General features: G+C 35.5%; 1 protein-coding gene across 1 annotated transcript; it reads right to left on the reverse strand.

The window, feature by feature from the left end:
• Positions 1 to 15,186: 15,186 nt before the first annotated feature.
• Positions 15,187 to 111,838, reverse strand: LOC135080123 (transcription factor Sox-12-like). Its single transcript, XM_063974811.1, has 2 exons — positions 111,309 to 111,838; positions 15,187 to 17,497 (listed from the first exon to the last, which is right to left on the reverse strand). The coding sequence occupies exons 1-2, from the start codon at positions 111,432 to 111,434 to the stop codon at positions 16,784 to 16,786; spliced, it is 840 nt and encodes a 279-aa protein (XP_063830881.1). The 5' UTR covers positions 111,435 to 111,838; the 3' UTR covers positions 15,187 to 16,783.
• Between the last annotated feature and the right edge of the window lie 32,341 nt (positions 111,839 to 144,179).

Genomic DNA, 144,179 nt, shown 5'->3' on the forward strand with positions numbered 1-144,179 from the left:
CTTTATAAATGACCACGTGTGTTCTATTAAAATGCTAGCTCTATAACATCGTACAAGTAGGCCGTTAAACAGCGGTTGCCGTATCTCTACCCTCCTATAATGCTCTTAGTCAGATGGCTGACTAAAGGATAGTTGTTAGAGTATTATAACACCAACAATCGTATAAAAGTATAACTCTACACTAGTCTACACTCCTATAAGTCCCTTATACAGGTATAGGTGTAATTAATTGCAATAATACAGCTTATACATCACGAGTGAACTGTACTAATGCTTTAAGTACACATTGGAACTAAATGTGAACTCTTAAATGGAGTAAAATGTTACTTGGGTGCGGTCAATCATCATCATCATCATCATATTGCAAAATAAAGATAAAACAAAAGTAAACACGCATTAGGCTTAAACATCAAAAATATCCTTATCAACATTTCACTTTATCACCTCGAGTTCAATGACATCCTTTTGACATTATCGACATTGCTGTTAATCTGATATTTATCATCATTGAGACATGAAAAATATGTTTTGCTAAAACATTAGTGCTAAAGAAAATGATGCGGATAATGTTTTGTTTACGAAAAACATTATTGGCTTTGGATACCTGCGGTAAAACGTATATCTAAAATTAGCTACGTACTATTTTTAGTTAGTTGTGTTTAATCAGTTAACTATATTTTTTATACTCCTACTACTACATCTTACTACTGCAAGTTCCCTGAAAAGGGCCTATCCTACTAATATTATAAATGCGAGAGTTTGGATATCTAGATGTTTGTTACTCTTTCACGCAAAAACTACTGAACGGATTTTGATGAAACTTTATAGTCTTATTGTTTATAACCCAAAATAACATATAGGCTATAATTTATGACGATCTGTGACAAACTAAATTTCACGCGGGTGAAGCCGCGGGCAAAAGCTAGTATTAAATAAGAAAAAAATGTGTTCAGGTGTCGGACTATTAAATCCTAATAACGAAGGGCTATACCTAAGATAATGTTTCTTAAAATGGTCTACACTAATTTACAAAATCCTTTCACCATTAAAATCCTTAATCTGTGGTTGATAAAAAAAAATTAGACGTTCCAAATTCAAATTTTAAATATTCACAAAATTTGCGCAGTGACTGAAGATCAGGCTGTATGTTTTGCAACTTTGCCTTATTTAGAAGCAAATAAAAATACGATTAAGTATGACGTTTCAAATAATTTCATTGTAAGTACTCTGAAATGACCCTATATAAAATAACGTTCAGGCGTCCTATTGTATCCGCATAGCATAACGAAAGGCTTCACCTAAGATTTAAATTGTTTCATAAAATAAATAAATATTAATTAATTAGTTTAATTTTTTCAATAACTTTACAATGTCAACTTTTTTATCTGTGGGTGCCTAAAGAAAAAATAATATTAGACGTTTGAAATCCAAAATTATTAAAATGTTCACAAGAATGTGCGCAGTGACTGAAGATCAGGCTTTATATGTCTTAACGCCTTTGCCTTATTTAGAGCAAAATAAAAACATGAATTTTGACGTTCCAATTTCAAATCACACAGCCAGCAGTCATAATACAAGTGATGCGTCATCAGTTTGGCAGGTTTGTTTTATTTTCTAAAACTCGTGTTTTACCGAATTATTAACGTGAAATAATTATGTATTTAAACTATTTAGTGTTCATGAAAGTTGGGCATCTAGGACAAGTACAGCGACTAATCCTGCCATGGACTTCTTACGTAGTGACATTTATTTTTTCTCAGTGGATTTTTACTATTTCGCTGACAGCTCACACTGCTTGTGTGTTTCATGTCGCTTAATGATAGATTGCCCGGAGTCCTGCAAGCAGGACTTAAAGTACTTCCGGTAGGACGCAAAATTAAAAGATCACAGTTTCGTAAGTATACATTGTACAAAGTTCAAATTTACACGAAAAAATAGAGTGTTTCTTTCTCTTTCACCCAATAGTGCCCAAGATCGAAAAACGCGACTAACCGTTAGCCAGAGCCCGATGGCGCACGAGTATACACGGGGGTATAGTGTATTTGTAAGTGATAGGTGTAATTTCTAATACAAAGTGACGTACCAAAGTAATTAATTTAAAGTTCCTTATTATAGTTGCTATTAGTTAAGTTAAAAGAAGATAAACAAGTTTATAATATATTAAGAAAAGTAAAAGACTGATTAAACGAAATGATTCTACGACATGACTTTTTATTTAATAAACACTAACCAAGTGTTTACTACTTCTGGTGAGTATGAGTTCAAATTTGAAGGTCACCGTACTGCTGGAAGGACCAGCAAGCAAAAACGTACAAATTGCGTACTGCGGGCAGGACTTGCGACAATCTTCTGGCAGGACGTTTAGAACAAAAAACCAGTCCTTCCAGAAGAGCTTCCAGCAGGACAAAGCACCGGGCAATCTATCATTAAAATGTGTAAAAGTGCAACTTTATGTGGACGTTTTATTTATTTACTGCTATATGACTTCTAGACTTAAAGTCCTTGTGAAAGTGACAGTAAGGCGAGTTCGTGGATGGTGTCTTCAAATGAACGTGAATATTAACTGAAAGACTGGTGCTGACAACTACAAACTGCCAAGTAAGTGTATTTCATTTATGTCTTTGTCACCCGTATTCACAAACGATACTTGCTTAAGTGAAGCAGTAAATCGAACGCATAGCGTTGAGAGCTCTGTGATTGGTTATTTTGTGACCCTGTGCGTCCACGCGCACTGTGAGGTCTCATAGTAATGTTTGTGAATACGGACGTGTGTGTTCTTTTTAGAGTGTATTTTAAATTATAATTTTAACCTACCTCTCACTAACGGCTTTTATGCTTACGTCTTGATTTGATGTTTTTGTTTTCATAGTAAATACGGTACTAAAACAGTACAGCCATGTACTACGCACTACATTTCACGATCCCAACACTCGTTCTGTTTATATGAAAAGTATGTACCTATTGCATGCCGTGCTTTTTACTTAACTGCGATTTTCATATTCTACATTTGACAAGTAAAGTCAACTAGCGCTGCATGTTTTAAGTTTGATTAGAAGATAGAACTAATGTAGCAACTGCAGCTAACTTTAGTCTTCATTTTTTCCAAAATTAAACAATAATGCTTCTCTATCCTTTAAAACTGTGAGTACAGCCTATTTACCAAAAACCAATATTCCCTGATTCCAACTTCAATCGGCATCCTAACTAACCAAACAAGTAGATTAACATACAAACACTTACCTATTCATATTACAGACGTACCGTTACACTATCAGTCCTATCGGTCGACTTTCTGACCCAACTACGTATCTCGCGTGGTAGACAATCTGACGCACAGATAAGATACGCGCTCGGAATACATACAGTCATTGTTATTTTTAGTGCCGTGTTTGGAGAGTGTAATAAACAGATATCTGGTTAAGGGGAAATGGCTAGTGAGGGGGACTAAACAATCTTCTAGGGCAGGGTACTCACCTGCCATGTAGCACGTAACGTAGCATGTAACGTAACGTAACGTAACATGTAACGTAACTAACCGCCTCTGTGGTCTAGTGGTAAGACCACCTGCTTAGACGCAGAGGTCCCGGGTTCGATTCCCAGTGGGGGCAGATTTTTCTGTTCGGTTTGGTTGGTGGTACGGCTTGTTCTAAGGCCGCCTGGCTAGCTACCACCATCTTACCTAAGTCTGTCGCCATAACAATGTTAACAGCATTGTTGTATTCCAGCAGTTAGAGGTAAGATAGCCAGTTCCTCCGTGGTTGAGGATTCCGGGTGAAGCTCGCTTCCACCTTCGGCCTGATCATCACTTACCATCAGGTGAGATACAGGCCAAGAGCTTCCTCGTTGTGGATTAAAAAAAAAACCTTCGAGTGAGTACGGCTCGTCCACGGTCATCACGTATCTAGCTGCGAGCTCCTGGATCCTACTGCGAGCCGCCTTTGTGCTCGCAGTGATACCGCCACGATCTCCCTGCGAACCACGCGCGAGCAGCTCGCAGCGGGCTCGTGCCTATGTACAGTCGCAGAATGAAAAGGTTCGTCACCTTAGTGTCGGTTTTCGCTTGCACTAGGTACTGTAAGAGTCAAACCTGCCAACATAACAGTGCAAGAAACAGTGCTGCTAACATTTAAATAAATATGACGTTTGCTAACGAATAAGGTTTTGCTTGTTTATTTTTCTATCCCATCAGTGCAATGCAATGATGACATTGACCAATTGACAATAGTTTTTTTTATTTAATAGAAATAATAATGGCAGGTTGAACCAACAAGAAGGTTTTAGTTTATCAATCATAATAATCTTCTTGACAAGATAAATCGTCAAACAACTTTGATCAATAATTTTGAACTTTACTGACGAACAGTTAAAGGTTATTTGGGTATTTCGCCGAAACAGTAAATTTTCTGTGTCCAGGCAGGCGAACACATGTTTTTTTATATCTATCTGTATGAAACTATTTTTATGGGAAAGTTCATCAAAAGTTTTATTTGTTTTTGCTATTACAATAGCAGAAACTACAAATAATACCGTAGAAAAACTTAATCAAAAGTCGTTTTTCTAATTTCCTTGTTATGTCCATTACTGTTGTTTGCCAAAATGAAGGCTCATTATAAAAAATTGAAGCGTAATTTAATTCTAATAGCACTCTCTTTACATTTGAGAAACGTTTGGCTATCGGAAAATAAAAACTTTAAATGTCAAATACTTATAGGAAGAAAATAAAGTGAAGTTAAGTTCTTGTCCAGGTCAAAAGTATAATTTCCCTGGGTCTTCGTTTCGACCATTGTTGTAACGAAACGAAAAAACTTAGAATGTAACGCACTGTACCACTACACTCGGCCATTTCATCCCAAGAGGCCATTGCGGCAGGACAGTACGTCGTTGATCAGTTTCGCGACAAATCGCATAAACAGGTCCCTCCTTGGGTTTTTGTTTACTAAAAAGTCAATTTCTTTGGTCGGTTTTTTGCAGCTAAACAATGGATTAATTTTATTGTTTATTTACACAAATGTAGTGTCTGTAGGGGTAAACCCATGATTTAAATAGTAAATGCATAGGGTAAATAGGTTTTTGTCTGTGGTGTCTTTTAGGCATAAATCTAATTTCTTTGGTCCTAATTTCCTTGTTTTCCCTGGCATAAAATGACCTAGGAAATTATAAAAGACCTTTAATAATTCGGCGTAAAGTCAAATTTTGAGTATTTCTTTATTGGAATAAGTTTAAAATTTTCATTTTAAGAAATAGGTATCAGAATAGATAAAGAAAAACTTATTTTTAACTCTTAAGTCAATCTACTGCATTTATCTTCCTTAGTTGTGTAAAAAGGTCGTAATGATATAATATTCATTGGCATGTTTGCTTGCGAAAGTACACAAAAATGAGGCGAACAAAAAAAAAGCAAACCACAGAAGAAAACTTAGAGAAAAAAATATTTATAATAATTTCCTTGGCTACCAAAAATTTATGACCTCATAACTTTGTTTCTAAAACGAATTATGACACCCCTTCTAGATATATTAGCTTAGTTTTTACTACTTAATGCATTGGGAAACAAAAAATAGTTAAAAACAAAAATAAAATTCGTGCCAAGGAAATTAGGCAAAATTGACCATTTTTGGCGAAATACCCATTTTCTCTAACTCGAGATTATTCTGTAACATAGTTTCAAAAGGTAATATGTGTTCGCGATTCGTTGAAGGAATCAATTTGAAAACTGACGAACCTTTTCATTCCGTGACTGTACTCACTTGATACAGTATCTGATACATTACATGCTACACGGCTGGATGAGTACCCTGCTTAGTTTGTTCGTTTCAGCCAAATAAAGTCCACTGCTGGACAAAGACCTCCACCGATTTCCATAACGACCGCTCCTGCGCTGACCGCATCTAGGTTCTTCCAGAGACCTTCACCAGATCGTCAGTCCACCTAGTGGGTCTGCCCACGCTACGTCTTCCGGCCCAGTCCTCTTGAGTCTAGACAAGTTAGAAAATGCTTCACGGTCGAAAGTACTACATATAAAAAACGCCGGAGAGTTACGTATGTCTACGTAGGTATGTTAAGCGATTTTGGAATTACAACTGTCATAATTTGTTACATGTCTAGGAGGCCGGATACCTACTATTCTTGTTTCCACTATTGTAGCTCCCATGTGGCCAGGATCAGTTTGTCTGACAATAAAATAATGTAGGTAGGTCAAAGTAAAGTACAAGTACACCAGCAACTATATATTATGAAAATAGCGCTAGGATATACTTTTAAGTACATCATAACATATTATTTCAATGGAAAATAGAAGGAATCCTAAATTATGCTCAATATAAAAATAAAACAGTTTAATATTATTTTTGTGACAGATAATAGTTAGGTAGGTCTTATGAGACTGGCCGAATAAAAATACTGAAGTTTTCAATTAATTTTTATTCTAACTTCATAGAAATTTCATTGAATGAAGTTCCCTAGTACAATCACTTGGACTTGTCTCCACCGCTCAACTCTTGATACTTATCATAAAATAACCACGAACCTGGCTGCCTCGTTAATGTATACATTTCCACGTGGTCCCCACTTTTGCATAATTACCCCCCAAATAGCTCCGAGGTCACCCCAATCAAGCTATCGCGTCTCTTCATCAGTTAACACACGATTAAGCAAGCGAATTCGTTCGCGTAACGAATACTAAACGAATAAGTACCTACTCATTATTTGGGGAAGGCCTATAAATAGATAGCCAAAATGGCGGCTAGTTCTTTTGTGATATTTTATTTACATACTTGTCTATGAAGCTGTGTGGTTCAAGCAGTACTCTGCCTGTACCACATTCATTTTATAGGATCACCCACACTCTTCTTGTAGATATATCGACCAAGGTACGGGACTATTCCCACCTCTCGTTCCCACCGCTGCAACTCCTGTGTAGCCAGTATCTACAGTTTGACCGCCATTAAAAACCCAACCACTGAAGGTCAAGTTTGTCCCGAGGAAAGTTAAACTGGTAAAGCCTGGTCCGTGAGCACGTAGAATTTTGGCCAATGACCCCAAGCTACCCATCCTTAACGCTCGCGCGTAATTATGTTGCTGTCGCGCTCGCACACCCACTGCAAGCGCCCGTCGCACAGTCGCGACAGCAATATAATTACACGCGAGCGATAAGGATGGGTAGCTTGGGGTCATTGGCCAAAATTCTACGTGCTCACAGACCAGGCTTTAGAAGAAATATGCTAACATCAGGCATCCCAACAACTCATGAAGTGTAGGCTGAAGTTGTCATTATAGATTGGCCTATGCTAAATTAAAGATTTGGTAAAAAGAGAGTGCCGTTCTTGCAGTAGAAACTAGTAACCTGATGGTGATGATTTGTGAATCTTTAAGATGCAAATTATGTTGTTGAATTCACATTAAAAAATCATCTTAAAGTACCTAGTACCTAATTGAAACTACGCAAATAGTAAGTAGTTATAGCACAACATTTAGGTTCGTTCGTTTCAGCCGAAAGACGTCCACTGCTGGAAAAAGGCCTCCCCCAAGGATTTCAACAAAGACCGGTCCTGCGCCGCTCGCATCCAGGCACCTCCCACGACCTTCACCAGATCGTCGGTCCACCTAGTGGGAGGTCCTTTCCTTGAACTTTGGGGAATGGGAAGAACTTTCCTACCCCATTTAGGTATAAGGTTGAAATAAGAAGATAAATAAGAAAATAACACCTGAATTTGTGTGACGTCGTAGCTACTGCTTTCTTGTTTACCCATTATTCAGAACATTAATAAGCAGAACAAACTTTATAATTAACAGTTAATTTATTATGAAAATAGGAAACTAACAAATGACCATTTATGGAAAATTTAATTTATCGCCATTGATATAAATCCATAAATTGCATTTATCGGAATTTTTAATAGAAATAACTGGGCAAATGCATTTACACTTCCGCGATAGTTAATGATGATTGTTAGGGTAAATACAATTATTTAAATTACTATCAGGTTATTTACGTAAGTAAATAAGTAGAATATGTTTTATACGTTATTTATTTGTTAGTCAAACAATACATTAATATCCGTATTGTTTAATTTTATAGTGAATCCTAACGGTTAAATAAATAGAATTAGTACTACATTATATTATACATTATGTAGTTATATCCTTACCCCAAGGTTGATTAGTAGAAAATCTGTAAGGCTAAAATTCTGAAAATTATTTTCAGTGTGCAATAAAGTTTTAATAAATAAATTAATTCAATAAACTTACCTGGGATACAAAACTCAAGATTCTGAGTTCAGTGTGCTTCGTTCGTTCGTTCGTTCGTTTCAGCCAAATGACGTCCACTGCTGGACAAAGGCCTCCCCCAAGGTTTTCCACAATGAACGGTCCTGCGCTGCCCGCATCCAGGCTCTTCCCGCGACCTTTACCAGATCGGTCAGTGTGCTTACCATGAGTTTATGTTAGGTGTGCTCGCTAGCGACTGCGTAAAAAAATTACATTTCAATGTATGACATATTGTGCAGCGCCCCTAGCGGCTACTTTCAAGAAATAAAATCTTCATAAATTTTTTGACGTACTCGCTAGCGAGCACACCTAACGTAAACTCATGGTAAGCACACTGTGCTCAGGGGCGCTGCACAATATGTCATAGGTACATTGAATGTCATTTGTTAACGCAGTCGCTAGCGAGTACACCTAACGTAAACTCATGGTAAGCACACATCTTACCAGTGTAAACATAAGTTTGATCCGACTCACTCAGATCTGAGGTGATTGTGTAAAGCAATCGTTATCATTTGACAGTTAACGTACGATTATTCTGTCAAACGCTTTGTTTAACTGACTTTATCGTACGTTATGAACTGTCAAATGATTACGATTGCTTTACACAATTCCACCTCAGAACCATCATACCCATCTGGTCTCAAGCAATAGTTACTTGTCAGCTATATTTAGTCCGAGTCAAGTCTCAATTGACCATATTTTGACCTGTTTCAATTGTTCAATAAAACAGTTACTACTCATAAAGCAATATTAATAGACATCACACTGACCCGGGATTATTTCATTAGAGCAATTTGCAAATAAAACCATACGAGAATATGGTTGAGTAGACTTTATTCTTACAATTATGCAATTAGGTATTTATCGTTCATCATCATCAATTCAGCCACAAGACGTCAACTGCTGAACATAAGCCTCCCCCATGATGATCGATTGGTGTTCCTTTTTTTATATTCGTTTATATTCGTCAGATATTAATCGTTAGTTTGAGTTAAATGACGTCCACAGCTGGACAAAGGCGTCTCCCAAGAATTTCTACTCGAGAAACTTTCTGCCCCAACGGCTCTACGAGCTATGTGCACCGCCCACTGCCACTTAAGTTTGGCAATTTTACGGGCTATCACTATAAAACACTATGTAGAGACTTTATTATTCGACCAAAGGACGTCCACTGCTGGGCTAAAGCCACCCCAAAATTATGCACAGCGACCGGTCATGCGCTGCCTGTATTCAAGTGTTTCCCGCGACGTTTACATGATCGTCGGTACACCGAGTGGGAGGCATGCTTTAATACAAATCATATAAACACAAATTTTAACCCTACTAATGATTTAAGGCATAATTTAGGTCAATGCTCAGAATCAATGCAGGCAGACTAACGCCCATATTCACAAACGATGCTTGCTTAAGTAAAGCGGCAAATTGAACGCAGAACGTTGAATTGAGCTCTTTGATTGGTTCGTGTGTGATCCTGTGCGTCCACGAGCACTGTGAGACCTCATAGTAATGTTTGTGAATACGGGCGTTAGTTACCAAAGATCTATGCTGACTACTAGCTAACACTGAGGTCACCTGTAGATATCAATTTGGTCTTATAAAATTAAAAAAAAAGCATAATGGCCTTTATTTGGTATAAATTATTCTACTGATTCCACTTGCATTATAATAAAACGGTCCTTATGACTATTATTCAGATTTATTACTTTAATTTTATATGCGTTTCCTTACAGAGGCTTCATCACTCATCCTTGATGATGCCATCAGGTTGGCAGAAATTTCATGTCCTCTTATTATGGTGTCAAAATTACTTTCAAGATTAGGATTTTTTATGCTCGATGAAATTTAAATGTAACCATCGTATTAGGATAAATCAGTAGGCTCATCTTGAAATAACTTACCCGCACTTGCCTCAGTTTCTGCTGCTAGTAAGATTAATATTTTGTTAAGCTTAGGCAGGATAGATTTTTAGGGAGTAGACTCCTCTCTTCTGAGGGGAGAGCCCCACATAACCCAGCGGCGTGTATGCAAATCAATGCATTTTTACTTCAGTTTTCTCTTGCACTCATAAAAAACTTAGCTTTGGCAAAAAAATAGTACCTATCTTACTCGGACATTATAATATGCCTATTGAAAAACGACTCTACTGATATTCATTTCACTACGCCACACTCTTTATTTTACGGCCTAATATTAAATTATAATTTGGTCCCAATTTTTGTCTACTGTCAGCGTATTTTAAAATTTCTACCGCAGATGTGGAAAATAAAAAATACATTTGTGATAGCGTTAAATATCTCTGTGATGTCTAAAGCTTAGCGCTTTTAACAAAATACCATTTGATCGTAACATGTGTTGTAATTGCGAGTAAAATTGTATTGTACTAAGGTGAGTATAGATTACAGCATTTCTATGTAATGTACGTTCTTGCGAATTATACAATACAGGCAGAATCTATGACGATTGGTTCGTGACACTAGACATTTCATAGAGCGCATATCTACTCACTTTCAGGTGTACATAAAAAGTAATAGGCTTTGACTAAGTGATAACTTCAGTATTGCATTATAAAAACTATAGTATTTCTGCTTTCCTCTCAATCCTAAAACAGTTTATATCAATCACTTTTATGCAAATGGACGATCTTTTTACTGCTGTAAGCGTTAGGATCATTTTATTTTCTTAATTTCTTTATCTAGTGTCAACGATATTGAGTCGTTTAGTTTTTGGTTGTTGTGTAATTAGGTTTCATTCTCTAAATTATACTTACGAAGTAGGTATACTTACTCTTACTTACGAAGTACGTCCTTTATAATACTTAGGTACTTATCAACACCAATCTTACTCCAAAAAATTAGCTGAAGTTTGTCCCATTGCACCACCATCTTATGGCCGAGGATTTCAGATGAGCGTTAGTAGATCATCATCATCATCATCTCAGCCATAGGACGTCCACTGCTGAACATAGGTCTCCTCCAATGCTTTCCATGTTGCTCAGTTGGTAGCGGCCTGCGTCCAGCGCCTTCCTGCTACCTTTACGATGTCATCGGACCACCGTGTGTGTAGACGCATTCGTAGATGCTGCTTCCTAATTGTCTATTCATCTTTTCAGACAGTGCATCAAGCTTAGCACCTTAATGCAGTGTTAATAAGTGCTATTTTGTATTAAAAATGTATAGTCCAATGTGCTTTTGAAAATAGAGTAGTGTTGGGTGTAATGTGTAATGTTTTACAATTAGATACCTCGTTTACTTATGTTCTTTGTAAGGTTTTTTACTTGAAAGATGATTTCTATAACCCTTCCTTGTGTTGTGTCTTGTGATTACTTTCATTTGCTTTACGATATGAAATGTGAACAAAACTTTTCCATATTTCTATTATATTTGCTGTTATTTATTTTTATTTTTATGAGGATAAGTAACATATCGATACGTACGAGACAGTTTTATTGAAAAGTTTTGTTCACAAATCTTATAATTATCACAGTGGTAGGTAGGTTTCGATGAAAGGTTTTTAAAAACCTAATGAAAATCTGGTTTATTTTTTAAAAACTGAATGATTTATTTTTACCAATGCGTTATAATATATATTCATTATTGAACAAATTACGTTACAAAATGTACACGTTCTCCTTTAACCGACAGGTAGCTACAATATTATTATTTCATACTTAACAATTTAAATGTCTACGTACATTATATGCAGTTAAGAGTAAGTATCTTAAAAATACATAATATCAATAATTTATACAACGTATGACGGAAAATCATTAGCTTTCGAACTACACGCTCCTCGTTATACGAAAACTTATCGATAAAAATTAAAAAATCTTAAACTATTACCAGAAAAAAGATTTTAATAAAATAAACCCGTTCGGGTGACAATTTTGATTCGTTTGGGAGGATTGTGTTTCTTGTTCACTTAAAACAAGCCCGATCTAATATTTACAACGCTTTTGATCCAATAAGTGTTAAAAACGAACGTCTTCAATATTTGGTTAGCCGAATTCTCGTTATAACTGTAAGTGCTACTAATAAGAGATCCATCGGTAACAGTTTATAAAAGCATCATAATTTTTTTGGTATAAATTGAATAAAAAAAACTAAAAAAATAGGTATCGATGATGCAAAGGCCACCAAATTGCTAACGCTGAGTGATGAAGCTGTTGAAGCTATGAGGAGTACAGTTGATAATCCCAAAGTGTAACCTTCCAAGACTAGAATAGGTTCGAAACGCCCAGAAGAACTGATCTCCAACGTGGCCTCGTGGGTTAAAAAGATATTTACAATGACAAATGAACCCGGGAAAGCGCGAATCGTCTCAGTCAAACTTGATAAACCAAGCTCCAGCTCTATAAGAAAAGTTTGGCATTTCAGATGAAGAAATACAATGCATTATCAAGGTAATATGCTGCACTAACATTATCTTACATTTACATCTATAAATGGACCATCCTTATATTTTTGTTCCTAAGAAATTGATCAACATACTATTTACAGTAAACAATGGGATAACGTCAAAGTTCAAACATTAACAACTTCATTGCGAATTCTGATGGTTTCAAATCAAGTGGTGATACTGGTTGTAGATATTTTGGAAAGCATAGAACAGCTAGAATGTGTTTAGTTAAAAAAGAGGTTTCTCTGCAATGATTTAAGTAAAAAAGTAGTAAAATTTTAAAATCAAAATGTAATTTTAACTCCTATCACACCTAACTCATCGCTTACGAATAATAATTGTATAATAACTATAATTGTTATGCCTACATTAGTTCCTTGACTCAGATTGTGCGATTTCTTTGTTTTATCGTTAACATTAACTTCCTTAATACCGATTATCATTAATGACACTACGTCAACAACATATAAGGTTACGTTAAATGAATCCACTACAATTCCATGTTGACATACAATAATGGGGTATTCAAAGGTATACTGTTTTACCATCTTAACTTCTTATAGACACCAATTACATATTAGTTACTTAATACATTTATGTGCTGGGATAGAGAGAAAGAAAGTTTCGTTGTGTCTCAAAGTACAGAAGAAACAAAACACATAGAAGAAGTCGCTTACCAATTAAATCAACAATAGAGATAGATATATACATATAGATAAAATTACGTTCAATTTTCACAACATAACGAGAATATTTTAACTTTTCAGTTCTGTGAATAAATCACTAATGTATCGTATTGAATCGCTTATATACTTACATTTACAATCGTATAAGTATACATTACACATCTATATGGTTATATTTTGTCTGATGTTTTCACAGAAAATGTAAATCTACTGGATGGCAAGCGAGTTGACAAGCTTCCACGCGATCAATGAACAAATACAACAATTGTTATTTTTACATATAATTAATTATATATCCTACAACAACTAACTACGTCCTCTATGATATTTATTCCGTTGAGACGTTTATTATATATAACTTCTAATTTTTTCTCACAGTATCGCTTTATTTTGACTCCATTATTATAAACAGTTTTATTACTTACATACATATCGTTAAATTTAATCTTAACTTCACGGATGAAGTTTACAGCTACGAGGAAGAAAATATTGTGATTGCAAAGGATCAGTTACAAGATGAAGGTTTGAAGGCAATCAGAGTAAATACCAGTGTTCATTACACTCTAATTACAAAAGAAAACATTTAACCCTGATAATTCCAAATATTGAAATACAACAAGAAGCGCTATATTACAACGTTATAAATTCGATGTTGCGTTCAATATAAATACTTCTGGGGTTATTGAAATCTCTAGTAATAAAATCTGTGACGGTGAACCATAAAATCTCAAACCAGATTGGGACGAAATTTTATGAGCTAGCACAAAAGATGTCGAAGAAGAACAACTGAAAACTGTCACGAGATTATTATCAGAGATGTTTTACACTAATTTGAGCTTCGCTGTTACCATATTGCTTTTAGTCGTTGGATCAAATCTATATTTAACAAGAGAACACTACTGAAGTAAACAGAAAAGAGTAATAGTTTGAACGCAAGCAGTTTCCGAAATACATTCAAATGAAATGCGGTACAAAACTTCGTAAGAACGCTTAGAACACACAAAACGCAAAAAGTGACATTTATTGTCAAAGTTTTAACTTATGGAGGGATATTTTACATAGGCATAGGATACGATCCAATGAAATGTATTTGTATGACGACATTAAATGGAACCTTTATCATACTGTAAGCTAGCAAAGTTAAATCAATGGCAAATGCAGTTACTGGCTTTAAGAAAATAAACTATGTTTTATTTTTACTTTCGTATTTTTTTTCTTCTAAGCAACAGCATCTAATAACGACTACATGCTTAAAAATACCTTGAGCATTACTAAAATATAAGTATAATGTATTATGAAGAATCCCAAATAGATTATTAGGCACAAATTTATTTCATTTCTTCACATCGTTACATATAAGTATATTATCATATATTCTACAACACACGAGACAGTGTAACTTACAGATTTGCAATAATATAGATATTAACATGTAATTTTTGTTTTTTTTCACAATAATTGGGTTTCCATAGACACTTACTAAGTAATACATGAACTTGTTTTTTACATATATATTTATAAGAATATAATAATATAGGTAAAGCATTTTCTTTCTTATCAAATAGAGCACAACGGATCCCTTAGATTAATTTTAATAATATTAGGGACACAGGATATCTACAAATATTGATTTCACAATCTGAAATAGTATATTTAGTAGAAGGTATCTATCTTATAAATGAAAGAAGCAACGTTCAGGTGAACTTTACTCCATAACTGACACCAATTTCGGTAAATTGACAGAATATTAGCATTTTTACAATTTATCTTATGTGCTACTGTGAAAAGCAAAATTTGAAATGGACAGATTTCTTATTACGACAAGAAGTTTATATTTAATTCCAATTCCAATAGAATAAGCCTGTAATATTAATTATTTACTTTTCCATGACATTCAGTTAATTTTAAAATATTTTTACAATTATTATTAAAGATCGAAAACCCGCTTTTCACAACAGCGCAAAGTATCAAAAATAGGTCCTTATTGATTTCACAATAATGTAATTATTATGCCCAGTTTTACAAATTAAAAAAGTTACAGAAGCTAGCGCTGCTAAAACTAATCTATGCGTTATCAGTCTCCACTAGAATCTTATAATTTAGAAAATCCGTAAAGTAAATCACAGTGTTTGAAATAGCAAAGAAATAGTGAAAACTAACGTTTGTTTGCCGATCCATATTTTTCCACCGTCCCACAGTACAACACATTCCCATATTGATATGTATGTTTCTATAGAACATTGTATTGAAAATTTAGCGTTAAGAAAAATAAAATAGTATTGAAGTGTCCCTTTGCATGATCCATAGGTGCCATCATATTTTACATATAAGTCCGTACCTTACCACAGTTATCCTTACTTTATCATCCTAACATACATTATAGCAAGACATCCAACACTGAATATGTATCCCTACCATGACATTTATATGCATAATAACATGAACAAGAGGCGCATACATCAAGACGGAAGATAGAAGGGCAAGATTATGCGTATCTCGTTCAATTCCAACTCAAACATGGTAAGGATTCTCTTCAACCCATCAAACATCGAATACCTTCTCGAAAAATCCGCTCCGAAATTTATCCATGGCAAACCGAGTTGCTTCAAATAGTAAAAGTAAATCGTCGACTATCAACTACGTGTGCATCAAAGTATATGTGAACTTACGTAGACAACGCAAGATGACTATAACCTAGTCTTATTTTTCTATTACGAATACATATTTCATCTAATAGTCCAAAAGTAAATGGTCACGCTTAAAAGTACGAATCAAAACATAAATGGTGTGTCAAAGAAATTGCAAACTTACTATTTGTAACGTACTAGAAGCCAAGTCAATAATACGAAACGGACGCGACGCGGTGCGGCGAGCGACAGAGACCCCAACACAACTTCACCTTCATTTGGCATTCAAGATCCTCGATTTTATTATATACATGTCTGATCGAGTGAAACCGAAGACGAACAATCCAACGCCGATCCCTAACTGACCCGTGACTTATTAAACAGGCGACGGAGTGTAGACGGATTTATTTACTGTCAGAGACGTGCCGTTTGGATAACACCCACAATTTACAAAAAAGTAATTTTCAATTAAAGCAACACCACAAAAGAACCGACTCACAGCCTTTACTTTGAAACTGATGCACTTCCAAACGTTGAAGCGTGTCGCCTATTAAAACTAAAATTAAGAACCTGAACTGAAGGAGAATCGGCCTCGCGGCCGGACAATAAACATAATTATCTCCCTCGACCCTTATTAAATAACTTTGTACATTGAATCCAAATGTCGACACATCATTTTGGATGTAGGCACTCTCTAGGCGGGGCGGCGGACGGGCGCCGCGTGGCGTGGCCTCCAGGTGGCGGCTCTCGGCCGACCGTATGAGATCAGTGGAACAGGCCGGCAGCGGCCGTGGCGACCCGAACACCGCTCTAAGACGACGTTAGGTACGAGGAGAAGGTGTTGTCCACCCAGTCTCCGTGGACGCCGATCTCGCTGAGCATGTCCGACACGTCGGGCGTGCAGGAGAACTCGAAGTGGGAGCCGGAGGAGGAGGACGCGGTCTCGAAGGACTCCATGTCCGTCGTCAGGGCTTCGAGGTCCACCTCGCAGTCCGCCGGCAGAGGGAGCAGGTCGGTGATGGAGTAGAGATCCGTCAAATCCGATTGGTCGCGACGCGTGCTGTCTTCGTAGAGACACGCGGATTCAGGGGAGTCGGGAGAGCCGGCAGGGGATGCTGGCAAGGGTGGAGGAGCTGGTGTCTCCACGGGGACGCTGGGGACGGTAGGCGCAGGCCGCGCTCGCCGTCTCGACATGCCCCTGTTGTTATTCGAGTCCGCCTTCTGCTTGCGTTTTTGTTTCGTGACCGCGCCCGTCCTGGTGGCAGGCTTCGCGGTCTTCTTGCGAGGCCTGTACTTGTAGTCGGGGTACTCGCGCATGTGTAGCTGCCTGAGCCTCTCTGCCTCGTCGATGAAGGGCTGACGCTCCTCATCGTTGAGGGTCTTCCACACGCGGCCCAAGTTCTTTGAGATTTCCGCGTTGTGCATGTCAGGCGTCTGCTCGCATATTTTCCTGCGCTCGATCTGCGACCACACCATAAACGCGTTCATTGGCCTCTTGATGTGGTTTGGATTGTTCTTCTTAGTCTGTAACAAATGAAAAAGGAACATTATAGCATTTATAATCGATTAAACTATTGGACGGGCTATAAAATAGATTTATGTTTCAGACAGAAATCAGTGTTATCTGTATAATTGTAGGAGCATTATTATTTCAGACATGTCCGCGGTGCCGCGGGCAGAAAGAGCTGGTTTTATTGAATTAGTATGCATGACATTGCACCATTAAGTCTGCGGCCTTACTATTAATGATATTGTTATCATAGAAATTATTATAACAAACAGGTCAAATTGTATGTATTGAAACAGTTTAGTAGTGGAAAATTTTGTGCGTAGGTTGGATTGCTCGATTGGTTATGTAAGATGTTAATTGGTTCTAGTTAAGTGTTACGCACGAGCGTTTTTTTCTGTAAGTGATTGAGTGGATATGCTTCTTAAGTTACTTTTTCAGTAAAGGGTTATACTCGTGGCTTCCGTGTCTCGGCCACATGTAAAACATTGACAAACGAGGATGTCAAAGGACACGGGAAGTCATTATCAAATCATGTAGGAAGCGTTGGAGGACTATTAGATCTATACTTGGACAAGGGTCATTTTCCTTAAGTCGAAACGTGGAGTGGTAGATAAATATTAGTTAAGTACACTATTAGATAATTGTACTTCAGTATAGGTCTATAATTATACAACAAAAACTATTACATTTAAATTACAATCACCATAGAAAAGCTACAGGAAAAGTCCACCATTTCTAGCTCCCCCTGAATATAAAAACAACATGTGGTAAGAACACACCCGAAAATTCTCTTTTATTATTCAAATCTTACTTTCACTAAAATCTGTACGGGCGGTCCCGGTGGAAACTGCAAAAAATCCACGCTAACTTTATACTTTTTTGGGGTCTATGGCGGAATGAATAAACTGGCCAGTGTACACAAACTTTTTACAGAAGAAAAGTTTGACGTTACATTCGAATTTTAAAATCCTGTACTAGCACCAGTGCGTTTACCTTTTCATATGAGGGTCATACTTTTTTTTAGAAAACCAAAGTGTTAATTGAAAATAATCAGAATAACTCTTTTTCCTAAGCATACGAGGCCAAAAAATACAGCCTGTATGATCAGTAATATAGTTCAGGAAGTACCATAAATTAAACTTTCCTATTAACTCTGACTAAATGTACATAGATCTAAAGATTTATTTTAAAGTCCAACGGATTTTTATCAGCTGCTGATAACGTGACCAACATAATAATTATGAGACGAAACTGGACGAAACCCAGCGTAAATATGCCTTGTCAGTGTTGTCCCTTTTTTGTTCGTCTTATTTATATTCAGGACAAAAAAAGGGTTTGTCAGATGGCAACTAAATCAAGTTCGGAACGCCCACACGGGCTCAAGGTGAACTTCGTAGAGGTAGGCAATAGGCCGGGAGATAGAGACAGAATATCAGTACGATTTTGATATAAAATTTCTATTTAAAAACTAAAATTCTAGGAAAAAAGTGATATGTTTATTTGGTATACAATATCAACATTATGCTACAATGTGATTTTAAACTTGTAAAAATCATTTTTAATAAACAATAGATGATGTCAACTGTTATTGGTTGAGCAACTTTTCTTTTCAAAATATAGTTTTTCAATTATTTAACATATTCACTGCTGTCAATATGATAAGGATTAATGAGTGATATGCCTTAAGGTTCAAAGGTTTCGTATTCATTAAGGGCCAAGGAATAGAATTTATTATCATTGAACATTTCCACAAGAAGACAGCAAGCATAATACAAAATACCTATGTAATTATCATAAATATTGTACTTACAAAAATAAATAACTAAATCTTCTAGTTAACCACTGACAGTAATAATTTTATTTTTCACTGTACGGTTTAGCTAAGAACTTGGAAAAATGATATTTGTATAACTAAAAAAGTACAAGCTCAAATAAAAACTCTTTCGCCCGGACTATGAGAGGTAGGCAGTTTTTTGCATCCACGTATCCAGACGATATTATTATACAGTTTTTGTTGGAGCAATTTAGTTTGGACTAGATTCAAGTCTGGTTTCAATATAATTTATCACAGTTGCAGTTTCGTGACTGAAATATTCTGTCGCAGTGTCGATGACAGCAAAGGCACCTTCTTTATTTGTACTCAGGCGTCACTAAAGTTGTGTTAATTTATCAAAACATGTTAAATGTCATATTGACACATGTTTGTGATGAAAACTTAGCGTAGTACGAGTTATGCATTGAATATTTTGGATTTCACAACACATTATTGTGGCTTGTCTTCGTATTCATTCAACAGATCAACGAAACTCCCAAGGTATTTTTATGAATGCTGACATTAAAGGTGAGTTGTCTGTAAATAAACAAAATTTACAACTGACAGGACACAAACAAAATAAAATTAATAACATTAATATTCCATCAGTATTTGATGTTAATACACAATGAATGTGTATTGCTCAAACGAAAAATATGAAGAATTTCAAGTGTCTCATAAACCAAAGAATCCAAAGGGCTGGGTAAATAGTATAAAAGAGATAAAGGAAGGGAAATAAGTCAAGCAAAGTCGCAATAAAACGCAGTCGCACGTGAACGCAGGTGTAATATTCTGCCGTCTCTATTACGTATACCGATTTTGTTAAAGCGTGAAAAGGACAAGCAAATACTGCTGTTGAAATCGCTTTCATCCCCAGAGGATTTAAAAAGCCACATCGAAAACAGGTTATTTTAAAATAATATGAAAGAGTTGAGACTACTACAATAAAATATCTGGTATGATGCTAAGTGTAAGGATCCTGATAGAAATTGGTTTCTATTTAGATGGCAATTCAACAGCATCTGGTCGCTATCAAAGTCCGTTACAAACCCAATCGGAGTATCACGCCACATATTTATAGGAATTGGCATACCCTTTGTCGCAGCCATAGAGCTCAATGGTTGCTATTATTGCTTGTGCAATACTTTTCAAAGAAATTGCTACTGTAAGTACGAATAACATTTAACGATAACTGCATGTAAAATCTATTGGTACAGCTTGTAGTTGTTTCGTAAATAATAATATGATAGAATGAACGTGTCCGTAATTTGAGGGCTTCCTGGTGTTTAGAAATTTATGGACTGCTCAAATGCCTGTCTGTTACGAAGTTTTGATGCATTCCACAAAAAATTGAATCACTTATAGAATACAGTACGAAACTGTTGCTTTATCCACCAGCTATAAAAAATCTTTTTTGAAAGCACAATTCATAAAATATTAAATGGTTTTGATATTGGCTAATACATTTTTAGATGCTCCAAAATATCGAAACTCCTTAATCTTTCTTAGAACACAATCTAGTTTACGATTTCCAAATTAATTTTTAATCTCGCTCATCGTAAAGATACTAAAAGAGTCATAAAAGCTGAGTAATTTCGCTGTTCTGATCGCTTAAAAAGCTATCAAACGCTGGTACAGTATCTGTATAAGCAGCTAGGAAACGAAGTGGATGCCCTTGTAGACCCGGCGGAGTAGCGGCGTTAGCTACGCATAGATCATAATAAGCATACCACAGAATAACTAACACAGCCAGAACATTAACGGCCGTTTTCACAAATATTACTATGAGGTCTCATAGTGCGCGTGGACGCACAGGGTGACACACGAACCAATCACAGAGCTCTATTCAACGCTGTGTGTTCAATTTGCTGCTTCTTTAAGCAAGCATCGTTTGTGAATACGGGCGTAAGTTTTTTGAGTAGATAATCAGCTGATTTTTTATTTATTTATTTATTTACTTATTTTTAATCTGCTTGAAGGTTCACAGAAAGTCCAATGCGCCAACAAGTTATACAATACAGATAATTTATAATATCAATTTAAATATGTAAAATTGACAAATAATTAAAACGATAAATTAAATAATAGTCAACAACTAAATAAAGAAGATTCTATGTTTGATGTTGTTGTAACAGTTGATGATTAGAAGGAAGTGCCGATAGATGGTGGTGACTGAGTTTGTGGCGCTTTTTTTTAGCACTTGCCAGATATTTAGGTCAAAGCGCTAGTAAAGAAAAATATATGAGACTATGTTAAGGTTCCTAAGAGCAAAATTCTAAATCCACAAAATTGATTTTGTAGTGCTATGATAATATTTTCAAATTCAAAAGCCTCGACACTTTGTTCTAATACCCATATCAAGAACTGTAAATGGATTTCAAACGACCACTTATCTAATTGCCGTGGCCGTTCTGAACCAGCTGTGCACAAACAGTACCTTAAATGGAAGGCTGGCAAAACACCATACACCGCGTTCTGGGCACGTATCGTGAACACGTGCAGGCCATTGCTGAGAAATCAGACATTTCAAATCCTTTTACGATATATTTATGCGTCTGTTTAGTTTAACTTTGACATTAATACAGTCTAGACTTCCTATATAACCATCTTGGTTTGTTTTAGTTAGGTTTCTGTTTATTTTATTGAGTATTAAATTGCGCCAAATGTCTTCCTTGTTTCATGTGTTACAACACTAGCAATTGGAGGTTTATGTATTTGCATGTATTAAACATTATCTGTTTAAGGCATTGCTTAGTAATTTATCGTCTGTATACATAATAACATAATTGTTTGAGTTGCATTGTATTTAAATTATTAGAAAAGTTTATTCTGTGTATAACTACATAGTACTAGCTTGGACAGAATTTTAAACAAAGATTTAAACATTGTTGCGTGCTTATAAATCACTGCACTTATCAATTTGAAGATGTCCTAAGTAATCACCAACATGTCGCCTATTTAAACTTTCCGTATCTTCCGCACTTTTTAGTAATTTATCCTTTACTAAGCAGTATCAAGCAATCTTCACATTCATTCCTTGGGAGTTGTATCAGAATCTGTGATTGCCCTCATTAATTATTTCTTAGCTTTTATGGCCGGCAGTTGCCCTCTCCATACAATCTGGGACACTCGCTGCTGTAGTAAATAAGTAAAGTAGGGTCGTATGTGAATCAAAGGTTATCAAAACATTTGTTAGTATTGCAAAATACTTGGCTTATTATAATAGTAAATAAAATAATAAATAATAGTGATATTGATTCAATCATAGAAAAAATATTACCGATCAAGCCTCTCTTTACAGATTCATCAGTTTACTACCTACTTCATATTTTAATAACAACGCAGCTTCAAAATTAGTTTTGGATTTAGGTCCAGAGGGCACAATATCAAGCTTTGGCATCAAGTAAGGAGTAGTATTTTTTCTGTGTCTTTTCCCATTTCATTCGGGGTCAGCTTTTGCTGTTCTAAATTGCTAAAACTCTTTCTTATGCAGTCGAAATAAGTAATATTTTTCAACAAAAATGTGTACCCTGAGGTGCAGTACATCAATGTTAGTTAAAGGATATCACCAAGTATGCCAGCGTGTGTCGATACGGTCCAAGGCCAGCAAAGCTTCCGTGTTTGCAGGCTGGTAACGCCAAGTCCGCAATTTCGCTAACAAATTGAGGTCACAAGATAAGGTTTTTAAAGATGATTAATAACGACTTCCTTTGAGGAAGCTTATAAATAACGTAATAAATATATTTAAAAAATCATTTAATGGCGCCGATCTCGGATTGAATTTTAACTGCCTAATTTAATATTTTGCGGTTTAAATGACTGTGAAATTTATTCAATGATTCATTCGTTTGTAAATTAAGATGTTGTGTGTGTTATCAAAAATATAATGGTGAGACAGCTCTGTATGTTTGTCTTAGAAGCGTTTGAATTGAAAGACTCTTTGTCAATTCAGTCTTTATTCAACATTTTGCTTCAAATATTTCGATGCCATATGGCACTTTACAACGCGTCTCCAGGGGACGTAGAGTCGAACAATAAAAAGGCGTTTACTCTTTCACACATAACTCAGAACGAGCGGGAAGGAAATATTAATGAAGATGTTGGACATCACCCTTTGAAACGAACAAAGGCCCGACGACTGTGCCCTTTGTAATATCCACAGTTCTAGAGCCCGTACCTTTTGTGTTTGCTGATAATGATTCGCAATTGTCGAAATGAAACTTTTTTCTATCATCCCGGTCCCTTATTACAGAAGCAATTTGATCGGACCCGTTTGAAAATAAAGATTGGAATTTTTGACGACATCTTGCGCTTTATTAAGTCCGTCTTCACGTCTTTTTGTTCTGTTGATATTAACTTATCAGATTCTAGGTGTTGGGCTTTTATTGTTTGCCTTCTCTTTGTTATTTGTTGGAAATAATTGTTCCCTTACTTTCCAATATTCACATTTTGGATGTTTTTAGTATACATTTTTGCTGCATTGCCAATCTTGCCACATCTCTGAACCGAGATATGAAAGACGGATCAGAGAGTATAGGTGTGTGAAATTTAAATAATGTAAAGTGTTGACTTGGCATAAGGCTGGCGAGAGAAGCCTAGAGAAGGCTGTAGCACATAGTGGCATAAGGAAGTGAATATAAATTACGTATAAGTCAAGGACTGTGAGACAGTAGGGATGTGCGGTGTAATGGCAGCGTTATCTGTTTACGGAATTGTTGGTTAATGATTAACTGGTTGAAGAATGTGGTAATAAATTGTAGAGTCAGTACACAATCATAGTACAAGAATATTTTAAAGATGTGTGAATCCAGAAATATCATGTTTTTTTGCTGTATGCAGTATTGCTTGAAAAGAAAAGAACTATTGTTGAGGTTTTTATTAAAATAGTGTTTTGCTTATTTACTATTTATTTTCACAGCTGTAAATCTCAACAGAAACTTACGACATTTGCTGGTTTTTTTTTTTTTTTTAATAATCGATATTTATCGTGCATATATCGATACTTTCCCCACGAGTCCCGCCCTAGCGCCAGTCACGACTCCGCACACAGACCTTTCCAAAGCTACGTCTATTTTGACCCCTTTTCGCCATAATCGCCCATTCATACACGTACACGACCTGAATTTTAACTAACCTATATTACTATTCAAACACACTACATCCAACTGTCAACGCACTTTAAGGCACTGTCACAGTTTAAAGTTTAACAGTAGAGCCACTTTCTGTCAAATTATAATTATTTTTATGAGGATAAGCAAGGTAATGCTATTCTGGAATTATTTTTTCCACAGATCTCCTACTCATATAAACGATTTGGAAGCTCCTTATTTTATAGTAAAGTATCAAAATGTACCAACTTTAACTGGAACATTTAAGTAATTTTGCTAATCTGCGCTCATCTTTGTAACGTCAAGTAACCATTTTACAAGTCTAAAAGTATTGCCAGCGAAAAAGATCAATTAATTTTGAAGTCAATTCATTTTGAACAGAGACAAGAGAACTTTATTTTTGGCTGTTTAAAAAAAATCTTCACGACTGAATCCTTTCAGTCGAGCTTAATGACTGCCAAATCCGAACCCTACTGTATGATTTTCTATTACACCACTAACTTGTCATATTTATGTGTGAATATTAATACATTTGGCTTCAGTGTGGGGTCATAAAATGTTATTATTATGGCTTTTTAGTTGACCTCTTTAGGAATAAATTTGGGTGGCACGATTTATTGTCAAAAAGAACTATTGAATTAATGTTATTTATTCTGAAAATGTTCCGCACATAATATTACATTTACATAACTGTAGCTTATGCGTGTATTTTTTACATTGTAACAGTTTTTTTATGCATTATTATAGTTACTGTTAGGTATCTCTAAGAGATCCACACAATAGCAAAATTATTTTCGACGTCAATTAAAGTTCTTAAAAATATTATGGTGTCTAGTCCACTGATTGAATAAATCCACAATAAAAATGCAGCCAATGTGGTACGTAATTTTTGGTCTCAAAAATTACGTACCACAGTTTTAATGCGACCTATTAATTATCCAATCAACAGTGGTTTCGTATTGATTACATACACCGAAATCATTACATTGAAGCTACTATGTTACTAACTAATTTGTAAGAGTTGATAACCACTGTTATTTGTATACGAATTTGGATTCACCAAACATGTACTGGATTACTATTGTTTGCTTGCCATGCCAAAGTGACCTCTATAGTTGGAGTAGGAGTGTGTAGTGATAAGTATTGTTTATAACAGTGTCACTGGCATAATGATCAATATTTATAAAGTGCGTGGCGTTTGCGGTTAAGCTTAAATGGTGGACGCCATTTTAGGTTACATTTGACGCAAAATTAATGTTCAAGAAGCTAAAAGTACCTACAGACAAAATAATGCAAATAACATTGATCATTCTGTGACATTTTAAGCAAAAATTACTTTCAGTCTAAATAAAAGTCATTGATTGACAAACTAATCTAATTTTATGCTCTATTTCGAAAACATATACATAGATAGTTCTTAACAAAGATAGTGTTGAAAGATTCAGTGACATCCACAAAATATTTAACAAATAAATAGTTCCCATCGACTAAATTCAAAAGCGTCAATAGATTATGTTTCATAACACAAACTTTGTATCAAAGCTCCGATCGTAGATCTACATAACGTACAACAGTCATGGTTACAGCTTTTGTGGTAACTTAATGGTCCAAGCTTCCGATTCAATTGGGAGGTCTCAGTGGGGTTACGTGACAGTGATAAAATAGTGCTGTATTGGCTTTTATAAACACTTTCCGTAATACAGGATTGATGGTTCACTTACTCATTTCCGACGATATGATGTCACCAGCGAGAAGCGAATATCTATTTGGTTGTGCTTAGAAATATGTCAGATTTATTATTAATATTCTTAGCTAGTTTTCGACATGGATACCGTTTCAATTGAGGATGGTTATGATAACACGGAGTTGATAATTCTCATTACGATATTAATAGAACATCAAAATTTCCTTATCAGTAGATTTGAATCAAATCACAAAGTAACCAAAATATAAAACAAACTAAAACACAATCTTAACCTTGCAGATACTAGAACGATTCTAAACAGGTAACTCATTCGATATCCTTTATTGAAATCGCGTTCATTCAGCATACAAATGTGGTTCAAGATTTATAAGTATTAAAAACGTAAAAAACTCCTTAGCAAGAATACGTGATAGTCATGTAGCTACGAGCCTTGGCCTCGATGTTTCGCTCTATGATTTCAAAGGCAAACTTAAAATTTTGATTATACAAGAACAATATAAAAAATAAATCAGTGCACACTGTATTGTTATATTCGTAACACGGCCTCACGTACGATGGTCAAATGGACTTACGAATTATCAAAAATGCTGACATAGTTTTGTATTTTTTGTATGGTTCTATTTTGGTTTAGCACAAAGATGTTGTTGTTTTGGGTTCACTAGAACGTGTCCTCTAAAACAGTATGCCATTGTGAATATCTTTTGCTGGTTTCTATTGATAATTATCTTATGTACCTCAAAAATTATAGTCACAATTTCATACAGCACTTTTGGGTGATAACCATTAGCATAAAAACTCTGAATTCTACTAAACATAAACGTGATCAAAATGCAAGCTAATGTTTTTCCGATAACAATAACTGGAGCCAGCATTTTGAGCTACTTTTCGATAATTTCGAACTGAAACTACGATATCCTAGTTTTAAGAGCACGATTTTCGCTATAATAAGGTTAGCAGCCAATCAATGCTAACGTTTGTGGGAGAGCTCGATGAAAATTGGGTTCCGAGAAAAGAAAATAACATTCGGGTCATTCTAACGAAGCAAATATCGATACCACAAAATCTAACGAACGCTAAGATACTAAAGATCGTATAAAGCATTTTCATGGTAATGGAGAAGGCAATGGGGGATCTTTCTATTAATTTCGTCGTAGATGTCGTCGTGTGTGCTATAATCCATATAATGATCACTATCTTTAGAATTCAGGCGAAATGAAGGGCTTTTAACGATTTGTTTGTCTTCAATATCAGATTTCAATTAAAGTTCAATTGTTTTTATTATAAAATGTTATTCAATTCAGTGAGTGTTTTCAACCTTCACAGAAATAACATTACAATCAAATAACCAACACGGTGTTTATTATCTGCCATTGTTATTTTTTCCACTTCAACTAATATTTTGGCATTTCCAAAAACCTTTTTCGACATTACTCTCGCTTGACCGACTCCGATCTGAGGCTGATAATAAATCAGAGAATATTACTCGTAAGCGGTAAAGGTGTATGTATCAACGTCAAAAGGTTACAAAAACAAATCGCTGAGGCAAGAGCAGGCATTTGCTAAATAATTTCGTTCGTACAATTTGGTGAGATTGATTTATTTTTTAACATGAATCAATGTGAAAAGTGGGATTTGGGTCACAATTTTCAAATCGAAAGCGAAATAAGTTTTGAAATTAAGATTATTGTGTAATGGTTAACCGTTATTATTTCCGTTTCTTCTGAATATTATGTGTAAATTTTGTTCAACCGTTAGCAGGCTTACCTATTTGTTTTTGTAAACATTCACTACTTTAAATTTTTAGATTTTCTTAAATGTGTAAGTTGATCAAATTCTCTCAACATTTTCTAAATTTATTTACTCCATCACCCAATTTTTCGACGCTTTTAACACCGTCACTGTTTGCTATGAAAACATAATGTCATCCGATCCAATTTGTGCAACTCCTAACCCACGATTCTAGCCTTACCTTACAAATAAACTGTGATGTTTTTTTAATCCAAAGTGATTACCGACGTGATTACATGTACCGTTAGCAAATACACGTGGGACTGCAGAATTATTGTTGTATGAGTTGTGATTTCTCACAATATCGAATGACGTTTGCATGGATTTGGGAAAGATGATGATGAGAATTATGATGTCATAGTCAAGACTCATTTGAATTTAGAATACATCTTTAATGATGGGATGTTTTCAGATTTCAATTTATTAGCTTGCATTGATGACTTGGAAAATTTTCCAGATCATCTTTTAAAAGAACAATTATTGCGTGTATGGTTAATCTGTCTTAATCTATTGTTTTTTTGATCGCTAAAGTGTAAATGATCTGTCTTTGTTCTACGATAGTACTTAATACATTTCAAGCTTTGCAATCTTAGTAAAAAGTTTACCCACAGGTGCTTTACACTTTAATTCTAGCTTTCATCCTCAGACAATTGTAACAAAAAAAGTGTAACATATTTGTGAACTCTACTAAAACAAACCAAGTGCGAAACATTCCAAATTACACGTAAGATAGTTATAAAATGAATACCACTATTATGTATGGCTTCGGGGCTTAATTTGACCTTGAGTTTTGTCTATCTCAGAAAGCCCCAGGCGCCATGTAATTGGTGTTTTGTTTCATGGTTATGTTAGGACTGGTACAAGAGATATGGTGTTTAAAGGTACCAGCAAATTGGTTTTGGCCTTTATGGTTTCGATTTTGAGATTGTTATTGTTGTGGTATTTTGATCATATTTTTACGGAGGCCAATTTAATGTTACCTATAAAAGGTTAACAATCGATCATAATATCGAAAAAACACGATGTTTCCAATCACAATAAATTGTACAAGCAACTTAGAATAGTTTACGTAGAGTGCTTAAAATAAGCAAGCAACTCATTTTAATGGGAGTAATTAGTTCTTAATTCCACCAACAGATAGGATTGCCTGTTCATTAAACCGCGGTGGCCAAGAAAGTTGTAAATAAAAACGCTACTCAATTAATAGTTATCTGCTAGAAACCGCGTTGTACTTTATATTGCACCACGCCTTATCAAATCAATATTAATATGAGGTACCTATAACATAATAGTTTTAACAGCCATTTTGCCTAAGCCTTTTGATTAGACATAGACATAATAATAATTGTCTTTGAGTTAATTAAGGCGTGGCCGCCTTTAGCGTGCATATAATTAGCTAATTTTATAATGCAATGTTATTATATTAATTGCAGCAATAATCCAGTAGAGTCTATTTTATAAAATTTAAATGGAGTAAAATTATTATCAAAGTAGAATTAAATGACTCAAGTAGATAAATAAATAACAACATGTCTTCTAACATATACAAATCGAGACGTGGAACACGCAGAACTTAAATTGAAACCATGATAGATAAACGTAGCAAGATAAATGCTAAAGGTTTTGATACAAAACGGTGGTTCCCATCACATAAACATCGCCTAAAAGGTTTTCGAGCGAGCGTGGTGCTAGTAATACTGCTTTTATCATGCAAAATCACTCTATTTATCAATACAACGAAGAAATACACAGCGTTTTCGTTCACGAGAAAAAACAAGGCGAAAAAATGTTCCCGGCGAAGTCGAGAGCTGTTGGTTTAGTATCGAATTCGTTTAATGTACCGCCTAAAGACACAACAGTGTAGCCAAGTTGGTTCTGTGATGAAAGGTATAATTGGAGGTCAAACTAGTGATGCTGCGAGGCTGATTGTCGATCTTTGTATCGATATACAAAAAGAAAAGGTAGCAAGGAAGCGCTGGACGCAGGCCGCTACCAATCGATCAACATGGAAAGCATTGAGGGAGGCCTATGTTCAGCAGTGGACGTCCTATGGCTGAAATGATGATGATGATGTATCGATATAGCGCCATAAATTACAAGCCAAAAGGATAATGGGTAAATACAGCAAAAGTAATTTTTAATCCTATTCGTAAATAGCAAATCATTGGTGGCCCATGTTTAGCAGTGAACGTTCTGTAGCAGATTAATAATGATGATGATGAATTTATCATTGAGGATTATTGATTATAACAGCAATAGGTAGTGTAATTTTTTTCATAAAACTATACGTTAATAATATTGTACTTACCTATTGAACTAACGAAATTATTATTATTAGCTTTGAAAATAAATAAATTACTATGGAAAGTTTATCGATAGAAACCTTAGCATCTCCATCACTACGAAACCGCTTTTGTACCTAGATCTGAAGCTATTACAATGGTAAACCTAAATTGTCTGGTTTATTCTGTGTAATAATAAAGTTTGACAGAGTTGGAATCTATTGCTGGAGAATTGCTATTTGCTTTGAGGTACGATATTATTGAAATAAAGATATTTATTGCAAAGTAGATGTATTACGTAATTTCAAGTAAGACGTATGCAATTCCAATAAATTAAAATATTATCTACGCCACAGATCGAAGTATAACTAACTTGAAAATAGGCTTACTTTTACTCAACTTAATATATATTTTTCTCTCAGTGATTTGCTATAATAACATACTACGTGTCGATAGAGAAAAGTGCACGTTGAAAAGCAAGTTCTATCTCAAAGTTTCACCTCGGGCTAAGTGGTTAATAATATCGATAATTGCGGGTTGCAGGTTCAGTTCCTGTTTCTATACTCTAACTTGACCCAGTAAGAACTGGATACGTTTTCTTAGTTTGTAATCTCATAATTACTATAACTTACTCATTCGATGATGATATCAAAAGTAGTTCTAAAATGTCCATAGAAACTAAAATTGTAAATTCAAATCCACAAATAAATGGCAAACACTAAACAAGGCCAAAAGACCGGTCAGACTTCAATGCGCCAATATTTTGCCTAGCAAAAATGGAGTACTAAATAAACGAGATGTCAATGCGGCGGATGCAAAATATCATTACAGCGAAATTTATGATTTTCGAAGATAAATTGGATACAAGACTCGATCGTGATTTCCTGCATATAATGTATTCTAGTGGGACGGCCGGCTCTTGCCTTCAGAGCTCGTCAAAGAATAGTAGTGCAGAGTAGACACATACTATTTATTGTTGCATTACATGAATATTTGAGTAGCTTGACTTAGGCAAAATTTTAGGTAGAGTTTATTAATTATTACGCAGTTTAGTTTGAACTTTTGTAGACAATAAATCAATTTACATTATAATTAATGAATGAAGAGATAATAGATGAATTAATGGGATCATTGAAACAAACATATCATATTCATATCAAAGTTTAACGCAATTTGTTCTCTTAATTTCAATAACAGGAAGAATAAAGAAGTTAATCAATTGCAACGTCCTTGCAAAGTTCAACGATTGTGTTATCTCGATTCACATGACCTTTGCCCAGTCAACAGTGTTGCCCGTTCCTCCGAGAGCCACGACATTCGTAGGCAGAACACGCGCGTGTCTTCCCTGCCGTTCTGCGTTCAACTAATTTGTGTCCGAATCACGTACAAGCAGAATGATGCGAGTGGCCTACCGATCCGTGTTTTTTATGCCCCACCACACAATGTTTATTGAATGTTGTATCGCTGGCGTAGATCAAACCTGGAGACTTGACTCGCACAAACAATTTACTGGAATAGGCATAATAAGTGTCGGCCCAGTATGCGTAATTTTTCAAATATATTTTTTATACAATAATAGACATTATATTCCAAATGCTTTATGTACTTCCTATCAAAGACATCTATAATTTATTTGATTGCTATTGTAAATACGAGTAAAATTGCAATGCCCTTGCAGGGCCCATATGTTTACCTTACATATTTTATAAGACCTTACTGTACATACATACATATGTGATGCAATAAATAAATGAATATGAATATGAATACTTTTTTAGATCAGCTCATACTTGTCATTCTGGTCTGACAACCGTATTTTAAACTGATATTTATTGTAGAAAATTTTCTGTTTAGTTGAATATGTAAAATATATTAGAAAAGTTCAATTGAAACCTATTATTCCATTTCGAGCGATTTTTCCGATACATTTTATATCAAAAATTCCATTTCCAATTTGTATTTCTAAATAACAGCACAGAGATCCCTGAAAATCCGATTTATATTTATTCGGTTCAAATATTATATTCTAACCGAAACGCATTGGAATTGTCATTGGAATTTTTCAAATCACCCTAAAATGAAGTGGGGTTTGAACGGACTCGCCTGTCTGCGCACTTTATTCTGTATCCAAATTGAATTTGTTCTGGACAACGTGTTATGTCTCTTTCAGTTACACTTGGTGTAGGTAGAAAATAAAGCAACTGGCATGCGGTTTTATGGGACCGATGCACTTTCGATGCGTCGTCTGTTTTACTATCGGGCCGTTCGAACTGTACGTTATTTATTATGACGACAGCTGACAGGATATCACGATTAAACTTTATTGTTACAACAATTAAATTTTATGTTCCAAATAGTAACAATTTGATAGTTATACTAATATTGTAATTTATAGGGAAGGTGAAAATTGCTCTTTTAATAAGTAGGTATGTAGATTGAGCTAAGCGAAAATAAAGTCATCATGTAACTAAATACAATATTGGTGCATTTTCTTTTTTGATATAGTTATTAGAGCTATGTTTATAAGATCATTCTATTAGTTTTATTAGCTCTATAACCTCCTAAGACATTATATCTCAGTCTTAGCGAAAATTCGAACCTATCTGTTAAAGCAGACCGTTAAATATATCAAGTTTTTGGAATTGCTACCTCTAAATTCCCAAGTTTTGAACGCGGTAGACTGTTGCAAATAGTGTTGCCATTTATCTGGATCTTCGTTGAACTTCATATTTTATTCAAATAATATGTAATTCCATATCATTTGGATATTTTAGTTTCATTTTCATTTCTAATATGGTTATTTCAGTGGAAGCTCTTTCAAATGTGTTCGTATTTTTTTTAAACTAATCACATGTTTGCTATTATTTTGTCTATTTAAATTCCTAACATTGTTAATGTTAATTTTAAGTTATTGTGATTAAATATCTGTCAGCAATTTATTGCTAGCAACTTTTTCAACTAATTAGGTTTCTTGGACAAAGTCTTAGATTTTGTTTGAAGAAAACTGCCATTGTAGATACGCGTAGCAATCACATTATTACAGCAAGTTAGTTATTAACCAGCCCTTAACGTAACCATTCATTCAGAACGATCAAAAAAATAAATTTTCATAGCAGCATTATCAAAATTGCAATTTTAAACGCTATCAAGTCCCATTCCTGGCAACACTAGCATGTTTGTTTGCAAGTGACGTTAATCTCGCACCGAGTCTGTGGTAATGATACTGCAGATTGCGTTACGACTGCTTCTCTTGTTCTTTATATTCATAACTTTGGATTTATTACGCCGTATAAATTTGTGGAGCTGGAATAAATTCCAGGTTTTGGTCCGGACTTGCTTGCAAAAGTACGGGTTTGGGTGTTAATGTGGATGAACTTATTTGTAATTTAAATAAGTAATTTTTACACACAATGATACAAATTATTTAATCAATGATTATTATGATAGAGAAGCAACATTTTAAGCAGTTGATGATGATGGGGTCAATTTCAAGACTCATTTAAAACTAAGTAGAGATTGATGGGTACAATGGTGCCGTATATTGTGCAAACTCAGTTAACTGAACCAATTAAATAGTAAACTTACTAAAACAGTTTTTTTTGTGTCATAGTGTCATTTGGAGTCAATTCTACGTGCAAAGAACTGCCCTAGAGTTACTGACTTACCACACGAATTTTGCATATTTACCTATCTCTAGAACATCTTTGTTTTCTTACCAAAAACTCTACCATCTGAAAGCTTGAACTCTTGACTAGACTTTGCAATCCAAGAATTTTACATGCGTAATAAATGGCTTTATTATCATAAAGCAAAGTATGGGATAGAGTTGAAATTTTCTGGTCCATAAAACAGAGAGACTTTGTTGATTCTAGAGTTCTCTGTAAATACTTCAGTGAATGTTCGTGGAGTACTGTCTGCAAATATGTCTTGGATATTTTCTTTTAAGTGTTCAAATCGTTACGGTTATTTTTTCTATTTAAATAAAAAATTCTCAATTTAGTGATAGGCTTTTGTTCAAATGCATCAATTAAGACCACTGTAGGAGCATAGAAGATTCGACACTATCAGAAGATATGTATGTATATAAAGACAACGAAATATCATTACCGAAAGAAGGTATTACAGTAATATTGGCGTAATTAACACTGATGGAGTCTAGACTACTTAAAGCAATCAAATTCATGACATTAAATCCCATTTAGTCACAAATGCAAGTGCAAGTATGGGATGTCTTCCCCTAACCCAGCTATGAAGATCGGGTCGCTTGACCGCAAATTAAAGTCAACCAATAAAATGAGGAGCCCCATGAATAACTAAAACTATCTTGGGACTCGGCCGTTCCATTCAAAAGTGACATAAAATAGCACTAACCACAGGCAGAGAAGGACGTTGGAGAAGTTATAAGGGAAAAAGTAGAACTAGTTTTTGCCTCTTTTCAGTCTGTCACAAAGACTTAAGCCTTTAAAAGATTGGGATGGATTAATGTTTTACCCTGTATCTTAAACTATCTCTATAACAAATTTAATTAAAATCCATTCAGTAGTTTTTGCGTGAATAAGCCACAAGCATCCATCTTCATCAACTTTTGCATTTGTAGCATTAGTTAGATGCTTGGATTAACATGACTGCACCCGCACAAATAGCACTGGACCAATATAATTTGGCCTAGTCCACATAGAGCACCTAAAGAAATAATAAGGTGTAGGTAGACTCTGTTAAAAAATGTGTTTAAATTCTTAAGCATCGTAAAATTCCAGTGAACTTTACAAATAGGTATTTCCTCGCTTAATTCTCGTATTGGACACGCAAACGACGGAGTGAGAATCGGAAATGTTCATGACACAACTAAAAAGGTAATCTCTCAATACCCATTTCAATAGCGATCACGTTTCACACTCAGACCGTTTAAGTCACAGTAAAAATGAATAAAGTAGACCCATTTTTAGTGATAGCATAACAAAACGGTTCAAATGTAACAAAAGTATACCCAACATTGCTACGATAATTGAAATAACTAATCATTGATTTTGAACCCTAATTCAATTAAACTATTCAACAATATTTTACTTTCTTTACAAGATAAACGTAATAATATGTTTTTGTAAATCACTGGCAGCATTAAAAGAAGAATTAGCGAATGAAATCAAAACTCATATCTACAATGCTTTCGATTTAATTACTCTTAGGTCATTTAAATAATCTTAGTCTTTTTCTTCTTCTGTTTTTTATGGCAATACCTGATTTTGGATAAAGCACTATTTCTACGAGCTTAGTCATTTGTGGGTTTACTCCATTCATTTATATTGTAAATGTAGCAAAGATCTTAAAGCTACGCTCTAAAATGCTTCTACGCCTATAAAATGGTTGAAAAGTCGAGTTATTCAGATTAAACGTGGTTAATGCCTTTATGAAAGATTTTACGGATCCAAAGACGTGTCGGTAACATAAAAGAACTAGAGGAACACTTGACTAACATAATACACTGTGGTTTGATAATGAATATAATACAACAAAAGTCATTAACGAAAAAGGTTTATGTATTTGGATCTATTTTTCTTTCAATAATGGTGCACTTAGTAATGATAATCTATTTCACCTTGATCTAGCTGAATATTTAATTAAACAATCCCATTTCAAAGCTTGTTACAGTTATGGTTCTTATTAACACTAACAGTTTCAATCTAGCGATATTATTTTAATGGACGAATCATTAAATGCAACTACGCAACATTGGCTTTATACTATAAAGTGCTTAGCCCTATTAAACCCAAGGAAATGTACGAGTATGTCAATAAAAACTTCGTAATAATATTCCCCATTAGCAAACTCTCCCGACTTTACGATGTAAACGATATAACAGAGACTGTAAACATTTACAAAATTCAGTATAGAATTTTGTAACTGAAATTTTTCAGCTCATCCCAGTATTGGCGGTGGAGAAACTCGTAAATTCAGAGCTGTCAATGTCCTAAGTTGCAAAGTAAAAACTTGGGAAGAATTTTGCAACCACGAGGCACCTTTAGTCGACGGTGGGTAATATAAAAGTTTTTAAAAGGTGAGTCCCAGAAGACTTGCTTTATGGTCTCGGGTATAAACACCGGAATAGGCCAAACAGTTTGAAATAACTTTCGGGTAAATTTTGTTAGCTTTCACCCGAAGTTATACATAATAGATGTTGACTAAAATACCTCGTTGTTATTTTGTAAACATTTTGTTATTTCTTGATAGTGGTGATAAAGTCACTGTTACAATTCGCTTCTAACACAAAATAGGCATTAACAAACTCAATCCAGCAAACAATAAAGCAGCCTAACAGCATTATAGCCACAATTTACACCCAAAACAAGTTTCGCTCTGCAATCCGAAACAGCAAAGCGATACGAATAACGCTACTATAGATAATAAACTTCTAACGAACATAATAATAACTACGAACAATAACGAAAGCCCCGCTGAGTTCCACGGAACTTTAAAAAACAATTCAATTACTAGAATCGCTGTACAAAACGAGGTTGCTCTTGGCACCCCCAATAACAATATTTCAGTTGAACTAAAGTTGGCCGGGTTAGGTAACAGAACTGGGGCCATTCAAAACCGTTTCGCTAAACGCAAGAGTGGAATTCTGAACTGCAATTTTAGGCCACGTGAGTAAACAGAATGTGAGCGGAAAAATAACATCAGAACATCTGATATAGGATACGCAAGGCTCAATGTTAGGTTCAAAAACCTTTGCAAAAAAGTGTTATGTAATCTGAGAATGTTAAACAATTTAAGTCAAGAAAATGTTGAATATCCTTTTACACCAAAAATAATTCTTAATTCTTCGCTCATAATGAAATCGCTACCTTAAATAAGTTACGTTCTGCGAAAAGAACCCATACAATTAACATAAGAGAGCACGCCACTCAAGATGGAATCTTCTAATAATTGGCTAACATTGGCCAAAACGATAACATCAAACATGCAAATAATACGTTTTGCCAGCAAACAATTTTAATTATACATACCTTTTTAAATCAAGCCTTGAACTTATTAAACATTTACTTACTCGTAAATAAAGATAATATTCGTTGCACAAGTTAAATTTTATCAGTGTATCAAAGCAAAAAATACTTTGAAGCGTAATTATTTTTTACAACATCTCTCAAAGTTGAAATTAAATAATTCTTTAGTTAATGTGCCGCCGAACAAGAATTTTATTCAGGTGTTTTTGATAAAAATATCTTTAATGAAGGCGCAAAACGAATAATGTATAATTTAAATTAGCACCGAATACGTCATTCAATATCATAACTCACGACGCAAAGAGCAACCGATGGAGACATCTTGAGAAGTTAAAATCATACTTAAGTCAAGACTAATTCAACTCTTAATTAAGTTAGCTGTAACTCTCTCAAACGTCCCAATTCCGAACTCAGCTGACGCGAAAAGTTGTCGGGGGTTTCAATGAAAATTTATTAGTCGAACAACTATTTGTCAAAATTGTCCCAAAGGGTCCGACCGGCGGAATTTTAGCAAATATCAAGTTAAACGGTCAATTTGTTTAGATGTGCGGCCCTCTGAAATATGTTGGGATTTCGGAACTCCCGATTCTGGAATATTTGCAACGAATTTGTGTTTGAGTTAATTAAAATGAGACGGTATCCGAAATAGAAGATAAGGATAAAGTAAGTACTTTGAAATGAAAATTTCCTACCTACCTACCCTGCTTTTCCTGCCTTTGACCTTTTCGGCGTCGAATAGCGTCTACAAAAATGAAACAACAAAGTTCAACTCCAGCCAAATGTACAAGAATTTCGCAGTGAATTTATTCCTGTCTGTTATTACCAATTCTGATATTACCCTCACACAACAGAAGCATTTAGCGAAAACTCTTGCCCGGAAAACATATTCTCAATTAATTCTTTTCAATAGAATGCTCGACCTCGCTGTACAGACAACAAACTGTTGCCTCCATTTTATTTTTCCAATAGGCGCCTCTTGCCAAGTGTGCGGAGGTAGTTTTGCGGTTGACCAGCTCAGTCGTATCGACGTCGACTTTTCAAACTCTCATACGTTTAATACAGTGCCTACAGAAACTTTAATTTAATGTCCGTAGAAAACTTGTTTTATTACGCCGCTCCCAGACTCGCTTGCTTTCAACCACTATTTTATTTTCTTGTTCTTCTTATAAATGCTTTGGTTACAACCGAGTTTTAGAGCGAGCCTTTCGGGACAGAAGCTTATTGATACTGAATACTGAACGTCGGATTTGCCTTTTACTGTCTCGGATCTTCTGCTATTGTTCAGAATATTACGACAGTCGTAAAGTGCTCTCCCAAAAAATAGTCTCCCTAAAAGCAATAAGCATAAACATAGCTCGGTAAAGTTCGTTTGAAAGAGGTTCACAATATTCAAAACGGGGGAGTCTTAATGATATTCATGAATGTTAAAGCGAAGCTTGTGAAATGTCGCTTAGACTTGTAACTTACAAAACAATGACACTAACTTAAACTCGGGATGTAAAGTCGGTGTTATCTTCATTTGATGGCGCGCATAAACAACAGATACGGTTTATTACCACACCGCAATTTCGTATTAAATTTCAAACTTTTGAAACTTGAAACTTTAATTAAGCAGCTAGGGATTATAACAAAATATGTCAACCGAAAGGTGAACGGCGAACTAGCGGAATTCACTTAAATTTAAAGCTAACGAGATAACTCCAGGCTTATCGCAGCCCCCGAACCTGTCTGAAGTTTACAAACAACTAACTGTTAAAGAAAGCCAAACAAAACGGATCGACTTACAGACTAGACTGAAGGCTTAAAAGCAAAAACTCCTGAAGAATAAAAGCATACTCGTGTTGCCTTAGCAGAAATGACGTCCACTGTGCAAGGGAAAAGGAATAAATTAAAAGTAAGGATTCGGTCCATTGTTGTTTTTCACCTAGCCTTTTTGTGTGTGCTTTGCATAAAGAATACTTAAATATGTTTCGACGAAGATAAAAAAACCGATAGCAGCTTCAAGCAGAAAGGTAGATTTTGCAAAACCTGTCTGAGATCGAAAGAGGTATTCCACTATCGGCCAACGGTGGCCGGCCTAAGGTCTATTTTCATTCGAACAAAAATTTTGGTAGTTTTAGGCATTGTTTGTCTTTCTCGAAGTTTGTGCAAAAAATATTCTAGATAAAAGTTGCTGGTTTTGTAATCTACGTACGGAAATTTGCCAACTCCGCGAAATGCAATTTTGGGGAATAGTTCACTATATTCGGTATAAAAACACTGTCTGGTAACTGCCACACCTATTAACATGCTTTGAAAACTGAAGAGCTAATTCTCCTGTTTTAGGATGTTACTGAATCCGTCTAACATCCATCAGCGACACGAATGTTCGAGAGACTAACTCCGAAGCGTCTTCCGATCATCAGATGCAAATAAATTGCGCCGAAGGCATTGCATGCGCCGCCCATTTCAGACCAAATCTCCATAGTCAAATTATTCACTCCAGCAATCCGACTAAAGCCCGACCCTACAGTCGACGCTCGCTCGTGTAATATTAAATAATAGTCCCAACTAAGGCATTTTCAAATGGAAAATTGTATCTGTACATTTTGCAAGACCATCCATAAAGAGATTTGCAGTTTTGTTCACAATTTTAAGTTCCTGTTATAAAATTCTGTGTGTTACGTTAATGGACTCGAGTTCTCGATTCTTCGATTTTAGCATACGACCTCAGCAGTCTAGACTGGTTATTAATGTTGCCCTGGCTATTATTCGAAAATTTTCGTATGTATACGGGAAACAAGGGAAGCGATGTCTGGGATGGTAAAATATGAGTTGGGATTACAGTGTCATTCTTCGCCGGAATTTATTGCACTCCTGTTTGTTAGCCGGACAAGCAAAATAAGCTAGCCAAAGCACAAAGTGAATTGGTTCTTCGGTATGCCTTTTCACTGGATTATGTCTTTCTAAAATATTCCCCATATTTGCGGCTCCCCTTTGACGTTATTCAACGACCAACCTCTATCTGGCTCGCTTTGGGCAACGTTACGTTGAATGGAATAAGATGGAGCGGATTCTCTATTATTCCGAGTTTCGTCTTCAGGTGTATTTGCTTTGAGGTTGCGATTGTATTATTTCCCAATAAAGAAGATTGGAAAGATATTCTGGATAGTAAAATGAACATGCACGTCATATTATTCCAAATTATTATGCATCTGCGATATAATATTACTTTCATTCATTCTAAAAAAATACTACCACTTGAAAATTTATATTTTAGAATTTTACCAATATAATTTTTGTTATGCAATGTAAATAAAGCTTCAATTTGATAAGAAGTTTTATAACACTTTCTCACAATCAAAAAGATATTAATAAATGGAACGTAATATCAAAAAAGTTGATAACCAAGCAGATGCGTCGTCACAATGGCTGTGCAATATTCGCAGTACATAAAATAGATAAATCATGCGAGTAACACGAGTCGATGTGTAATATGGATAAAGTTATCGGTACATGAACGCGAGGCAATGGCTACGTCATTGATACTGCAGTACTAATAAAGAAATGGATAAAAATATTAAAGAGTAGGTACATGGTGGCCTACTTTAAAAGAATAATGAAACGCTCTAAGTAAGAGACAACACAGACATCAGACATAATTGACAAGATTGTAATTTTCAAGGATCAGAATCTTTCATTTTCTACAAACATTTTGCTTGTGAATACATAGCATTCAACTATCTGAATTGTTTTCATCACTAGTGTAAATCAAATTTTTTTCAAACTAAACGAACAATCGTGAAGTTATTGGTAATTTATAATCGATTTTATAGTCAATTACAATTTATCACTGTATTAATATTCAATTACCGTGAAGAGGAAACAATAACTTGAAAGATATTAAGTATAATCACGATTTGATTTGAATGTACATATTTGAAAAATCTACGATCTCTTAAAATACTTAAAAAGATTCGAAAATTCAAACGTCAAGAGTAGTTAAAAAATAAACACTTAATACGAAGAACGTGTCTCGTTAAGACATGTAAAATGCAATTAAGTCAAAACAAGTTTTAGAGCAACGAAACTACTCTTACAAATCAGGAGAACAATCCAGTTGAAATTAAATAAAGTTCAACTGAGTGTCTACAGCTCGCGTTGGTTGTATACAAAGTGACAACGAATCGTATCTCCGTAAAGTTAGTCTCAAGAATACTGTCACATTTACAACGATATATCAAAACTTTTCTCCGTAAGGTTTCTCTTGCATTCAAACTTTTGAAAAAATGAGCGAATTTGTCTTTGGAAGATAAAGCTATGAATGCGAAAACTGCTTCAATATTATTATCAAAAATAATTTTAAAACATTCTACAGATAACGACGAAAAATTTCGCAATCACGATACAACGAACAAAATAATTAGATCTGTTAAATCTTAAAGCAAAGTAATACAGAACGCAATAGTACAAAGCGTGAATCCAACATGCACTGTGCAATCAAATTTTTAAACCGAACTCGGCACTCGCAAAAATTTAATTTACCGCAACGGAACACGGCGTGTTAATAAATAAAATAAGTAAAAACGGTGCGGGCCCGATCCGAATTGCAGTCATAACAGGGCAATAAAACCGGGGCTGGGCATGCGACGTGCAGCAGATGTGCAACCTCCAATTTCAGAGAAATAATACAAAACAAACATAAAAACTTCGTACACCATTGCGATACCTGTGAACGTAAACAGGGCTTTTTGACAACGCACTTCAGTTTTGTATTTCAGACCGAATGTTTGATCTATATCTATCTTTATCGATACCCAGACACATATTTTATAAATTTTGCTTAATTTAGAGATAGTTTTAAAAGAAAAAATTATTGAAAGTAAAGAATGAAACATATTGAAAACTATTTAAATAACAAGAAATAAGCCAATGATTTAATAGAAGAATCCGTTCAGATTGTTTTCAAAAGCGTTTATTAATAAACAAATCAAACACAAAAAGCAATCAAATACGGCAACACGTTCGCCATATCCATTATATCGATTCAAATAAAAGAAATAACTGGTCCGCGTAATCCACATCAATCAGTCGCTCTTGATGCGAGATCATAAGCCACGCGATGTTAATCCCGGGCAAAACAAATTTGCCAATGTCGAAATTGACTTTAAGCCTTATTTCAAAGTAATAACAGAAATAATGAAGTAGCGTGATGGCAAAGTTATCGCCGAATTATAATTTCGCGAAGTCGTAGGTATCTCTCAATTCCCGCGTATAATGTCAATAATGTTAAGTGCTCTTTTGAAATATTGCCAGGCGGGGAATCACTTCGGGGAGTTAGGTACGCCTCCAGAGATTTCGTTCGGCTGTGCATTTCATATCCCAAACAAAACCTTGGAGCTTCTTCCGATCAATTACGCTTCATTAGCAATAACTTGTTTTTTATTTAACAAAAGTGCTCCTAAATGGATTGTAAGTCGTGTCTGCGTTAAAACAATTTTGTGGCGTATCACTACGGAAGATTAATGATTCTCTCTCAACTCTTTAAGGCTTGGTATTTCTGCTAAAGTAGGTATTTCGCGCTGTCAAAATCTGCGCGCGCAATTCTTCGCCGAAGATAGCGCGCCAAAGAGCTCCCGCCACAATTTCTAGCTACACAGTATAGAAATACGCAGTTGGTTAGGTTAGGTTGACTTCCTTCCCTTCAAGCGTCACACTCACAACACTTTCTAATACAAATCATATCTAAGTGATACAAATTAAAACACCTTTCAGACTTTTTGGGAATATATTCTAGAATCGAATAAATATAAAATATAACTGCAGAAGTAAACACGGTTCAAAGTGGCCGTGGCGTCGCCCGACCTTCTGGAAGTTCTGCGCCGGCTTAAAGAATTTCAAGATTACGTCACCCGACCTATCGGTAGGCCCTTGGGAGCTTGAGCGATTGGAAAAACATTTTATGATAAGTTACTCTTAGTAGCGATTATTTAGAGCTTGGATAATAAATTATAGTCATTACGAAGCAGACTGATGGGAAACTGCACTGTCTTGAATTCGAAAGGGTAATTTGACGGTGATAGGGGAATTCTAGGAATAAATACAGAGTCTCCTTGAGATTGAGACATTTCAATTTGAGATTTCACTTGCCATTGAACACAATCTGACATGGAGTTTTCAAATACTTGTAAAAATAAAAAGTAATTAAATCAAAGGCACTAAGTAGTATTGATATTAACTTCGAAGAAAATGACTGCCAAAATTACTTTCTACCCGTTCCACATGTCTTTCATGAATTATATTAAGGAATTGTTAAGCTAAATTTCAAGTGGATTGAACCAAGGAATTACTTTGTCCCAAACAAACTTTGCCCCCTTTTTTCACCCCCTTCATTTTATGACCCCATTTCGGAAAATCTTTTCTTATGAGATGCCTACGTCATACAAAGAACACACCTTCCAACTTTCAGGTCTCTACGATATCCGTCAGTCATTTAGGACAAAGCATTTTTATTAGTTGTCCAATACTCTATCGTTCCAGGTATGTCATTGACAGGAGGGCGCTACTATCTTAATGGGTTATTTATTAGTCCCAACTTTATGCCACTTGACATTTCAGAATCGTTTGACTTTAGATACCTAAGCGATTTGATATTCGGAGTCTTTTAATGAAATCAAGTTCTGAAATAACTTGAGGTGTTGTACCCGATCAAGCTTTTCATTGCAGGACAGTTAAATAGTTTTATTATTAGTTTCTTCTCTAAGTCTTAATTTGTCAGAGTAGGTAAAGGCTCCATGAGAGCAAAATTTAGCTTTATAATAGTTTTTAATTTTTTTCTTGAAATATTTGACGCCTTGTAATCTCTCGTTAATATAGGTCCACACAAATAAAGAATTTTTGACTTTGACTTTAATAATTATGCTCTTACATAATTATAAATAAACTAGCTTTCCGCCCGCCGCTTCGCCCGTGTGGAATTTTTCGGTTTTTATATAACCTATTACAATCAGATATAATGTGGCTTTCTATTGGTGAAAGATTTTTTAAAATCGGTTCAGTAGATTACCCCTTACAATTTAACAAATATACAAACACACAAACTTTACCTCTTTATAATATTAGATATAGATAGGTAATTTGAAACCCTATTTTGTTTTATTCTTTTTTTTATTTTAAATTTTATTTTAACTATTTAGCATTTACTTACAGTAAATATTAGTTTGGATTGTGAAATATCCTACTAATATTATAAAGGCGAAAGTTTGGATGTCTGGATGTCATGATGTCTGGATGTTTGTTACTCTTTCACGCAAAAACTACTGAACGGATTTTGTTGAAACTTTACAGTATTATTGTTTATAACCCAGATTAACATTGTGACGATATTTGGCAAATAAATTTCAATAAATAAATAAGACGTGTCTAAAAAGCGTCATTTATCGTCATTGGTTAAAATCTACAGCACTGGACAAACTACGGTATGACGTTCGTAAATATTCATTCGGGAGAAGCCGTGAAACGCCATCTATCAACATGGGTAAAACATCATAATAATATCTAACGGGGGCAAAACGAGGTCCACGCGAACGAAGTCGCGGGCGGCCGCTAGTTTATAATAGGTAGCTTTCCCTCCGCAACCTTATTGGTATTCCATGTACCTATGTGTCTTTTAACTGATTTCTGTTAAACATTTCATGTAAAATTTGTCCAGTTATAACTCTATTTACATCTGCATCTGTAAGCAAGGATACATGTTCTCCAGCCCAGATGCCGAGTAAACAGAATCGTCTTTCAGTGACGTGCAGCTGCCCCTATATTTGACCCACTGACCTAATTTTTTATTATTTATTTGTGTCAGTGTGCTCTTCTAAAGAGTGTAAGACGATTGTATGTAGGTAGGTACTATTAAAATGTAATTTTAACTCATTGGTTTTGTCTCATATTTGAGGAATGTACTATGTATCATGAGTAGAGTCTTAGTTTAAAAGGATGCCAACGATTTAAATTTCAATAGGTAGACAAAATTCATAATTCTTAAATATCAAAAATTTTAGCTTTCTCCAGTAACACTGATATTATTATACTGTGACTCATCAAAGTCATCATTGTCAAAAATATTGACAAATCGCGAACTGTCCGTCCTCCGTAAGCGCCACCGCGCGACTGATTGAGATTAGGGAATGCAGAATCGGTTCTGGTTTGAGGAACCGGGTTTTTCGGGTCTGGCGGTCATAAGAACCGGGAGCCCCGGTTTTTTCGGTTCTTTCGGTTCCAAAAAAACAATATTTTGATTATGTTTTTTTATTGAAATAACACTTATTTGAATAGACTAGGAATAATCAACAAACATGATTTACAATATTTTTCTATTTTTACTAAATTCTACTCCCAAAAATAAAAAAAAAGTAAAATAATTAGTTTTCAATTGAGGTACCACAATCGAGTCTTTTTCATCCAACTTATCGATATATTTGACTATTTATATATTGACTGTCAGATGCAAAGCAAATAAAGGAGAAGGAGTGTTGCCAACTCTCACACAAAAATATCATCATCATCATCATCATTTCATTTTAAACCATAGGATAGGACGTCCACTGCTGAACATAAACCTCCCCCAATGCTTTCCATGTTGATCGATTGGTAGCGGCCTGCGTCCAGCGCTTCCCTGCTACCTTTATGATGTCGTCGGTCCACCTTGTGGGTGGACGTTCCACGCTGCGTTTTCCGGTACGCGGCCTCCATTCCAGGACCTTCCTGCCCCATCGGCCGTCAGTTCTGCGTCCGCGTCGGGTTATGTCCTCTGAATCCGCTGACATAGAAATGAGGAGATCCGTAAATGAACTAAAGTCGCTACTTTAGTTCATTTACGGATCTCCTCATTTCTGATTCGATCTCGTAAAGAAACACCGAGCATAGCCCTCTCCATAGCACGCTGTGCAACTTTGAGCTTCTGTATAAGGCCTATAGTGAGAGGCCACGTTTCCGAGCCATAAATCATCACTCCTTTCGTCCTCAGGCACTGAGGTATTTTGGATGAAAAGATGTTGCGTAGTTTCCCGAACGCTGCCTAGCCGAGTTGGATTCGACGATTGACTCCCTTTTCGAAATTGGACCTACCTAGCTGGATCGTCAACTATCTCGAGGATTGAGCTCCCAACCGAAACTGGGTAGGGCGCAACATGGACATTGGACATAAGCTTTGTTTTGTCCATATTCATCCTCAGGCCTACCTGTTAGGAAACTCGATTAAGGTCTTTGAGCATTGTGCCAAGATCTTACAACGATTCTGCCATGACCACAATCAGTATCGTGGGCAAACCGAAGGTGAGTGATGTACTCGCCATTAATGTTTATGCCGAATCCTTTCCATTCAAGGAGTTTGAAAGCGTCTTCCAATGCAGTGGTGAACAGTTTAGGAGATATAACATCTCCCTGCCTAACGCCTCACTGCAGTGGAATCGTCCTCGTGCTCTGCTCCTGTACTCGGACCGACATGGTGGCGTTTTTGTACAAGCACTTCAGCACCTCGATATACCGATAGTCAATACGGCACCGCTGAAGAGACTGTAAGCACTGCCCAAGACCCGAACGAATTGAAGACCTTCTCATAGTCTACGAACGCCAAGCATAGTGGCAAGTTATACTCGTCAATCTTCTTTATAACCTGTCGCAGCGTAAGCGCAAACAAAAATATGCCAGTGATTTAAAAAAAGTGTAAGAAAAATGCTTAAAATATTTACATTATCTCATAAAAAAAAAACAAAATACAAAACCAATAAGTAGGTAATCTTTATTAGTAGCTAATCTGATATCTTTGGGTTCTCTATACGTTCGCAATGTTCTTGTTACGACTCATGCCTAATACCTATAACAGATTTTTAGATAAATATGCAAAACCCGAAAGTACCGAAAGAACCGGGTTTTGAATTTTTAAAACCCGGTTTTTAAGCTGTCGAAAAAACCCGGGTTTTCCCGGTTCTTTCGGTTCCGGGATTACCCGGGTACAAACCCTAATTGAGATTGTCCAAGCCGTCATGGGCGATTTTTTCCACATTTTTTAACATAGTAACTAAATAAGACGCTATATAAAAATTTCATCCGTTAAAAGCCCTCAAGTTATTTCTGAACTTTAGTTTAGTAAAAGATTCAGAATCTCAAATCGCTTATTTTAAAAATAAAACCATATATAGAAAACGAATAGAGGTAACTTTGGGAATTTATTCTATCGAGTCAACTTAATCAAATCGTGTTTCCATCCGTTAATAGCCCTAGAAAATATCCTCAACTATGCCCAAAAAAAATCTTAGCCTTTAATTTTACTGTTTAGTACCTCAAAAATGAAAAATGAAAACCTCATTTTCGCCATTTTCTCTGCTACCCGGCCTTAAGTTGTAATAAATCTCTGTTGAAAATATCTGGCTGAATGTAATACAGGTAACTCGAAAGCTTTTATCGATTGTTGAAATAAATTTTCGCTTTGTGATTGTCCAGTCACGATTTTTACGAGACATTTTCGTTTGTGTCAAAACCATAAATATTTAAAGTAACGTTAAACTGATGCTTTCGAGATGGATCGTAATCTTAACAGAGTTCGAAATAACGTTGGAAATACAGAAACCTTTATAAACATCACGTTTGTCATCAAAAGGGGGATCAGAAATATCAGAATGCCAATCCAATGCGTCTCCAATAATGAGAAACCCCAATAAATTTGGCGCGCACATAACTCGTCGTTATGTGGTTTTATGTCGTGAGTGATAAAGGACAATTTCGGGTGGCGATCTGTAAAGTTATCGTTGTTGGTGTGTACGACATTTATCGAGCGACCGACTGTGTCTAACGATAACGCAGGATTAAACATCGACTGTGTAATCTAGGACGGAATTGGAGACTGAGTAGCCAATTTCAGTTCGCTACTTAATGCTCAGGTAATTTCTACGATTGATGATACAGAACGGCTCGGAAAACATAAATTTGGTAGGTACATAATTTACTGGGGGCCCAGAAGTGAATAAATGAAAGTATCTTAAAGGTTAATGACCTAGCTCTAAATTGTATTTTGTGAGGGAGGGTCGGAATCCTGTCTCAGCCACGGAGCAATGAGTTTCCGAAACCTATATTATACATAATTTATCTTTTACCACGGGAAAGGTAAACATGGTGTGGAAACTCACACACGTGAGAAGAAATTTGTAATGTTTTTGCTGGAGAAGCTTTGCGAAGTTTGGATAGAGGAAACTTTCGCAGATAAAACTACTTTTTTAAACTGTTATTCTTGTGCTGTGTTCCAAAACTACTTTCTGGGAGATTAAAGAGGTTTATGTGAGAGTGTTCTGAAAAAATGGGATTACGTTATTGGATGAAATCTCGTATTGAACGCGTGGATTAAACTGTCCATCGGTGTTACCATTGGCCGGAGCCTGGTGCTCGATGATAAACGTAGATTAAGCTCGGTTCGACGTGGCTGTAATCCGTCGCTGCACTTAATCCGTCGTTTTTAATACAACAGTATTTCAAATTTGCTCCCCAGATTTTCTACCATTGACTCTTGCCACTCATATTATTTTCGACATCAGTATTTAGATTAATTTTCATTCTATCGTTGAACTTTTAACCTAACCTGACCTTAACTATAATAAATTTATAAAATGCGTCTGTCATTGACAAGTTTAGTTACCGAATTTCGTAGACGGCCTTGTAATAAAATTCAATAAGTCCAACATACTTGCGTTTGTCGCTATGACCACCATACTTTTGGCAGCAAAGTTTATTGCCATGGAAAGGTCATCCATCTCAAGTTTATCATGAACAATGCCGTCGAAATTACTTCAATGTACGGAATATGCAGGTCACGTTTTTTACATAACATTTCCATTCACTTAATTGAAATTGCCCTGAGCATTATCCGTCATCAATTCTAGTTCTACATTACTGATTATTTCAAAATTGTAATCGATGTTGATACGTTCTTTATTGCCACTTACTTCTTAATAGACAAAACAATACCCTCTTTTTCAATTTGTGCCTCTAAATTATCGAAAAAAAGCATTAGGCTTATTGCTACTAATAACATAATTCGAATACACGTTTACCATCAAATAAAATATGTAATAGTAATAGAAAGTGATAGACATGCGTTATCAGATAAGGTATTATGGAGCGATGTCCGTAGGTTATCTATGTAATAATGATATCTTTGTAATAATAATGGCAATAGAGTCCAACTAGGTCAGAGAATTAAGGATTTATTAAGTACTGTAATAAAGTACTTAAGCTTAATAGTAAATAAAAATATTTTACTAACATAAATTATAATCACCATGTAAAAATCTAGAAATATCATTTTGGATATATCTTGTACTGGTTTGATAAAAACTGCTTTGGATGCTACACACTTTGATAAATCAATTAATTTTCTATTAAGTAACGATCCAATCAATTTACAATAGCATTTTCTTGATAATTAAGATAAAATTGATGTCTAATTACATAACTAGAGCAGAGATATCAAATATTATTATTTTTGTCTTACATTTTTATCGCTGATGCCTAGATATTCTTAATGAAACATTTTAAACCATTAGTCTCTCTAAAGCTATAAAAATCATTCATTCAAATCATTGCAATAAACTACGTTTCTTACGATCTAAATGAAAAAACATGTGTGCGCTAATTTTTGCTGCGCAGTTTTAGACAAATTACACCACATTATTAGGAGCAATGTATTCGCATAAAAAAGAACAGCTGTTAACACATTGGTGACTATTAACGACGGCGATAGGGGGTTCGTTGAACTTGCTCGAGTTGAGCAATAGTAAACAATAATACTCGCTGATAAAGCTCCAATTAAGATAACTATCGAAATTTAATTAGTTCACAATCACTACAACAATTCACCGTAATTTTAAAATTTACGCGAATTTATTATCTGCATTATAAGTTATTTTAGCAGAAACAGAAGCGATTACAACCTTTCGGTTAAAATATTGGCCTAAACTGGAACCGTCGGTTGCAAAAAAAGACTAATTTGATCGGCCACTGCCACACGATAGTTCATTGACATTTATTTTTATTCATTATTACAAAAAGTATTCATTTTGAAAGTGAAATAACGAACGCATCTCTTAAATATTAACTTTAAGTTACTATAATTCAAATCACCGAATCAAAATGGAGACTATGCACATAATAAATCTGTAGACGTCTCGTTAAATTTTTTAAAGTCACTGAACGACCGCTCAGCTCTAAACAAGTCTCAGGTTATTGACCTTCAACCTTACTGTGACAGACTACTTACGATGACGATTAACTTTTTCTCGGGGCTAAATCTTGAAATGCATCGATGAATCTCGATTCGTGAGATCCATATTTCGATTAAATTACTTTTTTTCGAGCCACTGACGGCTTTAAACCACAGATTTTCAATTATTTCTACTTATTATGTTTCCATATTGACTAAATTGCAAGTCAAATTTAATCGTTGTAACTAGCTTGGGATTGTTATAATGTTCAAGATAATATCAAATTTAATCTCGTGGGTGAAACTTTAGATCTGTCTTGCATTACTAATCGTATTGTAAATGTCGATGCTCTAGGTCATTTACCTTTAACCTTAACTAAAACCCTTGCCATTAAAGCAGTTTGTCTGACGCAACGCGAAATTTTATGAATTCACGCGCCAAAAATTGTCCCATATTTTATTCACGACACTCGGTTAATGAGGGCATTGTACTCTATGTAAAAGATACAATCGAATTCGTTGAAGTAATGAATTCACGAGTAACCGATGTGTCAAAACATGTATCGATTGTCGGGCAGCCAACATCGATTGTATCGTTGGTTATTTGTCGTCTAGTCTAGACTAGACAACGTGGGTACTTTAGTAGGTATTACTTACGAATAGCAGGGTGAGGTTGTGAAGATGTTTACCTGGAAAAGAAAACATTGCTAGTTCTTGGCAACTGGATAAACTCATTAAATTCTTTAATTAAGTCAATTTGAAATGCAGTCAATTGAATGAAAGTAACGTTTAGGAAATTCACGAAGTTTTGGAGGAGACCAAAAATTCAAATGATTTTTCTTAAGTACGAGTAAATTACTGAACACAGTTCTATTAATTCAAGATATAGTATGGAATAGAATATTGTTTTTAAAGTGGAATTTGAAGTTACGAAAATTTTTTTTTGTTTGCCAACCATACAACATGCGTTATCCGTCAAAGTTGAACGACCGGCCAAATTTTTAAATCTCCACCCAGATTTCAAAGTGAAAAAATGTTAATAGCGTACTCTACTGCATAATTCATAGTTTCGAGTCCATATGTATACCCGCGTCTATTATTCCTGTTACATTCATGTATTCCGATATTTCCGATCTAGTTGTTTAAATTATTGTGATAATCACCGGCTCTGCTGTATAAGCTGGTTTTATTCAGTTTTCCGCTTAGATTAATAAAGCCTGGTTAGTCTTTATACAAATGCTTCGTCAAAAGTGAGGCAAAAACCTTATGTCATTAGTGTCATCTTTGTTGGGGAGTGTGGACAGTGAACGCGATTTTCCCGAAAGTAGGGAGATTTTCAATACGTTTTTAATTATTTTATAATTAACAAAACAAAACGCATCATGTACTTATTTATTTATTAAATTCACAGTAACTACCTAATTACAACAAGATAAATAAACTTAAGTCTCCACCCTTTGACACCCTTTCACTGCACAAACCGTCATAATTTTAAAATTCGTCGGACGTGTTGACCAATTTTTCACTTTGACAGTTTCATGTGACGTTTACGAGTAAGCCGTTCCGGCTAACTAAAAGTTGCCTCACTTTTCGTGTGCTGTCTATTATCTATCTATCTAGGTTTTATTAATCTAAGGTTTTCCGTATAAGGCGTTCATATTTTCGGCCCCAGAATAGCGTATAGCGCAGCCACAGTTGATTCTCTTATATCCATTCCATGCTCCGGTTCACCCGCCCCGTCTCCACCCCTGCCCCCCTCTATGGCCACTTGCCTTACATCCCCCTATTCCACTGAATTACTCTGATGCTAGTCTAAAATAGAACGTATGGCGTTAATATAAAATTTTGCTTCGCTAACCTTTTTAATATTTGTTGTTTATTGAAATGTTACTGAGGAGATTTTGTAAGCTTCAAATCTATCGATAAAGTGCCGCTATAGGTATATTATTTAAGATTATATATATATTTATTTTCAAAATACATTGAAAATATCACTCAGCCTCACACCTCACCCTATAGAAACTATAGAAAACTCTAAAAAAAAAACTAATTAAATGTTTACATTTAGCTCAGGGAAATATCCCTTTGGACACCTCAGTTGGACACTCAATTAATTGCCCTGATGAGGGCATGATAAAGATTTGTCAATTTGATTTCATTCGTCCGACGAAAGGTCGTGAGTTTAATTTCCACCTGAGATAGTCCACATTCAAGTCTTATTTTTTTGAATGAAATTAACATATGAACTACTTAAACTAAATATTTACAAATGAAAAAGTCCTAAGTCGCTGTCTAAACAACGCGACATGGTGCCCAAAATGCTGCATTTCCGCGTTTGGCTCTATGTTTACGAAGCCCATTGCCATTCAAATATTTCATCTCAATATCATGCGACTAGAACACGAATTACCTTACAAGACCATAAAATTAAAAAGCGATGGTTGTTATCACAAAACGTGACCAAAGCTGCGCTATTTCCGCGCAAAAACATGTCGTTGTCCCACAACAGATGGCAGTACATCTGTTCCATGATTGGCTCACAGACCTGACAAGCAGGTGATCAGGCGAGCCCATCGGGATGCGAAAGTTTTGATTACTTTTTCAGACTAATCCGTCATTGTGGTGTTACATTTTTTTAAAGAACGCGAACGAAATGAAGCTGTTCAGTAAAAAGTTGAATCTCATAAAGATTTGAGTCTATAGACGCTCTTTTTATTACTTTTGGCCTTTTAATACACTCTTCTAGGTTTTAGATTTTAGGTTTTATCTAATTTTATCTTAGGGTTTTGTCATAAAACATTGTATTGACTTAGTTTTCATTTAAAGCACAAAATAAAATGCAACTTTTTGAAAAGAACAGCAATAAGTTGTGGAATATTATTTATATTTCAGCAAATAGTAACGTGCGATGTGGAAGTCATTGGGGGAGGCCTATGTTCAGCAGTGGACGTCCTGTGGCTGAAATGATGATGATGATGATGAAATAGTAACGTTTCAAAAATGGTTTGACATATTTTTTGTGCTTTTCACACTTATATATCTCTAATAATATTTTAATAACTGATCCGACCAAGTAAGGAATCATCATCACTCCCTTGCCAATATTCATATTTGCGAGTAGCTCCTATAAAAGCGTCAGTATGAATGGCTGAACACTGTACAGCAAAGTGACTGCCAGCGTGATACGCCCCCGATTTAAAAGGCCTACACATAAGCAATATGACGTGGGGAGCCTTTCGGTAACAAACACTGAGTAAAAAAGCAAAAGCTAACGTTCCGAAACCGCTGTGGCATTAAAGGAGGCTGCAGCGTTTTGTGAGAGGAGCGTTTTAGCGTTTCCCGATAAATATTAGGCAGAGACAATGTTACATTAAGGCTGGGCTGCACCATGTTACTTTAACTTTGACAAACGTCAAAATTCATACAAAATAAACCGGTTATCGTTATAGTTACGGTCAATTAGGTGGTGCACTCAGCCTAAGCATAACACTTAGGCAGTTCATTTACAGGAAATAAGTGCTCTTTTTCTACGAAATCAAAGTTTTATGTGCTCTCCTGATTCTATTGAAATCGTCTTTTAAAGTTAATTTGATCCGTATAACCATCCTAGACTGCGTCCCACTTAACACCAGGTGCAATTGCGGTCAAATATCTGCCTTGTTATGCATAAAAAAATGACTAATGGAAACAGTAAGTACATGATGTAGTAGGTAGCTTAAGAACATTTTCAATGTAAATCGAAATAGTGTTGTCAAAGCATTTTGTTTTACAACCAACCAACAAGTTAAGGTAGCCTTTCGAACTAAGCGTCACAGACGCTCTTTAGCTTTGGTCTTAAAGGTAGCCTTTCGAAGCGAGTTAGTGACGCGGCGTTGGTGGCACAAGACCAAAGCTAAAGACGCTGCGTCTGTGACGCTTTGTTCGAAAAGCTACCTTTAGGTATGAAATTAAAAACGCTCCGCTCAATTTACGTATCCCGCTCAGCTCACCGCCACCGCTCAGCTCAGTGCTACCCAAAACAGAGCCCAAGGAAGCATTTAAGGAATTTACGAGAATTCCCGTTAAAATATACACATAACGAAGGGAAAACATTCGCGAATTTCAAAAGATGTGGCCCGGGGACGGAAGCGATAAAAGTACTTTGCCGCAAAATATTTTTCCGCGAGATTTGCTTTTGTTTTACGGGTCTCTACATTGAGATATGAAATGTTTTAACGAAGCGACTAACAGTTTTTCCCTGTGTATTCTAATAGTCATAAATAGGTACTGTATGTATTTAAAAACTGCTTAGTGTAAATAATCCTGTTAGTCTTTGAATGAATGAATGTAGATTTTATAAAACTTTATGATAAATAGAATCAAGTACATAGTATGTAAAAACAGAAGGCACATAAAGAAACAGCTTATGTTAAGGCATTAAGCAGTTCGATTTTTTCAAGTTATTTATTTATAATTTTCAAAAAAAGCTTATGTTAAATTGTAATTGTTCCTTTTTGCATTAAAAAATATAAAGTCTGATATACTGTAAACTGTACACTAAATAACAATAACCGTTCATAAAACACGTTTCCGACTACCCAAAATACTTTATTATTAGCATTTTAAATAAGTAATAAGCCACAGTTTTACGATTTTTTTATACCCACTACATAATATTATGACCAATATTAAACTGAATAGAACTCCTCGACTAAAACTTTTCTGATGAATAGAAAAAATAACAAATTGTTTCGCTCAAACATTTCAGAGGATTTCGTCTCTTAAGAAAGTTTTCTAAATGTAACGATAAATAAAATGGCCGCTTTCAGGATTTCAATAAACACTTTACAAGACTGTTCTAAGAGAAACCATCACGTAAATGATGATTTCTACAGATTATTCGTCGGAGACGATAAATTGAAGGCTTTCTCTAAGAACAAGATTTAGTAAAGCGATGTTCATTTAAAAAGCGAGTACCTAGTCCTTTTCAAAAATACAGTTTTATTTTAACACGAGGATCTTAAATATGCACCTTTTTACCCGACTGCATCAGACGGAGGGTTATGTTTTTAGGTATACATATGTACTTATAGCTTACCTGTCCTAGAAAACGAGGTCAAAAAATAATTCGAAAAAAAAAATTCAATTTTATATTTATGGCTACCTCCGCTATCAAATACATTAGCTCACGTATGTTAGCAACTAAATAAAAGTATAATTAAAAAACGTTAATAGTAATCACGCTAGTAGGTAATCAAACGTTTTTATCTAAATGACGTATCTCTACCAAATTTGGAGCCATAAAAACTGTCGATATGAAATCTATAATAACCACAATATAGACGGAGTCAGTAAGGTTTACTTACTTTTAGTATCTACGGATATTTGAAATTCTAAAAAAATCCGAGAATATCATTGAAATTACAAAAAAAAATCATTTTAAGTAGCTTAAACAGAACAGCTATCAGCTATTGTTATTTTTACTTAAATGTCAGCCATATTTAAATTCAAATTAAAGCGTTAGACAGATGTTTATGTAGGTACTCCCTTTAATTTAACAACACTATGATATTAAAACAAGATTTTTTAGCAAAGTTAGCTAACTGCTCCTTTCCACTGTGGTTAATCGAGAGAAGATTTTTAACGATCACAATTTCGACCAAGTTCGATTTGGTGATGTCAAACATGCCCTTATATGGCGTTCCGTGGGTGTTCCTAATAACGTCCATTATTTCACACGTAACGACCGTCGTGGCGAATGTCAAATGTAAATGGAGACTGCAATCATAGGTTGACCTTAATAGGAAACAATCTTGATTATGATGTATGAGTTTCGATTTTTGTTGCTCTCCGTCAGGCATGCGGTGCATTTGACAGCAGTGCCTTCCTGGTAGGCGTTGATGAGAATTTGAAGCTATAGTTCGATGTACTGATTGAACTACCTCGATGTTAAGCTCATGCTCATCAAATCTCTGGCAAAAATAATTATAAGAAGTTTACTAAATTCTCAAATTTACTAATGACCTGACCCGGCGAACTTCGTACCTATGTTCATCAGAAATAATATTTGTAGAATTCTAATAGTGAAATAATTTTTCAAATCCGTCCAGCAGTTTCGGGGCCTATTCAATTCAATTCAACAAAGAAAAAACAAAAGAAAAAGTTTCCAAATGATTTTTTTAAGATATTCAGTTACTTTTATCAGATAGTTTTTATTTTGAAGCTGGTAGGGCAAAAAATGAATGAGACATGTATATTAAGCTCCTAAGAGCATTTGACGATTTTTAAGTACTAATTTAATTAACTAGTCTAAACAAATAAAGATAATTTTGATTTTTGAAGATCATACTACACATAATATAGCTATTATGAAGGACAGACGTCTAAAAACCAGTTCAATGACAAAACATTACTTCGTGCATTGAAAGCTCTTTCGCTCACTTTATGACTATATAATCCTCAAGGCGAAGCTTAGTTTCTTGTCATTCTGCTTTTACTAGTCCATAACTTTGTCCATTGAGCTTGTTTATAGAGGCAGGCTAAATCGGAAGTCGACTCAAACAGGCTTTGCAAATTTCCGCAATTGAACTAACCGGTTATGTTGAAGGTTAACGGGTTAAAACGAATATAAATAACTTTTATTTAGATGTTAAACTCACAAGGATATGATGACTCAAGGTGCTTGCATCATTAGAAAAAAGAGCATGACCACTTGCATTGGACTACGGTATCATTTTTCAAGTGTCATGATTGACAGACTGGATGATTTGAAACTAGCCTCTCCAATTCAGTATTGTGTAAAAGTTTACACCTAATATAAGTGTATAATTAATAATTTTATTAAGGTGATGAAATTTTAACATCTTGTACGAGTATACTACTCTAAAAGTCTCATTTTTAAACTCGGAAACTTATCTATGTTATTGTATTAACTGAAGTCTCAACATTTCACAACGTGACATACTTATATTATTGACGTATTCCACTTTGAGCTATGTAAAAAATATGCTTCAGTATTAAATCTCTATTAAATTAAGACATAAAAAGTTCAAACAAGTATCTTATGCTAATATTAATATTACTATAACTTTTTATCTAACCAACACAAAAAACAACATAATATTCTTAATGTTTTTAGGGCCAAATTAAATGTTTCCACTTCAGAATCTCAACTTAAATAATGGATGGCCCTCCGAAACTATCAACTATTGGTTAACTAGCGATACGTGAAACGCGGCCCGGTGGCGTGGAAGAAACGATTAGAGAATGGTCCAGGGATCATATTTCGAAGACCTTGGTGAAGGCAAAACAAGAACAGATAGTACAGACGATAAAACAGCAGAAATATTATTTTTGTTGCAAATTGTATCCTATTACAACGACTTAAGATGCCACAGTGTTTAGATTTGATGTACTGTTAGACGGGACTATTCCCACCTCTCGTTCCCACCACTGCAACTCCTGTGTAGCCAGGATCTACAGCTTGACCGCCATAAAAACCCAACCAATGAAGGTCAAGTTTGTCCCGGAGGAAAGTTAAACTATCATTGGACCCGCAACGAAATTAATCAGAAGAACATAGGAGGAGTTCGAAATTAAGGTTCGACTTCCCTCCATTGCAAAGCGGATGACAGGTGACAAACAAAGGTTTAAAACCTGATGTACTGTTAGTATGTATTCGTACATTATGTGCTAAAATGCAGTGATGTAATGATAAAACACTGAAAATGCATTTACGAGGTTTTAACGCGAAAGGCTACATCGTTAAACAATGTAGTAAGAATCATCTAATTGAAACGCAAGGACGGAATCAATATTATGTGCTTTAAAATGATGAAACTAGTCAGATACGGAGTTAGAATAAATTTTGGTAATAAAATATCTTTAGCTATCTCCAATATTCTTACTTGACCTTCATTGGTTGGGTTTTTATGGCGGTCAAGCTGTAGATCCTGGCTACACAAGAGTTGCAGCGGTGGGAACTAGAGGTGGGAATAGTCCTGATCTCTAATATTCTATTTCTCGTATTCTACATCGCCACAACCAGTTTATATCTTTACTCCGGACTCGTAAGACTAAGATATTGCATTTGAGAAAAATCAATGGCTCGACAAAAAAGTTTGCAGTCTCCAAAATTTAAAATTTGAATAACTGGTGGTTCTATTTGGGCTGTGACCTTCGATCTTTGGATCATTCGACCGATAGCACTTATTACATTGTAAGATTTGACTTTTACGGAAGAGCTTAGTTGCTATCTGTCGTAAATTGTTTCCTTCTTTAGCTATACACTTATCTTATTTTTTCACGATTGATGATTTATCAATTTAGAAATAAACAAGTAAATCTAACGAACATATTAGTCTTTTTATAAATGTAAACAGTTTAAATTGTTAGCCGAAATCATTTCCTTTAAGCTTAATGTGTTGAGTTTAATAGTTCTTTTCTAATAAATTGTTCAGTAGCTCAACCGGTTTGTCAGAAGCGCAATTAGTATCTCTAATCTCTAGAAATGTATTGGAATCATCAATTTTATTGAGCCAAGAGTAATTATTATCTACAGATCAAAGGCTGGGCTGTATTTTAAACTGATTGTGTTAAACCGAAGGCCGGTCGGGTCGTGATTCGGCACTTTAATGTAGTACATTTCCTTCTTCTTAAATCACCTTGTGATTTTGAAATATCAAACGCTGGGTTTTCAAGGAAGTGTTCTGAGGTCATTTTTTGTGGCGGTAACATTATAGAACTGCCCTGTGATTGATTAGTGTCATGCGATCTAATGGCACGTTGATCGATGTGTTGCAGTTGCTTATTAATATTATAGAATTACCTTTAAAGTGATCTCAGAACACCATTAAATAATTCTAAAATTTTAAATCATTTAGTACTTTTAACTCTTCTCATATCTTCACACCTAATTCCACAAGCCCATGACTCATTATATTCTTCAGCCACCATTATACATTAACAAAATGAGCTATTATAATACAAAAATTGACCCGTACATTTATAAGCTGTAATTTTACTAAATACAACGCTTTTTGAGCGATCTTCATTAACTGTATCACGCACTGCATGCTTCTAAAAGTGGTGCAAGTGGCTTGGTAGAAGCGGTTTGAAGTTCAGAAAAATATAGCTATGAATTTTGTCTTCATCAACATCAGGTCATTTAGCCTCCACTGCAGAAAGATTACCCTCTCTTATTTAAGATTACCCTCTCTCTAAAACCAATGGAGGATTTGATCTGCTGGATCAAAATTTTGAATAACTACTTATTAAAAAACAGGATTCCAAAACATCTAAAAATAATAATGACACTACAGATAGACACTTAGTGACTCTGTTTGTGACAAAATCAATGGACAATGTTGCAATAGATTGGCCTAGAGTTCATTTTATGAACGAAATATCACAGTACTTTTTAACGACTTTATTCTTTAAAAGTATCAACTGTAACTCGATAGTAACTTGTATATTCAACCGCTTAACCACGCCAGCGCCCCAACCTTCACAGATTCGTATTTTTTAAACACAACTCCGTAACGATATAACCATCCATTGAATAGATACAGATCTTGAATCGCCTCGCGTGTTGCCACAGTCATGTTCTAATTTCTGGAACCTTATTAACTAGCCGAATTGTGGAGGCACAAGTGGTGTGCGTATAAATAGTTTTCGGTGGGTTTTTGAGTTGATACCTTTTTGGGGGTCGGTAGTCAATTGTTTGGGCAAAAGTCTATGTCAAAGGCTTGGCCTTGCTTTTGATCAGATGTATAGAATGTATCTTCATTATGGTACCTGAACCTCCTATTTCAAAGTGAATAATTGTCTTCAAAAAACTGTACTAAGTTGACTATTCCATCAATGCATTTCAGTGTGTTTATGCTAAGTGTAACTAAGTTGGCTTTCTGGTATAAGTCATTTCTTCATCTGTATAATGTAATAATGTTTAAAAAAATATTAATTTATGACCTTCTGAGCAGCCTATCCAAAAAAGGCCTTTGTCCAGCAGGTAACAATGCCGATTTGAATATTCATAAACATTTCCGTGGAACCCCTCAACGTCAAATTAAGCTCGCGCTTAACTTTTTTCCAAAGAATGGGTGCGTGAACAGCAATTATGCCGTCAACGATTCCGTCGTCAAGACGTGTGATGTTGAAAAGTACGATATTAGGTTAAAGTATCCATGAATGTGTAAACTGTCGGTGAACGTGTTAAACTCTACACGGAATGGGCCGGGCTAGAAAAGGTTAAGGAACAGCAACAGGAAATGTGAAATATACGAAATGAGATGTTAATGTAAGGGATCGGAAAGGGAGATTTGTTAGACGATATCGGTAATAACTACTTTATGAAATGGTACACGTTTTTTTTTCATTTCATTTCTAAAATTATGGACGATTCTTTATAAGGTATGATTTGATTCCACTCTAAAAAATAACTACGGATGTTTACGATCAAGGTAATCAAACTATAAAACACACATTTTGAAATCTTTCATCTTGACATGTGTGAGGGTAATTGAATAGTAAAAATCCCATTATTTTTAGATGTTATACTCCTGTACAGTTGGGTTCACAATTAGTTAGTTAAACATTTTTTACTTGTTAAAAATACAAAAGTTTTTGTACAAATAAAAGTGTAAGTCGAACTGGCAGCATGCAACTATGAATAGGCAAAAAAGTGCAACGAAAACGGTTCCCAGTTGCATAAAGCCCTGCCTTTTGTATATGCAACTTAAATAGGTTGTGCTACATACAAAAAAAGGTTTTTCACCTAGCTATAAATCAGTCAGCTGTATAATCCGGCTTCGTAATGTAAAACTTTTTAATAGCTTTAACAATGAAAAACAAAAGCCTGCATGAAGCATGCCTTTTAAAGTACAGGTCACTTTTATTGGCTCTACTTACGAGTAAACTGAAATATTCTATTTTTTAACTAACACCGAAATTTTTGCACGTAAGTGTACGCTACAATTTTTGGTTAGCGCACTCGACATTTATTGGTCGTTACACTGATAATATTGGAGGAACCGGGAGAGGTTAGTTACCTCCCGTTGCCATGGCAACCCTGCACTCTAATGCATACTCTAGAAGGGATACTCCTGTATACGCCGTGTAGAGTGCTTGTTGTAAAAGATTGGATTTTACATGTTGGAATCTTAAAATACTTATTTGAGACATATCACTACATATTATAAAACAAAGTCGTTTTCCTGTCTGTCTGCTTAGGTCTTTAAAACTACGCAACGCATTTTGATGCGGTTTTTTTTAATAGAGTAATTGAAGAGGGAGGTTTTGGAGGGAGGAACCTGTGCGAAGGGGTGGTTGGGGTGGGTCGCTAGTTGATATACAAAATTATGTAACCTAAATTGTTTTAGTGACAATGTTAAAAGTGCTGTGGTCAATATGATATCGTTCACAATTTTTTATTAGGCAAATAAAAAAGGCTACAATTTAAAATTTTAATATTCCGTACGTTGAAGAAAAATCAAGGATATGAAATCTTGTTTAGTTTTAAAATTGTAATTATTATTTTTCATTGAATTATTTAGGAAGTTTTAAAATGTAATTAATAAAGTTAAAGTATCAATTAAAATTGTAATTCAAAACACATCGCGACCTTCATATTGCTAAAATCATGCTTACATATCATGCCATACACGTATTACAATATTCATGAACGCATCAGCATTCATAATGTATGTAACTATGCAATTTAAATGTAGTTATTAACTGATTAGATTGAACAAGGGAAAATTTTAAAATTTCCGGATTTTTATCTTCATATGTAAATATCTTGAAATCATGGAAAATCGAGTTAAGTGCTGGTTTGGAGTGTAGAGCTATATGGTTGTTACTTATTCAGACTTTTTCGAGTTCGATTTTAAACAAATATATTAAGTTATTATTATTTTTGGCGTTAAGACTTAAGAGTCTCCTCTCGATCTAAATTTTAATTCCCAGGCAATTTGATTTTTTTCAAGTTTTTTAAAGATAGTAAGTTAGGGACTCTACGCTCGGGTCTGTCATATTTTCAGACCACGAGAGATGATACAAAGAGACAAAAATATTTATATTCAATGTATATTACATTCATTCGGTTTATTATTTTATTCTGTTTTCCGGTTACTACAGTCGACCAACTATTGCAAAAATTAATACCTACTACTTCGTAATTTACATACTTATTCAAATTCAAATAGTTTATTCAGTACATAGGTTCTTTCTAGGGCACTTATACACGTCCCAAATATAGCTTGCCCTACCAATACTTCGGGACAACATAATATGGGCTGGTGCTGAAAAGAAGTGGCGGAAGAAACTCAGTCACCTTAGTTCTCAAATATATCACAGCTTTATCAGATAGGTATTTACTGTAAGATGTGATAGTTTGAACAATTAATTCACTTACAATCCTTCTAAATTAGGTGTGCGTCTGTCTCTAGGGGCCTAAACCCATTATTAATATCAAAATTAAATGGATTACTCATTTTGGTGCGCAACTTACATAAATCATTGAGGACATGACACCACCGCGCCTTTATTAATTTGTCAAGATGAAAACCACATTAATATGAACAGTTCTTAAACGGAAAATTTCCAACTAAGGTCTAGTGCTCAGTCAGAGCCTGAGATATGGGAGCGGCACGGGAGGGGTGACATTGACATTATGACGTGATAGAAAAGAGCATACAGGGTGGAATTTTGTAATGCCACCTGAAGGGAAAGTACCCTTAATACTGTAAATAGAAAATTTCACTCAAAGAAAACATTTCTTCATTTTTGAAAAGAAAAAGAATTGCATTCAATGATTTCCGAAAATTTTTCGAAAATACACCACCATAATAATATCATGGCATAACATTTTCTGTAAATAATTAAAATAATTTAAGATTTCATGGTTTTCCTTTCATTTAATTTATTAAGTTTGTTAGAGAAATTTCATCCATAAACTTAACGACCCTAACGATCGATGCCATAAAAATACAGGGTGTAATTTTTAACAGATTTTAGATGGTTCGATTCCCGGGTGTGGCTAGCAAATTTTTGGAAATCTTTGAATACAATTCTATTTATTTTCAAAAATAAAGGAATGTTTTCTTGAGTAAAATTTTTTATCTACAATATTAAGAGTGCTTTCCCTCCAGGTGGCATTTCAAAATTCCATCCTGTATACAACTGAAGGTGATCTGAAGTCTCGCTGACTTTAGACATTACAAAAACACCCTCCCGTGCCGCCCCCATACCCCGGGCACTAACTGAGTATGAGTATGTTCATGATTATGTGAATGAATGACCAAGAGTCAAGCTAAGTTTTAGCTTAGCTTGAATAGCTGACGTAGTTTTCTTTAAACGTGTTTAAACTGAAAACTATACACTATTAGAAACTCCATCGGCTATGCGATCTAAGCTAAACTAACTTAGCTTATCTCTTGGTCTACTACCCCCATTATACATTCTCCTTAGCAACAATGTTGGCTCTATATTTGTATTATAACTTTTTCAGCGTCAAAAATATTTGAGTTCAGTACGTGACTCGAATACACTGTTTTTGTTTAATGGTGACTTTTGCCATTGCCTTTCTTAATTAAATTTACGAGTCAAGCTTCCTGGCTCGTTTTTCCTTTATGGCCGGGAAGCCATATCATTAAGTTTGTTTGTTGCAAACATTATAAACGTAACAGTTTTTTCAAAAATACATTATAAAGTGAACGTTTTTCCGATCATAAAAATTACATTTCTATTAAAAATACTTACTTCGTTCTTGAATTGGATATTTTAATAAAGTGGTAAATATTTCAACCTAGATTTTCACGTAATCGTTCGATAAACTCTAAGTATTATCATGAGATTATGAATTTGCTCATTACAACGAACGAAAGTGCATAGATACAGTGCATATCCAAGATCCACTGATTTTACGATTATTTAATTTCACAAAGTAGATATTATCGCTCGTATTCATAAAACACAAGATTACACACGAACCAATCACAGAGCTCTATTCAACTCTGTGCGTTCGATTTGCTGCTTCACTTAGCTAGCATCGATTGTGAATACGGGCAAGGCACATTCGTCACACAAGAAAGAGAAGTTGTTAACCTTCAAGCGGGCGCGCGGCGTCGAATCGACCGCGCCTAACACATTTTCGTTCATAACTTTTTTTTTACTTGTTACACATATTTCTGATTTTTAGTAGCCTGTCGCTTGCTCATTGTGAGCGAAATAAAGAGCTTACCTCAGCTCTCCGCGCTTTTCCCACCCCATGGCTTGCTGTTGTTTTAGTCGCGGCGCCGGCGTCGAAAGCACGCCGCGCGCCTGTCGTCGAAAAGGTTACGCGCGACTCTCTATGCGATATAACATTTCTTCGGCTATCACCCAATATTATTGAATTAAGCTTGCAATACTGTTTTTTCTTATTAAATAAGTCGTAGACTGTTAGTACAAAGTGAAATAACAGAGGCATTACTACGAAAAGATGAAAAAGAGAGTGGATCGGAGCTCAGAGACCAAGCTAAACTGAACCAAAATTATGAAATTATGTTTTATCATTATTTTGTGATTTTTATCGTTTTTACCAGATATATGAACTATTCTGAGGTATTTTAAAAGATTTTGTGTTCCAAAATCGGATTTTTCTCCAAATAATATTTGCGTTATGTTAATTGATTAAATAATTGTTTCTTTAATTTAATTCAAATTACTTACGACTTTAATACAATCATAATATATCTGCGTACAAAATAATAAATGGTTATTGGAAAATAAGTGCTTTATTTCTCCACTAGACCCTATAGGTCTTTTCGTTTACGCGCGACCACTGCCGTTACAAAAGACCGCGCGCCCGCTTGAAGGTTAACTAAAACTGTCCTGAAAGGGAGATAAAAAAAACTACGAGTAAGTTCTGAAGATTTCATTACTAGACTATTAGGTAAATACTATAATTCTTGCTAAATACGCCTTCTAAGACTTTCTCGTACTTAATTTTATTGCAAAAACCTCGGATTACGAAACGGTTTGCATGTATGACTGCGTACGTTAGCTCGTCATGACCACGGCCGGCGTGGAAACTTGACCTTGCTGATTATTTGCCTAATAACTCCGAATCGAGTTCAGAATTTGTATTTTTAAGACATTTTTGTAAATATTGAATCAATTTTTATTTTATTGATGATAATAATTTAATTTTAGTAAAGAAATTGAGTTTACAATAAATGAAAGGTCGAACTGTTACAGGCGTTTGATATTGTTCGATCCAATACACAACTTAATACTGTTCTAAATATGTGTATTTTAGACTCATCAGACAGCTACAGCTATCCAATTACATTAAAATGTTAAAATCGTAAATAAAAGAAAATTAGATCATATCTTAAAAAATAGCTTAAGTTATCGTAAATGTCTACCAATTAACACTTTAACACTAAAAACTCTACACCGAAAGCAGTTATGTTAACGAAAAGGTCAGATTCACTTCCAATTGAGCTATTACGATTATTTATTAAACTTAATGGTACAATGCCGGTGTAATTAAAGATAATGATGCAATATACATTCTTGCACCCGAAGTAATTCCTTGATATGAAAGGTGAAGAATAAGGAAGACATTATTTTGTAATTTGTTTCAATTGTTCAAGGGGATGTGAAAGTGAAAATTAAGAAGGATTGTTGCAATTCTCTACATTAATGTTTGTATTATTTAACGATCTAATGATACGATACATGACTATTGTTGCTAACTTAATTACAATTTCAATATAGGTCAGTGAAATTTGAAACAAAGTCAGTCATTCTTTGGGCGATATTATTTTAAAATAGATTTGAAACCAATGAGACTACTTGAAGTACTTACTCTTTTGAATAAAAAATCTTTGGTCAAAAGAGTATAGGAAGGAACAGCTGATAGCATCTTAACAAAACCAAAAGTTATCTAAGCAACATCAAAAATTGATCAAGATGCAGATGTAATTTCAAAACTGTACTTAAAATTTATAACGTAACTGCGCGATTTCGCTTAAATATGTTAATGCTCAAACACGAAGGGCAAACTGGTATTGCAAATCAGTTCGTGCATAAATAAACCTTGGGCTCTGGTGTCGCATAAAACCGCAATTAATATGACGATTAATGTCAAATTTGCGTTCATAATGTGCGTAAAGTTAAGCGATTTTGCAATCGACAAACTATATTTGAAAGCCAATATGAGCCCTATACCAAAAAAATAAAACTCATTTTCATTTTGGTGGTGTTGTGTAAACTGTAGCTCGATTTGGATCCGTCAGATGCGCGTAAGGAAATATTTTGAAGTCATGGGATAGCTTGGACATATTTGGTTAATATCAGTTGAGTTTCAATTTAGGTTATTGTGCTAATCAGTTGTAAATAGTCTGTGCCGTTTCAAAAACCACCTTGGGCTTTTTTAATTTATTAATTCCTACTCTAACGAGACCTTCCGTTGACGATATTCTAGTAACCATAATAAACACAGTTGATCGAGAAAGCAAAACAAGCCACCGTTAAGTTGTGTTATCATTTGACATTAAGGTCAAAAGCGTCAATTAGTAACGAAACAGGCCATAATAATAAAATTATTTTGATAACGCAAGAGGTCATGTACCTAGATGTGTATCGGCTTCATGTGGAATCAAAATTATCTTTTGCAGACCAGGTACATAATGACACATTGCAAAAGACAGTGATAATAATAAAATATGATAAAAAGCGAACCTTGACTTCCAAATAGAGATTCTAGAATTGCATTCGGCAAAATGACCTTGACATTAGATTCAATTGAAGTCTAATAATAAAACTAAAATATAAAGAATTATTGGCAAAATAAAATAACGCTAACCTAAAAAATACTGAAGAGTAAATTGATAAAACAATTGCAACTGTTTTAGAAGTAATTTTATTTATTGAACTAGGTTCTGCAGAAACCAAAACTGAGTTGATTTAAGAGTTTATTAGGTACTACGGCCTCAATATACCAGCCTTGGTAGAGCCTCGAGCTAACTGTGTGGGTGTTCTTACTCGAAGATTGACGCGTTTTGTAACAGCTTGCACAATAATGTTCGCTCGGATAATGGCAAGATTTCAAAAGCAGTGATATCCAATTTATTTTATAAAATTCTTCTTAACGGGTTTCACTTTGGGTTCAGTGATGATGGAGTTATGACTTAAAGCAGGGTCTGAATATAGTTTCAAAATGTGGTCTGCCTTAGCTGTTACTAATATTGGCATAGTCGTCGATCCGTATCTAGATAATATTTATTATGTTAATCATTCCCACTAGTTATAATTTAATCTCAAGTCAAATCATAATTTGAATTGCAAATCCTTTAACTAATATTATACTCTAAGATTCTGACTGAACAATTAACATTATCTGGCACAAGATCTGTAAATCCCTGATGGATGGTACTACCTCCGTAAAAAAAGAAAAACTTTTCCAATTTGTCAAACTTTGGAGAAAAACAAACTCATCTTTAATACTTAATCAATAGTCAATTTAATAAGCGATAAAACGGAGTGCGCACCCATAAAAACCCTGAACGTAAAGTTAAACGAAAAAGTCGCAATACGCTAAAGTATATTTCTTGAAAGTTAATAAAAATCGTTCCCAAATGACTGGAGCAAACTTCGCCGTAAACAAACCGATACTGCGCTGATACTGTGAAAAAAGTAACCCCTCGCCTCCTATAAACAAGAAAAGCGAAAAAGTAATTTGTCAAGTAAATCCTTGCGGAACCCCATTTAGTCGGGAATGGAGACGTAAGTTGGAGCGGGACGGGGATAGTTCAAGGTTCTCCTGATTTATGATGAATGTCCTATTAATGATCACTGAGCTCTTTACACGGGAGATAAACCCTCTAAGCGCGCTAACTCGACTAACAAAGAAGGATTTGACACTCCTTATAGCAATAACAGCATTGTTATTTAATGTTTTGCGTTAAGAGTCGCATCTCAAACTAATATGAAAATTATAAATGACTTAAAAAATCGAACTGTCGAGCCGGGCGACTGCTCTTCCAACTGAGCTACTTAGACACTGGATGAACATCGACATTTTCAAGTGTAATACGCTGTTACGGCCAGCGTTTGTTTCATCAATGTTTGGTATACGGTATGCCTACCCTTTAGGAGAGCAGTCGCCCGGCAAGCGGAAGGAATCGTGGGTTCAATTCCCACCTTAGGCAGTTCGATTTTTCAAGTTACTCATTTATAATTTTCAAATAACAGCATTGTTAATACGAATGATCGTTACGCAAATGTGTTTCTGTGCAAATACTCTGATGTTCTTAATGTATTTGGATTTTTCCCACAAATTACTTTAGCTATCTCCATCTCCGATAATACGGTTTAGGGAAGTATAACCGATCAAACAGAAAACTTTTGATCATTAGTAACTTCGCGTTTTGGCAACACCAACCGTGGTATTAAGAGGTTTGTTTATATAGTGATTTATGTCCTTCTCCTTTAATTTATTACCGAGATGTCTATTTTTAATTGAACGCCTCTTAGGATCTTATTTATGTGTTTGCGAGTGTAGAGGCACGAGTCGAAAATGAAAAGAATTTGCGTGCTCCAATTTTTGCATAACTCTCTCGAATGGAATTATAACTGAACATTTAGATACATGCTAATAAGTATCTAAAAGTCCGTTTAGATACAAAAATCTTTTTAAAGATGTCATGACAATTTTGTCAAAAAGAAAGATCTAAACAATTTTAACAAATCACGCTAATTCCATCATCTAACGTATTTAACGATGACAATTATTCTTTTCCCCAGGCAAATTATCGCATAAAACTGTTTCGTTATTTCAAAATAAAAACAAAACAAAAGAGCGTTCGGAGATAGGCGAAGGGGGGGTAGACACCGTCCAAGTCCCCTTCCTGTCAATTACCTTGATTAATGAACCTTTCGAATATTGAAACGTTTATTCGGCCGGCGCAAAAGTATTAAATTACTTGAAAACTGGTGTTACGGTACCTTATCAACTTTTAATAAAGTTGGTCCGAAAATTGCTCCTTGAAGAAGTTTCGATTATAGCTCGCTGTCAACATCGTTCTAAGTTTTATGAACTAGGAATATTGAATTGAAAACAACACTGACTTGATTACAGTTGTTGTAATGGTTATACTTGTACCTTTTTGTATATTATACCTAGTACACTATTTGATTCTAAAATAACAAGCTTATCTATAAATACGTTTTGTTCAGTATTTACATATACAGAATCACTGCGGAAACAAATTTGCAGGAACAAATAAAAGAAAAGAACATTGCGACACTCCCGTATACAATTCCACATGAAAAAGTTACTAAGTTTGTAAAAGCGAGGAAGGAAAACATCAATTCCCAACCACTTAAAGTGCTCCTAAAGGCAATTGTCTCATGATATCGGGAGACTGCCAGGAAAAATAGTCACTTTAGAGGAGGCAACTGTTTTTTCCTAGTTGGCAACATTTGGACATTTTTATAGCGACACTTAACCGCAATCAACTGGATCATTAGCCTGTAAAGGCCTGCCAAATATCTTCAGTCCGTTTCTACTGTTTTCTCACCCTTTTGCGTGAAAGATGCTGTTACATACACCTTTTTTGGACGAAACCTCATCGGGCACTGCCAAGTTTTAGCGAGTTTTTGTCCGACAGTCGCTCGCATTCTTTTTGCGTGCTCTCTTTGCCTTTCGGTTAAGTCACGAGGGGAATTTCTATACGGCTGCTGTAAATAACTTTAAGAGGGATGTTGGCTCGAGATTATTTCTTAAAACTGAATTGAATTAAGCAGAAGAAACTTCCTGCGAGAGTCAACCGAAAACAAAACAAATCACTCTTGGTCGACCAAAAAACAAAACATCATTTTTAATGAGTCGAAAACCGAGAATTTTCTCTTCCATTTAGAGAGCAATATTTTTTCTACAACATTTAATCAGAGTAAGAAGCGAAATGGTAATTTGTATGGACCGCTCGATGTAAATTTTATGCGAGAATTCGCTCGGTGCTCCCCTCTCTCTAAAAGGGGAAGATTTTTGCAGCGGACAGAAAATTTTGCTTAGCCAAGTGAAATTTTAACTGCCTCGACAGAGACAGCTCTGGAAACGCGAATACTTAATGCTAACTTACTTCCCTCTGGTTCATTATACTTCATAATTTTCGAAGGAAAAAATTGAGAGCCAAAGGGTTTGGATATTTTGAACCGTTAGAGCATTCGCTTCTGTTGTTTTAATTTATGATCGATGAGGCACGAGCAGTGTACCATAAAAGGCGCTTAGCAATAACCATTTTAAAAGGCATTATCTTTGGTAGGCTTCCGTTACAATTTCCGTAAACACAATCTAGGAAATATCTGTTATAAAATTATTAGAACCAGTTATTGCTCATTTTGCCTCGCTTATTTCTAAATGCGATCCAGTTTACTAAACGGTCTTAATTGTAGATGTCGTTAAAGATCTAGATTTGAAGAGACGAAATCAGGAGATGTCAAATTCAGAAAACTTATTTTCAATTCTGAAGTAACTCAAAAGAAAGTCGAGCAGAAAGAAGAATATAATTTCAAAAATACTCAACAAAGTAGATGTTCAACCGATTTAATTCAACTTAGACTAAATTAATGAAGGTGCCCTTATTTGAAGACGGTTACTTGAAAAGTTTCTTGCAAAACTTTTGAGTTTGTTTCAATTTGTCAAGACTGATGGAAATCCAATGGGTACGACAATAGCTTTATAATAATAAACAAAAGATGTCAGTTTGATAATGAATTCCGTATGTTTTGTTGTTGAGCAACTTAAATTAATATAAACAAGTTTGTTCTTGTTTTTGTCGATAACAGATTATTTCCAAGTTTGAATTTTACAATTCATGACGTAGACATTGAATAATTTGAGCGTTTACTTATACAAATGAGAAATGTTCCAGTTTATTATTTAATGAAATCCTTATAAGAACTATCAAATGAAACTCTTCGTATAGCAAACAATTACGACATGCGTTGTTGTATTATTTTGTCATTCATAATTGCTCTAGAAGTTATAAAATCAACTTCTACCCACTAGTAATCATCCATTTAAAGATTTTGAAGAATTAAATGCATGATATTTTGTTTAGATAGTTATATAAACCGTTTGCTGCAAAATCAGCTCGTAAATAATTTAAATTCATTGCTCTTAAATAGTTCGATGTGTATTTATTTTAGAGTGCCCTACAAACGTTTTATGTGAAGCAGTATTACTTGCGTTGCATTACTTCGGACGTTACAGGCGGTAAATTTCCAACTTTACTGATCGCACACACACTGATCACGACCGCACAATTTAAACATCTTCAACATTAATGCAAATAAAATTTTCAATATATTAATGAAAATCTATACTTTTTTACTAATATTATAAAGCTGAAGAGTTTTTTTGTTTGCTTGCACGCGCTATTCTCAGGAACTACTGGTCCGATTTGAAAAATTATTTAATTGTGTTGGATAGCCCATTTATCAAGGAAGTCTTTAGGCTACGGCTAATAGGGGCGGAACAGTAAATAAAAGTGTTGCAAAAACGGGAAGTATTGTTCAACCTATTTTCACGCGTTTAAAGTCGGGGAAACAGCTAGTGCTCTTATAAAAACAAAAGCGAATCTACTCTAGATGCAGATTCGTTAAACTAGACAACACCAAACAAAACCAATTTATTTTTAGTTCAATGAAACCTGACACCTTCCGCATACGAATGGCCTACCATCAATAAAATTCTCGTTTGCACAAAGTGAGGTGCTCGTTCTTAACGAACTGTAATCGAGGTGACTCCAGGAGTTAAATGGCCGACTAGGATAAATATTAACAAAACAGTTAATGAGGAAGTGGCTACTTACGAGCTTGTATTAAACGTCGCTTAAAAAGAACAGGAAAGAGATGATATTTTTAACGTTAAACCTAGATTAGTGCTCGTTAACGTTTGTTAGATTAATTCAATCTGTCTATGACCGCATTGATATAGCAGAGCTTAGTCCAGTCGTGTACTAATAATAGTGTTTAATGAAACATGCTCTCAATTGTCCAACAATTTTTCATCGTCGTAATTTCGTCAACTGAAGTTTTTGTACTTTTCTGGTTCAAAAGGTTATTTATTTTTGTGACTCAAAACATCTTTCACAGTTATTTTGTTCAAGCTGATTATGATAAAAATATTTTTTTTACCATAAAACGATGAATATAGAAATATGCACATGAGCTCCACTTCTTTGAAGAAAAATATTTAATCAAAGCAAACATAAATAACAAAACAAATAGCAATGATAATCCTAAAGATAAAGACCCCATATAAAACCCCCATAGTGAGAGCTCTCCGAGAGAAAATATTTTGAATGACATGGGTTATGGGGGAATGCATGGCATTCCTGCGTTCATTTTATTCCCCTTTCATAACTCTTTATTTATAGGGCTCACCCGGATACGCTATAAAACAATTTTGAAAGTTTATTGTAGCATATTGGAAATATCACAACCTACATTGTAAGAAAATAATGAGATTTACTTTTAAAATGAGCTGACTTATTTTTAACGACCATCGGGTCGTATGTCTGTATGTTGTAATCGTACAACATACTCGTACGAGTACATTATTGTAGGTGCATCAAGATCTACATGTCCTCATTTCCTATCAAATATATTTCCAGCTGTAAAACGTGCCAAGGATAAAAATAAAGTAACTCATAGCACGTTTAAGCCTCCACATCACAGCATGACCACGGAGTGCTAATGCTAATCGAAGGCTTGCATTTCATTAAGGTATAAATAAAGGAAAAAGCATAGCTCTGATAAGTACTCCAGAGTATACTACACGCGATTTTCATATTAATCTACTACATGCTATAGCAGTTTCTGTATGGAAGTTTTACAGACTACAAAGTTTTTAATTGCTTCTTTCCCCTAGTCTAGTTCTTAAAGTAAGCATAGAGAAGTATAGTTTTATTTAAAGCACATATCAAAAGCACCTTAATGAAAAAGGGCTACTATAAAGTTGATGATTATACAGTGTGAGTCACGTTAAAGTGTACATATGAAAATATATGAAACTAGACCTATTTTTATCGATAAAAAAGAGGTCAAAAAATTTTTGAGATTTTTTTAAAAAAAATTATAGGTTTTTTTTTCTTCCAATTACTTATTGTAAAGAAAACGTAATAACTTTTAAACTAAGCGGTATATCCTGATAAAATAAAAACAGTAATAATGCTAAATAACAGGCGATACTAAAAAAATACATGACATACCTAGAAAATGCCAACAAATAATAAAAAATGATACTTTTTGAAAAAAATCTGCTTAAAAATTCGTATTTTTTTGGTTATTTGATAAATTTCTCCAAAAAATGCCCCTATAACAGGTGGTTTTTATTACTTTTTATTATTCTCTATCGTATTACTTTTGTAAAACCAAAAATCGCATGTCTCTATCCCTATCACAACGTTTGCAATGATCGTTTGAACTAAGCCTCTCCGGGCGCGCCATTCAACGCTTCGTTAACAACGAAACTGAAAGTGACTCTAGATTTGTAATTTTGATAAAGACAAGTTAGATTTCAAATAAAAACAAAAGATTTCGAAGTAAAATAAGCATTTGAGTTAAAATTAAAATTGTCTCTACCTGTAGCGAAGAAAAATGTGATGGCAGGCCTTTGTTCAAACGATCATAGCAAATGTTGTGATAGGGATAGAGACATGCGATTTTTAGTTTTACAAAAGTGATACGATAGAGAATAATACAAAGTAATAAAAACCATCTGTTATAGGGGCATTTTTTGGAGAAATTTATCAAATAACCAAAAAATTGCGAATTTTTAAGCAGATTTTTTTCAAAAAGTATCATTTTTTATTATTTGTTGGCATTTTTTGTGTATTTTATGTATTGTTTTAGTATTGCCTGTTATTTAGCATTATCACTGTTTTTATTTTATCAGGATATACCGCTTAGTTTAAAAGTTATTACGTTTTCTTTACAATAAGTAATTGGAAGAAAAAAAATTCTATAAAAAATTAAAAAAAAAACTCAAAAAATTTTTGACCTCTTTTTTGTCGATAAAAATAGGTCTAGTTTCATCTATTTTCATATGTACACTTTAACGTGACTCACACTGTATAAAGGATAAAAATGTTTGGAATGTTTAACTACTTAGCTCGCATTAATACTTATGACTATAATTTGTATATTTTAAAGACTGTAAAACCTTGAAAAGGAGGCTGACAATAGTGACTGAGTTTCTTGCGCTGCTTCTTCTCAGCACTGGCCCATTTATTGTCCCGAAGCAGTGGTAGGGTTAATATTGGGACGTGTAAAAGCGCTTTTTTAAAGCCTATTTGCAAAAATAAATGAATTTATGAATGTATGAATTTATTTAATTTACCAAAGGTGCCGTCAATACAAGTAGTTTAATTTTCACTTCCAAATAGCTAATTTCCATTTTTTTTGTCCGTTGACTACCCGTTATCTCCCTTAAGTAGTCTATAAATTGAAATTACTATCTTTTCTTTTCTTATGTCCCTAGTGTCTGAAGCATTGTAAGAATACAAAAAAATTGATCGCAGTACAAAGTTTTACAGCTTTCTTGTTTCGTTGTAATAGAAATAGTACTGAACTTAAGTGCTGATTCACGTACTAAGACAACTTAAGAACTGCAGCATTACTATACTTTGCATTCGACTTAATTATTAGTTAATTATGGTTTAGTTATTAATAGAATTTGTTCGTTAATCTTATCTTTTTATGGGTAAAAAGTTAACCGAGCCATTGTTGGTTAGCTTAAACTGTTCAGGTTAAGTTAACGTTATAAAACTTTATCACTCATATTACAATCTAACAAAAACTTTCGCTGATTAACTTTTTAACTAAAACTCCACAACTTTTTCATTGTGAACCATAACTATTATGCTTTAAAAGTCAATCTTGAAGAGTTCACTTTAATTTAAAAACTTTAAACGCTCTCGACAGTATACTGAATTACACATTAAGGTTCAGTACTAAAAGCATCTCACAAATGAAGTTAGAAATGTAAAATTCTGTTCCAGACAGAAAGAAACCAACTAAACTGTATCTAAAGCTGTAAATTTCTCTAATGAAAAATATTCCAACACTATCCCAGTAATTTACTTAGTAAAGGATGAGTTGTTAAACATTGCCGCCGTGGAATGAACAAAGTTCCTGAAAATGTATTGTTATAGTTTAAGAAAGGCTATACCTGAAGCACTCGTAAAGGACTCTATATAAAATACGGGTAGTACCAACCTGAATAACGACCCTGCCATTTCGGGAATGCATATAAAACTAAATCAAAATTAATAGACTCTTACAGTATGCTATTTTAGGATACATGCAACGAAGTGGCTGTTAGCAAATACCAAGATATATTTGAATTAGTCGAGGTGGATTGGAATGTATTTTATGGACTGGACGAGAGTAAACGTGCAAAGGATTCAAGTAATGTCCCAATACTTATTGAAAATAATGAAAATGTGTCAAAAGTTAGAGATAACTTATTTGACGGTAAAGTTAAAAAAAGTATTGACATGAATGGTGATAATTGCATTAAGAGAAGTTAAATCATAACCTGTACGCACCGCATCGCTCACAATATTCACCACCAGCTTATTCAAATTACCTGTAAAAAGAAAAAACATAATCAAAAACTAATTTTCTAATTAAATATTAAATGAGTTGCATTTTTACAGAGAAAAAGTGATCTGTTTCTTATTTTAATTACTTAATTCAATATAAATGTAAATCGAATTTGATTTGTGAACGTCACTCATATAAAACGGGCCTTGTAATGTTTTTGTATGATCTGAAGTCACGTGGAAAAGAATTAATGAAAGTAATACAGTTTCTAAATTAGGATCGTGCACGCAAATGGATGAAGGGTATGTTCTCATTTAATTATGTTAAATTAATTATAATAATGCAACTGTTAAATGAAGTTGTGATATCAATGTAGTTTTTACTGTTATTATGCTAATATTATTTGAAGATAATAATTACTTGGTATCGGTTGTTTTATGTCTTTGTTTTTAGGGTTCTGCAAATTATAGAAACCTTAACTACATGTGAGACGTATCTATCTGTCCGTTAATGTACTGTCTCTGTCCACTTTTTTGTAACTTCATTTGGAATTTGGTACATCGAGGAGTAATGCCATGTACAGACGAAAACTTTTCTATACAGGATCTATTTCCAAGGATCTCTAATGACGTTAAATTAGCATTTTCATACATCTGATGTGTACATTTATGTGATTAAGACCGCTCAACCCTTGAAAGGAGGAGGATCAACGCGTTGACAGATTTATTTTCGTAATCAGCACACCCTTTCAGATGTATGTAGACGACATAACGCATCGTACAAAATAAGTTAGTACATTACACAGGCCAACGTTCACTTCAAGTAAGTTATGCGACAGCACGCCTTCACCAGACAACGAACGAACGACAAAAATAATTCGGGACACCAAAATTTCTCTCTGAAGAGGGTTATACGATAAATCCCTAATCCTCTTATTCAATTTTATCGAGATTGCCACGGAAGCCGTGTACTTTTTGGGGTACCGTGGAAATGTAACCTAATATTAATTACCTAAAAATCACACGATTGTTTTTTAAGCTACATTCTTAATTAGTTATTGGAGAAAAAATTGTCATGGATGCAGCTTGGAAAATTTATTTGCAGAAGCATTATTTTTTGTTCTACTGTATTTTTTTCGGATTGAAACTAGACACGGTTAGAAATGTACTTGCAGTGATTTATTTCCATGTAAACTAGCCATATGTTCACCAGTTTATTGTCTCCGGTTTTTCTACTGATCCCTAAGCCGGGAACCCAACAGTCGCTAACCTGTTTTTTTCATCATCTCCCAACTCGGTCGGGATTTTGGATCTCTTTCGTATTTGTAATTGATTTTTATCTCTAAACCGATCTCAACTTTACACGTCGAATTGTTACGCGTATTCATTAAATATACAGCTTTGGGATTTAAAGATTACAGAAATGACTATTTGGATGATCTTATCGTATTCGCTGACAATAATTGGTGATATTTTGGTGTCGAGATTTACAAGGTGTGCAGTGTGCGAGAAACTCAAGCTGTCTTATAAACGTCACTCGATTGTTTCATCAAAGCTTCTTAAACTTGAAACAGAAGGTATTTTGAGTCTCATTTTGGGAATTCATTCGAGGGGATATTCACCGAGTCAACTTATTTTTTTAACTGATCCAAAAGATTTATGAGTTTACTGCAGACAGGTAACTCCTTAAATTCAATGGTCGCGTTTTCCACGAGTGCCTTCCCCTCAGACATTATCAAGAGTTGTAACCAAAAAGTCCAAGTATTCAAAACGAATCCATCAAACATGGCACGTTCGTTAGATGGCAAAGAACTTTGGATAGTAAAAAAAACGTTATTGATGAAGACAGGTAGTAAAGTCTTGCATCAGATACACATACAGGTTGTTTGATGTATTGTTCTAATAGATACATATCGTATCGTATGTCACAAGCTTCAGATAGTGTAGTATGAAGATATATAGTGTTTACTGGGTCTGACACGCAATGCAGTTAATATCGTGAGCTTCGTGCGTGAAATGTTTTACGTTTTCTTCTGATGTATCTTGAATTATAATAATAAATATTCCTCCGTGCATATCTTCAATCTTTACTACTGTTATTTCTTTTTTCGCTAAACTTCGGTATGGCTGACATAAGTCTGTGAAATTGCGAGTCAAGAGATTTGTTGCAGTTTTTTTTATCAGTAACAGAAGTTTATGAGTGTCGCTCTTCAAAGCAGCCTGTATTGGACCTTTTTCCACTCGTCAATCGCCCCCATGTCAAGCCACAATAAAACGTTCTCTTATCTCCTTCACTATGTTTTCGTTTAAAAACATTTTTTGTTCTTTCATTTTTTACTTCGTGTTACCTCGCTTTATGCAGCCCCTATCCTATATTGTCCAAACGTTATTCGATATTAAGCCTTAATGCTTCAGCATAAACAAATAAATCAGCCTGAATGGTCCCAGTTAAGCATTTTTTGTCTCTTGCTATTGATTCTTTTGTCTATGCTCAAGTTTTCTGTATAAATGTTCTTTCTTTAGTATCTTGTCTCCTGGGATGCCAGAACGAGTCGAGTTACTTCTCCAAGATGTTTTGTTCTTTGAATAAACTTCTAAACTCCGAGGGTGAACCATTTAGATATGAATATTTCAGGCGGGGAGAATTTCTCAAAATTGTATTAAAGTTTTGTATTTTGTTAATAGCAAAAATTTTATTTCGCAATTTCAGAACAAGATAATATTAACGAGGAAGCGACGCTAAATGGAGATGCCAAATGGAGATCGCAATTTGATCATTTACACAAGTGCACGAAAGAGGTTGTAAACATGCGACAATTGACAACTGTTCGAAAATTCTGTCGAACATGTGGCACTCAAACGCTCAAGTGCAAAAACCTCGAGTGGTATCAGGTGGCCGAATTTGCCGTATATAATTTGTTTCCTTCGTTATTATGACTATTAACTTGATACATTGTTCGCGTTTGTAAATAATAATGTCCTTAATGATCAATGGTGGAGAAATTTACATTGGCATTTGGCAGTAAAGTTGAGTGTCATTAACCATTGTGAAGACAAAAACACAAAAAGGAACGATAACATCAATTTGTAGTCATAAAATTAATAATTAGAGATTAAAAAGAAAGGAAGGAGTGCCTATTACGTAATACCACCAACGACCCAAAGGTTGCTTATCCCATATTTTATGGCGAGCCCCATAAACTTTATCTGGATAATACTGTAAGCGGTTTCTTGGTTTTAAACTTGTTTAATTTGATGTCGACATCAAGTGGGGGCTCACAAGAAAATATTGTGTGAGCAAACATTTGTGTTAAGACTTACAACCTTGCGAGCGCTATGCTTATCTACGTGCAAATACTGCTTAGCGAAGTAACTTGGCGGCCAAGTATTAGCATAACGCGTTTAGCGAAACTTGGCTACTCGTGTTTGTACCTTTAGCCGACGATTAACAGTTTGATCTATAAACACTCACGAATTAACAAGTAGATTAATATTTAAGTGACTTGAGTTATCTTTCACACAAAATGGACAATCGATCTTGCTTGGTAAGCTTTTCAATCTATCTTGGTTCAACTTTATTTTCAACATCTTTATCTTCTACTTCTGTATTTGTATTTACTTATACTGTTATCATATATATACATTTTTTTATCCTTTACTTTTTTATCTCATTTTTTCAAACGCTCCGTTTTTTCACTTGCGCCATCTAAAAGCTCGTGGTTAGTTAGCCGTCGATCGATATCAGCACTCGATTTAATCCGTCCATACAAACCTAATGTCGAGATACAAATGAACTCGACAACTCTTCAAGGATTTGGTGATATTGAAAAAGTTTGTTATCAATTATTTTCTTTTGCCATTGAACGTTGTAAAGGTCTGATAAAAAGAATGTTGTTCTTGTGATATCGGGCTTTATTTACATGAGTTTGTGCTAGCACTTATAAATACACATATTAATTTTTGTCAGATGCCTAGACATATTATTAAGTCAGACTTCAGAGTTGCCTCACTCTATAGTAAAAGAAAAAAATCAAAACACTTAGTTTTCATACAATCGTGAACAGTACCTAAATATTTATTATAAATACTCTATCTTACTTACTTCTCTTTTTGTGTTAAACATCATGTTTAAAATTTTCTGTGTTTTAGTTCAGTAAATGCAAAGTCTTCTGGCACAAACGTAATAAGCCGAAGCAGGTAACCTATTAGCGGTAGATATTAACACTTGCATTACCTGCACGCAACTTTTAGGTTAGTTTCTACACGTTACTTTGTATGAGGTGGTTTATTTTTGTATTTTCTATTTTTTTTCTAACACTGAAGTATGATAAAGAATACATTTTCTTTCTTTTACTTTTTTTTTGTATATTATTCTCTTTTATTTTTTGTTTTGGTGGTTTCTTAGCTTGAAATTATCTTCTTGTGATATTCGTTAAGTGATATTAAGCAAACTTAAAAACCTAAAAAGTAGCATAATTTGAACTTCTCAAAGGACCCTTCTGTGTCATATCACGAAAGGAAGTAACTATAAACATTTCCCCATAAAATGTCCAAACAAATGCGTTAACCACGGTATTCTCTTAACATATGGTAATGTGGAGCAATTAAAATGAAAATTACAGTTCACACAGGTCGAAACTTTCCCTTCACGTCATTTGTGCATACATTGCAAGTATGTTATAATTTCGATAAGGTGTGGCGTGTAGTGTAAATTATAATATTCAAGGTGTTCAGGCTTACAGAACGTGTAGCTTTTTTTAAAAGAAACCATTAGTCAGTTTGAATTTGGATCTAGCAATATTGCTGGCAAAAGCATTTTTTACTGTTGAGGAACTGGCTGAAAGTGTTTTATTTCATAAATATAAACAGTAATACAACCAATTTGGTTCTGAAGTGTCCATTTCGTCCAAAAAAGGGCCGAAAGCCACGCCCCAAACCGAACATATTCCAAAGTGGACAAACTTTAAGCGACACTACTACACTACCGCAGTATTGTTAGAACTTAGAACTATAAAATGGGCCAGTTAATTTATTCTATGCCAACGTGAAGTTTTATAAACCCAGCTGACATATGACATAATGTACGAGTGGCAGTAAAAAATATGGAAAAACACATACGTTTCTAGCAATGATGTTATACGGAATAAAGGTAGAGGTAGGTACACTAGGTATTCGTTTTAAAAACTCAAACTCATTTTTTTTTGCCGCGATGTCGCCTGGTCTGTAGTTAAGTGTATTGCTATAGAACTAACAGTTGTTAAGGGTTCGATCCCCGCTGGCAGCAAATTTTTGAGTGATGAGCATGAAGAATTTATGTCCAAAGTCATGAACGTTAGTTTATTATTATCTCTCAGTTACTAGTCGTCATAAGACAAACTCATCTTAGTTTGAGAGCTATATGATTAACATATTATTTTATCGGTTAAAAAAAAAGACATTGTGTTTCCATTCCTCTTCTTCTTCTTCTTATCGTGCTGACAACAAACCTACACAGTGTCAGCCCAAAACTCCGCTATAAGAGTGGCGTTGTCAGCAGCGTTCAGTTGCTCGGGCACTCAGGGCACGACATCATGTGCTTCATCGACTAGGGAACAAAACCGCATCTGCATGTTTGAGCCATCCAAGAATCCCCTGACGAGATTGTTCTTACTACGGCCAACCTGCGTCCGAAGTCTATTCAAAGATTTCCAGGTAAGACAGGGGAGCTCATGTCCAGGTGGAGGACTCTCAGACATAGGGCCAAAGGGACATTTCTCTAATTTGTTGTGTGATAATTCCACGCCACATAGTGTGAATCTACCCTAGCTCGCTTCAAATGCACGCGACTTCATACTGGGAAACTTAATACGAATTTTAATTCACTTAAGTCTTATCTTTTCGAGCAATTAATGTATCATAGGGTTTTGATGTGGAAATTAATTAAACGTACAGTTAAAAGTTATTAATAACGATTATTTATCATCATCATCGTAATTGTTGACCTGAAATCAGAATCATATATTTTAATTGTATAAATGTTTATACAATCAGTATAAAAAATATGACTGGTATAAGACGTATGATAGAAAACTGCGTAACATGTAATTGGTGGACGGGTAGAGGGAGAGAGCAACGAATTTATAAAGAAGTAACGAAAGAAGCAGAAATAAGTTTCTGCTGTTACATACATTTTTAAATAACAATTTCCATTCTTTTGACATTAACAACAGTCAACATTGTGGATCGGATGAAAAACATCATTTAATTTTATCGTTCGCAAGCGTTGTTACGTGCGGTGTTGATATTATTATCAAAAGTCAATATTATTGATATAATATCGTAAGTTGATGTAATCGACTACAAGGAAAATACTAAAATATATAAGTCTATGACAAAAACAAGTAATATTTCATTTTCTACCTGCACAGAGGTTTACATTTTTTTGTAACTTCAATACTCATTTTGTAATAGCCGTTACATTATTACCTTACATTAGCAAGTTACGAATTATCTTTTGTGATGAACTAAGGGTCATTTCCGGAGAGATTTGGAAAAAAATGGTAATGATTATGGAGTCGGAGCAAAAAATATTTCGACCGTAAACAATTTCCTGCGTCAAGAGGTGGTTAATTTTTAAAATGGGCACTGCGTTTAATGGAATAACTAACTCTTCACTTGGAATTCATTAACAGACTTGTGTTGCTATTATCAAAACAATGACATTAATTTTGCCTTCAAACTAAGCCGATTTTGGAGTATGAAAACTAAATAAATAGGTAACGAATAAGCAAATTACTAATTTTGAAATCTACTTAAGCTCCATGCATCGTTTCTACCACATTTAAGCAAATAAATGATTTTGATTCTGGACATACACTTCTGTCTCCGATAATGTAATGATTATACTCTTCAAAATAACATCCTGTCCCAGAGGGATTTGAATCTGCAACCGCACCTGGCACTTATAGTCCAGTCCAGTGCGAACCACCAGGCTACCAGATGGTTGCCATTTTATCATGAATAATAATAAATTCAAGAGCATTTACAAAGTTGTTTGTATTAATAGGCAGTTCTTGAAAATAAACTGGTCAGTACTGATACTTTCTTTAGTACGATATGCTCTCGGCCTACATCTCAGTGTTGTAAGATGGAAGCGAGATTCAGGTGTCTTTTCTTAAAGGATACTAAACATTGTCACCTGTCATCCGCTTTGCAATGGAGGGAAGTCGAACCTTAACATCGAACTCCTCCTATGTTCTTCTGATTAATTTCGTTGCGGGTCCTATGACAGTTACCCTTCCCCGGGACAAACTTGACCTTCAGTGGTTGGGTTTTCATTGGCGGTCAAGCTGTAGATTCTACACAGGAGTTGCAGCAGTGGGAACGAGCGGTGGGAATCCGTACCCTAGTGTCATCCTAGGAGCGTGTCCAGGTGTTAACGACAGCAGTACATTCGCATACGCAGTTACATCACTACACGCGCGCACTCTTGCGCCGCGTTTATTTATACCCACACGTGTGCCTTGTACGTGCGCTTGCGATTGGATGGGTGAGCGCTTAGTGAGGAAACTAGCGGATGGTTTTAGCCGACTGCGTTAAAAGGAGGGTAATGTTTAGCTTCGGAAAGCAGAGCAAATGTAGAGTCATTGTTTTTGTAGTTGTCAATATCAAAAAACATTCTTTTGGTTGGTCTGTATGACCCATTTCATGATAGGTAGATATGGTAACTAGATAGGTATGATAACATTCAAATATTTTAGAGCTGTTATAAAAGCAGAGTATTTTGAATAATTTCAATTGACATGACTGTCATAAAGGATCTTGACTTCAAGTATGTTTATTTAATGTACTGATATATCACTTGTTACTTGTGGTTAATAAGATGTTTGAAATTAATAAGAATAAGAAGAATATAACAGATATTCTTTGAAGTCCTCGCTAACTTGGAGAATACATGAACATACTTTGGCACACTATGATATCCTATCGTCAGAGAATGTGAAAATGAAAGTTAGCTATGTCTCTATCAACCTATGTACATGTTAGTATGCTAACAATATCAATAAACGATTTCGGTTGTAACGTAGTTGAGTTATTTTGATAATACAGACACGTGCGCGGCGTGTGCGCTTGGAATTGCGACTGCGGATTTATATTGATTGGAGATACGCGTATTTTCTACAGTTCTTTAAGATCTGTCCTATTTTTAATTTGAACTTAAGTGTTTACAGAATAAAATAAAGAATTTAGATGGCCCTCTAAAATGCAGTCACCAAAACCACACCCTATACTGCACAGGCGTCCATATCTCATCCGCATAGCAGATAGCAACGTACAGGCTCACTGTAAAACGATATTATAGTAAACACATAGTTTTGCAATACGACACGAGTCATTTGTTCAACATAGTATATTTACAGTGGAGTTAAATGCAAGCATGCTCACTGTGATTACACTAGAGTTGACTACAATAGACACTGTTGTTATAGTCCTTTGATTTTTGTCAAAAGGACGATGTAGAGATAATGATAAGTTTTAAAGCAAGAATTAGTATACAAACTAAGATTTGCGACGTAGATATTGTGCGCATTATGATACAAATATGGCAATGAACTGGACGCATGTCTAGATTTCAAGCTGAAAAAACCCGTGAAGTAGTTGTTACTATCAATCAGAATATTTGAAATAGATCAGGTAAATATCAATAGATAATGCACTAAGATAGGTACATTGAGTATTCTCAGAAGCTAGTTAAGATTACCAATGAATGAATGAGGACTTTGAAGAATTATTTTGGACTGTAGATGGACACTTTTTGTAAAATGAAAAAGAAGTTTACTTAGATGATGAGGTTATTTTGGAGCTAGCACAAAAATGTTTTCCAAATTATTTAAGTTGGTAATATCACTTTTTTACTTTTGTGGAATCTGAAATACTTTAAGGTCAGAGCTGTAGGACACTTACTGAAATGTACCTCCACTGCAGTATAGTTTACATAATCGAGTTAGCCGTTAATTGGACTGTGTTCTTGAAACATAATCCTATGAAAGTGAGCAAGGAATAGATAGCACGATTAAAGATATGGACGAAGAGTTCTCAGTAAAAGTGAAAACGCCGATTATAGTATTTACGATTGATGGCGCAGTAACGCAATAAACTGTGGCGAGATTTTGATTACTCGCTGACTTCATACCTTATTACTTTTTATATCATCAGATAAACGGTAATTGATTTGAATCAGACCATTTATAGCTTTAAAATAATTCAAAATTACGCACTTATTCTTTTCCTAATATTTTCTGGCTTCACTTTGGGTATCCCAAACAAAACGTGTTTTTAATTTCTAAATATTAACTACTCCTAAAACTATTTGTAGTGTGATTACTTATTTCAAGGATAATAACAATGTTCACGTGTGAACTACGCACATTGACCGCTTTTATTCAAAATATCGGTCTAATGAGGATCATTTCGATTTTTAGCTGTGAATGCAGATTTATAGGGCTAAGAAATCCTTAATACACAGTCCAAAAATTTTTGTTCTACGACAAAAATTGACGAAGTTATGGCCAAATTACTAAAAAAGTTCACTGACCGCCCGGCGCGGGGACGATGACGTCATTATATCCGATCCGAACGCTGCCGGCGTACTGCGTGGATAGAAAATATTTTTTTCTAGCCAAACTATCAGTTTTAGAGAAAAACTTGTAATGACATTTATTCATTAGAATAAAGTAAGCTATCGATAGGTAATTTTTAAAAATAGAAATTGTGAAAAATAACGCAAAAAATCCATACGCTCATACGATTCAATGGAACGCAGAGACGCGATTGGGGTCTCCGCGGTGGTATATTTGGCGATTTATTCAAATAAAGTGTTCATAAGTGTTGTCTTCTTCCAAGTAAAATATAAAAATGTATAAGTATTAATTTATTTACTTCTAACAATAAGGTATAGCTGAGGCAGATAAACTCTGCCTAGGCTACAAGACATTGCTATGAAGATCATTTCGATGTACACGCAATACCTACAATGAGTTAAACCTACGTATACTATTCGCCGTGCCCATGGGCGGGCCAGCTGCTGCAGGAAAGGACAGCTGCTCCCTCCTGGAAATCTATTTAATCTTAGCCTAGAAGCTGGGTATGACTCCCCCGCCCCCCCTCTCCCCAGGTCATAAGCTGGGCATGACTTCCCCCTCGGCCAGAAGTTGGGTATGATTTACCCCCCCAGGCCCGAAACTAAGTATGACTTGACCCCTCCCCCTCCCCCCAGGCCAGAAGCTGGGTAAGGCTTGCCCCTCCCCCAGGCCATAAGCATAAGCTGGATATGACTCCCCTTCGGCCAGAAGCTGGGTATGACACCCCCCCCCCCATGCCAGAAATGCCAGAAACTGGGTATGACTTGACCCCCCCCCCCTCCCCCCAGGCCAGAAGCTGGGTAAGGCTAGCCCCTCCCCCCAGCACATAAGCATAAGCTGGGTATGACTCCCCCTCGGCCAGAAGCTGGGTATTACATACCCCCCCCCCCAGGCCAGAAACTGGGTATGACTTGACCCCCCCTCCCCCCCCCAGGCCAGAAGCTGGGTAAGGCTAGCCCCTCCCCCCAGCCCATAGAAACTGGTTATGACTTGACCCCCCCTCTCCCCCAGGCCAGAAGCTGGGTATTACATCCCCCCCCATCAGGCCAGAAACTGGGTATGACTTGACCCCCCCCCCCCAGGCCAGAAGCTGGGTAAGGCTAGCCCCTCCCCCCAGCCCATAGAAACTGGTTATGACTTGACCCCCCCCTCTCCCCCAGGCCAGAAGCTGGGTAAGGCTAGCCCCTTCCCCCAGCCCATAAGCATAAGCTAGGTATGACTCCCCCTCGGCCAGAAGCTGGGTATGACTTACCCCCCCCCCCCCCTCCAGGCCAGAAACTGGGTATGACTTGCCTCTCCCCCCCCTCCCACCAAGGCCAGAAGCTGGGTAAGGCTTGCCCCTCCCCCCAGGCTATAAGCTGGGTATGACTTATCCCCCCCCCCCCAGGCCAGAAACTGGGTATTATTAGCATCATATTATGTATTATTATGTTCAATACAAACAATCATTAAGTTACACTCACCCCAACCGCGTCTCCGCATTGCATCGAATCCTATGAAAATGTGGTTTTTGGACATAGCGATACTTATTTTTCACAATTTTTATTTTAAAAATTACTGGTCGATAGGTTACTTTATTTTGATGAATAAATGTTATTAAAAGTTTTTTTCTAAAACTGATAGTTTAGCTGGAAAAAAATATTTTCCATCCCAATAGTACGCCAGCTGCGCTCGATTCGGATATAGTGACGTCACGCGGCCCTGCGTACGTTGACTTTTAGCGGCAAAAACGGCCTATGTTTATTACTTAATATCTTCGTAAGTAATGGTCCGATTTGGATAATTCAAAAAGATATATCTTTCTTATGTCTTAAAGATTAACGTAGATACTAGTTTTATTGAATTTTCTACAACAGTACTGATCCTCATTATACACTGATCGAGTATCGTCATTTAGATTTGTGACGATAAACACACATAAATATCTTTGGCTATATTTAATTGGAAACACTATTTATATTTGGATTTCAAACTTTCATCTCGTACATTATTAATATCATTATTCTCTTGTGGCGGAGTTTTGGGCTGACACTGTGTAGGTTTGTTGTCGACACGAAAAGAAGAAGATTATTCTCTTATGTTATTAAAAAAATGAAATTTCTTTAGGCTCATTACTATTCACAATTTTTTACTAGATATCTCTAGAAATTTTTCTAGAAGAATATCAATTAAACAGTTTTCACAAGTTTTCAAAGTTACAGGATTTTTCACCCTGTATTATCTACTCGTGCCAACATAACTGCTATAGTGAAAACGGTAAACAGTGTTGTTATTATATTTCCTAATCGCACACGTGTTTCGTTTTTATCTGCGACGAGCTACGTATTAAATGTGCACTTTATTTGTATGAAATGTATTCGTTGTTAAATTTAAACGATAGCTTGAAGATTGTGTTGAACATAAAACTAGAATCTTAGATATTACGGGACTATTTCCACCTCTCGTTCCCACTGAACGCTGCAACTGCTGTGTAGCCAGGATCTACAGCTTGACGAATCTTAGACGTTAATAGAAGAATCTAGAATGATTTAGATACTGTAATTAAAATGATGTCATGAACTCCGGCCAGAAAGTCGAATATCGCAAAAAGTAGACAAGGTCATCTGCAGCTGCTGTAGCTCAGAGTCAACTAAAAATATACGAAACTGGTAAGGCTTTAAGGTGAAGAGTTTATGAAACATTGCAAAGAAAACAGGCAGAAAAACAAGACAACATACTCAGAAGATAGGAACATTTCTGCAGAAGTGCTTCCAAAAGAGGCATTATTATTATTAGACTTGTTCTTAAGAATACAAACACTCCTCGTGTATGTAGACTCATAGAAAATTTTAAGAATGTAAATAATTTCTATTTAACTGAGGAAATCGCACCCCCCCTGGAATAAGTATGCAAGTCCACTTGTGCGATATTTTTTTTATTGCACTAAAAAATCAAGAAGGAGGTAATACATATTGTCAATTTTTTTCATAATTTTTCTCTTAAAAATGAATAAATTATGTACAAATATGTAAAATATTGCAACATTAAAATATCTAAATTTCCATAGCAAAAACGAAGTAAATACATTTGCACTTAATTGTTTAATAAAGTTCCGTATGAATAATAGCATATTAATAGTTACGTACATCTTCCACGAAGACTTTAAAAAATATTTTCGCGTATCTATTGTTGCATACTTATTCTAGGATATTATTTGGTGGGTATCGTGGTGCAAGTTTAGTTGCTTAGTTTTTCCACGAAACTTTTGTGCACATTATGCTGGTAATTTTGTGCAAGTCTAGATGCCTAATTCTTCCACGAAACTTTTATTCGAATAATAATATATAACAATTGATACGTTATTTTCTACGTACATTATCTTTGTGCAAGTCTAGTTGCCTAATTATTTTACGAAAGTTTTGGCGATGTTGTGTTTTATACCGATATTGATACATTTAATGTAATGTAATTTAGTCATTAACAAAGCACAAATTAACTTAGTTTCAGTCATTTAAGTATCCGAACCACTACTTCTTGCACTAAATACCCTTGTAAGACTATCAGATCCTGTGTGTTTATCAAAAATTCGTACCAATCATGGTGGTAAAACGTGGTAAAATGATCGGTCTTTATGAGTACAAGATCCATTTTAAATTCTGTCTCTCTCTTCAGTGAACCGTTATCGTAGTAATCGAGATAAATATTCATCTTTCCAGAGCCGCATGAGTCCATTTATCAGCTTCGTGTATTGCCAGTGTGACAAGGTATGTATCTTAACGTCTTTCAAAGCAGTAAGCAACAATCGGTGCGTCCCTAATTATAAAATGACACAAGTTTGTATGTATTTTAAGGAATATTGTCATCAAAAGGACATAATGGTCAGACGTGTAAAAATGCAACAACCTGATACAAAACTATTGCCATCTTTTCGTATGTATGATGAGCAGTCAGTATTCTTTTCAGGTGGTACTTGATCGACCGGACGCCAGCTTTCCGCAGACCTCCACAGATTGGACTTGCCACTGGAATGTAGTGCCATTAAGTGCCTTCTATATCCTAATGTTGACCCTATTTGTCCAGTAAATTGCATTATTATTCCAGGCCCTATGAAACTCCTGGCTCAGACAAAGTTTCTATCCTGGTTGCTTCACAGGTCCGGTCACTCTTCAACAAAGCGTATAAAAGCACCTATAAGTTTTGGACCAAATAAAAATAGTTCTTTCTTTCTTTAAAGGTTCAGCCAAACCAACGCAATCACACGCGATCAGCCGGCGTGCAGGCGGCGGCAGTGATGGCGATCAGACAAAATGCATCGATGGCCATCGCTGCACGCCGGCTGATCGAGCGTGAAGTGAACCTTATAGGATTCGGAAGTGATGTCACCAACGAGTTCAATGTGGGTAACTTTTGTAGTCATGCAGACAATAAATATCACTATATTATAGGCTTCTATAGTTTTGTTCCCTTGGACATCAAAATTTGAAAGGGTCCTTCAAAATCGTCTCCCTTGTTCATGAATTGTCTAGATTGAGTAACTTGCTGTTCTGGTAAATCTCCCATTAGGTACTTACTTTAGCAGTAGCATTCAATTTAGTTCAATTGAAATATCTGTGTACTTATTTTCTCACCAATGGTTTCGCCTTGATAATCCAAAATGTGGAGCTGAGTCAGCTTTCTTGTGAATTAACATGATGTCAGTATTAATATAAACGTTTTCGACAATCTCCACGACGCGGTTTGCAACAATAGATTTCCACCTATTCGTCTCTCCAGACAGCTAGGCGATCACAATAGAAAAATCTGTTCATAGTGTGCGAACATCTGTGAGGTTGGTATTCTTCACATTATTCCTTGTCATTTGCTTCATCCAGTTTACTCAAAGCAGCACATAGCTCAAGACGAAGTAAAAGAAAAACAGGTTTCAGAGAGCACTTGAGTTTTTTAGCAATTAATTTTGTTTCAAACCCTTCATCTAGTTCAAGACTGCTCAACCTTTTGAAGAGTCGGGCCAAACGGTGGATTCAGTCGTTGACGACGGGTCACCTACATTTCTGACAGCTAACTTCAGAGAGATCTTAAAGTTTGTACTGTGCTCGGCGGGATTTTTTATTTGGTGCTTTTTTTTTTCAAACTGTACATGCACGGGCCACTTAAAATTCTTTTGGGGGCCACACTGTGTCCCGCGGGCCTGGAGTTGAGCAGCCTTGATCTAGTTGATCTTATGTGAACGGCTGCAGTAAGTATAATGCACTCACAGAGGCATCGCTAAATTTATTATAATTATTGTATTTTTACTCGGCCTGCATCTGGCCTTCCAGCTACCTTTATCAGGTCGTCGGACCACCTTGTCGGTGGATGTCCCAACGCTGCGTTTTACGATACCTGGCCTCCGCTTCATAACCTTGCTGGCCCATCGGCCGTCAGTTCTGCGTACTATGTGCTTCCAACCGTGCGATGTGGAAGTCATTGAGGGAGGCCTATGTTCAGCAGTGGACGTCCTGTAGCTGAAATGATGATGCTGACGTATTTTTTCTCTCTACCTATACCAATCTATATCTGAGTTTTGTCAATATGAATCAAATCCTGCCGTATCTTAATCCAATCTTTTTTTAATGAGTTACTTATCTTTCTATCCTTATTATTTTTTTATCAGCCAAAGTTTTTGTTTTGAAACAAATAAATACTTTCTATTCTATTTCCATTAGAATCTTAGCCATGACTGTACTTGGAGCTAAGCTCCAGCCAAGGGGATCAAAAAGTTTGATCAGATGTATCAGATAAAATATTACGTTTCATGATTGGTTTTGCAATTTGTGGTATATTCACATTGTATTTAAATCTGTCCTCAAATTCCATTCAATACCCAATGCTTGGACTGTTCCATCAAGGTTCATGAAACTACTTTAGCACTAGCTGATCTTTTGTTGACTTCATAAACTCAACGCAGAACTAGGTAGCAAAAGGTACATATTTGACCGCAGTTGCATGTGATGTAAAGTGAGATGCAGTATAAGATGGTAGATATCTACCTGTAAGTGCCTATAAGGTCTGGATTATAGTGTTCAGAAGAGAGCAGCAGGCAGCGCCCTGTTCGCATTATAGTATTGAAGTGTAACCTGGTGGATGGTCTGGTCATATCAGATGTATTATTATCTGCTCTGTAAGTTCTCATTAAATTATAGCATTATAGCTTCATGTACATGGGCGACGGCAATTGCTTACCATCAGGTGATCCGTCTGCTCGTTTGCCTCCTATCACATAAAATAAAAATAAAATAAATAATTGACCAGTCCGCTCCTGATAAAAGGTCGTTGATATAAAAATGTTGTTTTATTATTTTATAGAAATCGGTACCCTCGGTAATTCGGTCTCCAAATAATGCACTGGTAATCCGAATCATTTTTTGTCACATAAATCTGAAGATCATCTTCATAATGTCATCTATGAAGCAAACGTTTCATCTCATTATAATATTTCTCGGGTCTTCTTGCAGCTGAGAACTGCTTGTGGGTTGGTTCACAAGCAGTTCGTTATTCAGTGAAATATAAATCGAACCTTAACACGAAGCATCAAATACAATCGTACGCGAGTTGTCTCCGTATTATTCCAGACAACCGCATGATAAGGTAAGTATTACTGTCATTCTTGTTCCTTTTTCTTTTTCAGGTAGGTACCTTGTTTTATAAAAAAAAATCTGTGTGTTCGTTAATCTTTTTCAGGTCTGGTGATTTCTGCAACTTTCTTTCTAACTGAACGGACCTCTGTGTGGTTATGTTTTTGGGTTTTTTTTAAGGGAAAGGAGGCAAACGAGCAGACGAATCACCTGATGGTAAGTGATTACCCGCCGCCCATAGACACCGCTCCTCGGTGAGTTACAGGTGCGTTGATTGTCTTTAAGGTGTTAGAGTCTCCTCTTGAAAGATTGTAGATCGTATTGGTCCGCAAATACTGTAAACGGCAGTTCATTCCTCGGTTTGGTGTCTGCAAATGGTGATTGTGGATTTTCTGTTTTAAATGGTAACTTTACAAAATATCTATCTACCGCTTCCGTAAAAAAAAATGTCCTGAAGCAGTGGTTGGGTTAATACTGGGGAGTGTAAAACTATAAAAGTGCTTTATAAAAGCCTACTTGCAAAAATAAAATGAGTTTTATGCCCGTTTTCACCATTAATCCCAAATTTTTAAGTGACCCCTATAAAAACAAAATTCCTGTTATGTATCACCATAGAGGTCACTTACAAATTAGGGATTGATGGTGAAAACGGGCATTAGTCCTTTTGATAGCTCGTCTCTCCCTAAAAAAGCAATTTTCGAAAATTATAATATAGTTATGCAAAAATATTGTAACTTTTTGATTTTGAATAAAGCTATAATTTTAAATACAACCATAAGTTATGTAATTTTTCACAAGGTAAAAGTACGTTATCCTTTTTACGAATTTATTTCGATACGAATAGTTCGAGGAAAAACTACGTAAACTACACTTACACGTTGAATGCACGACTAAATCTGAACGCCAATAAGTGGTTATCTGCAATAATACCAAACAGCATGTATTCCTTTACATGTCAACAATGCAATATTCATAATTACAACAACAAGGTGTTAAATATGTTTCGCGGAATAAGTACGCAACGCTCTTTTTTAAGTTTTTCTCAAAACCTATTAAGTGTATTTTAAATATAAATACATAGGCCCCTCACAGACATTTTTAGCTATCTTTTGATGTATAACACATATTTTTAATAATGGTAATAAATTTTTAGGACAGTTTTTTTACGCTCCTGAAAAGTTGGCATTTTTCACTTGCGTACTTATTCCAGGAAGGGTGCGAAATATGCAAAATGGACTCTAATAACAAGCTAGTTACGAATGTAACGTTTTCCTCATTATATAATTTTGTCACATCTCGTGTATTAATTGATATACTCTGTAGATTTATACAGACTTTGTATTATGTCGTAGGTGGGGAAAACCCATCTTTACGTTAGTGTTATTCTAAGGACGTACGACTCAATGAAAGTGTTTTAGATTACCAGTAAATTTACTCGGTAGTAGTATAACAATTAATCACTTCCTACTTCAATTTCAAGCATTTAATGCATTTATTTTAATGTTCTCCACTTTCTACTTGAACGAGGGTTTATTCGGAAACTCAAGCAAAACTCTATGATCTAATTTAATCAACGGTTTGATGTAATATTTCAGTAACAGAAAACGTGAATGAACCATCGAAGGCAAGCGACAAATTTATTACAGTCCCAAAATCATCTCCTTAAAAAGGAGGGTCTTGATATTAAAATATTCCTGAAGATAATATTATAATCTTCGACATCACCATGATATTCGAAAAATTACCTTATTTATGGAGAGTTAGTTTTAGTTTCAAATATAATCTACAATTTGTTACGCTCATGTCTCAACCCGTAATACCCTACTGGTCCAAAAATATTCGATTTGCATTGAATAACTGAAGTGGGACAATCGAATACTGGTATTTAATGAAACGAGGATACTTCCAGAATAGTGAGTCACACCGATGACCTTTGTTTGCCTGTACATGTAGTTATAAACATTTTGAATTCCTCTACCGATACGTAATTACTTGAACGCCGCAAAAGACAAGGAGAAAATTGTTTATAGACTGATAAAAAATACAAAACACTGAATTTAATAGACTTAAAAGTGTCATTTAACTCGTGTTTTAATACTTTGCCGACCGTAAAATACCTGGTGGCTTTCAATTCGTTGCTTCATTAACTGTTAATTAATCCAAAATTAAGATAGAAATAAATTGTATTTTAGTTCTAATACTAGGAGCTGCTGGTGCCAAAAGATATCTTTGACTACAGAAATCTAAATTACAAGTTAATACTGGTAATTTAGAGTCTAAAGTATACCACATAACCGCCAAATCCGATCTGACATTATTCTTCTTTGGGATCCTCCGTTATCTCAGTAAAGGATTGGTCTGCGGAGCGATCCTACGTCGATACGGGCGAGCCGAGCCAAAACTTATATTTATGATGACAAAGCTAAGAAACCGTTAAACGTCTGATAAAGTGCTGCTGATCTGTTCAAAGGCAGCAATTAGTTGGCTAGAAATCTATTTGGAACGAAGTTTAAGAAAGATTTAAGAGAGAAACAGATGAAAAAGGGGAACGCGGAAGCGAAATAAGGGAACAAACTTACGGATTGTATTCAATAACTTACTTTTGAGAGAAAGGGGGTTATACAAGATGTAGGTAGATAACTCAAGATTGTTCGTAACACGTTCGCAAGTCAGCTGATGGACGATACTTATAACTATCTTAGTCATGCCGATTATAGATTTCTGCCACACGTTTCGTTCGTCATACTTATGTACGTTAGGTGATTGGGTGCGTGATCTAAGTCGCGTAGACCTTTGACATCTAGAATGACTGGGTGAAAATCCAAACTATTCTGGATATTACAACGAAAAAAGAAATATAAAGAAAATGTTTTAATAAGTTCTAAGAAAACGATGTCGAAAAACTATTAGCCCATTTTAACAAAATATAACGTGGTTACTTCGTTGATATTGAATTTCAAGCTAAAACTTGTTTCAACTACGTAATTTAGATGGTTACCAACAAAACAGTGTTCTTTTCCATTATTTTTAATAACTGTTTTAAAGGCATGTTCAAATTAACTCAAGTAATCTTTTCTAGTAAGGCAAAGCTGATAATTTTCCAAGTGTAGAAAGTAAATAGGCCGCTATAATTGTAGTGATTCCGTGCTTTCTGCGTAATAAGTGACATAGGTAGTAAGTTCAACACGTGCAGCTTTCATCGCCGCGAGTTCTATTTCTGAGTTGATTCCTGCAGCCAAGTTTAGATGTTAGTCATCGGCACTTTCACCCTGTTTCAGAATGCATAAATATGGTATATTTTCTACATTATACAATACAGGGCCTGTGCATGTTCCTTGTAGAAGTAAATCTAAAAATGTATGTCAACTTTGCTATAAAATATTCTAATAGCTTTATTCGATGCAAAATCTCATTTGGCGCTATAAATTCTCGTTGCTATGTTTGAATAAATAATATCTGACGTCGGACCATTTCATTCTATCATTTTCGAAATCCCTTTTGCCTTGATAGCCCTAATCATTTAATTACAATTTATCTCTGTCTAACATAAACATACGTATTTAGATTAATTGCAGTGCATTTGCCAATGTCGCATTTAAGCGAATGTATATGCCTCTGTACTGCAATTACAAGAGCGTCTCGGATCAACGCATTTGGAAGATATAAATCTAAACTGTAATCCAAATTTACATAGTACTTTTCTGTAGTAATACATTACAGTCTCTTTAGTATAATTTCCTTCTAGGTCGTAAGCAAACACATAATAACTTACCTAAACAATTTACGAGACGTACTTTACATCTGAGATTAATTAAAACCGCCAAATATAGAAACCAAGGATAGTCTTGCTGCAATACTAAAACCCACATAAATTATAAAGTACACGACTCCATGCCATCATCACTGGATGGAATATTTTCGCCAGTTTTATGTTCTTTATTAAGATGATAAAGTTCTCAGAAACACTAAAGTTATTGCAGCCAAATTATTAAGATGTTCCACGTTTTGATGACTAGATACTTGAAGTTGAATTTTTGATGATTCTTATTCATTTAGGCACTAAATTCTGTCAGTATAAAATTTTGTTCATATCCATACCTATACTCATGATCTTTATACAAAAAAATGTTACACACATAATATAAACGACTTTAAAAGAAACGTTTTACGGTAAAAAGATTCGAACAAACGCAGAGACCAAAGCCGCTATCATTGTTAGCCTTATAATTTAAGCTAACGACTGAGCCGATGGGAAAAAGGGGCAGCATACGTTGCAGTAATTTTCCGTGTATCGTACAGATAATTTTAGAGCTACGCACTATATTTGTTCTAACGGAGCTAAACGCATCTCCTACGAGCATGGGAAAGCAGTAACAAGCATGCCTGACGGTTTATTACCGCGTGCTTTGCCAGCATACAGCCGTTAAGCACTCACAAGGGATTTAATTACTAAGATAATAGCATTTTCAATGAATGGGACGTTTTGTTTTCTACTCAAATGATACGGAATGAAATTTGTGGTATGAATGTATTACTTGATAACCGTTACTGTTCCGAAAAGTTCTAGAATTTGCGAAGATGTGCGAAAGAAAGAAATATTAGCTTCTTTAGTTTAGAAAAAGACGGATAAATGTCGAAAAAATTATGCTCTAACAGAACGTTGTCAAAGTTGTCACAAAATGAAAGTTGATAATGGTAGTGAGCACAATAATATCTCAGTTTGTCAAGCATTTTGATTTATCGCCCTGTATAATGCTAACACAATGTAGACCGTCATTCGTTTCTCGTTTAAGAGGTTCACGGTTAAGCATACCATTATAGCAATCACGACAAATGGATATACATAGAACTCTCAAACTAGAGACTTAGCTGTTCTGGTTGTCACGACCGAAACCTACATAGAAACGTAATTATAAACACATTACCGTAAGTGCCTTACCGTACGCATCGAGAGAACTGGAACACAATTCTTTTCGATCTGACTTAATGGCGCCCAGGCGTGTTTGGAGAGAATTCCCCACGATACCCTTTAATCTTTAAGTACCCCGAAAACAACGAGCCACACAAATATCAATGTATGTAATACGAACTAAATCACCAGTATTCACGGAAACAAATCCCGGATAAAAATAAAAAAGGGAACCTTATGCTTCAAAATTCAATATCTACTTATCTCGAGAGAGATACTGGGCGAAACAGGAAGGAATTTACTAAAAGGAAACGGGCGCCGGCTAGAAAGGGTAGAAGGGCCGTAATAAAGAAATCATAGACGTCTTGTTACTAAATTGTTTGATATGTTGACTCGCCGGACGCGAGAACCCTGAGCGAAATCGATCTCGAAATATTGCTACCAAGAGCCGAGTAATTACATTTAAGATCGTATTAAGGCAAGACATTAAGAGTGATCACCGTTTGCCCTTAACGTTATAATAGCCTCTTTATATACAAAACTAGCTGTATCCACGCCACGAAGCAAGGAATTTAATTTGGTAAGATCAAAAAGGTAGGGGATGCAAAGATATATTTAACAAGTATTCAGTATACAATCGAATTATTCCTCTTTAAGAAGTTTCTCATTAAACTTGGAATTAGTTACTCGATTGCCGACGCTGCTAAACAGATGGCCGGGCCTATGACTGTCTTTGTGTTCGTGTTAATTCGAACTTTTGTATGTAAGATCAAAGGTACTAACTTTAGTGCGCTCCGAAGCGCCTCTTTCTTCCATTTCCTCGCTAGAAGGACGTCAGAACTTTTCTTATTCCCGAAAGCTGGTTCGGGAAATGAGCGACATTACAGAGTCAATAGACTCCGGCGTAAACCGAACGGAGCAGTCAATAAGATCCTTGCTTTGAGCGTATCTCGTTTAGACAACTTCTGGATTAGGGTGTGGGATGAATTTTAAAAGCTGCCCTTAGTATAAACTATTCGCATGTTGCGTCATAGTTATCATTCGACGTCGTTTCAGAAATAGGGGCTCGATATGTTAAGGAAACGACCCGAGCGGTTGATATTCAAAGGGAAACGAAAAACTTTGCGGTCGGAACTCCGCAATTCTTCCTGGGACAAGACGTTCAAATTCCCACTTAGATATTTTGACGCGGAATGCACCGCATATAAAGCCAGATGCTTCCAATCAATAACTTCGGAACGGACGCAGATGGGAATCGTCCAAACATGAACTGGGACTAATACCGCGTTGTTCAATTTCAACTTTTTGTTTCCACCAACAAAGTGGCCTTATACAGAAGCTCAAAGTTGCACAGCGTGCTATGGAGAGGGCTATGCTCGGTGTTTCTTTACGAGATCGAATCAGAAATGAGGAGATCCGTAAACGAACTAAAGTCGCTGACATAGCCCGACGGATCAGGAAGCTGAAGTGGCAGTGGGCAGGGCACATAGTACGCAGAACTGACGGCCGATGGGGCAGCAAGGTTCTGGAATGGAGGCCACGTACCGGAAAACGCAGCGTGGGACGTCCACCCACAAGGTGGACCGACGACCTGATAAAGGTAGCGGGAAGGCGCTGGATGCAGGCCGCTACCAACCGTGCGATGTGGAAGTCATTGGGGGAGGCCTATGTTCAGCAGTGGACGTCCTGTGGCTGAAATGATGATGATGATGATGAACAAAGTGGCCGTGTTTCCAGCGCTGTAAATATAAAATTTATGGCTCACGCTTAAAAACTACTCGGTAATCGCTGAACGGTTTCGAAGTATTTGCTCCATGTGTTTTAGCTAATTTGATCGTAAATGCAGCTCTGTATCGATGATGCCAGCCGATCGCGAGCTAATCTGAACCGGATTGAACTGGATCTATTTGCAGTAAAAGCTATGTAACTATAACAACGTCTGCTTAATTATTGCAGATCGAGCACCTCCCAGCCCTAGTAATCACTAATATTGTCTAAGGCCAGACATCACGTCAACTAACGGTTAATGACAATCTCGCCTATCCAATCACTATAACCTATTAAACGGTACTACGATAAGGATGTTATACAACCATACTATCTACAGGACATTTTAAACTCAAAGCAGGGATAAATAAGTTCCAAATTACTGCAACACTAATGTGTGTATTCATTAAAACTTTCTTCGCTTTTACAATAACTGTCATTAGTAGGTAGCCCCTGACGAGTATTCGTGATAAAATTTACAAAAACGTAACAAACGGTACTTAATTACTTTATTTTACTAAAGTACAACCAATTTAGGTCTAGACTTTCACAAACTACCTTATTATTCTTCACAGTTTCAATTTTTTTCCATGTAATCAATATCACTTTAAGTTTCACTTTTCTGTTACAAAAAGTTCTTTGAGCCCTCATCAACAATAAACATCTTACCCTATTAACTTGATCACAAAAAGTTTACTAAAAGAAACTTTTAAAATAAATCGCTTCAATGTCAAAGAACTCAAAAAATAAAACACAATCTGCTCTGACTTTAACATAACACATGCAGATAATATACTCACTGGCAACATTAACATATTCTCGAAAAATTGCGCCTGCATTTTAATATTCAGAAAATCGCACGAACATAATATTGAATGCAGGATATGTCCTAACATTATTAGCGTGGCTCCCTGAGGCATTCCACACTCCGGCAGAATGCATCGGAAGACTACGACAGTGTTTGTGCAACGAAACGTTCCTACCCGTCCCCCGGGAGTCCCCGGGAAAGCAAATATTGGCATGGTATTAGAAGCCTGGTAACGAGTCACTTTTGAACTACTACCACGGAGTTTGCCTTAATTTTTAACCTCTTTTTAACTTAACGTTTTTGTATCGGATGTTGACTTTCAATTACGCTCCCCTACATTTCTGATGATCAAATTGTCAAATAAAGATCGATTGGGATAAATATTGACAGAATTTGAAAATTATGTTAACAATATCTTAAATGATATTCATACGAATAAGTGTATGTTTCTTTTCGTCAATAAACAATTTATACTCTTTTGTAACTAATCTAAAAGACGTGGCACTGGTTAATAATCGTCAAGCTTTATATTTATCTGCAAAAACAAACTCACATATGACATTTACATTTCAATACTGTCTAAAATAAATTCCCGCCGGCTGCTCGGCTCTATTTGCAAATTTATCTCTCATCTAAAGGGGAGGCACTAAAAAAAAGTTTCAATGAAAATGGTCGCGACGACGCCATATTTCGCTCAGCCTTCTTCATAAATCGTCAGCAGTATTTTCATCTACATTATCTAGTAGATTGCCAGAGATTAGATACAGAAATTCGTCGTGATATTTTTGTTCCTACCCTTTGAAGTTAATGCGATTTGTAGGTCCAACAATTAGAGGTTCTAACTAAGGAATACCCTCATAAATATTTTATTAAATGTACCTCTTATTAAGGCGATCATAAAATAGAAGTCAAAGATGTCGATTAAGAACGAAATTTGAAGCTCTTGAATCGTGAATGTATAATTAAGGCAAAGGGCTTGCCTCGTTTGGTGTTATTGAAAATTCAGTTTGTTTCAAATCCCCAGCTCCCGCTTGTCGTAATTATATTTAAGAATCTCCATGATAAATTTTAGTCGCTTCATATTTTTTAATAATGAAATTTTAATCAACATAATTTTCAACATCATAACAGACTTAAAAAGAAGATGAAGATAAGATACTTTTAGTGCTATGATATCAACGCTGTAAATGCTCATTAAAATCTTGACTTTTGAAAGTTACTGGAAGTTGATATTGAAAGAGTGGTTCTGCCTTATACGGAGCGCCCGAGGCAAGAGCACACCGGTCTGAGAGGCGAACGACTCCACTGGTACCGAAGTTCAAGGTCATGCAATTGTATTTATAAAATGTTCTTTAGCTTCCTTGAGCCGACTTCTCAACTGAACCCTGCATTGCACTGTTTACTTTAAGTCTAGACCCGCTAGGTTCAAAATGAATCACTTTATACTCAAGAAATTAAAACAACATTGTTTTTCTGAAACCAATTGCAGAATTGCTTCAATTTTTTGCAATGTCAAAGATCGTAAGTTGAGTGGAAGCTGATGCGGGAATAATAATAATATGTTAATGTATTTTATAGACGGAAAGAGGCGTTTTCTTTTCGCAAAAGACAATTCACTTGGAATGAACTTTTGGTCTGTTGCTCATTATTTAATGGACAAACTCATCCATTATTTATAGCTTTGAGTTACTGCAGAAGTTTTCATTTCAGTTGTTGTGAATCGAGGCTACGTGTAGGAAGTTATTTGCTTCGACATTTTGTGTATTTGTGTAATTGTTTCCAAAGATTGATATGTTTGCGAATCTTCAGTCTATTTTCACTTTAACTTGAAATAACTAACAAAAACACGTTCAATTTTAAACGGTCTCAAGAAATCACCACGCTCGGCGTCTACTAGGAAGATATTACGCTCTCATATAAAGTGCATCGAACGATTTTTATCTCGTATCATGCCCCAACCGGTTCACGCGACATTAACTTTAATACGTCACGCATTTATAAATAAATGCACTGCTCCGATCGAAGGCAAAAACCTTTATGATTCACTAATGTCACTAAAAACCTCTGGATCTTTATGATCATCATCATTTTTTTTTATCATCATTTTAGATAATATTTGTAGAGGAATTCTTACTAACCTATTAAGTTTCATCTTTATTCTACAACGGTATGAATTATTCATTACGTAAAATTTAGGTGTTAGAAATTGCAATCAATACGTTTTGTTTTTTTTTATATAAAATATCGGCTATCGCAGACCAGAAGTAGCTGTATCAATTATATCTAACGCATAAATTACTTCTAATAGCGAAGTTGTAATTAAATCTTCCAATAATTTTATTGCTCTTATAGCACATTAATATTCATACTGGATAATCAGGATATACCGTATTAATGCCATTTGACTGCTCATATAGACCGGCAATTTAATTATGTTATCTTACATCGGTTCATATCTGATTTTGTACAAGATATTGTCAAACTTAACTCATTTTGTGTACATAATTGTGTCTGTAATCTTTTTGTAACTGAAATTAAGTATGTAATACCAAAATTAAGGTTTCTTACCGATTTTATAATTAAAAAAATGAAATTCTTAGTCTGTATTGTACCTAATTACTCACAATATAAAAGATATCGTTGAAAGGAAACTTAAATTGATTGCCGGTTACGATTATATTGATTTATGTCCGATACCAACAATTATTTTCATAGCGTGTTCCAAGATTATTTGAAATCATAAAATAATTATCTTAAAAATTTCTTCAGACAAGAATCTTTTAAATCTCGATTTCATGATTAATATACATTGGCTGCGCCTAGAAAACTAGTAAGGGTATCAATATTTGCATCTGAACTTTCTCTACCATTTGATGGGATACAATTTTTTCCATGGAAGGTTAATATCCACGGAAAATTCTCAAATTTATCCACCTATTGTTGAGCATAATGTTAAGGTTCACGGTGAATGAAGTTGGGCAACAATCACAATTGACTACAATTACAGTAAAGGTGAAGGTATGGTTAGATCAAGTTCAATATTGTTCGAAAAAACCGGTCCGGCACTCATTTGAATAGACTATCGAGTTGAAGTGATTTCTTTCACATCGCCTCTTTGTAGATAGACGATAATAATAGTCGTATTGTAATCGATTGAAGAGATACCCTTGTCCGTCACGTCATTACATATCATTAACTGTGTGAAAATCATCGCATGAAATCCAGTAACATAAATATATCAACACATGTAATCAGTATAATTAAAACCAGTATGAATCTTGAATGTAAATAAATTAACGGACACAAAAAATACTTAAGCAAATCATCTAAGACATTTTCATAAAAATTTTCACTCGAATACACCTTAACGAGATTCAAAAGATCAGAGGTACAGGGCTTGCAAAAACAAACAACATTAAAATTAAATTTAACTAATGCTTATTAAATTAACCGTCCTCATTAATGTGAGATAGTACAATGTTCATAATGACCCAGATAATTCTAGATACGCGCGTGGACGCATCGTGTGTGACTATTGGTTTGTATCGATCACAGTAACATTTATTTATTTATATTTAATACTCCATCTCTGAAGTAAAATTTGGACGTGACCAATGTCAGGTATGATTTTTAAGTAGCTTGAAATTGCAATAACTAATTGGGACAGACAAGAACATAATGGTTTTAAATATTTTAACACACAGTTTAAAGTTTAAAAGGAGGTAGATTTCAATCCCGTCAATAGATACAAGAGTGTAAACCATGTCTGAGTACCACTGCTCTCTCAGAAGTTAGTACAAACAAGGGCACATCTAGCTAAACACTATGGCATCTATGCCGTTGAAATAGCAGCTATTTTGCAAAAATAATGTATCGTCTGATGTACTGTCGACTGTACTACAAGAGTACACGCATTAAGCTTTATCGTACTATCAGGCAACCGTTGTTTAAACTCAAGAAAAGTTTTGTATACTTTTGAATCTAACAAAATTACTTATCTCTTTGAAATTTTTCTTCTTTTTCACTTTGACTTGGAGCTAAAGCTATTGTATTATCAATTCTTTATCGTCCTTTGAGAATTTTCAAGTGTATTTTGTTTGCATTTTAAAAAAGGAAATTTGAAATTGCAATGTTTTATTTATAGAACGCGTTTCGGGACTCTAAAATTTTAAGACTTTGTAAATTAGTATTCAATTAGTATGTAAAATGTTTGTGTTTATCGTCACGAGAAACCTTTCAAATGCTTTCCAGTGAGTTATTAACACCAAGTTATGTTTGTGCTTCTACCGTAAATGTGATTTTTGTATATCGTAGGCTTCCACTTCGATCCCCTTATTTATTTTGATAAGGATTTCGTTCAATTACGTCGAGATAATCCCCGAAGCGTTAACAGCGTGTGTTTGATTGCGTTTCGGATGACTACAGAAAGCTCTTGTTGCGATTTCGGTTTGGTTGATTTTATTTGCGAGGTGAGATTTGAAGGTTTGACTTAGTTACGGTTCAATCTGCGTCTCAAAATTATTTTCAATTGTGTGAAATGCTTCCTTTTTGGAGCATTTAGAAACCTTTCATGAATCAAAACCAATTTTTTTCGGGTTTAATGACAAGAATGTTTTTGTTAAAGTTTAAAGCTTACGTATTCCACTTTACATCTCGGAATGTTTTATCGTTTGCCTATTCAGCTTTAGTTGCAATAATGGAATTTTCATAAAACTTTACACGAGGGGAAATTCAAGGAGGGTGATTAATTTCACTGGCATTCGAGGGATTTAAGTTCAACTCTCACGGAACAGTTTTAAACGCGAGAACTAACGTATGATGTTTAGAATATTATTATGAGTAACAACGAATTTCGTGGTTCATGTTGTAAATGCATGTTGTTGAAAAAGTAATGTGTTTGTGACAGTAAATATATAAAATGTGTGTAGACATTTTGCACTGCCGAAAAAGGTCAATGAAATGAACAAGCATGTCAAATAATGCATAACGTGTAAAACTTGAGAAGAATGATTACCTATTTAAACTTCTGTAACTACTAGTAGGTACATGTAATAGTGCTTAAATGTGGGTAGAGTCTAGAAATACTACACTGAATGATTAATAAGTATTTTGAAGAATCTTATTACTTTTAAATTACTATCAAAATTTAGTGTGTCAGCGACCTACCGGCTGAAATGGCGTCTCAAAATTGCTCCGTCAGTCACCAGCCTAAGCCTTCGTTCTGGAGTCACGCAACTGCCCATGTAAATCATCTGTTCGTACTCGATGGTTTGCCTTGGCTTTTTTGTCGTTGTCGTGTAAATTTTAAGTTGAACCTGGAATGTTGGGTTCTATCACGCGAAAACTAAGTGCTAAGAATTCTGTTGTCACTCGCTTGCTTGCAAGTTTTTGTTATGTACCTCGATTTTACCTTTCATGTTAAACGATACCTACTGTGTTTTCGAAAAGGAAAATTGTAGACAGAAACGAGTTGAAATTTAATATTTAGTCAAATTCTAAAAAAAACAAGTCATATTTTATAATTGTCGTATTTTGAGTTGAATATTAATTAATGCTAGGTTGACCAATCAGTAAACAATTAAAATGTCATTCAACGGTACAATTAATTATACAAAAACCAGTCTGCGTCCACAAGTGTTAGGTCCAATTACGATGACTTTTAACTTAGAAGTTTAGGGGGAACAAAAAATCGACGGCAAAAAAATTAGAAAGGATTTTTCCAAGCCAATAACTGGGTAATTGTGTAAAAGCTACCTGTCCACAAGTTAATCGAATAACACGATTAGGGAAGTTGCAAGTGAATATCTAGAAGTTGGATAGACAGGAAAAGTTTCGGGCAAAGTGGGGCTCCCCGCGACACCACCACGATCCAAACGAAATTCGTTTAAGTCGGCCCGAGGTTGTTTTGTGGATGGACTCCGTGCTGTTTAAAGTTCGTTGTTAGTAGTTCTGTCTTCGGTAGGAATTTAATAAACGATTACAGTCCTTGGTTTCTAAAAATACACTCGATAACTTTCTTCGTAGAAGTTTAATCGTTAGCCTTTGACATGCGAAGTGTATTTTCTTTTATTTAGATTTCTCATTATTTTCGTGTCTTTGAACCTTTCTTTGAACTATATTCATCAACACGATCTTCTACTAACACATCTGTTCTTACGTAGCTCCAATAAATGTACCCAGTGAGTGTAATTAAAACACAATCAATAAAACATAGATTAATACAACACATAATTGAGTTAGTATCCGTTTTACTTACTCGCTCATTACTTTTTAATATGACTAGTTTTCCAAATCAATTAATTACATTAAAGAGTAATAATTACAACTTGCAATTACTATCTGGAATTAATTTATTAGTGTTACAGATTATTTTTCTTCTGTTTTATGAGTTACGTTGGCTCCCCAGTAACTGTAAGCTGGTACACGGCCCGTCATCTCGATGTTTCTAAAGGCGTTCAGTATACCTTACCTGTGTGCAATACAGGTAAATCAATGTCCATATCCTGCTTTGAGTCGTATACCATTGAATGTAGAGTCTAAAATTACTCACCGAGGTTTAGGTGAAGGTATATTCACGTGTGGCCGGCTGTACAGTACACTCCAGCCTATGAATAGAACCGGTTTCAATTGAACGAAATAAAAGTAAGCTTTTAAAGGTCATTGTCGATAATGCACGCTCGACTTAGCCGATTTAGTTTTAAAGCCGGAATAAGTTTAGGCCTTTGTGCATTAAACATAAAATCACGGATTTATTCGTAAAAACTGGTTTGGAACATTGTTCGCTTGAGGTTTCAAGTTAACACAAAAGGGAAATGACTTCGGCGAGTATGATGGAAGACGGGCAGAGCTATTAAGTGAATCTGATCGTCGAAATTTAACTGAGCTTCAGTAATTCGCCATAAAATCAGGGAGTGAGATCCGAGGTGGAATAAGCACAGACGAAACGGTAGCCTTAACAAAAGAGAAATTTCTTTTCGAAAGCAACCGGGATCGAATGTCGTCCTTTTTAAAAGCCAGTCATAAATTTTATCGTTTTTAGTGTTCCGTTCAGAAATGAGAAAACGGAACGCTCGGAGCCATAACGCTAGGTACAGTAAAGTTGACCTACTTGCTGATATGAGAGGTTAAATTTTAAAAAAGACCCCATCTTCGGAGATTAACGGCCATGATATCCGTAGATGGAGAATGAGCATAAAGTCGCTATCAAATTGACTTTTGAGAAATGGACCGATTTTAGCTGTAGAAACATGAATTATATCAATGATAATTCCTACAAAGTAGCTATAAATACTTCATGAAAGTGATAGAGTTAAAAATAATATTTATAAGTCTGATCCTAATGTCACGGACAAATAACTTGCAAACAACATCCCCAATTTAATCTACAAAGTATTGTTAGCAACTCGGCCAAAACTGATAATGTTAGTTTTATGCCCCCACGGGCCTCCATTACTTTCCAATCAAACTTGTACAATAAAGTTGCTTCGACTAAAACACCTAATCAACCTGGGGGTTTACGAGATTGCGTGGAAGTGGCAAACTTTTTGAGGATCCAATCACCATACAAAATTCGGTAAATAGGGTATGCGCTGATGAGGTTATTTTTGATAAATAACCTAAAAAATCTACCTTTTTAGGCAGATATTACTCATGTTCAGTCTTCACCCAATGCAGCGGTCTTGACCTTAAGAATTTTTTCATTATACTTTTTGTGGTAATTCATTTAGGTCCTTACCAGGCGTTTCAAGTTGCAAAAACTAAAACGGGTCCAATAAATCATAACCGGTTTGCACATAAAAATAAGATGAAACGAATTATCCTTAAACATGTAATCGATCTGAAAGATAGCAAAAAATAACGATGTAAGTTCATAAAGACAAACAGTTTTTCGAACGAAGCTTCGTGCAAAACAAAAGCACGAACCTTACCGAGAATATTCAAGTGAAAGATATATGTTTTATTTTTGTTGTTCAAACGTTGAAGTTGGTCGTTGCGATTTTCGCCCTGTCAACGTAGTGGGGCCAAATTTATAGCTATTTGCAGTGCAGACTTTCTGTTTTCACATGTCATGCTTGGAGTTTCGAGTTAGAAGTTCTGTGGTAACTTAGCTCGAGGCTCGAGGTGCAAGTACACAATATTGGAGTAATGAAGTAAACGACCAGACTAACGGAACTTGGACTGTCTAATTTTCCTTGCTATTATACGTTTAGCATACCACAGGTAAACAGTTTGCAGCTTAGCTCAGGTTAATAGATTATACACGCAGCTTAATATTCTAGATACATACATATTCATGCCTAAGGTTTAAAGGATTTAAATATTCTACTACATGTGTAGACTTCCAAAGTGCCAATGAAACAATTTCATTTCAATTGGCTCGATAATACATTTCTAAGCAAATTCGACAAAGGATGCAAAGTGAATTTACATTATTGAGTATCATAATGAAATCATCAGCTACTAGTCAGAAACGGTATTAACTCCTTCCATTTCAAACAAGCAACGTCTAATTTGAGAGAACACAGTTTTCAAACACACAATTTCATTGAACACTTCGAGAATCTCCCACGGAGTTTGTTGTTCCACTCCATAAGCGTGATTCTACTAATTTTTGTTGTAAATACGCGTACCGTGTTTATCTATACGCGGTAATTTTCTCGGGCAACATTCGACTCAGAAGCATAATAGCGCCATTAAAACAACACCCACTAGTGTAGAGCAAATTGCATTTGCCGACATGGGTACGTATTTTACAATCAAATGTTGATTTGCTCAGGCTGCATTAGGGTACATAAATTTGCTTACTTAAGCGATAAACTTGCGAGGAAAGGTTCTACACGAAATTGTTTCAGAAAGGTAACCAGGAGCATTAAATGTTAATTTATTACCGTCCAAACATTATTCCAGTTCAGTTAGAAGTTACGTATCAATTCCAACTTATAATCCCCGAGGGACTCAATCAAAACTCTAAGCGGGAGGATAATGAGAATTCTTCAAATTCCCAAACAAACGTTCCGTGAGTAACAGTTGTAAGAAAACCAACATTATAGTAGACAAACACGAAAGAAAAGTTGCCTTTAGACTTGTACAAAGAGCCTTTTCTTTCTAGGAAGTGTTTAAAGTAAATTAAAAGCAAGCGAACCGCGTTTTTCAGACTCCAACGTATAATCTAACAATCGGTTTGGAGAACGGACAATTATTCTAGTATAAAGGCACAGAGGTGTGGGCAACCTTGGGTCGAACAGTATAGCGACTTGGCAACAACCCGGCTATGTGTACGACATAAAAAACGCAACAAAAACTAAGTCCGCAGTTTGCTCGCCGTCGAGATTACAATGATCTGAAACTCCGCCCTTACTTAATTTTGTTATTTTTTACACGGCTCGCTCGTTCCTGTTATACGCCGTAGATTTCTCAATCTTAACATTTTAATCGTCTCGTGACTCGATAATTGCAGTTTATACTGTAATGATGTAAACGATACAAATGTTATTGTTTCCTCATAACGTCAACTGTAACATTTTCCGCTGTTTTTATGGGAGTTAAAGAGGATGATTAAGCATTTCGCTGAAGATTTTGTTTATAGTCACCGGCGCGAATGACCTAAGATTATCGTTTCCTAGTAGTTGTCAGGCTCACAAGCATAATGATACAGAAACGCACATGTCGACAGCGTACACACGAAAGGCCACTCACACAGAGAAGATGACTAAAAATATTGCGGGTTGACATTGAAATGTTAATGCACTCTCGGGGTACGGCGTGGCATTTTACGTATATTTCTTTCAAGACTAATAAAACTCGAGTTCCTTTTTACTTTATCGATTGTTTTGACTGGTAAAGTTTCATTTTCGAACAGAATCGACTGTTGAATCGTGTTTAATTCGTTATTTAATGGAAATCGTTGCGAGTGTCGTTGCTCTCGGGATGTTAGCGTCAGTCTGCAGTCAATTTATCTTTGCCCACTTTGAAATTTGCCCGTTTGTTTTATTCATTACTATCAGCTTCCACATTTTATGGTACGTTAACTGTTTAAGTGCTGATCCTTTTCGTTTTACGGACACTAAATTAACTCGACGCCTGGCACATTATTTTCGATTGTGATAAATTTGAGTGCCGGGCATTCCCTGTTTTTTTAGTTCGATCGTACGTGACTTGAAGCATTGATATTTGTTGCACAATTTAAAATTCTATTTCACATTTATAAATCCAGATAAAACCGTTCCAATTAATATTCACATCCTGTTACAATTTAGCTGTATTTTTTAGTTATTTTAATTCACTAGTTAGTGCTGCGTGTATAAAATTCAGTCTCAACCACGTTTCACTAACGGATTAGTCTTTGGAAAAATTCAAGTCCTGTTTTAGTTTAACGCCCGTATAATTTTTAAGTTTACGTCTTTCCGCACTTTAGTCTCTATTTTATGTCTTTCATTAAGATTAAAACATTTAATTAGAGATTCTGATTTCGTTGCCGTAACTTTTATGGGCAGTAAACTTTGAAGAATCAGATCGCACGCTCCTCGTGGGACTTTAATTTTTTCCGAGCTCCCCAGTGCATTCGATCGCATGTTCCTGAGCCATTATCCCTCGTTAGTAACCCGTTTATTGGGTGTATTGAATTTCTCTGTCTGTTTAATAGCAATGTTAGCCAATGCCCGATTACAGGCAGGATAATAAACTGGCCCTTTTTTGCGATCTAGAATAATGGAGACAAATTACTCAATGCAAATTAAATCAAGAGTTTTATTAATGTTTTTCCGCAATGTGAGGACATTGTTTCTATTATCACTTGGCCAAGGAAACATCTCATTGTGGTTATAGCGGTTTCTTCAACGAGTCTAGGCGTTGGCATTTATGAAAACATGTTTACGTATTACTTTTAGGCATATGACGATTGTTTTTTGAAGATAACATTATTACGCCTTATTTTATTTAATGTTCGCGTTTTGGATTAAATAATTCGCGTTACTATTGCGAATATTTTTACGCGATTTTGATAAGTGTGGAAGTTGATGCATGCATTTAATATTATTATTTTTGCAATTGTTTATTTAGATTACGCCGGTTATCGTAGATAATTCGAGACAGATGATTTCATGCGATTATTAACTTACGAGTTGTGATGCTCACTTTTAATATGAACTACTATTTAATTTTCATCTTTTTATTTTACAACCTTGTTTTGACTTTTATTTTTGTTTGTTATGTTTGTTTTGAGTTTAGGTTGTAATAGACATTAACCTTTAAAATATTTTATTACATTTAGAATTTATTTTATTTATTTACACCTTACACCTTGTCCCATCCTATATTTTTTATTGACCTCACTGACTTACTTTTTTGAGTTTTGGAAATTTTCTTGACTCATATTTTTATTTCATTAAATATTTTATTTTAAGATTTTTATTTAGCATCGGCTCCACGCTCACATTATTTTGTTTGGATTTTTTAAAAGCACTTTTTAATATTGTTTTTGGTTTTTTAGGCACGGTTTTAGATAATTTTGGTGGATTTTTATCAGATCAGTTTTGATGAATAATATTTTTCGGGTTTCAGTTTTGTAATTTTTCACGGAATTTTTATTGGGGGATTTTTCACACTTTTTGGCCTACCATGGACTTACCTGTGTAGCATCCGTGTATGGTGTGGACGAATTTTTGTCCACCAGCTGTGAACCAAACACCGGCACTCCGCTCGATGTCGGCGACAGCGATCTCACATCCGATATTTGTTGGGGCACCATCTTCATTTATATCCAAAAATACAAAACCCCAAAAAAATAAAAAACAAAACACAAAAACACAGTTCACGTATTGCACTCAAAAAAATCACTAATTGTTTGTGTTCAAAAAATTTTAAAGTTTTATAGCAGTCCGAATGGTTCTCTCAGCAGTTTGTTCCCGTACCGGAGCCTTTCGGCGGCTGATGCACCGGAGACTTCCCAGTACCTGGACACTATTCTTAAGGCTTTCTCTTCTAGAACGAGGTTTCTGCTGCTATCTTCTTCGCCGGCGATCGGTCCAAAAGTCATAATTTTAACGGGTCCCGACCGCAGCTCAGTTAGTACTGCGGGGCGATCGTGGCATAATAAAGCGTGAAGTTGCGGCTACGTGCGCACTCCGCGGGATCAGAGAGCATACTAACGTCGCGGCACCACGCGCCCCACTGTCAATAGAGGCGCGCTCAGCTGTTTGGCTCCCCTCCCGCGACACCCCGCCCGCGCCCCGCCCGCGCCCCGCGCCACTCGCGATCGGGCCGTCAGAGCGAACGCGCGCGCACGGCTCGCACTTGGCTGACTCATGCGGTAGCGTAACATTGAGTTAACCCTTCCGCGTTCGAGTTGATGCGAATGCGTTTGGGTTTGAATGCTATACGTTTAGGTTTTATAGCTTTTTGTTTAGATTTACTTTGATGGAATAGAATGTCTTTAAAAATTTTAACCGAGATTTGGCACTTATGGTTAACATACGGAAAGTAACTTTGAAAACTGTTTACAATGTTATTGGGAGCTAATTCTTTAGTAAAGCATTAGAAAACTTAATTTCCTACTACGCGTAATTGAGGTAGAAAAGTATCTAGCAAAGGCGACTCTACATTTTGTTCTTTATAAAGTCAGCTAACACCAAATATTTACAAACCAGATTAATAGTGAAATAGTGGTAGAGACACTTAGTTCTAATTAAACACAAGCTAATTGACATAAGAGAGAGAGGGACTCTAGGTTCTTAATATAACTACAAATTGATATTAGTTACCTACAAGAGATTAGATTATTTGGGGTTATTTTGGCTGTGATATAATAATGTAAATATTTTGGTAGAATTTACATAAAATCCTTGGTAGAGGTTATTTTAAGTAAATTATCTAATTTTAGACGAATGGTTATCGTCTTTGCGATATCAATATTATTGACAGCTACTTTTACAAGTTGTTTTGAATTAGTTTTTGTTTTGAAGTACTTTAAAATTAAAAGATAGGTGTAGTAGAGGTCGTTTGTAGGGCTGATGCGATAATGATTAGAACTCGATATAATTTATACTTTATCACCGCAAGAGTTTTATTCTCAGGTGGTGTGATGCCCATAAAAATAGGTAGATATAGTTATTGTATGAGTAATTAGTCAAAAATAATTAATTTTGATATTTAAATAAATAAATGATAAATAAATTTAATAATTTATTTTGAATCTAGCTAATTGAAAAAAATCGAAATATCTATGAACACAAACCTTACAATCAATCAGATCTAGGTAATATCAGACGTCATAATAATAAGTCTGTCACCAGTCGACATAATTCTGACGTGAAAATTCAGAAATTATATTTTCCATAAATTTTGTATAGATTATTAGTGTGCTTACCATGAGTTTACGTTACGTGTGCTCGCTAGCGACTGCGTAAAAAATGTCATTAAATGTATGACATATTGTGAAGCGCCCCTAGCGGCTACTTTCAAGAAATAAAATCTACAAAGATTTTTTTGACGTACTCGCTAGCGACCACACCTGACGTAAACTCATGGTAAGCACATAGATCTCTGAATTCGATAGTGTTTTCAAGGCTAGAGTGAATGGGCACTTACAGGGCATATACTCGTATGTACCATCCTACAACTCATCACACTTAACACCAGGTGCGACTGTGGTCAAATACCTGCCTTGTCATGCATAAAAAAAAGTCTATAATATTATGTAGAGACTGTCTGATGGTATAGTAACAATGTTGATAAAATGGTATTGCAATTTGTAATAAACTTACCACTTCATTACACAACTTCTTTGCAATATCGCACCTAATTGAAGTATACGAGACTAGCTTTTACGCGCGTCTTCACCCCTTTTAATTTTGTTCCGTAACAAAAATTGTATCACGCACGTTCGTGTTCCCCTTTCAAAAACCGGGATAAAAACTATCCTATGTTTTCCCTGCGCCTTTAATTATCTCTACAAGCCAAATTTAAATTGAAACACTAAGGCTGGATTGCACCACCTAACTTTTACAGTAACTATGACGATAACCGGTGCTTTTTGTATGGAGTTTGACAGATTTTTGACGTTGATCAAATTATGATGTTGCAACCCAGCATAAGGTGTCATTTAAATCGTAGTTTATGTAGGAAAAGGTAAATACTTTCGCGTTTTATAATGCTTAGCCCGATGTCGTAGTTACGCAGTCCTGAAAAATACTCAATAATTGCGTCTTAAGTTCACTCTTATTAAATAATTAGCGATTCGACACGCCACCTCCGAGGATAATTAGTGATACACATGTTCTGAGCGCGGAAAGTAAATATTAATTAATTTTAGCTCTTTCAAAAAAGTATGACTATTTTTATTAAGGCTGGGTTTGCGACATCTTACCTACTTAAACATTAACAAACGTCAAAATCCTGTCAAACTCTATAGAGTTACACAAAAGGGTATACAAAAAACACCGGTTATCGTTACAGTTACGGTTAAAATTAGGTGGTGCTACTCAGCCTAATTAAACTGTTTTTAGTAGGTACCTAACTAAGTACCTGCTTTTTTAACAATTTTTTTATATCGTGAAAAAAAGTATTTTATGTACCTAATTCAAATTTCGAAAGAGCTTTTGCATCATTTTTATACTATGAAAAACAAATTTTCCTGCCTTTGAGTTCTTCTGCTATCTCTTTCATAGAAATGAAAGAGATAGCTTTCTCACAATAACACCGTTTATGTTGTGACAATGCTATTTCAATTTATTTTATTTCAACTTAAATGTTTTTGAAGGGTTAAAATTATTAATATTCCCGTTAACCCCTATGATTTTGAAATTTTATTTTTAATACCCCACACCACCGACCTCCTCGAAGCTTTCTTAAAAGCCCTACCCAATTATTACTTAACATTTTTCTACAATGCGTAACCTTGCGAACAGCTGTCCAGCGGTGAGCCCGCATCCTATCGGATATTTTAATATTTATTGCCTGTTCAGTATTACCTATAATACAAACTTACAAAGTAAGCTCACTATCTAAAATCTAAAGTAATAAATTCGAACTCCTCATAATTATGTTCTTCTGATTAATTTCGTTGCGGGTCCAATGACAACTTAACTTTCCCCCGGGACACACTTGACCTTCACTGGTTGGTTTTTATTGGTGGTGAAGATGTAGATCCTGGCTACACAGGAGTTGCAACAGTGGGTACGAGAAGTGGGAATAATCCAGTTCATTCGTTCGTTTCAACAAAGGCCTCTCCCAAGGTTTTCCACAATGAACGGTCCTGCGCTGCCCGCATCCAGGTTCTAACCGCGACCTTTACTAGATCGTCGGTCCACCTAGTAGTAGGCCTGCCCAATAGTCCATTATCAGAAACAAATAGCTTGAGACATATTTGTGTCATTTGTATTTGACACATGGATGGATGGATGGACCTATTAACAATACATGAAAATAATTATGAGTTTAATCTTCTGGCGAAATTCTATTACTACTTAGTAAAAATCTTCATTACCAAAACCAATTGATAATACAAAAGGTGAACTTAATTCTCTCCCAGTCAAGCTTTGGACCACAAAAAAATATTATTTTACTACAATGGCCGACTCGCATTACACTAACGGGCATCGAACCTACCGAATCCATATACCTTTTGTGCCTGTCCAGAATTAACATATTCCATCAGGTGTTGACTAATAATTCAAGTGTCTGTGTGTTCGCACTTCGCTCGTGACGTCCTCCTTCAAATTAATTCCTGGATCAAACGGTCTTTGAGGAAGCACACAGATACATACTATCATCATGGCTAAAGTCATTGACATAGCAGGATTAGCAGGCTGAAGTATTCGTAGACCGATCATATGGGAAGTCAATCCTTAACTTCGAACTCCTCCTATGTTCTTCTGAATAATTTCGTTGCGGGTCCAATGATAGTTTATTTTCCCCCGGGACAAACTTGACCTTCACTGGTTGGGTTTTATTGCCGGTCAAGATGTACATCCTGGCTACACAGGAGTTGCAGCAGTGGGAACGAGAGGTGGAAATAATCCCGTTATATTAATTTAACATGTAAAATTAAGTAAATTAGTTAAATGTAGCTTTACGTAGTAAGTTGAAGGCTACTGACAACGCTCTTGTGGCGGAGTTTTGGGCTGACTCTGTGTAGGTTTGTTGTCGACATGACAAGAAGAAGAAGTACCTAGCTCTCACTTAGCCATAGACTTAAAAAAATAATTGACATTGTTGTCACTTAAATATTTTTATTTGTAAAATCGCACCAATTCCAGGCACATAAGATTTATCTTGCTTTAGCTTGAAGTGCCGTAGTACAAACGGTATTCCAGAATATTCGTGATTTTCAGTGCAAATGCAACAAACGTTTCAGTCTAAAACTATGATTGTATCTATTTTAGGAAAACTCAATTCCAGCCAAGTCGTTTGTCCATGAGGGTTTAAAACTTCATTTGTGGAATGAAATCTACATCTCTTTGTATTTCATTTTGAGCTTAATTGCGAAAGAAATGAACTTAAAGTCTAAAAGCTTTTTGCAGCTTCGTGAAATGAAAAGATGACTGTTTATTATCAGTTATTATTGTTAATTGTTTCTTGTTAGTTACTTTTATTGACTGGGTAAAAACGTAATATTTTGTAGTTTATTTTAGTTTAGTTTCTTTACTATGCAACACTTGGTTTGCAATTTATACCAAATCAAAGCAAAGTAGTACGTTGCTAAACTTACACTGTTGTTGCTAAACTGTAGGGGAAAATACTTCTAATTATTGTCCAAATATTATACATAATAAATCAGATTTTATGGTATAACGTAAGTCTTACTTTTACGGTGGCTTTTTCTGTATATTCAATAGACTGTAATTCTACTATCGTTGTACCATTAAATCTGATTTTTATTTATAATATTTGGACAATAATTAGAAGTATTTTCCCCAACAGCCAGACAGTTTTGCTCTTATTCTACTACCAAATGGCTTAACGCTCGTATTCACAAACGATGCTTGCTTAAGTGAAGCAGCAAATCAAACGCACAGTGTTGAATAGAGCTCTGTGATTGGTTCGTGTGTCAGCCTGTGCGTCCACGCGCATTGTTAAACCTCATAGTAATGTTTGTGAATACGGGCGTCAGTCTCTCAAACATAATAATAATTTTTAACAACGTTAAAGCTCATCTCTACACATAAAAATAAACATGATTCTTTAACACATTTTCGTGTTTCATTAAACGAACAATAAACAATGCCAATTTTGTTTCTCGATATCTGATAATGTCTACCTAATCCTAGAGAAAAAAACCGTAACTGTAAACGGTAGACAAAATAAATAAAGTAAACGCAATAAAGATTAATTAAAACAGGAACTGGCCATCAAAATGGCAAAAGCTTTGAACTCAAATTCAGCCTCCTCCTAACGTAAGCTTCCAAACGAAACGTACTGCGTATTGATTACGCGTTGCTTCCTTAAGCTTACCGTAATTGAAATTGAGTTGTGATGTTTAAATAATGATGTACAGTTGACGGCATGAAAAGGTAAATACTGTGACGTTTTATGTAGTTCATTAATGAGGTAAACACTATACCCCTTAATAATTAAAAGTTACACCTAGGATGAACTCTGGATTAAAATGACATTTTCATACTAAATGACAATTTATGCCAGACTTCAACTAGGGTGTAACTATTAATAAGGGGGTAAGAGGTGACATAATTTAATTTGTAACACAAAATATAGTTTATTGTAGAAATTTTGTTCATAAAGTGTTTATTTACTTAAACATGTATACCTAAAGACAAATAAAGAAGTCGTTTGCCCGCGGTTTATATTTCAATAAAATAAAGTACCTACCTCGAACTCTCTTTTGTGTTATTTAATAATAGGAGTTAGGGTTACATTGGCAACTGTAGATCTTGGTTATACAGAAGTTACAGAGGGGGTAATAAGAGGCAGAAATTGTGTCCGGTTCTTACAACTGAGAAGACAGAAATAAAAATCATCGAGGAAAATAATATAAATTATTGTTGGGTTATTAATAATATGCTGTTGACTGTACTTCTTTGCGTAAATGCGAAATTAATTTTGTTGTCTACTGACAAAGTTTGATTGTAGGTCATAGCTGGATCCATCAGACTATCAGAGCGGGCGTGAACCGCATCACAATTATGTAACAACCTTGGGGTCAAACTTAACGATCTCTATAGGTTTTTCAACTGAGATGCTTTCCGTAAATACTAGCTGACCCGGCGAACTTCGTACCGCCTAACATCATCATCATCATCTCAGCCATAGGACGTCCACTGCTGAACATAGGCCTCCCCCAATGCTTTCCATGTTACCCGGTTGGTAGCGGCCTGCGTCCAGCGCTTTCCTGCTACCTTTATGATGTCGTCGGTCCACCTTGTGGACGTACCGCCAAACATATTGTAAGAAATAATGTGGAATTCTAATGGTTAAGAATTTCTGCATCTGTCAGAGGAAGGACCGTTCTACGTCATAAGGTGTTACAATGTAAAGTTACATTGTCATCAGTATATTAGAGAACTTGTCAAGTCATCGCGTATCTAGTCCAGACCAGCATTGATTAATAGTACATATAAATATTTTGTTATAATAACCATTGGAGATCAAGACGGATGTTACTACAAAAACGTCGTGTCTTGCTTGCGACATTACAGCAATCATTGGTTGTATGTACAGTTTGTACAGTCAATATCACGTCAGACTGTACATTTTTGTTGCAAAGTAGCATTTATTGCAATTATTTAAGAACTACAGTGTTAAGCTTGTGCTGTTTGTAGTTGTAAGAAACAGGACGTGCTAAATTGGATTCGTGGCAGGAAAAGAAAATGCCTTTTTATTTAATAATCTTAACTGATATCTGAACGCCTCTGGACCAGTGGTGAGTTAGATTGTATGAACTCAGAAGTCCTGAATTCAATTCCCAAAAGTAAAATACTTCCACCTTCGCTGGCTGGGTTTCATTGGAGGCTAAGATGGCTACACATTCATGGAAAAGAGCTTAGAGGTAGGATTAAGTAGTCCTTTTATCATCATCATCATCAATCAGCTATAGTATACCACTGTTTGACATAGGCCTTACCAATTACGAATCATTTAAGCCAAAAAACTCAGTGCCGTATTAAGACTACATTATTTTATGTCCTAAGCAAAATATGCTTAATTTTTTTATGGGTTAATTTGACACTGAAACATAATGTGACAGTAGCCGGTAAAAGATAGTCAATGCATCGTTACTACATTATTATAAAACAAAGTCGCTTTCCTGTCTGTCTGTCCCTAATGCTTAGATCTGTAAAACTACGTAACGGATTTTGATGCGGTTTTTTTGATAGAGTAATACAAGAGGAGAATTTTTTAGGGATAAATTGTACCTACCTGTGCGAAGCAGTAATAATCGTCGCTAGTTATAATAATAATGAAACACAGAGCCAGCAGAAGATATTGCATAGTCATATTAGTCATAATAATAGAAATGCAACATATTATATCAAGATTATCTTTAAATGCATCAAAACATTGCTCACAGTCTTATATCTAACGCTGAGCATGCATTAATTGGTTTTACAACTAAATCAGAAGTAATTACTCAAGTACGAAGTCTCGATGACATCGGAAGCTATTGAATCACGATTGCTGATTGCTACTCGATTGAACACGTCATATCGCACGAAGGTTGACGTTAGGAAGGTTTCACACACACGCAGTCTAAATTTGACACTAACCTCATTTATTGTAGTTTCCTTGCGTGATCGAATCAGAAATGAGGAGATCCGCAGGAGAACCAAAGTGACCGATATAGCCCGCAGAATTGCTAAAATCAAGTGGCATGGGGCGAGGCGAGGCACATAGCTCGTAGAGATGATGGCTGTTGGGGCAGAAAAGTTTTCGAGTGGCGACCATGGGCCGGAAGACGTAGTTTGGGCAGGCCGACTAGGTGGACCGACGATCTGGTGAACGTCGCGGGAGGAACCTGGATGCGAGCAGCACAGGACCGTTCATTATGGAAAGCCTTGGGGGAGCCATTTGTCCAGCAGTGGACGTCATTTGGCTGAAACGAATGATATTATTATGGTTGTCTAACGTGACAATATTCGTAACTAATAATCCAGTATTGAGAGAAACGGTGTTCTATATTACTAAATTTACAATTAATTATTCTTTAAAAATGTCCCATTGATATACACAACCCCTTACAACGACAGTTTCGGTGACATGACATCAGTGCCCTTGACCCAGCTGTTACATGACTCACTTCATACGATTTGCTTTCATATCGGTGGTACGGAAAACGATAGCTTTTGCTGAGAACTAATATCTAACTGAAAATGCTGACTCTAGTGCATTTAGTTTGTATATTAGTCATTGAAAATTTATAGAAATTGCTTCTTAGCAATAAAACTCCCTGAGTTGTGTTTTTTAATTGCAATAGCAAAAAAGTGCAATGAAGAGTATAAAATTCATTCATTTGTACATTTTTACCACCACTACTTCACTAGTCATATTTTATAGAAACTTGAGTAGAAGAGATAACATAAATCCGTGATATTTTCCAAATACGATCAAATAAGGAGTCAAACTTAAAAATTCTTGCATATAGTCGTCATAGTATGACCTTACTTACTTATCTTCATACTTCTCTGATTCCTTTGCTACGCACCTTCTAAGCATATTCAAATCACCAAGAAACTGTACTTAAAGTACTTCTATTTGATGACAAGTTCAAAGAAATTCGTTTGTGGTCTCACATTTAAATAAAAAACACACTTCAGGTAAATTGTAACAGAAATTATTTACCTTACATTTTCTATTCGCAAAGATCATCGCGGATGGGCGAACTAAGCCCTCTTTTGATATGGGATGCCGAACTGTTCACGCGCCGGAGAGCAAAAAATACAATTTTGCAAACGTCTGAGAGATATATCTGAGGATGATTTCAAACGAGAAATGTTTCAGCCACACCTAACTCTAAGGATGAGCACAATTTTCTTAAATATCATCTTGTGGTTTCGGCAGAGCAAAATAGGACACCCGGGAAAGGGGAGTCTTAACGTAGATCTTAAGAGACGAACGAATAAGGGACAATAAGTGAACATCAAGCCCTAATAACTTTTGCCACTTTTGCTACCGTAGAGCGTGGCAACCGTGCTCTTGCAGTGGAAACTAAATGAGCTTATGAATGACTAGCTTTCCGCCCGCGGCTTCGCGCGCGTGGACCCCTGAACCATATGTTTTTCCAAAATAAAATTTAGCCTATGTTACTCGTGGATAATGTAGCTTTCGAATGGTGAAATATTTTTTTAAATCGGCCCAGTACTTTTTGAGCCTATTCATTACAAACATACAAAAATAGGTACAAATCTTTCCTCTTTGAAATATTAGTATAGATAACACCAGCGTGACTTATAGGTTCGTTCGTTTATAACGTCCACTGCTGGACAAAGGCCTCCCCCTAAGATTTCCATAACGACCGGTCCTGCGCTGCCCGCATGCAGGCTCTTCCCGCGACCTTCACCAGATCGTCAGTCCACCTAGTGGGAGACCTGCCCACGTTACGTTTTCCGGCTCATGGTCGCCACTCGACCTTATAGGATTATAGCGCTTTCCATTATCCGGCGTTTCTTCTCAGCACTTGCCATATGTTTGTCTCGAAGCGCTGGTAGGGCCCAAAAGATAAGGAGACATGTAAAGTGCCCCATAAGGGCTACCTTTATTTTTTATTTTTTTGACGTTCATAAGTGCCACTTGTGGTCTAAACTGAATAATTTTTTTGATTTTGATTGATTTTTTTGATTTTGACACATTTTATACAAAAAAATTGCTTTATGCGTAGCAGTCTCGTTAAAGTATGCACCAGATTATGTAGGACTATTTTAACGAGTAACAGTAGTAGCAGCTAACACCCATGAACTTACTAAACCTGCGGTGTTCTCTCAGCAACACGGTGACGTCACATTGGATCCCGTTAGGACAACCTAGCTACTGGATAGGTACGCGTAAACGCTAGACTTTGGCAAGCTAGGCCAGTCAAGCCTAAACTTTCTACGACCCCAGTGATTTGAAACCTTAGATTGCAAATTTAAGGATTTTGAGGTCACTGAGACAGTTAAGAAAGAAGGCACCCAACTAAATAAACCTTTTGACGTTTTATGTGCTAGTTATAATAAGTGCTATTTTTGAATAAAATGTTGACTTCATACGAGTAAAAAAATACGCCTTCCCAAGAAAATTATTGTTTTACTGTTTTGACAAAACTTTCCGTAACCACAAAAGTGATAAGTTTCAGTTTTTCTAACAACGAAAGAGATGCATAATGTTGACGTATTGATAGCCGATATCAAATCATAAACTATTAACTATTTATCATTTCAATGTAGTATTTTCATATCACTAACTTTACGGCTCCAAAGGGAGATTTTGTTGAAAAACATCGCAGAATAACCTTGGTATTAGACTACTTAGATCCCAAACACATCCCATAAACTACACCGTAATCTGCTGATAAACGTTTTATTTTCATCTCTATCGGTTTTATTATAGAATCGGATATCTTTTGTGCTATTCCGACCATCATACCATTTAGCCTTTAGATAAGAGAGAAACGCAATACGAAAAATTGCACATCGCGCCCTGTCATGTGTGCAACGGACAACGCATCCGTATCATCATTAAATATTTACAAAGACTCTATATCAAAGGAATAAATCCCTCTTTTCCTTGCACTTTTCTTCGCGCTGTTCACTGTACAATGTCCCTACCAAAGTGCTGATAGAATCGAATCGGCTATTCGATGTCAGCAGTCAGAATCGAGAACGGATTCCAAATTCGAAAAGGCGCACATTTTTAATCTTAACACACTATTTTACACCTTTTGTCGAAACTAATAGGGTTGGTTTTCGAAGTAAAAGCAGAATATTGTAGTCCGCACAACGCAACAAGCTACATTGGGGTGGAGCCTCAGTGATAGCGACAAGTAAATTAGCATTATACACAGCTCGAGACTTATTCAATTACAATCGAATATACCAGCTTACCAGACACTCTGGGGACATTGTATATGTGACCTAATGCGAGAATAAGTTTACATGTGAAATGGGCTACATTAGACTGAACAGAAATAATTCCTTCAATGTTGGATTTTGTATTTTAGGTGGATCGCGTAGTAGGTAAGGATTATTAAATTTTATCAACTGAAGGAGTCAATTTAATTCTATGGTAGTTCAATTTATGAAACGATCTTAATTTTGTTGTTTGTGCCTTGATGACAATAAAGCTTTTTTTGTATTTATTACCAAAGGCACCCAGTGGAACCCAAATGGGTTTTTCTCAGAAAACGAATGGGACGTAGAAGGCTGAAGGATTTCCATTTGAATTGTCATCATAATCATCATTTCAGCCATGAACGTCCAGTCGTCCACTGATGAAATAGGCCCCCATTGATTTCCAGAATCACAGTTCGGAAAGCTCAGCTTAGGACGTCTACCCACAAGGTGAACCAACAACCTAACAAATGTAGCAGGAAGGCACTGGATGCAGGCAACTATCAGGTCATTTGAACATTCACGAAAATGCAAAGGTTTTATTTTCTACTTTTGCTTAGTAACTCAAATATGTATTGGTCGCATTGAAATTACCAAAATTATGCACTTAAGCTTCCCGCTCACACTGCCGCTCGACCTTTACCAGTCGCAAGCGTGTTTATGTTGCGGTCCCTGTCAGGCACTAACATGCCGTCTCACTTACTCCCACACGCCAATACCTCGCTCTCCCTCCCACCCTTAACCGGTTCGCTCAAACACGTTCATACATCAAGGGCCGAAAGAATACAGAAGATAAGCCTTTTGTTTACTTCTTATCAGGTTAGTTACGAAATCAAAGCACGTTTTAATAAGTAATTGAATGTAATCACTGGGTGGGCCTTGACCGTGTGATAAAGCGAGTCAAAGTGCACTCGGTTTTGGAGTCTGTATTCAAATAATTATTAGTTTTAGTAAAGTGGTTTGTAAACAGATTTTGATATAGGTTAATGAAGATAGGATTTGGAATTTATTATTAGAACTTATACCTACCAGATTTTTGAAGAAAGACACGATAAATATTAGGAAGAATATTCGCAAAGATGAGAAATGTGTTTCGGGTTTGTTACCGTTTCACTTTTTTAAGTTACTCCCAGCTCGCTTATGACTCTAGCATTAGAGATAAAACAATATTATCAATTGGTAATTCAAGCAAACCACGGAAACCTGTACCTAATGTACCCATGGAAAAGTCAAACTATCATTAGACTCAACGAAGGTCCAGGAAGGCGCTGGATGCAGGCCGCTTCCAACCATTTAATATGGATTTATCATTGAGGGATGCCTATGTTCAGCAGGGTACGTCGTGTGGCTGATATGATGATGATGATGATGACTTATAAAAAAAATATAAAAAAACAGGTGTTTAACCCACTTGTACAACGGAATTCACTTTTTCTATCACTTACCTTAAATCAGTCATGATAATTTATCTCAAAACAATCGCTCCAAAACTTTATAGTTATTTACGTCAGTGTACTTATAAGACTTGGAAAGTACTGCGACACACCTCATCTTTCAAATGTTGCATATAAAAATTGTTTACACTACCCACATTAGTAAAAATATTTATGTAAAAACTAGCGTTCTTTTAAAAGAACGCTAGTAACAAGTGGGTTAAAGATAAAAATTTAAGATAAACCTACGGTATATCATCGCTATTCTTACGTAAGTGGGGTTCCTGGAGTGCAATGCATTTTGTGCAGCGGAAGGATGAGTGGGCCCGCACCAAACGCGCTGTTTAATCAACAAAAAAGTCTAGCAAATGTGCGAGACTGTACTTCTAGAGTGTATGAAAAATTTGGTGATGCTCTTCCCATGGTAATGAGACTAATTGCACCTCTTGTCTAACACTGCAACTCCTGTATGGCTAGGATCTACATTAAAACAGTGAAGGTTGAGAACTGTCTTGGAAATCACAACGAATTCAATCAGAAGAATATCGCCATAACGGGACTAATTTGACCTCCCGTCTCCTCAACTCCTGTATTTCTTTACTAGCCAGAATCTATAGTTTGAACAGCAATGAAATTAAAACAGAGAAGGACTTTCATTTTTGAGAAAGCTTTACTATTTTGAGACCAGAAACTTAATCAACAGAATATTAGAGGAGTTCCAAACAAATCCTTGTGGGCGCTATGTAGGAAAATAAGTATGTAGTTCCTACAAAAAGGTATTCAGCGATGAAAAACATTTACTAATTTCTTCAACTGATACCATTTTTTTACACAAATCTAGTTGTGTTTAATATCACATGAATAGTTTATTACTAGCTTCTAACATAATTTATAAAGCCATATAATTATTTATCTAATAACCTTTTAATTAGACAAGTGGCTATCTAAAACGTCTACGAGTATCTTTAACAATCAGCTAACACAAAACATGTACTTACTGCATATGCGTAGTTTTTATTTAAACGCATTTCTTACCTTGAATAAATAATAAATTCACGTATTTCTCACTTCAGAAGAAACATTAGATAAAATCAATTATTACTTGAGTGCAGGTGTTGGCTAGTAAAAACTACAAACCGCCGACTTATTGCCTAAAGGCATTGCCTATCAGTCAACCAATAAACGAAAAAAAACCTGCAAGCTGGTGAAAGAGAAAACATAGAAACTCTTTTTAATTTGGAATGATTAATGACTGAATAAAGTATTCCCTTATTTGTACAAGTATTGCTTCAATACGTATGCAATGCATTCTTATCTTCTTCTATAAGACAGTAACATCATTGGTGTTACATTACAGGTAGAGCCACCATAAGTATGTGTTATGGCTCCTACAATTTCCTAATCAAACTGGACAGGGACAACCAATGTGTGAGTAGGTAAGAAAAAATATCTTAGGACCTCATTTGTAGAGTCAAACTCGTTAACTAACTTGAAGAAAGGAGGCTAGAAAATGTATCTATCAAATCATCAAACTTTTTTACTATAACGACTTCCGTCGAATCAACGATGTTCTATACATTTCCCGTTCACCTTAACGTTTTTATTAACACAGTCCAGTAAATAAAAAGTCCCTTGTAATTTTTGCAAGGCTATGCAAATACAAACAATCATCTTTAAAGTAAAGTGTACTCATTTCAAGTTTTCATGCAAGCTAAAATGTAACTTGCAGCTGTTGCATACGGTTCAAATGGGAGGTGAAGGTTTGAAAAGTAAAGCTGTGTGGAAGGATGTATGCACGTCAAGGGTAGGACCTTGTGGAGAAATATTGTGTGAATAATACGACCTTAGCGATAGTTTGTCTTAAGCTTCGTCCATCCTTACGCGGAGTTTGTGCGGAGGTTAGCAGGAAGTGTTTTCGAGGTATCGGCACGTGCCCGGTCGCTTCTCTCCCCAGCCTATGTTATATTTACCGTCCCCCAGCAACGCCCTACGCCAATGTTCTTCTTCTTCTTTTCGTGTCGACAACAAACCTACACAGTGTCAGCCCAAGACTCCGCCACAAGAGGGGCGTTGTCAGTAGCACTCATCAAATGTTAATGTAAATCAAATGTATGTTAGGTCGCAGCTACGCCAAGGCCAAGGTTCGAGCCCCACTTTGAGGTTGAGAGCCATCTGTGCTCACCTTTTGCCCAGTGAGGCTGAGAAAGCCGTTTAGAATTATCAGCATAGTCAGTCCAAAAATAAAATAGCAGGACGTGTGGTTCCTTTGGTCCCTACAATTTTACATGTGGATTCCAAAACCAACAATGCGCTGCGCTGCACTGTTTCGATTCCTGGCCTGGGTCAATTAACCAAGTTATATTTTCTTTCTCCGGTAATTGATTATATTTATTTATTGAAAACCGTAGGCCATCTAGCGGTTTTCTTCTCTCTGAGAATTAAACTCTGAATAGAGAGTGTTTCTCTCTATACTCGTACCAAGCCATGGAGTTCTGATACATTGATATTGTGTTTCATTAGATAAAGCTTTGTTTGGTATAAGATTGCTTATGTACGAGTATGAATACGCGCTTACAATTAAAAAGGCAATGCGTCAAGACACGCAAGAAGGTTCCTTAGAATATCGCAATATACATATAAAATACTCTTCGACATTATACAAGAACGAAACATTTTATAGTTTTCTCGGCAAATTACACCAAAAGAAAGTAATCTATGATTGGCTATTTCGAATCTAAAAATTTCATTTTGCAGGCAATTGAAAACGAATTGGGTTTCAAGGGCTAAAATGAAGTGTAAAGAAATCTTGAAGTTATTGGTAAAAGCTGTTTATTACATTTCCTTTAGCACAATTCAGCGAAAACTGCCAATGAATGAAATCATTTAAAATCTCATTATTTTTTTGGAATCAGTGGGTAAATTAATACTAACAAATCGTTACTTTTTTCTTCATAAATGTTGCCCTTCAAATGCCACATTATTTTTTAACTTTACTAGCGTTTAAAGACGAACATTCGAAAAGTACTAAAAAGAACCACCAGTTCGTATAACATAACCACGGTTATAGAAACACAGCCGTGGTGTCAAGATTTTTAAGTACTCATGTACTTAATAAAAAAATGACGCATTTAGAGTTTAGAACCTTAACGTGTCTCTATATTATCAATTGCTGAGAAGAAGCACAGAAAAGAAACCAAGTAACTACTCCCGGCGTTTTAAAAGTGCAAACTGTCTGCTTTTACTTTTTCAACATCGGGAGATGCTTTACTCGTACCTACAGGCCGCTTGAGACAAACAGTGGGGTATGTGGGACTTTCCCCCACTACCCACTAAAACCCGACGGTGTCCGAGCCCAATGAAACGGAGCCGCGAGTTATTGTCCCAACTTGGACATTCTGTGACACTGTTTGAACTAGTCTAGCTTAGTTAATATCAATGACCAAATTACCATTACGTCTGGCGTGCCGAACTGCTAATTCAATATCGGATTACCGAGCTTAATCCATAATCCATCCAGATTAGCGGAGCTGCAAATGGGCGTTCAATTAACTAACGTTATGCCATCGACCTTTAAGATTAAGTTAGACGTGTCAGTGATCTGCAATTAGAGCTAAAGTTAGACAATATTGTAAACAAGATTTGTATCGGCCACAGGGTGGACCGACGACCTCATAAAGGTGGGAAGGTGCTGGATACAGGCCGCTGCCAACCGGTGATTGTAGAAGTCATTGAGGGAGGCCTGTGTTCAGCAGTGGACGTCATGAAATGATGATTATGATGATAAGATAAAGCTATGTTAGGTTCGAATCCCATTGGGTGCATTTATGTCAGTGTGGTGAAACTGAATGGAAGTTAAAAGAATTGAGTAGAATCATAAATCTGTTGAAGTACATTCAACAGCACATGAAGCTATGCAAAATGGCCTTTATCACAGCTAATTAAGATGCCACAGTTTTCAGCTTGATGTGCAGTCGTCTGTTCATTTATTAGTGCAAACTCACAACGAAAATTATCTTCCATATTTTACCTACCATCTATACGGCAGACATATACAATGTTAAAGATGGCTAATCCTTAGACAGTATTCAAAAAAGTTTTTTCTTAACAATCCTTGCAACGATTAACGTCTCGACTCTACAATAACCTGTGTTCGGTAACAATCGGCCAATCACCGTCATTATCTTATTAAACCTATTTAAAAAGATTCAAAACGTGCGGATTCAACAGCTACGCTATCTGGTCATCAAAGTCGTGACGCCCAAAGTTCAGTGGATCGATTATTGTATCGATCGATTACGCAATCTTAAAGGTTAATGAATTCGTTCGATATGGGCACGGTAATAATTGGGTGGGTAATATGGGTATAGTTTGATTAGAGGAAAAAATTAGTGATAAGCTTAGCGACTATTTTAGACTACATACTTTTGGTCGGCCGATAGTTTGGTCAGATTCTAATTTTTATAAGGAATCGGCCGATACTAAATCGGCTTCTTTTACCTAACAGTCCGACCAAACTATCGGCCGACATAAAGTCTGCAGTCTGCCTATACTAATATTATAAATTCGAAAGTAATCTGTCTGTCTGTCTTGCTTTCACGCCTAAACCACTGAACCGATTTTGATGCAATTTGGCATAGAGATAGTTTGAGTCTTGGAAAAGGACAAAGGATAGTTTTTATCCCGGTTTTTGAAACAGGGACGCGCGCGATAAAGTTTTTCTGTGACAGACAAAATTCCACGCGGGCGAAGCCGCGGTCAGAAAGCTAGTCTATTATAATTCTATGGTAGGTTATCACCAGTCTATAAAAATGAAAGATGCACGTAACGATGAAAGAATTTATGCTAGGAATGACACAGGATTGACTGATTTTCAGCGGTACTTTATTCATTATTTGAACCATTTATGTAGTGCAAAAAAAATTACAGTAAAACCTCTTTTGCCTTATCTTTTATTGAAACCAAGTCCTAAACTTCAACAAAAGAGAACTTATTATGTAATTTGTAATACTTTGACCAACTTAAACACTGGGTCAAACGTAAACAAACCATGAGTGATCGTTTCTAGGTCGTGTAAGGGGACCCGGGTCCGATGACTGTGACTGTACATTGTACACACAAAATATGACGGCTCAGTAATACCGTTTGTTCATATTCTCAAATTGATCGGGCAGAGTAGAGTAAGAACATCCCCTTTTCCCGATGTGAAAGGCGACTAAGGGATAAATGTGCGAACATCAGGTATCCGGGATACCAGTCACACAGGACACAACAGGATGCCAGTTGGGTTGGGGATAGGGTTTCTGATTTCTCGACCTATTTTTTTTCTCGAGTTTCGAGAATTCTCGAGGCCAAAGTCTCGAGTTTTCTCGGGTCTCGAGTCTTTTAATGAAAACTGCTGAAATCGGTTGAAATTTAATAAAAACACAGGTTTTTTTAAACTAATATACCTACTTTTATGCACAACAATCAATATTAGAATTAAGTACCACTTATTTTGGTAAGGAAATAAACAAAAAATAAAATCTTCTTTCATAATTAATATTTACTAATAATCATAGCAAAAGTCATAAAGTCGCGTGTTCTTAAGGACAAATAACAATAAAAATCTGGAGCTACAATTGAATCACTTGTTTTGTAAAGAACACAAGTCCAAATAGCAAACATCGTTTTTTTTTATGAACAAAAAAACTTTTTAATAAATTTTTAACTTTCTTACAGATAACGACTTGAATAAACTTTACGAGGAGGCACGAGTACCTAACCTAACGTCTGTTAGGTAAGGTAACTGTCTAGTTAACAAATTTTTCAGTTTTTAAATCAGTCAGATTAAACATACATAATAAATATAGCATACTCGTTGGTGAACATTTTTACTTAGTTTCGATTGAGATCATTACTACTTGCAAATCAAATCAGTTAAAAAAGGAAAGACTAGGCCAGTCTAAAAGCAACGTTGACCTATTAAATAATAAAAAACTTACTTTTGTCTAAGAAAATAGGCTTTCAAGAATATTAAAGCTTCAAAATCGAAACTCGAGAATTCTCGAGCTCCGGTAATTTTTTTCTCGTCTCGAATGAAGCCAAATTTCTCGAGTTTTCTCGAGTTCGAGAAAGCTCGAGCAGAAACCCTAGTTGGGGATACCGTATCCCCAACCCAACTGGCCAGCGTGAGAAGTGCGAGATCTTCCCTCGTAAATTAGAGGTCCGTAAATAATTAACTAATGATTAACTATATTCTGAAGGCTTTTGAAGTTTTTGTTTTACATTTGTAACCGATGAAAAACAGAGTTTTTGAAAATGTATGACATTTTGACAGATGTCATAAAAAATTAAGTTCATTCTCGCCCGTATTCACAAACGATCCTTGCTTAAGTGAAGCAGCAAATCGAACGCACAGCGTTGAATAGAGTCTGTGATTGGTTCGTGTGTCACCCTGTGCGCCCCCGCACATTGTGAGACCTCATAGTAATATTAGTGAATACGGGCGTCTGAAGCGGCATTCAAAACTAGGCACAACTCAGTTTTCTTTATAGGTACATAAATCACTTCAGGTAAACTATGTGGAACGTAATTGCTGCCTATATTTCTACCATGTCTGATGTCTTCGTCTTCAGTAGAAATGCATTTGTTTATTTTTGTATGACTAATTGTGAAGGAAGTAACTTGAAACGCTAAGCATTGCCTTTTGGACTCGTGACTAACTGAAAAGATTGATTTTCAACAAAACTGACACAAATAATAGCAATAATAACTTAATGTTTGCTTTGTGCAATAAAACTTATAGATACGCTTCATTTATTTGTCGTAATGTTTTTATTTCACTTAATGATTCGAGAACCGAGTTTGATTTGGCATTTTTATTTACTTTTATGTAATTAGAACTACTAAGTAATAAATAGGTCTATATTTTATATTGAAAAACAAATAAAGAATTCTTATTATTTTGTTTTCGCAGGTCTTGGAGAGACATGTCTAGCAGAAAAAGTATAAGGTAACCATCAACTTATATTAATTAGATAGCATATTTTAACGTCACAACAATCTCTGAAACTTTCAGATACGAAACTGGTTCATAAAACTATGTATTCAGAAATGATACTGTTTCTACATTAATTTAAATTCTTTTAGGCCCTTTTCAGGGCACTTCATCTTCATCATCATCATCATCATCTCAGCCATAGGACGTCCACTGCTGAACATAGGCCTCACCCAATGCTTTCCATGTTGCCCGGTTGGTAGCGGCCTGCGTCCAGCGCCTTCCTGCTACCTTTATGATGTTGTCGGTCTACCTTGTGGGTGGACGTCCCACGCTGCGTTCTACGGTACGCGGCCTCCATTCCAGAACTCCTTGCTGCCCCATCGGTCGTCAGTTCTGCGTACTATGTGCCCTGCCCATTGCCACTTCAGCTTGCTAATCCGTCGGGCTATGTCAGCGACTTTATTTCGTTTACATATTTATCATAGGATATACCATTTACAAGATGTCCAATAAATGCAAACTAGGCAAGAAACGACCATAATTTTCTACGCAGTCAAATTTAAACCACGTTCTGCTCGTGTTTGTTATACTAAACGTTATCATCAAGGAGTTCTTTCTTCGCAACAGTGGGCATTGTTAATGGTACTGCGCAGTTCGAACGTTTATACTTTGTATCGTAATCTGAGCTTATCAGTGTTCTTTATTATAAATAGGTATTATGCCAAAGCTACTTGAATGCAGTAGGTATAAAGTTAAATGTATCGCAGGGCTATATATTGTTAAAGTGATGTTGCAATTTATGGATTTTTACAAATGTTGTTTCTTCAGGCTATAAAATCCACTGCTGAATGCTTCAACTTCTGTATAATTTTTACAATGTCAGAAATTAACTTCATTCTTAATCTATGTAATGCACAGTGTATTCCATAGATTAAGATAGTAATTAGGTAATTACCATAAGGGGTCTTTACTAATAAAAAGTTACACTCGCATTTAACAGTAGTTTAAAATGACATTTCCATACTAAACGTCACTTTAAACTGGTGTTCAACGCGTGTGTAACTTTTATTAGTAGGTAAGGGGGTTAAAGCCTAATTATCAATACCGTAAGAAGTGGAAGTCTGATTTCTCGTACAGTGTTAACGACAAGTTATAGCCTAGTAATTAAAAACAAAAACTATAATAATATACTTTTGATAATTAGCAAAATAGTATTGTGATCACTGAAATAATAAGTTATGCTAATATAAGACATTTGTTTAATAATATTATCTAGTTAATTAATTGCCAAAGTCAATTAATCGTTATTATCATTTATTTTTTAGGTTTACAGTACTTTTTATGGTTAAGTACAAATATGTCACCCACAATTTCAATATTTTAATTAACAGTTATTTAAAGTAACCCATTTCTGTTATCGGTTATCTATCTTACATATTGACGGAGCCTATTAGCGTTATCTACAGCAAATAATTGATATTGTCCGTCTGTTGTGGGAACGAGCGAGCTATCAGGTCAAGCTTAATGAGGGTAGATAAGTTTGCGTACCTCATTTTAGGCAGATTTTAGGTTTAGGTATGACTTGACATTAATCACGTAGCTGACACCGTTTGACAATAATTCTACGGTTTAACTTATCTGTGTCAGTTAAAGACATTTTAATTAACTATAGAAGTAGATCGATAGTCGCTTAAAAATCAATGTAGGAATAAGTGCTTATAGTTAATCGATCGAGTTGGCGAATAAGTGACATCACAGTTACCTATTTCTACATAAAATATCACGTTTTGACATTAATCAGAATAAAAATTGATTAGTAGAGTCAATTACCTACTCAACTTCAAGCATTATAACTCGCTCATCTTAAAAAATAAAAGGCTCTTTCTTTGATTTCATTATTCGGTAAGCTATCTGTGTATACATTTTCAACTGTTAGTATCTAATCAACAGAAATATGAATAGTAATTTGGAGTGTAAAACTAACGGTCTAACCTAACCTATCGCTAAACATCTTATAAGCTCGTATTTAAAGAAAACAGAAACCAACCGATTTAAAATTGCTATATTTTATACTTTCTACGTTATAAAGAATGAATATAGCCACCAATACTTGGCAGTGAATCAGTAGCGAGTCGATACCAAAAGTTTACTCGCCGCAAAATCCTAACCTAGGCTAAAACCAAGATATAGATCTTAACCAATGTCCGGCTGTAATGAAACTGGATGACCCTCCAATGTCTGAGGTCTAGACTGGGAGACATACGGGGATAATTTAGGGTGTGATCATACTGACAGCGAGTAAAAGCTATACTTGGATTGGCAACAGACTTTTCCGTTTGTCTTTTATTTAGATTCTGAATGCATTTACAGAGTTGCCTAAGTACCTACGTCATTGTAGAATAAAGCCCTATTTAGTTTTAGGCTGGTTCTTCCTTTATTTAACCTTTCACAAGTCTTGCATGCTCTTTGATCTTCATTTTTATTGTTGTCATTGCTTACTCTTGGGTTTCCATACTTTCTGTAGTTTAAATTATTCCTCTTATTTATCAGATATTCCAACTTTCTCACTTCATTATAAAGATCAACTGTATCTTTCAATGTCTCTCTATCAATCCTGTTGAGTACGTGTTCTGGTAAACCCGCTGCAATGAGATCTATCAAGGTACCTGTATCAATAGAGTTTCTCATGTCCAGTAATAATTTTTCTTTCCTTATGGCATAATCCACCAACAATCCATCTTTATATTTGAATTTGAATGACAAAGCGTAGGTAATCTGATTCCATCCTTTGTTTGTAAAAGACGCACAGAATTTGCTTCTCCATATTGCCCATCCTGAGTCCATGGTCAATTTTATACTCATGGAACTGTACCAATCCAAACAACTCTTATCCATGAACAGTCTGAGTAATTCAATCTTTTTCTCATCCTCAGTAACATCAAAGCGTAGGCATTCTTTTTCAAAAGTATCAATCCACTGATTCGCATTCGAATTTTTGCTAGTAAATTTCTCAATCACAAATTTCTCTGCAATGTGTTTCAAGTTTTGTTTAGACTCTTGTGTATTTTGAACTAGTTTTTCAAACAATTTCTCTAATGCTCCTGTTTCTCTATCTTGTACAGCCACAGTTTGTTCTTGTTGTATTTCCTCTAAGTATTGATCTCCAAATTTCAAATTACTATCCTCATCTAAGTAGGTATTTTTAAGTTCTCCTGACATTGTTATCCAAACGTTTCGTACTTGATATCTTTTCTTTAAGCTGTTTTTTACCTTGATAAAGGCCGCTGTTTTTATTAATTCTCTGTGATGAACAACAGACTGGAGCTCTTTTGGTATGACATAAACTTTATTTTCACTCGTAGTTATTGAAGTTATACAATGTATATTCGATTTTTCATCAGTCCCCGGAAGTAATGTGAATTTGAAACAAAGTGTTTCCATCTTCATTTCTTCATAAACAAAAATGTCGTTTTATAAAGGACTCTTTCTCAGAGATAAAATAAACACATGTGTTGCTCTGTAAAATAAAAGATTTATTTAATATTAATACATTCCCCATTGAAATAAACTAAATTCCTTATTCATTGGCTATAACACAAACCTGTAAAATAAAAGAAACGACATTTAAAGTTTATTAATATCTCTTAAAATATCTTCATATTTTCCACAATGACTTTTCACTATGACATTTTTTGACAGACATTTAAAGTCATAGACAAATCATAGACCTTAAAGTAAAAAGTATTTACTTTACATAATAATAAAAAAGCACAATTTTTTACAAGATGTCAAAGATAAATACTGACAGGTCTTTCCGTTGGTTTTACCCGACTGCGCCAGAAGGAGGGTTATGTTTTTTACTGAAGAGTATGGCATAAACAAAGTTCTATAAAAATAACTACAAGTACTAATTAAAATATTATTCTCACATAATAAAGATTGGCATTACTATTAGGTATATTGGGTTAGCCTGTAAAAATAGTAAATGTGTGTAAATAAATAAATAATTTATGGGCTTTAGGTACTTGTGAAGATTAAATAAGAATTTTACTGAAAGGTTTCTGCTTTACCCGTGTTTTCGTACCAGAATTACAATCCGATCAAGTTAATTGCGCACCTGACAGCTGTGACGTCACGACGACGAGAGGGAGCGCAGTTAGCTTGACCGGGTTGTATATTATTCATCATCATCATCTCAGCCACAGGACGTCCACTGCTGAACATAGGCGTCCAGCGCTTTCCTGTATATTATTAGCATAGCTTAAAGCTTGCACTGGATTCATAGCTAACGAATCTAGCCGGTGAGAAAATCTGAGAATTTACTGCCTGCCTGTACTCCAGAGATTTGGATTCGATTTGAATGTGGTCCAGCGTCTAGCATGAGTTAGGGTTAGCCAAGGTGGCGAAATTTGCTCGATTTGCGCGAAAATTATTAAGTATGGGTGATATATGTTTATCTCTTGGATAAAATTCGGATTAAATTATGAAATTTTGCACCACAAAGATTCTACAGACGCGTTTTGGTAAATGTAGAGTAAGAAAACTGCTCAATGGTCCGACGACCTCAAAAGTGTAGGTTATCAGAATCAAAATAAATTGTAATATACCTACAACTAAATGAACTTGCAGAAATCGTCTTTGCTCTTACGAAGCCTTAGTTTTATTAAGTTGGCTTGACAATCTTTTTGCAAAATCAAGTTATTGTCAATTTTATACCGCCTACTTTATTTTTAATTTGGCCCTAAGGTTGACTAGAGGAAAATTCTTAAAGGCATTTAGTCCACCTTATGTACACTGTTCTATGTGCATTGATGTTGAAAATAAATAAATAAACAAACATTATTTGGCAATATACCTACCTACTCGTAGGTAATTCAATTAGGTCGACTCATTGAAAATATTTTTTCAGTGGCTCACGAAAAACCTCAAATCCAGGGAAGTCCTCAACCCCGAATTTACTATTAACACATCACATACTTCCTCCGTTAATAATGTTACAGTAAATAACATAATAAAGTAAATATTAAACACCCCACTTACTTACTACTATGTATTTCATGGAACTGCAAACATTCAGCAATTGAGTAAACATAATATTAAGTTTATACATTACCGTATATGGTGTTCATGTGCTATAATGACCTCATAATTGTGCTACAGTCATGTTTTGATATCAGATAATTTGTATAACGTCTGTATTAATTTCAGAGCAATATTTTATTATTTAATCCGGTTTAATTAAGTGCAATTTAATAGTTTTACAATTTGATATTTGCCTTGCATTAGTTATGAGTTATATTTGTTCATGGTAAGTGGATAGCCATAGCATACCCAAAGTCGGCTGTGGCACACTTAGACTGAGTTGCACCACCTAACTTTAACCGTAAGTCCGTAACTATAACGATAACTGGTTTTTTTACATGGAGTTTGACAGATTTTTGGCGTTTGTTACAGTCAAAGTAAGATGGTGCAACCCAGCTTTAATGGCACATTATTATGTATGAAACTAAAATAGTTTGTAGTGTTGCCTGTTATTGCCTATTTTGTATAGTTTATGTAAAGATCAACCTAAAAAACTGCTAGAATAACTTATTACGACTTAATTTTAATTTAGACCTTTGTTTATACATATAGTTTGACCCTTCTACTGGACACAATCGTATACAAATGAGAGGTCTTAATAGGTTGGATAATTACTTCCATCCGAATAAAGTTGCGTCAGATTGTCATTTAAATAAACTTGATTTACCTTTATTGTAGAAACAAACAAATTAACAGCATTCACACTATCTTAAAACAATAAGATAAAAAAAACACGATCTATTTAATTCAATCCAAACAAATGCTAGTCATTTTATCAGCCACCGAATTCTTGAAAACACTACGACATATCTCAGCTATGCATCTCGCTCGTACGATCGTATTTGTTACTATGACCTGTTATTTGCATTAAAAATAACGTTATCACTGGAATTCCTCGCATAGTTATACAATAACGAATGGCTTGGGAGCCTGATCGAGATTCGAGAATACTATCAGGGTGATTCGTCTGTTATCTAAGGCTGAAGGCAAACTTGCGACTGTAACAGCTACTGGGATTCTTATATTTGGAACTCCCCTATGTTCTTCTGGTTAATTTCGTTGCGGGTGCAATAATAGTTTAGACATCCTTGACCTTCACTGGTTGGGTTGTTGGCGGTCAAGCTGTTGATCCTGGCTACACAGGAGTTGCAGCGGTGGGAACTAGAGGTGAGAATAGTCCCATTTACTGGGATTCTTTTTTCACTTCTCAGCAATAGCTGATGTGTTCTCCTCAAGGTGTGATAATAATAAGTACATGTCATCATCATCATCATCATCATCATCAGGTCATTCAGTCTCTACTGCAGGAGCACGACCCTCTCTAATTTCCAGCAAATGGAGGATTTGGCCGACTCTCCACACGCTGACCAGATGGGTTGGGAAGTACATGCAATTATAAAGTACCGCCATTCCTTTTCACCACCATCCCTAACCAACATATTTATTTATTTATTTTAATTCATGAATAGAACGGTAGTACCAATTACACTATTCAAACAAGACGTAACAAAGTTCAGAATAACATTTAAGTACTTACAAACAATTTAACTTAGGAAACCTACATAAATCAGATGCGATTAATTTCACAGTAACCCACTAGGCATTTCGCTAGTAACGTACTCCAACCTTCTGCAAATACGTCACATTTTGGGTTTTGGCCCAGGAAACGATTGTCCATATGCGCTGACAGGTGACTGAGTTTCTTTCGCCACTTCTTCTCAGCACCAGCCCATATTGTACCGAAATGGTGGTAGAGTCAGCTATATTTGGAACGTGTACAAGTGCCCTGAAAGGGACCTAAGTAATGAATTTGATTTTGATTTTAGCTTGTATTAGGAGTGGATTTATCACATAAGTCCAGTGGAGAGGGACTTCGAACACGCGAATCAGCAGTCCTACATTGACTTCGTAGAGTCATTCTTTCGTTTCAGTAGAAAGAAGTCCTCTGCTGGACAAAGGCCTCCCCCAAGGTTTTCCACAAAGACCGGTCCTGCGCCGCCCGCATCCAGGCACCTCCTGCGACCTTCACCAGATCGTCGGTCCACTTATTGGGAGGCCTGCCCACACTACGTCTTCCGTCTACTTTCTTCATTGTTCGCTTGAAAATCTGTATAATACTGTCGTCCATCAGTAAACAGCCTAAAATCAACACACTCTCTTTCACGTTACGAGCCGATGATTCAAATTAAGATTTTGCTGAGTTACATCACGTAGCGCATTTTCCGAGAAATTAGAGCCGTGGAAAATATTTAGGGGGTTACTGTGTGGTTTTTGGACATGTACAAGAATTTTCCAGAAAAGCCAGTTCAGCTCCGTTCGATTTTGAACTCTATTCCTTAAGGATATGAACGTTGATAGGACGATAGTTTTTTGTGGTAAGTGGTGTTCATTTTTCACGTAGCGACTCGGTAAATGTGTTAAGTAAGCAACAATATCGGTGATGTAGTGAGAAAGTATAGTTTTATCGTAAATATATTATAGTTAAAGGAACAGTAAGTTCATACCTATTACTTAAAAAGTAATGTTTTTTAGTTAATTGGTTTTATCTCTATTAAATCTGTTGTGTGTTTATTTTCTATGAATAGATCTGGTCAATATTTGACCTCTAGTCTTGTACACAGATAAACGAATAGTATACTATTTAGTTGTATACGATTTTGTACATCTTCAATAAAAAAACTTTCAAGATTTAGATCGCGCCAGCGTTTGCTGTACCTCTACGGTTACAGAATAGGATACCTATTTGATTTTATAGGGACGTACTTTTAAAAACTCTCAAATTGAGACTCTCCCATTGATTTTGTAGAGCAATGGAAGTGTGTGATGTCACTATTTTACTTGTCATTTATAAATGCTTAATTTAGGTACAGTTGATTAAAATTAATTGAGTTTTTAAGACCAGAATGATGTGATACTTTTTAAGTTGTGCTTTAGAATTATTGGTGAATAGTGTCAAGCAATTACCTAGGTATGTGTCTCAGGTACGGCATTACATACATAATAACCTACAGTTTTAAAATTTTCGTTCAACTTTTTAAGCATTACAACTAGGTAACTACAATATTATCACATAATTTCTGCCACTCAAAACATTTATTTGGTAAACTTCATAGCCCATTTTAAGTTAAATCGGGCGTTATTCCCTAAAACAATAAAGGTGGATGGGGTCATAAATAACGAGCGAAGGAAGTTTTGCCACCAGATAATTTATTTGACAACTTTTTATTTCGATTTCGCCATTGTTTGCCGGATTAGACGGAGATTGTTTTTTGTTTTTGGGGATTAGGGGGCTTCTTTTGTTTTATTTGGCGTTGACATGAGTATTTCGACGATTCGGCCATTGCTAGTCTTTTGTTTTTCAAAGAAAATTGCTATTCATTTGTTTTTTTTATTACACGCATTAAGAAAATGTCTGGGTCGAATAAAAAAATATTCCAAAGACGAAATAAAAAAATATAAAGTGGAAATGCTACAAAAAATCGGACTTAGTAGGTATTTTCACAATAAATGTAATAGAAAAGCTGAACACAAGTTTTAATCTTGTACATTTCAGGGCCCACAGTATATTTTTTTCTGTGCAATCAATAATACCTCAAACATCTATTTTGGTTGATTTGTTAACTATCCTAAAAAGGATACAATCAGCCACAAAGTAATATTCTACTTTCCTCTTTGCCACTTTGGTAATAACAACCATTCTGCCAACTATTCTATCGCTTTCCATGACTGTACCAAAAGTAAGGCAGTAGCTTTAAGTAAAGCTAACAAAGTGTTGAAATCTGTTCATCAATATGGGAATGCTAATTTTCACATGCGTTAAAAAACTCTTTAGTATTTGGCTAAGAGGTTTCCTAAACGGACTAAGAAAGTTCAAAGTAAACTAGCAAACGGTGTTCCTAAAAGTTTGGATAAAGAGATCAATTTCTGTATAAGGACGACGGCAAATTAGGTTTAGGATTGTGTGACTCTTATTTAGTTGCGATAGGTTCGATTTTGTAACAAAAATACTAATAGTTTAATGTGCTCTACATATTTTATTATTTACTAGCTTTCCGCCCGCGGCTTCGCGCGCGTGGACTACATTATCTACATATTTTACGGAACCCTATTTTTTTCCAAAATAAAATTTAGCCTATGTTACTCGTGGATAATGTAGCTTTCGAATGGTGAAAGAATTTTTAAAAACGGTCCAGTAGTTTTTGAGCCTATTCATTACAAACAAACAAACAAAGTTTTCCTCTTTATAATATTATAGTGTAGATGTCAACTGAGGCCATAAATATGTCTGACCTAGCTTTCTTGCCCCAATCAATTGTTTAGAGTGGCATCAGAAGTACAAAATATCATATTTTTTTCTGGCAGTCAAATCGAGAAACTTAGAAGGAAGAAACAAATCTTGAATAGAAAAAGATACACCTACTCATAATTACTGTATTAATTGTCAATATTGCTTGTAATTTACCTCATCATCAGCATCATTTCTTTCAGTCATTTGCTGTTCACTACAATGTGAGTCTCTCTGATAGTTCGAAAGAGCACGATCTCTCACTTTTTGTAGTCAGCTATTGGCGTTAACTTCTGGAGGACATCATTCTATAGGACATTCATACTACGTTATCCAAGAAGTGATTTCCTCTCGAGAATCCTTTACTCCACTGATCTGTGACAGAACATGGCCATAGGCCGGCCTGCCATTCATTGGTACATTTTGGACTAAGTCCATATGGCTTCCAAATACCCAATTGTAAATCTATCGTCTCAAGAATTTGTTGTCCAATATGCTTGACTGGGCTGAAGAAGAGATTATTCTGGCGAAGAAAATCTACCGCTTGCAATTACAAGGGAGCCGAGGATTTCATTGCCAAATATTTTCCTTTATCCACTAGGTTTGGTGCACGGCACAAGATGTAGCGAGACAGCTTAAGAGTTTCTAAATATTCTGAATCAGTTATCTCTTCATGTGACAAAATGTTTTTATACGACCTCGTTATTGTTACACTAATGAGTATATTAGCACTAACACTTAAAGTTTCGTCAAGTCCATTTAGAAAAGAAAAAAGACACATACACGAGGATTATAGTAGTACCATAGATACTGGTTCTATTAAATTCAAAATCTTTTCGATTCAGTCTAATACCCGCACAGATTTCCATTTATAGACCAAACTTTGCTTCCGACCTTTTCATCAGATCGTTGGTCCGCTAGTGCTGGCCTGCCTTCACTTTCCAGCCAGTGGTCATCAGGGACAGAAAAGTTCTGGAGAAATAGAACTGATGTTCTATGCTCTGCCCATTGGCACTTTTTGGCAATTCTGAGGGCTAAGTTATTTTGGTTCTCCTACGGGTTCGATAAAAAAACATTTTATTGTGATTCGCGTCTCTTGTCCCTTGGCACACGCCCGGGATCCCCCAGTCTTCATTATTGAAAGGTCGCAATATAGGCTGCCCGGAGCAGCTCCTAATTAGGGCATCTGTGCGATATTAGCAGAAAGGTGCGCGCAACGACTGTCCGATGTGACCCTGTACTGTACGAACTAAACTTTTTTTGACGCAGTGATATTTTATCCACGAAGTTTTATCCACGAAGACGCGCCCCACCAATTTTTGTTCGAGGGTAGCACGGGGTGCGGGGAGTTTGATTCGAGCAGTCCGAGCGTCATTATTGTAGTGTGTGTGTTCACTCATGGATAATTTTGAAAATGAAAAAGAAATATTTTATTCACAAAACAGCATCAAAAATATGAAACAAAAGTACCTAAATCTAAATAGAATTTTGCGTGTATCGATAGCACTCAAACGTTAGCGGAAGAATGGTGGGGCGCGTCTTCGTGGATGAAACAATCTATACTAGTGTGTAAGATTTTATTAAGCTGTCGCGTTCCCTAACGAAATTTTAAGGTTCTGACATGGACTACGTACTACTTTAGTGTCAGATTACAATTGCAATAAACGTTGATTTTACGTGCCATTTTTAAATATTTTTTTCCTTTCATCAAATATGTATGTGCAATATTCCTGTGCCCAAACCGGGTCTATGTTTAATACTATAGATTGTTTAAGGTCTTATGTACAACATGGAATGCAATAAAGATATTGACTTTGAAAAAAAGCCAAGTTCGTTTTGTACTTAGTATGTTTTGTTTGTTGTGATCTCTGAAATACTGACCAACATAGGTATCTTGAGGTTGATTCAATTAAAAACCAAACTAGAATAGAATTTTAGCAAAATGAGAACTAAATCCGCAGATGTCTTTGTTTTTATTGAAAACGACCCAGACCATGTAAAAATCAGAATCAATAAACACCTTACTTCAGACTTTAAGTGGTCTAACTTCGTCCGATATTATTTCCCCCTAAGCCGTCTAATGAAACATCCGTAGATTTGTCACAGTTCTCGATAAAAGCACTTGTCAATAACAACTCAACACCATGAAGGTCTACGGTTCGATTCCCATCAGAAAGAATTCACAGTATTTAAATTAGTGACCCGTTTGGTAATAAAAGTTACACGGGTGTTAAACAATAGTTAAAAGTGACTTTTAGTATGGAAATGTCTTTTGAAATAGTGTTCAACATGCGTGTAATTTTTTATTAGTAAGGGTGTGAACTTCCAGAAATGTTTATCAGTTTTATATTATGTGTGGCAGTGTGGAAATCAACAAGACTTGTTAGTGTCAACAATGAAGGTCATAAATTGACATTTAACAAGTAACTGCCCATATGTATACTATCATCATCATCAACAGCCCTTTACAGTCTATGAGCCTCCTCCACTATAGTGGAGGATTTTGCCATAATCTCCACGCTTGGCAGGTGGGTTGGAGATCGCAGTTTAATGACTATAATTATGTATACTAACTTGACTTCAAAACCAATGTGATTTCAAAGTGTTAACATTACCTCTGTTATATTGTTTCCATCCACCATATTCGAAAGTAACTGTTAGTAACTCAGTAACTTAAAGTTAACTTAATAAGCCCCTGTTTTTCAGCGTATTTAGGGCGTGTACAAACGCGCCGAAAGGGCCCTACACAATAAATAATTTGAATTTGAATTATCAACGATTGTATTGTTGAAATCGCTTCCGGCCCCTTCACACACTCTCGTCGTCTCCACAAAGAACAAAACGGCTAAATCAAAATAGTTTAATCAGGAAGTACTCAAAAACCACACAATTACAATATAATTAATTCAGTTAACACCATCCAGGGCCGGTTTAATCACTAGGCAGTAGAGGCCCCCGCATCGGTTAAAGAGGCTAGAGTGTCCGTTTTCACCATCAATCCCTAATTTTTAAGTGACCCTTATGAAAACACATTGCAGGAATTTTGTTTTCAAAGGGGTCACTTAAAATTAAGGATTGCTGGTGAAAACGGGCATAGAAGAAATTGAAAATGTTTCCTATTCATTAAGACCTGTTGACACTTTTGCCATTTAAAGCCTTTTTTGACAAAGCTTTTGCTCCCGTGTACTCTTTGGCCTTCTGGTTTTGCAAATATCATTTTTGATTTTAAAGGCTCCTTATTATGAGGGGTCCGTTTACTTAGTATTAAGTAAGTTAAAACGCTCTATAATTTATCAAAGACCTTTATAAAGGGGCCCCGAGGATTGCATTGCTTGAGGGCCCCAACACCTTAATCCGGCCCTGTCCACGGCCCGTCATGGCCCTTAGTTCTAGGAGCGCAGTAACTTTCAACACAAAGACGCGTTTTGTATTAATTATGTATTTATTTTATCTTAATTAATACAACTTTGAACTTGTAATTTGCATTTACAAAATGCGGCGTCTTAAATGATATAGTTTAACAATAACAAAAGGTTTTTATTTATAACGTTTTCACGTCTGAACTGAACTCAACTTGATAATAATGTATTTTGGTAAATTTTTTAATCTTTAGGTATTTACAAGGGATAGTACATTTATTTTTGCGAAAAACGTAAAAGTAGCGACACATGGTATTGTTTAAACC

This window comes from Ostrinia nubilalis, chromosome 17, assembly GCF_963855985.1.
Source record: "Ostrinia nubilalis chromosome 17, ilOstNubi1.1, whole genome shotgun sequence".
Lineage (NCBI taxonomy): Eukaryota > Metazoa > Arthropoda > Insecta > Lepidoptera > Crambidae > Ostrinia > Ostrinia nubilalis.

What these genes read in the sequence shown, in the direction of transcription:
- LOC135080123 (XM_063974811.1), bottom strand. Translation starts at nt 111,434, where the DNA reads ATGAAGATGGTGCCCCAACAAATATCGGATGTGAGATCGCTGTCGCCG. An exon ending in CATACACGGATGCTACACAG is followed by an intron (nt 17,498 to 111,308) that starts GTAAGTCCATGG and finishes CATTTGTTACAG; the next exon opens with ACTAAGAAGAACAATCCAAA.